This window comes from Podarcis melisellensis, assembly GCF_964234715.1.
Source record: "Podarcis melisellensis genome assembly, chromosome: 5".
NCBI classification, from domain to species: domain Eukaryota; kingdom Metazoa; phylum Chordata; class Lepidosauria; order Squamata; family Lacertidae; genus Podarcis; species Podarcis melisellensis.
Genome location: NC_138537.1, coordinates 35,996,149 through 36,099,348, shown reverse-complemented (window position 1 = coordinate 36,099,348; position 103,200 = coordinate 35,996,149). Strand labels below are relative to the sequence as shown.

The 103,200-nt window shown below is 41.6% G+C and overlaps 6 protein-coding genes across 13 annotated transcripts; 2 read left to right on the top strand and 4 right to left on the bottom strand.

Annotated features, from left to right (window-relative positions):
* Nucleotides 1–542: 542 nt before the first annotated feature.
* Nucleotides 543–14,508, top strand: LOC309369528 (galactose-3-O-sulfotransferase 2-like). Of its 2 annotated transcripts, XM_081910412.1 has the most exons (4): nt 543–845; nt 5,068–5,178; nt 7,777–8,689; nt 12,056–14,508. In XM_081910412.1, the coding sequence occupies exons 1-4, from the start codon at nt 817–819 to the stop codon at nt 12,893–12,895; spliced, it is 1,893 nt and encodes a 630-aa protein (XP_081766538.1). In that variant the 5' UTR covers nt 543–816; the 3' UTR covers nt 12,896–14,508. The 2 variants fall into 2 exon arrangements, with proteins under 2 accessions (XP_081766538.1, XP_081766539.1); XM_081910413.1 differs by lacking the exon at nt 5,068–5,178.
* LOC309369633 (aquaporin-12-like) lies at nt 13,420–22,190 on the bottom strand. The gene is made up of 3 exons (XM_081910657.1): nt 21,376–22,190; nt 18,096–18,212; nt 13,420–15,967 (listed from the first exon to the last, which is right to left on the bottom strand). Exons 1-3 carry the CDS (start codon nt 21,980–21,982, stop codon nt 15,777–15,779), a joined length of 915 nt encoding a protein of 304 aa, XP_081766783.1. The 5' UTR covers nt 21,983–22,190; the 3' UTR covers nt 13,420–15,776.
* A 3,213-nt stretch (nt 22,191–25,403) lies between these two features.
* PAK2 (p21 (RAC1) activated kinase 2) lies at nt 25,404–70,285 on the bottom strand. Of its 2 annotated transcripts, XM_081910469.1 has the most exons (16): nt 70,069–70,285; nt 69,455–69,549; nt 43,294–43,504; nt 41,500–41,600; nt 40,963–41,113; nt 39,705–39,736; nt 38,631–38,729; nt 37,927–38,056; nt 36,651–36,714; nt 35,793–35,841; nt 34,483–34,595; nt 33,379–33,496; nt 32,225–32,324; nt 30,241–30,437; nt 29,943–30,080; nt 25,404–29,133 (listed from the first exon to the last, which is right to left on the bottom strand). In XM_081910469.1, exons 3-16 carry the CDS (start codon nt 43,478–43,480, stop codon nt 29,047–29,049), a joined length of 1,566 nt encoding a protein of 521 aa, XP_081766595.1. In that variant the 5' UTR covers nt 43,481–43,504; nt 69,455–69,549; nt 70,069–70,285; the 3' UTR covers nt 25,404–29,046. The 2 variants fall into 2 exon arrangements, with proteins under 2 accessions (XP_081766595.1, XP_081766594.1); XM_081910468.1 differs by lacking the exon at nt 69,455–69,549.
* A 1,511-nt stretch (nt 70,286–71,796) lies between these two features.
* Nucleotides 71,797–82,521, bottom strand: PIGX (phosphatidylinositol glycan anchor biosynthesis class X). Of its 5 annotated transcripts, none has more exons than XM_081910598.1 (7): nt 82,390–82,521; nt 79,702–79,801; nt 78,758–78,815; nt 77,870–78,011; nt 76,465–76,678; nt 76,126–76,226; nt 71,797–75,291 (listed from the first exon to the last, which is right to left on the bottom strand). In XM_081910598.1, the coding sequence occupies exons 2-7, from the start codon at nt 79,787–79,789 to the stop codon at nt 75,133–75,135; spliced, it is 762 nt and encodes a 253-aa protein (XP_081766724.1). In that variant the 5' UTR covers nt 79,790–79,801; nt 82,390–82,521; the 3' UTR covers nt 71,797–75,132. The 5 variants fall into 5 exon arrangements, with proteins under 5 accessions (XP_081766724.1, XP_081766720.1, XP_081766723.1 ...); XM_081910594.1 differs by lacking the exon at nt 82,390–82,521 and adding an exon at nt 82,288–82,344; XM_081910597.1 differs by lacking the exon at nt 82,390–82,521 and adding an exon at nt 82,233–82,267 and having other exon boundaries at nt 79,702–79,803.
* Nucleotides 82,522–82,634: 113 nt separating this feature from the next.
* CEP19 (centrosomal protein 19) lies at nt 82,635–84,717 on the top strand. The gene is made up of 2 exons (XM_081910628.1): nt 82,635–83,184; nt 83,843–84,717. The coding sequence occupies exons 1-2, from the start codon at nt 83,055–83,057 to the stop codon at nt 84,199–84,201; spliced, it is 489 nt and encodes a 162-aa protein (XP_081766754.1). The 5' UTR covers nt 82,635–83,054; the 3' UTR covers nt 84,202–84,717.
* A 6,932-nt stretch (nt 84,718–91,649) lies between these two features.
* Nucleotides 91,650–100,255, bottom strand: NRROS (negative regulator of reactive oxygen species). 2 transcript variants are annotated; one of them, XM_081910404.1, is made up of 3 exons: nt 99,750–100,255; nt 96,220–96,331; nt 91,650–93,947 (listed from the first exon to the last, which is right to left on the bottom strand). In XM_081910404.1, the coding sequence occupies exons 2-3, from the start codon at nt 96,313–96,315 to the stop codon at nt 91,995–91,997; spliced, it is 2,049 nt and encodes a 682-aa protein (XP_081766530.1). In that variant the 5' UTR covers nt 96,316–96,331; nt 99,750–100,255; the 3' UTR covers nt 91,650–91,994. The 2 variants fall into 2 exon arrangements, with proteins under 2 accessions (XP_081766530.1, XP_081766531.1); XM_081910405.1 differs by lacking the exon at nt 99,750–100,255 and adding an exon at nt 99,361–99,598.
* Between the last annotated feature and the right edge of the window lie 2,945 nt (nt 100,256–103,200).

Sequence of the window (103,200 nt, the reverse complement as noted above, 5' to 3'; positions counted from 1 at the left end):
CACCCATCATCCCTCGTTAACAGGACCTGTGGTCAGGGATGATGGGAATTGTAGTCCCAAACATCTGGAGGGCTGAGTTTGGGCATGTCTGGTCTAGAGGAACCCCAGACAATGGCAATGCCATGGCAATCTCATTCAGAACTGGCAATCTGCCTGATGCCCAGACCTGAGAACTACCCAACCACAGGACTGCCATCTTATCAGGGTTCAATTTCAACTTATTGACCCCCACTTAACCCACAATTGCTTCTAAACACCAGGATCTGCGTAGCTTCACTTGGCATAGATAGTTCAAACTGGGGGTCATAAGCATATTGTGCATATTGAAATCACATCCTTGGACTTCTTAGGATGATGTGAACATTCTATTTCAATTTAATGATCTGACAAAAGTATGCATGAAGAATGACGCTGTGTTATCACATGCAGAGCTGGTTGGAGAACTTGTAAGAAACCTGGGAGAGTACGCATTCATTTCATCATGTGATGTTTGCTGGTTCCTAACTGTAATAGTGCTCTAGGGGAACTAGCAAAGGCATTATTCCCCATTAGTAGTGCTTCATTAATAATGTGGCAAATTCCAGGCAGCTCCTGGTTAAAGCCAACAGAAGGCAAGCCCTTCTCGTAATAAAAAAACCAAAAAAACCATTCTGCATATATTATCTGCAGACAAAGTAGGCGGGACTATCCATATACACGTCTCTAAGAAGAAAAGAAAAGTACCGGTATATTTGCTTTATACTTTTGCCCATCTCAGAGCAGCCTGGGTTGATTTCAGTGAAGAAGGTACTATTTCTGTGCTCCATAAACCAAACCATGTGCAAACTTACAAGAACCTGGATCAGGTAAGTGACTTTACCTTAAATTTTATTGCTGAAAAATACAACCTAACTATGGGGAAGGAATAAACTTGAGCCATATGGCTCTGACACAAAGTGCTGTTGTGTCGCATGCTGGTTGTAGAGAGAAACTCAGCCCCAAGCTATAAGAAAGATTGGGGGGGGGGGAGGTTGAACTGGAAACATTTTAGAGTGATTTCTCACTACAAGGGAGAAAATCTAGGAAGACTGTGAACAAATAAGGCCCAATAGGCTGTTGATGATAGAGCTATTTCTCTGGATACATTTTTTTACAAGCACAGCGAATCTTCCTTTTGGTTTATGCCCTCTGTTTCATTGATGAAAACCTCATCTTCATCATAGACGTTCTAGGTTTTCCTTTAAACGTTTTTAAAAATAATTAATTATTAATATGCAAGGTGGGCAGAGAAAATAGATTATGGTTACTACCTAGTTCCAGCTAGTTACCGGAATTCTTACAAAGAAGAAAAGAGCTGAATCTGACTGGATGCCACAAAGCATTTCTTTCACATTTTAAGCAAAATGCATTCACATGATTCAGTGTGTGTTAGCTATGAAAATATATTGTGTATGCACACATATTATTTGAAAATTAAAAACATGTCATTGAGATTCTAGTGGTAGGAAAAGTAGAACACACAACCAGCCAAGTAGAACATACAACCAGAATGGGGTGTAGGGCAGAGCTTTCCAAACTTTTCATGCTGGTGACACAGTGATTCAGTTTTACTAGCAAACTGGAGGTTAAGCTAACCCCTTTCCAACCCTGGGAGGAGCGCATAGAGCATTCATTTGACACACATACACACGGCAGTCGACACACTAACATGTTGTGACACACAGTTTGTAAAGCTCTGGTGCGGGGTGTTTTCTACAAAAGAATTGGTTCTCTCATTAAAAAGAGTTTTACAGGGCACAGTAGGAGATCTTATTGCTGTTTCCTCCTGATTTCTGCAACTTATCCTTCCCTCAGCCTGTCTGTCAGTTATTATTTTTATTCTGTTCTGTTCTAAGGTATTTGTACACGGATTTTCAGACAGAACTCACAGGTTTACATAAAATTATTGAAACAATAAGCATCGAACTGTTGTTGAAGAAGCTTCATCTGCTCTTTAAGAAGATCATCAGATGGCTTCTGTGAGAGGGAGGAGCCACCGCTAGGAGCTTGATCAGGCATAGGCAAACTCAGCCCTCCAGATGTTTTGGGACTACAACTCCCATCATCCCTAGCTTAACAGGACCAGTGGTCAGGGATGATGGGAGTTGCAATCCCAAAACATCTGGAGGGCCAAGTCTGCCTATGCCTGAGCTAGATAATGGTTGCTCAGCAAGCTATTTCTCCTCTTCTCTAACAAAATGGTTAGCGATTTACAGCGCAGTCCTATACAGTGATACCTCAGGTTAAGAACTTAATTCGTTCTGGAGGTCTGTTCTTAACCTGAAACTGTTCTTAATCTGAGGTACCACTGAAGCTAATGGGATCTACCGCTGCTGCCGTGCCACCACCGCACGATTTCTCTTCTCATCCTGAAGCAAAGTTCTTAAACCGAGGTACTATTTCTGGGTTAGCGGAGTCTGTAACCTGAAGCGTCTGTAACCTGAAGCGTCTGTAACCCGAGGTACCACTGTATACATGTCCAGTAATTTTGTGAGAGAGAGTCAGTACTCATTGGTAAGTAATACCATCACACCTCTCTCTCTCTCTCTCTCTCTCTCTCTCTCTCTCTCTCTCTCTCTCTCTCTCTCTCTCGCTGTCCATGGGAGCCATTTTGTGCTGGCACCCACAACACTTTTTATGAAGATATGAGTACTGCATTAGTAGTGGGTTTACAGTGGACAGTGTGCACATCATCACACTTTTTAAGTTGTTTTGTGATGCTTCTTCAATGCTGTGGCATCATTGCTGTCAGGAGGGGCACTATGGCACAAGAAAAGCAGGAGTGGGGAGACCCCAGAACACTGGTGATATGAAAAGTTACAAGATTTTTTTTTTACAGAAAACTATTGTACACCAAGCAGTGTGACTGCCCCCACAACTTGTGCAGATGCAAATGGCATGATTGCATATAACTGCCCCAGCAACATGATGACCCCAAATCACGATGGGTGCTCAATAAAAGGGACATCTGGAAATCTGAAGGCTGCTACAACAGCAGAGAAAGATGGTTCACTATGAAGTCATATAGTCCTAGTACACTGGGAAACTAAAGTTGACAAAGCGTATCTTGAATGCTATGTTTGACTGGAGAAAGAGAGGCAATATTTTTATTTTTATTTATTTACTTACCATGCTTATATCTTGCCCTTCCTCCAACGAAAGCACAGAGCATAGAAAATACAGTAGGAATTAGAGCTGAGGGAGAAATTTGATTCAGTTCATGTTTCAAGGTGAAACTATATTATTTGCAGTTTCCAGACCAAACCACAGCTGTGATTCAAAATTTACACTTCTCCAATTTTTGCAGCCAAGCAATATGTGTATAATAGCTATGCATATAGGTGTTAAAATAACATACAAAAATGCATGATATTGCAAAAAAAGCTTTGCAAAATATAAATATGAGACAAAAATGCACACAAAAATGTGTGTATTAGGATAGATTTACACTGAATGATTAAGCATTTTCATGACAACTTAAAATACGGTAAGCCAACGGATGTATAAAGGTGGAGAATTGAATTTAAGCCTGGAAAAATGAGAGACAAATTGACATATGTGCCCATTCCTAGTTTAATCATGTGCCCTGCCACTGAGCTGATGTCCTTATCCCACAGTCATGCAATCTGCAAAGGAGCCCTAGGAAGACACAGAAGCACAACCTCTCATGCTGTCTTCTTTGTTTTCCTTTTATGGTTTGCTACCCCAGGCAGCATGTCTTGGGCCAGCCCTGGGTGCAATTCTTTCCCAGGCAGAAAACCTAACTTGAGGCTATTATCATTCTCTCAGATGCTTTCCCAACTCTGTTTCAAAAAGCAAATCGAAATATGCACACTTAACCTTTATTTAAACAGGCAAACAAAACTGCTTATTGAAATCTGAGATCAGGGTGCTAATATTTCAGTTACAGATGATTCAGAGCCAATGCACACAATCCTTGTTGTACAGGATGAGCGTCATTTAAGAAACGACTTAAATGCAATTCAAGCACAAAAAGTGTGTTCAACTGAACAGTTCACCCCAGGCACGAGACACAGTTTTGTATAACTACAAATCTTCATCCTCCAACAAACATCTTATCTTCACTACAGCACAACACAATGTTCAGGACTATGGTGTACTGCACCCTGTGTATATATCTATCTGTATCTATCTATTTATAATCTAAAAAATAAAGTTTTTTATTCAACTACCTGCTACTCAGAGTAGACACATTGAAATTAACTTCAGTGGGTCCACTGCGTAGGACTCGCATTGGATACAATTGAAAAATTATGCAACTTATTGAAGGTTGCAGGGGCTGATGGGAGTTGTAGTTTGAAACATCTGAAAGGTGCTAAGTGGGTGAAGGCAACCTTGAAGACTAGCATATGTACAGTGGTACCTCGCAAGACGAGTGCCTTTCAAGACGAAAAACGCGCAAGACGAAAGAGTTTTCCGTTTTTTGAGTCGTTCCGCAAGACGAATTTCCCTATGGGCTTGCTTCGCAAGACGAAACGTCTTGCGAGTTCTTGCAAGTTTGTTTCCTTTTTCTTAAAGCCGCTAAGCCATTAATAGCCGCTAATAGCCACTAAGCCGCTAATAGCCGTGCTTCGCAAGACGAAAAAACCGCAAGACGAAGAGACTCGCGGAATGGATTAATTTCGTCTTGTGAGGCACCACTGTATCATGACATAAGCATTTGTAGACTAAAGTCCACTTCATCCAATACAGAATTTTCAGGTGCATGGAACTTGCTGCCTGTAGAAAAACCCAAAACACATACGGGTGGGAACTAGAAAGGCCTGGAACTTTCTTGCTAATGCAAATTGGGGCTATTATCATAGGACAAAAAACCATCATCCTTGACTGTGTAAACAGGGGTTCCCTTCTCTGAGTCTGACCTTCTGCTTACAGAAAGTGCATGAAAAGAAACCCAACCTAAGCCTGCTTGACATTTGCTCTAAGTCCTGTCATCTTAACTTAAACTTGTGCCCATTGCACAAAATGCAATTTAAAAAAAAAATCAAAAGCCCAGATTATTAGGCTGATGTTTTTCCTTCCCTGCAGGAAATGGAAACTTTCATGTAACAGCCAGCTGGGAAGACTCTGGGTTGCCCTTTTGCTCCTCCTCCTCCTCTGTCTCATATTCCAAGTCGCAGAGAGGTTCCAATGTATCAGGTAGGCACAGTGGGCCCTGCACAGGATAGCAAATGCTGTATACATATTTTTTCCAGGAATATAGACATGGAGCTGCCCAGATCATAGCTGTCAACTTCTAGATTTGAAAATAAGGGACCAGCAGCCTTGAAAATAAGGGACCAGCAGCCAAAATAAGGGACCTGCAGCCTCACCTGTTCCAGGCACTCCAGTCTTCCTGTCCTCCTGCGGTCTGGTCAAACTCACGCTGGGTAGTTTCGAGAACACTGTCCAACCAACTTTGTAACCAGAGGTTCAACTGAATAGAATCTGAATCACATGCACCACAAGGCCTATGCAGCCTCAACTTAAGATGGCTCCCCGACCTGGCTTTGCACTGCAAAGTTTGCAGCAGCACGTGCAACAAAATGGCGTCCAGCATTCAAAACCCCCCTCAGCTTGCATTAACTAGCCACACACAAGGCATGCAAGCTCCACCCCCAGTCGTTCTTAGACTTCTTATTGGGTGAGCAACACAGCCAAGCAACACAGTTGGAGCCTCCCTCCTCCCTGGCCGGCAGGGAGAGGAGCTGCTTCCTTTGAAATTTAAGGGACATCATTTGGCTCTGGAATAAGGGACTGTCCCTTCAAATAAGGGACACTTGACAGCTATGGTCCAGATACTGATGCTTGCTTGCTTCAATCGGCCATCAGTTCGGTTTCATTGGTGGCACAATCAGTGCTGGTTGGATAACTCCCTTCCAGTGAAGAGAGCAACTTCAGTCTAAAGGTGTCATTTTTGTCAGGAACACAGCAGGGGAGTAAATGGTTTACTCTCCCCCAAACCTGTTGCAAATTTAAAATCTTATGCCATAATAAATTGGTTAGTCTTTGACGTGCCACAAGACCTTTTATCAGAATAAATGTAGACATTAAAATACCTGTCATTATACAAAACTAGAGTAGTGTCAGTGTATGAGAGAGGGAGGACGCCTTAGCTCTTGTCAAAAATTGATATCCAGGAAGAAATTTAAATGTTCAGGGAAAATTGCATTGGTGACATCTGAAAAAAGAGTTATTTTAAATAAATTATATTGCCTTAATTTAGAGGGCCCATGGATTTTGCAGTTGTATGGTGGGGAAAGTCCCTATTGAACGTAAGAGTTTGCACAGAATTACTGCAATGGGTTATACATAGGGCTACCTCTGAAGACAAACAGGCTCGGAAACTGCTGGTGCAGAATTCAGCAGCCAGGTTGCTCACCAAAGCAAGACGGTTTGAGCATATTACACTGATCCTGGTCCAACTGCACTGGCTACCAATTAGTTTCTGGGCCCAGTTCAAAGTTTTGACCTATGAAGCCTTAAACGGTTCAGGACCGCAATACCTCAAGGACCGCATCTCCATATGAACCTATCCGGACCCTGAGATCATCTTCTGAGCCCCTTCTTCGTGTGCCTCCTCCTCGAGAGGTCCGGAGGGTGGCAACACAAAAACAGGCCTTCTCTGTTGTGGCTCGCTGTCTGTGGAATGCTCTCCCCAGGGAAGTTCGCCTAGCGCCTTCATTATACACCTTTAGGCACCAGTCAAAAACATTCCTTTTTAACCAGCCCTTTGGTTGACCTGATCAACATCCTATACCCTTTTAAAATGTGGCTTTTTGGGGGGCAGTATTGGCTTGTTGTTTTTATTTTTATTTTATATATTGTGATCCTTTTTGTGAACCGCCCTAAGACCTTTGGGTATAGGGTGGCATATAAATTTCATTAATAATAATAATAGTAGTAGTAGTAGTAGTAGAATTTCAGCAGAAAATGCCAGCAATTATTCAAAATCATGCCCAGATGTGGGTAGCAAATCGGAAGGGAAAGCAGCCATCAGGAGCATAGTCCACTGTCCCAGGACTCCCATGCAGTGGCAATGCTGGCCGTCCTTTAGCCCCTTGTTCCTGCTCACAATCTTGTTTTGCCTGTACACTGAGCCCCTTCACACCCAGCAACTCACAAGCCCAAAGCACACAGGGTGCTTCCTTTAAAAGAAAACAACCAAGTTTCACAGATCATTTACAAAATGCAAATAGCAGCCATGAGTGGTGGGGGTGGGGGAGACATCAGGTATAGATAGGACCATGGGAAAAGGTAGTTTAATCCTTCTTCTCCCACCTCACCATCCAGCTGCCATAGTGCTGACTTAACGCCCGCCCCGCCACCCAAGCTGCTATTTGCATTGGGAGGGCAGCATCCTGTGTATCTTGGCTCACAGCCGGTGGACATAAACATTTGTATGTCAAGGAAAGCTGGAGGAGCTGTCTAGATTTGTTTATAATAGGGGTGGGTGATGCAAGAGAATGATGGCAGATGATGGGACCAAAGGGTTCTGTCTATATGGGGAGAATTATAATGTTACTGTGTGTACATACAGTAACAACCATGCTATTTTATTTTTAGATTTAAAGAATGAAACACTTGCCTGCAGTAGTGACATTAGGGTCCATATAGAAAGGAAATGCATGTGAATTGGGTGGAGTGGAAGGGATCCAGGGAAAGCAAGCTATAGGTAGTGGTTTTGGGAAAGTGGACACAGAGCACAGGAGATGTCATTTTCAACCCCGTCTGAAGGATCTGGTGTTTTTTCCATAGGAATTGTAGATGCGATTTCAAACAGAATCAGCTTCCCCTTGAAGAAAACAGAGCCAGTGAGAATTCCATCCAGGTTCAAAGGAGCCCAACTTATGCTCAACTTCTGCAGAAAAGCACCGCCCAGAGGGAGCCCAGGCCCAACCCTGCAGAGAAAAAGAGGCTAGCCACAAAACTGAACACAGCCTTCAACAAAACCAAACTGCTAGCTGCCAGCTTCAGCAGCGAAGAAGAATTCTGGAAAAACCCATTTGTGGAGGGTGATGAGAGGGTGCAGGCTCAGCATACAGCAAACAGGCTGAGGGACTGGTGGAAACACAGCAACCCAAAAGATCCCGGAGGAGACCAAGTAGTGGTGAACTTTGCTGATGATCAGACATCTGCTGCTGCAACAAAGGATGGAAGTTCCCTGATCAAGGTGGCAGAACCCACAACAAGGATTTCTGCAGGGGATCAAACAGCACATGTCACAGATCCAGAAAGACGCCCCTTTCCGAAGCACAGAACAAAGACTCAATCAGAGGCCTTCAGTGCTGTAGGAGACAGAAGAACAGTTGGGATGGCATCAGCAAAACCACCAACCATGAAACTACCTCCACCAGAAAAAAACATTCTTCCCAAAGTTGGAACAGCAAAGGAGGGAGGGAGCACTTCCAGCCCCTCTCAAGGTTCAACATGCATGCCCAAGACCCACGTTGTTTTCCTCAAAGTGCACAAGAGTGCCAGCAGCACTGTCATGAACATCTTGTTTCGCTTTGGCGATACTCGCAACCTTTCCTTTGCCTTGCCAAGCAATGGTGCCACTCAATTGTTCTATCCTTATTATTTCACGGCAGCAGCTGTGCAGGGGTTTTCTCCCAAAAAAGACCCCCATTTCCACATTATGTGTCATCATATGAGGTTCTTTCAACCAGAGGTAAGAGCTGAGCAGCTTTTTTTCTCTAAAATTATGGGTAGGAAACTGGTTCTTTCTAGAGGTGGACAAGAATAGATGCTGTAAGGAGTGGGAAGGGAAGCTCAGTGGGGCAAGGGAGGGATGCTGGAAGTCATGAGTGGGTGAGAAGAAGGACTAGGAGTGGGGCCACTTAGGTGCAGAATATGCATCTTTCAATTTATGAAACTTTGACCAGCCTTAATCTACACTGAACAGGATGCTATCATTGCAATGTAAAGTGATAAAGGTCTCTGTTAGAAAAGTCTCTGTTAGAAAAGACTGGTGATAAGGTAACAAGATGAGTCCCATGCTGATTACAGGAGGGAACAACACGGTGAAATACGCAAGCATCTGTAGGATAGGAGGCAAATTCCTTAGAGCAGGGGTGAGCAGAAGCTAGATCAAGATGCAATGGGAAATCTCTGGGTGCTTCATAGGTTGACAAGGATTTCCAAATCCTAATTGTTCCACAACAGCAACAACAAAATGACACACACCTCTGATCTAGTGGCATATTTTGAAGTGCAGAAGCTTATCATGACAACCCTGATATTCACAGCTGCAAGGAGAGTTTGAAATGCATAAATCACACCCACACATCAAAGAACTTAGTTCTGACTGCATAGGTTCAACCTGGAGTTTATGGGGTGTTAGGTGAGGGGTAGTACCTCTGCTAAGGGAAAAGTTGTGTTCCTTCTGGGGTAGGTTGTGCACCTTTGGTCCCCACCTTGCACTCAGCTCTCATCTGTGGCTCCTAGAAGCTGTCAACACTCTGGGAATGGCCTTGACTGGCAAGCTAAACCAGTCAAAGATAGTCAATGGGCCTCAAACCCTTGGTGAGTTAGAGACTGCATGTGAAGACTCTGGCGGGTTGAGCGGACAAGGCCAATAGTTGGTTCAAAAGGTCAGGAAGGCAGTTTCCACACATGCTGAAGGGGCTTGTCATCCTGTCAAGGTAGCGCATCTAAGAGAAGGAAAACTCTGGTCCTAAATCTCCGCTGTCTTGCAAGATATCTTCAGGAGAATAAAAAGCTAAGGAGTAACCCTATACAAATCTGGAGAGGCATCCCTAAGAAGGTTGAATGGCACCATGTATTCCTCCTTTCAGAAATTCCTGCAGCCAAGCTGGTGCCAAACAAATTGCTCTGCTTTCTTTTGCATCCACATCATGGAGGCCAAGAGTGGGGGTCTTGTTGTCTGGGCAGCCCAGGACCTCCATACACACTGCCCAAGCTTGCACCCCAACACTTTGGTGTTGCTAACACAGCGTTTTGACTTCACCCCCGAAGGCACACTCCATTGTCTCTCGAGACAGATGGATGCCAACAATTAGGTTCAACTTGTAAAACACATTGAGCTCGCTCAAATGCAACCTTCAACTTTTAATTGGAAACACAAACAATCTTGCAAGGAGTTGTTACCATATAAACTGCTAGCAAGAAGAACTCTGGGCCCCTCCAGACATGCTTTTTATTGCACATTCTTGATGATTTGTGTTCATGATGCTATTGGAACAGTCACATGCAATCCTGTTTTCAATTTATTATTTTCATTCTTCATTCTTCATTTCATTTCTATACCACTTTATACATTCAAAGCAACATCATTAACAGGAAACTAAAATACTGTCTTAAAGATTTCAAAATAAAACATTACAAATGAGGTCAAGTCCCTATGATGTCTGAGCCTGGAGAGTGGTTTGTTTATTAACTAGCTAGTCAGCACAAGTCAGCATCTGAGAAAATAGTTTGTTTAATTAATTTTGTGGGAATCAAGCAACAGTTTCTGAGTTCAGGTATCATAAGGGGAAATGTGGTTAGTGTAAAACTGGGAACAGACAACCTTGGTTTCCTCTTCTGGTGTACAAAAGAGAGGGAAAAGGGAAGTATGCAAGCCTGGTGTTCAGTGCAGCTTGTTCACATTGTAGCAGGGAGTCAGTTTTCTGTTATGGCTAAATCAGGCAAATGTAGTCTTTGTTCCCTTGTAGGTATCAGCAGGTCAGCTGGGCATGGGTACTGCCATTACAGTGGTACTTCGGTTTAAGTACTTAATTCGTTCTGGAGGTCCGTTCTTAACCTGAAACTGTTCTCAACCTGAAGCACCACTTTAGCTAATAGGGCCTCCTGCTGCTGCTGCGCCGCCGGAGCACAATTTCTGTTCTCATTCTGAAGCAAAGTTCTTAACCCGAGGTAATATTTCTGGGTTAGCGGAGTCTGTAACCTGAAGCGTATGTAACCTGAGGTGCCACTGTATATGCTGAATACCAGGAGTACATACCCTCCACGGGCCACACTCCCATACAAGATCACATCTCCGGAAAAAGCACCTATTGGGGGGCAAGATTGCATGAGATTGTGGCACCCAAAATGGCTGCCATGCTCTCACATGAAAAAACAAGATGTCCCCATTTTATCAGAACAGTTGAGGGCAGGGCCTCCCCCCCCCCCAGCCTGAACTCACCGGAACTCAGTTCTGGCACCTCTCAGGTGGGCACCATTGCCTTTATAAGAAAACAAGGAAGGCATTCATGGTGAGTTCCAACACCTCTTTTTCTAGAAAAATGACACTGGTTTGAGGGGTATGGGAGTAGACAATGTAGTGCCCTCCAGATGCCACAAGACTAAAACTCCCATAATCCCTGACCATCTGCTGGGGCTTCTGTTGTTTGTTCCTGCAAAGGTGTCAGGGTGGTCGCACTGCTTCATTTCCAGTGTGCTTATCCTGTAACCTCCTGCTGAAACCCAACACATTTTTATACCACAACTATTCTGGTTTACTTTTTTGTACTGCTTTTCTTGCACCGTAGCCCTTCCAAACAGCAATCATGTGGCAGCATTGGGGAAGCTTCACAGAACAAGGTAAAGCAGAATAAATTCACCACTGATGCGCTATTATTGTGTCAGGATCAATAATAAGTTGCAAAATACACCACCATTAAAGCAGCCTGGCATGTGGGGACCAAGGAGCTGTGACAAAAGTTCAATGAAAAACGTGATTTGAATTTAAAAAAAATCCTTCCAGTAGCACCTTAAAGACCAACTAAGTCAGTTCTTGGTATGAGCTTTCGTGTGCATGCACACTTCTTCAGATACCTAGTCAAAACAAAAAAAATTCCTTCCAGTAGCACCTTAAAGACCAACTAAGTCAGTTCTTGGTATGAGCTTTCGTGTGCATGCACACTTCTTCAGATACACCCTCATACCAAGAACTAACTTAGTTGGTCTTTAAGGTGCTACTGGAAGGATTTATTTTTTTTGTTTTGACTATGGCAGACCAACACGGCTACCTATCTGTGATTTGAATTATTTTTAATATTTTTTACAATGTTTCCTCTGTTTGCAATCCCAGGTTGCTCGAGTCATGCCAAACACAAGCTTTTACTTTTCTATCCTCCGGAATCCCGTTCATCTCATGGAATCATCCTTCGCCTACTACAAAGGGTCCTCTGCCTTTGCCAAAGCCAAGAGCTTAGAGGAGTTTCTCAACGACACCTCCAAGTTTTACCGTGCCTCAACCAGTGACAGCCAGTATGCCAAAAACCTAATGACGTTCGATTTTGGCTATAACCACAACGGGAACTTCTCCGCAAAGAATGTCCAGCTCATGCTGAGAGCCATTGAGGCACAATTTGACCTTCTCCTCATCTCAGAGTACTTTGATGAATCCATGGTGCTGCTGAAGGAGGCCTTGTGCTGGGACCTGGATGATGTGGTCTCCTTCCCTCTCAACAGCAGAGACAACAGCTCAAAGTCCCACCTTTCCAAAGACACCATAGAGAAGATAAAAAGCTGGAACAAGTTGGACTGGGAACTCTATGTGCATTTCAACAGGACCTTTTGGGAGAAGATAGACGGGCACATGGGCAGGGAGCGCATGCAGCAGGAAGTGAGGGCGCTGCAGCAGAAGCGGGAACAGCTGGCCAAGATTTGCCTTCAAGAAGGTGGCAGCGTCGTCCCTATGAAGATCGCAGACCCAGGACTGGCCCCACTGCAGTATGGCAAAGCAAAAATACTAGGCTATAACATAAAGCCTGGGCTGGATAGGGCAACAAAGCAGATGTGCCAACATCTAGTGACACCTGAGCTTCAGTATAGTAGCCTCCTGTATAGGAAACAGTTTCTCCAGAAAACTTTGACACCCAGAAACCCAGCTCACTTGCCAAATCTATACAACCGCAGGGCAGTTTGAGAACAAATCTGTGAGACACATAAGAACAAGGTTCTGATCATAGTCGACATCAGGACTAAAGCATGGTCTGAAGGCCAGCTGCAAAATATGATCATGTCTAGCACAAGTCACCTGTTACCAGGGCCTTTAAAAACGGTATTTTGATCCACATGGGAATCAAAATCCACATGGTCCTGTGCTGCCTCCCACCCTTCATCTGTAATACTGTCCCTACAACTTCCCCTCTTCTAAAGAGCCAGTGTGGTGTTGTGGTTAGAGTACTAGACTAGGGCCTGGGAGACAAGGGTTCAAATCCCCACTTAGGTGGTCTTGAGCCAATCACTGTTTTCTTGCTGTAACCTACCTCAAAGGGTTGTTTGGGGGGTTAAATGGGGGGGAACCATGTCAGCCACCTTGAGCTCTTTTGAGAAAAAACTGGGCAATCAATCAATCAATCAGCAAGCTGACTGTAAGAAACCACTATACAAATGTAAAAAATACAAAATAAAAATGCTAAAAGTAACCAAGCAATAATTCACATTAAGTTGAACTGAACAAAAATCTATTTTATTAGCAATTGGCTTATCACCAAACATCAAGCACTGTCAATAGGGAAGGAACTTCTAAGAGATATAAATAATAGCCCCCCAGCCCCAAATCCTGACAACCAACTTGAAATTAAGTTTTGTGTGGGTCAGTACATTACAGGATTTCTCATCATGTGTGGCCAACTCTACTCTGATGACTACTTCCCCTTCTGCTATTACAGTATTGGTTCTATTTGACACTTTCAATATGACCACAAGGGGTCCTTTTAAACTATCACAATCATGTCTCTTGGGGGGGGGAGATAAAGCAGACACAACATGGAAATGGACACTTTTCAAAGGCAAACTGATTTCAAGGACAGAGTTAAGAATGGATTTCCATAGATAATCAGGGCTTACTCCCCCCCCCCAAAAAAATATGCAAAGTAGGATTGTAATCTTACAGAGCAGTCTTCAACATGCTTCATCAGAAGCAGAAATGAGCCCTATTGAATTCAGTGGGGCTTCTAGACAAGTATGTGGAGTTAGGCTTGCAGCCTTAGTGCTTAATTTAGCTGGATCATACTTCTAATTTGTAACGAGGGCAATCGGTTGGCATTTAAGCAATTGAACGAATTGTTTACCTTACTCATTGTTTACAGAGAGAGATGTGCTTTCCCCATTGCAAATGACTTAATTCAGATCAGCTGATAAGAACACATTATTATGAGTTATGCAAGGAATATATTGAATGACTGTGTATTTATTATCCCTTATGTACTCAAGGGTAGAGAAAGTGAGGGTGCAAAAGGATACAGGGTAAGTTCAAAGTGCAACACAGGTGCAAGGGGCAAATTCCAGATGGAGTGTTGATTGTGAATCGGGGCTGTTCATTGACACAAACTTTCAGCGTTGTCTATGTGATGTCGCCATGCCTGTACTCTTCCCCCTGCCCAGATTGAATATGGATTTCCCTTTACCATAAAAAGTCAGTAAGTCAATATTAGTTGACAATACAAAAGAAAGAAAAAAGTTTGAAATATGCATTGGTATTTTATGTGGATTCTTTTTGTAAATTTAATAAAAATACTTTTTTTAAGCCAGTAAGTCAGCTGTTGTACATCTGCTGTCACCGCTGGAAGCTTATTAGCACATTTTGGGGTGGGAGCACTCAGTTCTCTTGACTGTGGTTTGTTTAAACTACCATAATTTAAAGATTGTGTTTTTAAATTGCTGTAACCCACCCGGAGACTTTATGGTAAAGCGGAAGTGGAAAATCTAATGAATAAGCAATTGCACACACAAAAAAGCTATTGCACACTTCCAGTGCATTACACAAGTGCAAAAAATACCCAGGGCTTTTTTCAGCCAGAACTCACCAGAACTCAGTTCCAGCAGCTCTCATATGAAATCATATGATTCATATGAAATCAAATATATGATTTAAGTGTCAAACCCTTATTAACACAGAGGAATCCTCACTTACGCAGGAGTTCTGTTCCAGGCCGCGATATGAGTCAGTGGGATGCATGTAAGTCCCTTCTGGTCCGATCCGGTCTATTTTGCCCCCACGCTACCCAATTCTGATCCTATTCTGCCCCCACCAGCTTTCAGCGCCAAAAGCGTCACACATGTGTACGGTCCCTCGCGACTTGAATGCATGTGAGTTGCAAGTTGCCTGTACATTCAAGAATGCCAAAGATCCAAACATATTATATAATAGGGCTGGGGAACTTGGACTACAGCTCCCATCATCCTTTCCCACTTTGCCACATTGGGTGGGGCTGATGGGAGCCTGGGTCCAACAACATACAGAGGGCCACAGGCTCCTCCCTTATTTATCCCATATCACAGAACATAAAGATAGCCAGTGCTTTTTTTCTTAGGGGTACTTTCATTTTGACTCAAGAAAATAGTTCAAATCGGGGCAAATAAATACAGTAAATGGACAAAAGTACAAAGATTCATAAAAATGTTTCGGGGTATGCGTAGCCTGGCATACCCATAGAAAAAAAGCACTGAAGATAGCTAACCTTCTCTGGGTGGGGGCCACAAGATACTACATCATCCCACCCATTCATAAGAATGCTACAGAATGAAAAATATTCCGAACAGGGCGCTAAGAAGACAACCTGAATGTATGGAATGTTAAGGGTCTTAACTTCTACAGACCTTTGCAAGGACCTAGCTCAATGCAATACACTGGTGATATGGCAGCACATGAGAGATGACTTTTTGTCCCACTTTCCAGCCAGAATGCACTACAAGCGACCTCAGGAACACAGAGAGATGCTCAAGGTCTTCTTCCTCATGCCAAATAATAACAATCAAAGACTGAAAGGACCCCCAGTGCCACCCACCAATGCCAATCTCTTTCACTCTGTTCTGTCAGATGGTCCTGAGCAGCTGGTCGCCTTCTGTGTTTTTGGCTGTCTTTGTTCAGCACCAGACACTGAAATTGCTTTTCCCTTGGGGATCCTGTATTTGTTCTTTTGACTGTACAGCAGGTTTGTCTGAAAGAGTCGTGGGATGTTCCCCCGATACACGAACAGAGCTACCAGCATCCCTGGAAGAGAGTCAATAACAAGGAAGACTTAATCAGTCTGCACAAAAAGTCTGATCAGCTTATTGCTAGAATGACCTTATAAAACCTGCAGGGATTGCAACTATTTGTGAAAAGACTCTGAGGCCTTCATACAAGGGCACCTTCACTATAGGCAAGCTTGCTCCAGATTAGAAAAACCTAATGGGGCATCAAACACATCTTATCTTGAATTAGAGAAGAGAAATAAATCTTTCTGAACTGCCATTTTGTCCCCATTCATTTTTTATTTCATTATATTAGTTGGCTTTTGTTTAAGAAAACAGTATGTTGATTTTGTCAAAGACTTTCTAAGACAACATTGCTGGCAATTAAGATAAGAACTATAAACTTGTAAAGACTTTCAAGGCAGAACAGAACAATGCTGTTTATGTTTTGTTGCTGTTTAGTTTAGTAGTTTAGTTGTGTCTGACTCTTCGTGACCCCATGGACCAGAGCACGCCAGGCACTCCTGTCTTCCACTGCCTCCCACAGCTTGGTCAAACTCATGTTCGTAGCTTCGAGAACACTGTCCAACCATCTCGTTCTCTGTTGTCCCCTTCTCTCCCCTTCTCCTTGTGCCCTCCATCTTTCCCAACATCAGGGTCTTTTCCAGGGAGTCTTCTCTTCTCATGAGGTGGCCAAAGTATTGGAGCCTCAGCTTCACAATGTGTCCTTCCAGTGAGCACTCAGGGCTGATTTCCTTCAGAATGGATAGGTTTGTTCTTCTTGCAGTCCATGGGACTCTCAAGAGTCTCCTCCAGCACCATAATTCAAAAGCATCAATTCTTCGGCGGTCAGCCTTCTTTATGGTCCAGCTCTCACTTCCATACATCGCTACTGGGAAAACCATAGCTTTAACTATACGGACCTTTGTTGGCAAGGTGATGTCTCTGCTTTTTAAAATGCCGTCTAGGTTTGTCATTGCTTTTCTCCCAAGAAGCAGGCATCTTTTAATTTCGTGACTGCTGTCACCATCTGCAGTGATCATGGTGATCAGTGTTTATGTTTAGTCAGCCCTAAATAAGGGGAAGAGAGCAGAGGCTGCAGGCTGGGGAAGAATGATGAAGATTTCTGGGTCCTGCTCTGTTACATGTTCATGACTGTTGCTGCCTCATAGCATAATAATAATAATAATAATAATAATAATAATAATAATAATAATAATAATAATAATAATAATAATAATTTATTTGTACCCCGCCCATCTGGCTGGGTTTCCCCAGCCACTCTTCATTTCATTCTCGGCTGGTAGGCAGCAGGATTTTAATTGCAGCTTCTATGTTTTAACTTGTTTTAAAGCAGTAGTCTTCAAACTTTTCAAAGCTGCATCCCATCTCTGGCACTTTTTTTAAAAAAAATATCTTATTTTTCTTGATCATTCTACCTCCTTAAATAAATAAACATAATACTTTTTTATGACAATAAAACCAACTTTGTTTCATGTACTGCTTGCTAGTTTTTGTAAGAGCAAGCCTGCACACACACAAACACACACACACACACACACACACACACGTTAATTTAATGTTTCCAAAGCAGCTGAAAAATTCCCATGTTCAGGGTCAGAAATTCACAAATTGCTTCAGAATTGTGGAGGACTGAATTTAAATCTGGAAAAATTCAGGGCTAACTGAATTGGTCCTACTTGGGCCAGTGAGGAGGCTAGGGGAGAATTAGCTGTGGGGTCTCAGAGCGGGTGATCTTCATAAGAAGGGAGGGGGAGGGAAAAGAAGGGAAATAAAAGATCAGCCTAAATTCAAATTAAAGGCCAGGCAGAATAGCTCTGTCTTACAGGCCCGATGGAAGGAGGTTAAATCCTGAAGGGCCCTAGTCTCATGGGACAGAGCATTCCACCAGGTCAGAGCCATCACTGAGAAGGCCCTGGCCCTGGTGGAGGTTAGTCTGACTTCCTTAGGGCCTGGGACCTCTAAACTATGGTTATTCATGGACCTCAAGGTCCTCTGTGGGGCATACCAGGAGAGGTGGTCCCGTAGATACGAGGGCCCTAAGCCACAAAGGCATTATTTTAGGCATTATTTGTCTGTACTACAAAATTTTGTCACAGCTGCAACCATAGTTGTATCTTCCACTGTCTTGAAATCTGACTTACCTGCAGTGGGCCCCAACCAATACACTTGCATATACTCTGGTAAGCTGTTCCCAGAACAGGAAAAAGTCACAGCAAATGCCAGGGCAGGGTTGAAAAAGGCTCCTGTGAAAGGTGCAGCTGCAGGAAGAGAAATGCAAACAGTTCAATCCACCTAATCAAATTGGCTTAGGACACCAACATGTGCATGATAAGATCTATTAAACTGAGATGATGAAAGGTGTTTAGTTTGAAAGAAGAACAGAAGAATCTGGGAATTTAATCTGAAGTATTGAGTTGCAACTCTGCTAGGTAGCGACTCAGGAAAGCAACATGCCCTGGGCCAGTGCTGTCTCTCTCTGGGAAGATCCATACTAGACATTTAAGGCACATTCAACCTAACCTGAAAGCACATGACATCCCCCAAAGAATCCTGGGAATTGTAGTCCCCGCCCACAGAGCTATAATTCCCAGCACCCTTAAACTACTTTAAGGATAAGATGGTTCCCCCCTGCCGCACCCCATCACCAATTCCATGTACAGAAGCTGACAGCAGTCATACCTTCTAACATTTTTCAGATGAAAACAGGGACATTTCTCACTCCCTGTCCAATTGACCCTCTTCTACCCCACATTTTGTGTACCACCCCTGCCCAAGAGCATTTCTTATGTGGAGAAGGGTAAGTGCCACCAACACTACACCAACAGGACGGGACACACACCCTCCACTGTCCTGAGGAAACCCCGTAATCCTGGTTTTATTTTATTCTTTGGTAGATTTACAAAAAGAAAAATGCACAGCGATAAATAGATTATAGAAAGGGGCAAGAGTGGACTTGGACACACAAAGCTCTCTGCTCCCCCTTTCTTCCCACCCAGGGTGTCCTTGCCCTCTGCCTGCCCCTCAGAGTCAGTGCATTATGTAGGGCTGGCTGGCAGCAGCCTCTCCTCCCACCAGGCGCTGAAGACGGTTGAGGAATAGAGATAGAAAGCCCTCTACTTCTGAGCACAGAAACCCAGTGCAGGGGGGAGGGAAAGGAAATTCTAGTTCTAGAAGGACCTAGACCTTTGATGAACAAACAGAGAGCAGTAAGACCAGCGATGTTGTATCTTCAGGAAGCCTTGAGTAGAATGGGCACTGTGACACATCTATCCTCAGCAGCAACAGATGCTACAGCCTCCCATTCTTCGGTTAGGAGCCGTTTGAGAATCAATGAATCAAAGAGCAAATCCTCCTGGTCCCATTTTTCAGATCCCCTATAACTGTGATTGGGATGATGTTGGGAAAGATGTTGGGAAAGATGGAGGGCACAAGGAGAAGGGGACGACAGAGGATGAGATGGTTGGACAGTGTTCTCGAAGCTACAAACATGAGTCTGACCAAACTGCGGGAGGCAGTGGAAGACAGGAGTGCCTGGCAGGCTCTGGTACATGGGGTCACAAAGAGTTGGACATGACTAAATGACTAAACAACAACAAAATAGCTGTGATTTCTAGCGGCCTCTATCACTGTCGATTTCAAGCACCACCTTAGCTTCTAATTCCCAGCATCTCACCCTTTATACTGCCCTTAGGCATAAAGAAAATTATTTGAAAATATGGAAGGATATTAAAAGAAACCTACAAATATGGGGTAGAATGAAACTTGCATTGTTGGGTAGTGTCGACTGTAAAAATGAATGTATTACCAAGAATGTTATTTTTGTTTCAATCAATACTGGTGACTGGCAAGACAGATTGTTTCAACATATGGCAAAAAATATTTCTAAATATATCGGGCAATGGGAAAAACAGAATAAAATATGGAGATATGCAAAAGAGAGATTTTCCTCTGCTGGATATGAGATTATATTATGAAGGATCTTGTCTGTGCTGGTTGAAGGAATGGTTGATATTAAAGAATCTGCACATTTTAGATTTGGAAAGTCATGATAAAATTTTTAGTTGGCATGCATATTTGTGGTATGAAAAGGTGAAAGTACCTATAGGATTTACAAACCATATAATTAGGAAAAATCTCTATAGGGTATGAGATAAATACAAAAATCTATTGGAGACCAAAATACCACTCTGGTTTTCACCACTGGAAGCCATAGTGGTGAAGAAGAATATGATGGAACATTGGGCAACTTACAGAAATTTATTAAGAGAGGGAGAATTTAAATTAAAACAGTTTAAGGATCTATCAGGAATGTTAACAACATGGATACAATACCATCATTTGAATGAAGCATTTAATAAAGATATGAGACATGGGTTTGGGCAACAGTTATTACAATTGGAGAGAGACTCATTAGACTGTAATGTTAAAGTGATGTCTAAAATGTGTAATATTATTGGAATGGAAGACAAAAGACAAGCAAGTGAAATCTTCAGTGATACATTAGGCAATAGATATTGGTCATAATATAGAAATGCAAGCATGGGAATGTTTATGGACTATGGATATAAAATTTACAGCAAGCTATGGTCTAAGAGAAAATTACATGAAAATGTTATATCTATCACCTAGTAGATTGGCAAAAATGTATAAATCAAAATTGAGTAACTGTTGGAAATGTAAAGACACATTTTTCATATGTAGTAAGGTTAGGGCTTACTGGGAAATGATACATAAAGAATTGAAAAAGATAGTTAAGGTAACATTTATTGCTTTATTGATTGATTTATGAAAATAATTAAAGAACCAGTAGCTTTTCTCTTGGGTATTATAAGAGTAGAACTACCTAAACAGTATAGAAATTTATTTATGTATGCAATGACAACTACAAGAATGTTATTTGCCCAAAAATGGAAAGAAGAGGTCCTGACAAAAGAAAACTAGCTACAGAAGCTTGGGAAGAATAAGAAATCAAGACAACAAACTTTTTATAAGGGAATGGAAATGGTTTATTGAATATTTACAAACAAATTTTAAACAAATTAAGACATTGGAAGGATTACTGTAATAACTTGCAGTTTCAAAACTATATATGAAAACAGATTAATGAAAGAATAAGTTAAGATAATTTGGAATATGTAGGAAAAGATGAAAATAAATTTAAGGAACCGCAGAAAGAGGAGGGAGGAAGTCGAGATTTGAAATGATAGAATTATTGTTGAACTTTTGTTGAAATGTATATAAATGAAAATTATAAATAAAATTACCAGTATATATATTTTTTAAAAGTCACACAAGCAAATGACCCTTATTTACCGCATGGCCAATTCCATTTATATACAAAAGCATAGCACAGATTAAATTGTTTGGTTAAGTTTCTGAACATATAACATTGGGAAGAGGAGACTAGCTTTGAATCCTTACCTGTGTAGGCCAAGGCAGTAACAGTGAGTGCAATGACAGGGGCTCTGTACATGGGAGAACTGGATTGGAACCTGAGAATCACTACGTTGAAAAAAAATGAGCATGTGGCTTCCACAAAGATGCCATGGGAGACAGATGTTCTGAGCGATGAGCTGCAGTCTTGGGCCATTAAGTTTTGAATCATGTGGAAGTCTGTCAGTTCCATGGACCAATAGAGCTTGGTCAAGGCACCAGCTGCTATCATCCCCATAAACTGGACCAAGAGTTTGGCAACTGTGGCCACAAAAGGAGAATCCAAAGCTAAAAATTCCTGGAGTGAGACGGCAGGGTTGGCAGAAGCTCCATCAAAAGAAGCACCATGAACCAAGAAGAGAAGGAAGAGGAGTGTGAAACTCACATCTGGGCCAAAGCCACCACCCCATGGACCAATCTCCACAAGCATCTTTAGCTCCAGGCAGCAAGCACACAGCTGGAATGAGCTGGCCAGTTCGCTAGCAAAGCACGAGTACAGCTGAGGTGGAAAAATTCTCTTGGAGAGCCTCCTGGTCACCTCACAAAGGGCGACAATGGAGAAGAAAAAGGCTATGGAGACGTTCAAACCAGCCATGCTGGAAGTCACACAGGAGATGGGAAGTGCCCTGTAACGCAAGGATCGGCACTGCTTAAAAGAGGGGGAGGGATAAGGATTAGCCCACACCTGCTGCTCTTCCACAGAAAGGCATTTTTAAGCAAACGTGGCAAAAGCTGACAGGTCAGTAGGGTCACAGAAATCTCTGGGAAAACCAACACATTTTGACACCATAGTGCAGCTGCCTCAGACATTTTGACTCTTCTACGATTACCACCAACCCAGTCAAAACATATTAGCAAGAACACAAAGAAACTAGTTCGGAAAGCAGTAAAACCAGTAAGTAATTTAATATTTCAATCCAGCATCGTGACTCCAGGAGCACATTTGAAATCTTTGCTCTTGCAAACAAAGTTAATTTTTTACAGCTGAGGACGATATGCTCCTGGGGCTCATTTACCTTACTGCCTGGGTTATTGGCTAATATCACCAGTTACACATACACACAGCCCAGGCATTTAGGTTTAATTGTATTTAGGTTCTTTGGACTGTGGCGTTTATTTTTAGTTTGTCTCTGGTCACCTTCACGATGTTTTCTTCATACCAAACCAATAAGACACACAACTAAGCATGAAGAGTGAATAAAGAGATGAATTATGGACCCACAAAATTCAGGTTCTTGAGTAAACAGGAAGGCAATCTCATGCCATGATTAGAGTGCCTGGCTGAGCAGGAAGATCCAGATTCAAATACCTACTCCGATATGAAACTTGTTCTCACACGCTCTCAAGGAACCAACCACAAATGGTTATTTTGGGATCTACGTAGAGGGAACCACATAACAGGACACTAGGCTCCTTGGATAAAAATGAAACACGTGGAACAAAAATGAAATATGTAGTCAGCAAGGTGCAGCTCTGTAGAATTCGCCTGAGGGTGTGAAGCAAGACTAACTTCTAGTGATTGTTCCTCCACGTGATTCCAGCTCTGAAATTCTTCGCCACTTTTCGCACTTCATCCTTCTTATCCACCTCATTGGCAATTTATAGGTATTCACAGCATGTACAGAATTTGGGCCCCATAAAGCTGCCCCCTCCAGTGCTTAGTGTATGTTGTAAACTGAGAGAACACCTTGTAAACATGACTAAAAAATAATGAATTGCCATTGCTAAAATCTAGTATTTTATATGGTTTCCACTCTTCATTTCTCCTACCTCGATTAAAGTCAGTGGAGGCGGGTCTATTAGGGCAACAAGGGCTTAGCCCTACCATGTAAATTATCACACAATTTTTAAGAGACTTTCCATCAAAATCTCAAAGCCACTTTTCTATGAATCTCCAGTTCTCTGGTCAATCAGTTTTCTGCATCACCCAGATTCTCAAAGCAAAAAAAGCACTGCTATGACCAGAAAGCTCCATCCATTTATCACCAAGCAGGAATAAAACATGATAGTAAATCTGAATAATAATAATAATAATAATAATAATAATAATAATAATAATAATAAATTGTCCAGTAGCACCTTAGAGACCAACTAAGTTTGTTCTGGGTATAAGTTTTTGTGTGCATGCACACTTCTTCAGATACCTTCAGATATCTGTATGTTAATGGAGCTACTAGCTCTTAGCCCTAGTTGTGCAGTTCTCCTCTCCCTCCTGGATGGCAATCCAGCCACATTAGCAGGTTACTTTTCTGATAAATCCAGGAGCCAATGTTCTGAGCATGCTCAGAACTACTTCCTTAAAGGCTACACTTAACACAGTAGCCAAGCTCAGAGAATCCAGCTTCCCGTTTGATTCTTTATTGCCCTTTTCAGGATTCTGTTTGTAAAGCAATTAGATTGGTTTGCTATTTTTTATTTATACATTTTTTTTAATGGATGGAGATGGAGACAATTTACTTTTCAAAAAGTGTGTCTGCCACATTTCCTGTAGCAGTTAACCTCATTAGAAGCTGATGGCGTTAAGATCACATAATAATGCTAAAAAGAGGGGGAAGAGGATAGAAGGAAAAAGGCAGCAGGCAAGCTTTCTTTCTTTAGGTGCATGGTAGGACTTTTTTTTTTTTTTTAGCTATCACTGGATGCTGTGTGACTTGTAATTTGTTTGTAAAACTTGGACTGGAACTGCTCTAGGCTCTGGTGAAGTAGAACGCATAAAACACTGGATTCCCATAACATTACATAAATTCCCTTAACATTACAGTGACTACTATATACTGGTGCTAGAACCACTTGTTTTGGGGTGGTGTCCCTTGGCATTTTGGTAAAAGAATGGCAGTAACTCCATGTATCACATGACTGACACAGGCAATGAAGGGTTGTATCTAAAGCGGGTCCTTAGTCATGTTCAACGATTTCAGTGGGGCTACTGTAAGTAGGATTAGCATTGGATACAACCCAGTGAGTTTATATTTTAACTGAAGTTACTTGTGGTGGAATCATTTTATTAAATATAAACAGATTCCTCATTGGGAAGGCAAATGCACTCTGGGCAGGCTTGTTCAATTTATTTCTGAGGATCAACACTGTAGGAGCCATATCCAACTGTATAATCTCTGCACACTCAATTATGAATCAAGTACAGTGGTACCTCAGGTTAAGTACTTAATTCGTTCCGGAGGTCCGTTCTTAACCTGAAACTGTTCTTAACCTGAAGCACCACTTTAGCTAATGGGGCCTCCTGCTGCCGCTGCGCCGCCAGTGCATGATTTCTGTTCTCATCCTGAAGCAAAGTTCTTAACCTGAAGCACTATTTCTGGGTTAGTGGAGTCTGTAACCGTCTGTAAGCGTATGTAACCAGAAGCGTATGTAACCCGAGGTACCACTAACTGGTGTTGGTTTGCAGACCTATCCAGTGTAAATCCAGAAAGAGGACAAAAGTCTAAGCAGGCCTGGGGTAATCACATGGTGTTTTATCTTTTCTGACATCTTGAGCTGGTCCCAGGGTACTAGATACAATGGACACTCCTGATTCTTAACAAAACTGACAGTATCCAGAGGCAAAGGTGTGTGGTTGACTCTGTGAACCTTAACAATAGGATCATGCACAAAACACTGTAATCAAGTTCTAATTTTAAGCACATCTGCAAAATATCTAAGTCGCCAAACAGATGGCTAAAATTCATCTCCATAAAGTACCCATTAAGGGCTTTTTATACAGATGCCTAAGAACCAATTTGATCCATCAACTTGTATAACAAACCTAAACAGCACAAAAAACATGGAGCGAAATGTTCACGGCTGTTTTTACAGAATTGTTTTGAAAACAGTGCTCAGAAAGGAAAAGATGCAGCTGCTCGCTGGGTGTTACAAAAGCTTTGAAGACAAATGATAACTAAGCTGCAAGTCTACATCAAATGAACCATCACACTATATAGTACGAAACAAAAATTGTCCCTATTAACTCAAGTAAGCCTCTCTATTGGGGGAGGGTGGGAGAGAGAATGAGAACCATCAAGCATTTTAGAAATGTTTATTTCTAGCCCTGAAAGAACAAAGTCATTAAACATAGTCAAATACAGTAGTTAATATTGCAGTAACAATTAAATAACAGAATGGGATTAAATTAAACAAAAGGCAACAAAATCTGAAGACAGGGAGAAAAAAACTGAAAGCTTGCACTACTTTCATTTCCATCTGATGAAGTGAGAGAAAGGGAACAAAGAGAAGGAAACAATTTCAAGAAGATGTACTTAATTCCAGCTACGAAGACAAAGAAATTCTGTAACTCTTAACAGCAGAGTTTAATTTACTCCAAACTACTCCAGAGAACACATATGGTGATTGCTTAAGTTAATCAGTTATATTCTCAAGTTGTTAATGTCTCCGTTCAAACCAGCAAATGCTAAACTTATTTGTGGTAAGTAGTCGTGTCTATTTCAACTGGATTTTTTTGCCGGGGGGGGGGCAGAATTGGGAACTCCTCATTCCAGGTAAGCCTGCTTTCATGGAATGAGATACCCTTCTCTCCTCCTTGTAGATTCACACCAATAACCATAATGTGCCATTGCAAACATGCCCAACACTCAAAGACTGATTCAGCCAAGAACTTGGGGGGGGGGCATTTTTTGTAAGCCCAGACTGAATATTGAAGCTATGAAGTGGTTGCCCTGAACACTTCAATACATGCTCAGCTACGACCATTTCAAACTCTACAAAACAGCAATGCATTGAACTGGGATCTGGTACGATGCTGGAGTATTCAGGATACTGTTTGAACAGCTTAACATCTAATCTAAGATGACTGTGTGAGTAAGCCATGAGTAACTATGTGAATCGATCAATATTTATTCACACTGGTGCCTGGATATTTGGTTAAGGCATCTTTAGCAGGAAGAGCAGTTAGGAGTCAATAACCTATGCAATCTTATGCTGAGTGTTCTTACTCCTGTGCTCATAAGCTATATTTCCGTGCCCAGAAGATACAATCTTGAACATTCAAACCAAACATTAGAGGGCACAGGGAGAAAAAGACTGCCACTTTCCCACTTCTACACCAAGCTTTAAGACATTGGCAATACATGTTCAGTCCTTGTACCATACTAACCACATGCATCGCTGTACAATAATCAGGAACTTCCTGATGGCTCTCATTAAACACAGAGTTCCCATTCAGTTTATGTCTGCTTCTATCCCTAACCCTTTATTGCAATAGTGGACAGGGAAATTAGATGAACGCACTGCCGTAGTCCAAAGCTGCTATACGTAAGAGCACCCATGCAGACATGCTGTGATAGTACTCATGATCATGACTGGCACAAGAGTTGCCAGTGGGTCCTGCTTCAGCAAGTCCTGAGCCAACCCAAATTGTAAGCAACTTTTAAAGGAGGATTTGAGAACCCTCATGATGAGGCAGTCAACTACTCATCTAAGATAATTTTTAATCACATTGAAAATCAGTAAATTATGCTTTTTGTTTATTTCAGAAGTGTTACCTTTAATTGCTACCATAAAAACACCAACATACACTTATCGCACAGCAGGAGTCATGGGTTCCACATATTCCATTGCCAGCAACAGACGACAGCTCAAAGGTAAGAAAAGGTAACTGTAGAGAATACTTTAAATCTCTTTGTTTGACTCACATAAACCAAATTTAAGAGCATGGCTATTCTATACTTTATAGTAACTGTATTGCAAGTTATGGCCAGAGGAAGAACACCACCTAAAATACCACTCAGACCAGGACACCACATTTCTTGGACTAAACCAAAACACATTCAAAATGCTCTGAAAGCAACTGGGCTGCTTTGTTACAGTTTTCAAATTAATACTTCTCATAGGACACAGGACTGGAGTATGGCACTGCTTTCATCAACATTAATAAGGCATTTGTTGGTACAGAGCAGGGTGCAAGAAGCTCCAAGATCTGAGGGAATGGAGCCCTTTGTGATGCAATGACTCAGAACCCAGAATTTTGCAAACCTGTTCATAAAACCCAGCAGAAATTAAGCCCTTATGTCAACACATATTAATATTGTTCACAGGTAAGAAACAGGCTTTTCATTGACCATCAGGCATTAAAGGCATTAAAGACTGCCTCTTAAGCTAGGGTTTTAAAACGTTCTCCCAAGAATACCATGTAGGAATGCGACAAAGCTATAGCACCAAATTAGTAAGTCTGTTATGTTACTGTTTGGCACATCACTTGGCAATTCTTGATAAAGAGCTGCACATAAAACACAGTGCTTGTAGAAGGCTGATGTGACTGAAGAATCCCCACGGTGCACCTGACCACCTCAACCAGAACTTCAATTCCTCTACAGCTCCAATTACTTTTTCATTTAGGGAGGCACTTTATCTTGTGTTTGTCTTCAGCCATAACAGTTGGCAAGTCTTTCAAGAGAACCATGAGAAGGCAAGGTTCTGCAGCCACTCACAAGCCAATTCAAATAATGTTGAATCTAGACTACTTTGCCATCTCCAATTGTTTGTCTCCACAGAATAGCACTTTTGGTGTTCAGAAGATTCAGTTGGCTGAATTATACAAAAAGTCTTGGATCTTCTATTTTTGAAAATCTTCTGGGTCTTTGTTAGTAGAAATGGTGAAGATATACATTTTTATACATATAAAAAGGAAGAGAGCTCTAATACTTAATCCTGACAGCTCCAAAGTTGCTTTGGAGGGGAAATGTACAACATATACAAAAGGTACTTAAGACAAAGAAGAGCAATTTAAAAATTCAGAAGGCACCAGCATAAAGCCCAAAGCCCAAGTCAGAACATGGATACAACACTTTGCTATAAAACCACACACTTTCAAGACATCCCTTTAAAATGTTACCAACAAGCCTACACAGGCAAGGAAGGAATGGAAGACAAGTCACAGGGATGGAGTTCTCTCCCCGAGCCCACCAGGGATGGTTTGAGCATTAACCAAGAAAAGAAAAGCAACACTTTTATCCTCTTCCCCACATGTATTCAATCTCCTAAATTCAGAGGCATCTTTCCCTTATGTTAAAAAGTCCATGCAACAAAATTATGTATCAGACGTTGCTGAACCTTCTTCTTCCCCTCTACTCATGTTCTTCTGTCTTAAAGAACAGTCATTGGAAAAAAACTACAGTTCTTAGGTAGCTGGGTGGTTAATGCTACAATACAGTTATAGCTAAATTGTATGCTAAGAGATAGGTGAATAAAAGGAATTTTCACATTTCTACCATATCTGCCTTTTAGTAACTCAGATGTTGCAATATTTTGAATGACTGACAAATGGAAGGGGGGGGGAGGTCAGCAGATCAAAGTTATGCCTCCCTCCAAAAGCTTGAATCTGTTGTTCAAGTATTGAAAGTGCCCAACAGAGCACAATGAATGGGATCTGGTACAGCAAAGTCATTAAAAAAAACACCTCCCAGGCATAGGAAAATACATCGGAGTTGTCTGCAAAAGTGGTGAAAAGGCCAGTGATTCAGTTCACAACTTCTTCCAGAAGAGTTCACTACTACCACCACCATTTTTTCTTCTCTTGTGTCTTCCAGGTGAGAGATTTTTTTTTCCCTTTTGCAGACGTTCAACCTCCCTAACAAGAGCAACAATTTATATATTATGAAAAACTTTAAAAACAAAAATAAAACAAAAATGATGAAGGCCACAGCAGCAATGCTAACGGTTACTCTTCATTGCTTCTTTGGCTGCTAGGATCAACGGCGTCAAGCTTGACAAAGGTTTGGCCAGTTTCAGGAAAGGATGCTATCAGAAAAGAAAAGAAACAACCTTTTAATGAAAGAACACTTAAAAGGAAACTCCAGCAGCAGCATTTTGAGTCATACACTTAGCAAACAATGCAAAGGAGAGATGACCCGGGAGATAGGTTACCACTGTGCTTAGGTCATACTGAAATATGATCAGTATTAGTGGGTGGTATTCAGCTAAGTCTTACTCAGAGTAGAGCTATTAAAATTAACTTACCAATGGTCATTGCCTTCAACAGGTCTACTCTGAGTAAAACTTAGCTGAATCCTTAGTCAATCATTTGCAATTATTATTATCATTACTACTACTACTACTTTCTTTTACTACTACTACTACTACTACTACTACTACTACTTTTTTAAAGTTGTCCAGGGAACATGCATTGATGAGTGGTCATATAAATCTACTAATAAAATTTTAAGATGTGCAAAGATACTAGGTTGGATTCAGCTATCCCGGTGCACTAACAGAAGCCAGTTAAAAGCCTCCTGCTGGCCCAACAGGACTCCTTCCCTTCTCCCAATGTAATCTATAAGAGTCAGGAGAACCCCCAGAACAATGCAGCAGGGCAGGGAGAAGGGAGACTCTTCCACCTGGCAAAGAGAGAATGCTTGTGCTGACAGAACCACTGTATTAACATAATGTGGAATTCGACCATTCTTTTTTACCTTTATGTTCCCCGTTCTATCTCATTTTTTTTCCTGAATTTGTTCATCATATATCAGTCTTCCTTTACAGTAGCTTGACTTGTCAACAGAAAGCACTGCCTACAACTGATGCCATTTGCAAGATACCAGCAGCTTTACCTGTAACAGTTCTTTGGCTGACCCTCTTTTCTCTACATCCATTTCCAAACAACTATTTAGAAAGTCACGAAATATTGGGGACAATTTCTCTGGGTTCTGCAATTCTGGAGTGCCGTTTGTTGCTATTAAATATAATGCCTGCAAGAACGAACAAACAAACATTGGCATTATGAAAAACAAAAATGTGGTTTAAATCAGAACTGAAAAGGACCTGAAAAATCATTCAAAATTTGTGGGTTTTTACTGTGTTTTGCTATGTTCCAGGGAATCGAGAGTATCTTGAAAACTTATGCCTTACCCTCAAAGGGTTTTCATTGAGATATGGGGGCTCGCCTTCGACCATTTCAATAGCCATGATACCCAGGGACCAGATATCCACTTTGGGGCCATAGGCCTTTCGTGTGACCACTTCAGGAGCCATCCAATAAGGTGTTCCAACCATAGTACTACGTTTGCTCTGTTCTGGAGTAATCTGTGCACAGAAACCAAAATCAGCTACAAAAAAAGAAGAAAAGAGTGCAGTTATTGGAAAGTTAAATTAGTAGTAAGTTCTACACTTTGGGTGTATCCCTGTTATCCAATTATGCTTCCAGAAAAAGCTACAGGTGTCTCAGTGCCCACACGATGCTCCTTAAACACACACCCCCCCCACTGAAGGCATCCTTTTAGCAACGGAATCCACCACCAACAGTGGTGCAGTTCATTCTACCACTTATTAAAACACATGTAGCAGAATGAGGTGGTAGAGTGGACTGTACTACTTTAAATTGTGGGTAGCAGATTCCATATTTGAAATAACCCCCTGCATTTTTTTCTTTTAAAGCCTAATACATTAAAGACACAGTAGCAACAAGCTAGAAGACAAGTTCTAGCCCAGACCACTCCATGTGTGCTAGTTTTGTACTTGGCAGGAACCTTCACGAAGGGGGACACTCACAAACGTAACCTCCGCACACACCTGCAGTGAGAAATGGTTTGGCTCATTCTACCACTTCATAGATTTACCATCTTATTTATACCTCACACTATTGCACATTCAGCCCAGCCATGTTCTTTCTGCTGCTGCTGCAACACGATGCAGTGAAGGAATTCAGAGCTCAAATGATCAACTATCGCAAAAGACATGGGACTTGTGAAAAAAGGATCTCATTTTAGTGCAAGCCCCCACCCTCAGTGAAGTTTTAAACTTATAAGACACAATTTTAATGGAATCTGTGGAGTTATTGACTAAGCTCATAAATCTATGATACAGCATATTTGTTTTACTAATCTATTATTGCAGCGCACGAGTTAAAATTACTCAAGGCAGCTGTTGCAGTATTTAATATTCTGTACTTCTGGTTTCTTAATTATCCCAACCTTGAGCCTTAGCTTTTGTACTCAAATCTAATTTTAAACTGAAGCGGAAGAGAAGAATGCTACTGAGGACTCTGGCCAACTGAACAATTTCAAGGTTAGTCTAATCAAGACTGCCATCTGCTGGTTTAAAAAAATGCAAACTTGCAGAGTGTGTGCAAAACCAGGGGTCAACAAGCTTTTTCAGCAGGGAGCCGGTCCACTGTCCCTCAGACCTTGTGGGGGGGCCAGGCTATATATGGACACATTCTACTCATGTAAAAACACGCTGATTCCCAGACGTCCGCGGGCCGGATTTAGAAGGCGATTGGGCCGGATCCGGCCCCAGGGCCTTAGTTTGCCTACCCATGTGCTAAACAATGCAGACTGTAATGGTAAGCTGCTTTACATTTATAAATGGAATCTGTTGTTTAGTTTAAAGGCAAACAGGTACTCTGCCATAGCATCCACAGCCTTTACTCTTATCTAAATGACACAAGAACCCAGGAGTCCATGAAAATGCAATTAAATACTTCCAAAACCATATTGTGGGCATTGGGTGGAGTAAGGCGTGTGTAAGCTCATGCATGTGGCACTAAACCATGGTTTAACATTATGTGTGAATCAGTCCATTGTGTCAGTTTCAAAACAAGCCAATTTCAAACCATGGGTTATGAAGTTGGCTTATAACGTACTTTATACTGCAATCTGATCTATACATGCAAAAATATTTATGTGGCTTCCAAATAATATATTCCCCCTGTCTTCTCAGCCACATAGCCACTCTAGTGGCAAAGATTTGTTGAGCCCAGAATTATATTTGGCACTGCAGCTATTACACTAAAAATCATACCAGTGAATTTTGCTGCAAAACGTATGTGCAAAGTAACACCACCCAACTGTTCAGCCACATATTTCATGTTTGGAAGTAACTGACATGCACTTACTCAGTTTAACTGATCCATCCATTCCCAATAGTACATTGTCACTTTTAATATCTCTGTGGATAACCTGATTGGCATGTAGGAATTCCAATGCCTGCAAACACTGTAAGGAAACAATGGAAGGGATATTGTCTAGACATGTTCAAAATTCACATTGGCTAGAGACAGTTTAGTAACCTCAAACTATTTTTTACTCACCAGGTAACAAATGATTTGTATAGTCTAGCAATTTTAAAAATCATGTTCCATATTTACAATCTTAACAAGTTTAATACACACAATATGTCCATGATATAAATCTTCACTCTTTTTTAATATCAAAAGAGTTTCCAGCTAAAAACATCAAACAAAACCGTTAATAAACATTGACATAATTAAGGTCAATCCACTGTCTTTCAGTGAAAGGTCTTTCATATGCTTACTTCAGAAGGAAGCATGTTCATAGTACAGAAAAATACGGTGCCTTTCCAGTGGTCTATAAAATAATGTGCAATGAAGCACCCTCTATCTCAAAACTTGATTTATGCTGTCTTCCTTCTCTTTATCCAATACACTTGGTTAACTTTTGTCAATTGTGCCATTTGCCAGACTTTGCTTAGTCATTCTCTTCTTTAAAAAGATGAAAGAACTAATCGCCAGCTGAAATCTCTGCTGAACCTTCTCCGTAGTTTTTGCAGTTCATTAATCTCGCAACAGTAACCTAACCATAGCTGCCTCCACCAGAATCATCATCAAACTACTAACCTCTGTTTTTATGGAGAGTGCTACTGCATCCAGTATGAGTTAAATCCCTACAAGCGGATCAGCAGCTGCTCTTCTCCAACACTGTTATATATGTGTTCAAATCTTTTTCTTCTGTGAAGAGCATTTCATTATGTAAGCCCTCCCATGGTCTGAACTGGTACAGACTAGATACAGGGATGCCACCTCAGTGAAAACTAGATAGTGTGTACTCTTAAAATGTTGTGGTTTGTATCTCAGAAGATGAAAAGCCTTGCATGGCCACTGCTACTTCACAAGGCTCAAACCCAAATGCTGGGCGACAGGCTTCCAACTCCCAGCCTTGATGAACCTGCCTCAGTAATGTAAATGCAATTATAATAAAAGTCAATTAGCTAAGGGAAGCAAATTTCCTCTTTCTTCAATCAATCACCTACCTCTCGACAGACAGCGGCAATCTGTGCCTCATCCATGCAAGTCTCCGTAACAACATCTGTGAGGGATCCACCAGCCAGATATTCCATTATGACAAACAATTCGTCTTCCATTAGGAAACTGAAGGCAGAAATTGATTAAGTTCAAACATAACAAATTATTGAGACAAAATAATTATTACTATTATTATTACAACTTTATGTATCACCATGTACAACACAATCTCAATGTGATTTACATCACAGAAAATATACAAAAATATTTATTGAAACTATTTATAATCAGCCCTTCACTTGAAGGTATCAGGCTATCCAAACCAAAAACAAAATGATGAAAAACAAAATGCAGAATAGTTGGAAAGACCAGAAAAAATATACAGTGACACCTCAGTTGTCGAATGTAATCCGTTCCAGAAGACCGTTTGACCTCTGAAACATTCAACAACCGAGGCTCCATTGCCGGTTGGTAAAATCCATTTAACAAATGGAGAAACACGCCTCAGAAGCAGTTAGACTTCCAAGGCATGTTTGAAAATGGAAGCATTCACTTCCGGGTTGCCAGCGTTCAAAAGCCGAAATGTTCGACTTCCAAAGTGTTTGCCAACCAAGGTTCCACTGTATATGGAAAAGATCCAAAATTGAAGCAATATTTGCAGCAGGAAGGTCTGTGTGCATGTTTCCAGGAACATCAGTCTTGTATCAGACACTTCCCTTGTCTACAAAATATAGGTCTGGTACATCCATGAAGTTATTAATATATAAAATGCCTCTATTATATGGAATTCTTAAGAGGCTGAACTGATAACCTGACTTATGACAACAAATGATACTGGGAATAAGGAGTTATTTCAGGCTATATTACAGAAGTATCAGATATTTCAATGTGAACTGTACCTCAGGAGAGAGGCTAGTCTACTATGTATTGCATATTTATCCCACCCTTCTTCCAAAGACTCAGAGAAGCACCCTGGTCTCTAAAAATTTGCAAGAGATAGAAAAAAGGCAAAAGCGATTTGTCCAAGGATGTGAACTTCACAACCTAGTAAGGTGTTGTACTTGGGTTTTCACATCCAAACTTTCTAGCTGCTATAGCATGTGTTTTGTTACCTGTCCAAAAAGTTGACTATGTTTGGGTTCTTCAGCTCTTTCATTACCAGGATCTCATTGATAATTAACTCCTTCTTGGGTTGTTTCTGAAGATTTATCTGTTTAATAGCAACCTAAAAGGGTAAAAAGGGATTCAACAGAAGTTTATATTCAAAGAAAGACAATTGTAGTATTAACATTTTCTAATGTTACAATAAAAAGGCAAATGGGTAGTTTCTTTACACTCCTTTTCCTGAGACAACCATTTGGTTGCCGTTGACAGATCAACTGATCCAAGGAACTAACATAATCCTCACAGACAAAAGTTGGCAGGACATTTTGGCAGCAAAAGAAATGTTCACTAACAACAAAGTCTGAAACTACAAGAGCCAAGAATGTGCAGGGGTGAACATAAGGTAGTTTTATTGCATTCAGAAGAATGAAATAAAAACAGCAGCAACAAGACTACACAATTAAGCCTGATAATATGTAATGCTGTGGTTGGAAGTGTAATATTTGGAAGAAAGGAAGTATCTATGATGTGTAATGGGCCCAGTACTAAAATTAGCTCTTATAGTTGGAATCTGAAACAAGGGCACCAGGCAGCCAAAAAAGAGGTATAGTGGTGTGTGTCCATTTTTTCTCACCCCAAAAATGGGGTCTACAGTAGTTGACACCAATTTTGATTCACATTTATTTTCAAGAAACTCAGTTTTCCACATTTTAAAAGTCATTATTTCAGTTCTTACTAATTATGGACTAACAGTGACAGATAAGGCTCTATTGCAAAAGAAAAAGAAAGCGCTAGCTCTCCCACAAACTTGGGAAAGGGGCAGCTCTCACAAACATCGTAGTCACAAATGAAGGCAGCATAACAAATTATAAATTATAATTTAACTCTTTAAACAGAAGCAGCTTTCTATGATAAAAACATAGGAGAGTTTAATTAACAACTTAACTTCCTTTTGGAATTTTGAACAGCCTTCCCAAATGTGGTGCCCTCCAGATGTTATGGACCATAACCCCATCAGTCCTAGACAGCATTCAGGGATGATGTGAGTTGTAGTTCAGAAGATATGGAAGCCACTTGGTTGCCAAAGGCTGATTTAGAACCAATTCCATGTATTTGATTTTTGCAAAATGTTTTTTTAAAATTTATCATCTGATTCTACAGTACAAAGCAATTACTTCTGCACACAGCTATGAGGAATTCACTATTGGGAGATGAGTCTTTTTTTTAAAAAAGCCCAACCAAACCAAAGCACAGTAACATTTGATTTGACCACTCTAAGAAGAAAATTCAAAGGTGGTAGAAGGTATATTGTTCCTACCTCCTGTCCTGTTGCTACATCAATGGCAATGAAAACTGTACCCGAAGCCCTATGAAAAGAAAATACACAATTCTATTAACATTCACATCTCTAATGCATACGTGCATGAACAGGTAAAGAGGCTGCACTAACTTCCACTGTACTTTGTTTTTATTCCAGTTCTAGGTTAAAAAAATAAGAATAAGATCAATGCCTATACAGTCATACCTCATGTTACAGACGCTTTACGTTATGTGTTTTCGGGTTATGGACCACAGGAAACCCGGAAGTACCGGAACAGGTTACTTCTGGGTTTCGCCGCTTGCGCATGCACAGAAGCACTAAATTGCACTTTGTGCGTGCGCAGAAGTGCCAAATCACACCAGCACCAGTGCAGACGCGGCACTTCAGGATATGAACGCTGCAGGTTGCGGACGTGCCTCCGACACGGATTATGTCCGCGACCTGAGGTTCCACTGTAAAATAAGGAATAGGAAAAGCAAGACCTTCCTTTTAACGGAGCAGTTTGCAATATTATCTAGATACAGACTACTAGTCAGATAACTGATGCTTAAGATAAGTTAATTCCATACTTCATTGCCCCAGTAACAGTCCAAAGATAGACAACAAATAAATGGCAAGCTGACTGGAATTCTTTTTCAAATGTTCCTCCTCATCCCATAAAGTAAAGGGTAAGTAGCAAAGCACTCAAAATAATTGTTTCAAAATTTCCACTTCTGCTGGAGGTTTGCATCTGGTTGTTGTTATTATGTATACTAATCTATTGTTGATACTTCTGGTTTTGTAAACAGAAACCAAATGCCAAATAAGACAAAGAAAACGGTACTTCCACTAACTCATTTCATAGTCAGTACTCACCCCTGTCCTATTTTTTCATATCTTGTATATTTTTTCTTGGGATCTCCTATACTCACAATAGTTCCTAAAAAGAAAATTCCATGTGGAGTATTATAAACCAACTAAGATGCACTATTGACTTTCGTTGGAAAGCTAATACATAACATTTCAATCAATAAAACACTGATTCAGTTCCTAAGTTGTTCCTCTGTTCAATTAAAGGGGGGTGAGGACTTTCATCAACTCCCTTTTCAACCTGATGCCTCCCGAGCCATCCCATATCCCACATCATATTTCAAGGACACGCCAAACCTCAGGAGCAAACTTTCAGGAGGGTACAGGAGGCAACAGAAGGAAGGAGGAAGCAGGAAAACCTTGTTCCATGAATGCAAAGTGTTCCGTTCACAGAAGGAAAGTTAAGATCCACACCATTTTATCTTCTTCAATGATGTAGCAGTGATCTAAACCTTTACAAGAACCTAAATTGTACATATAACTCATGGCATATATTGCTTCATTATGATTAGCAGGTGTAATTACGAGCATTCGGAAGTCAGTTTTTGCTTACTATACTGATGACAATGGAATTAGTATGAGCAACATATACATGCCTAGAAGATTATTGAAATGCTGAAACTTCTATAAAATCCCACAACTATTCTCACAAATCAAACCACTTCACGCAAGTTATCATTTTAAACAGACGAAGACTCTTCATGATCATCTCAAGACACTGCTCTAAGCAGCTACCAAACATAGTGTAACAAAATATTGATAAAAGTTTTTCCATTAAATACTCACACTTTCAAAAGACAACATAATACTGTATGAGTATTTTGGATAGTAAAAGCAGTTTTCAACGTAGTACAGACAGCCACTTTTTTATTACTTTCTAAAACACTGTCATATCTTGTCCCTATCTTAGATAGGAAGAGCTGTACCTATATAGGTCTATTCATACAAAAGTGTTTGCTTCCTGTGAAAAATAATGTGAGAACAGTGCAAACACAGGATATGCTCCTTAACAATGCATCAGCTATAAGTTCCTGCTTCAGCATTTCCTCAGCTCCTGGATTGCTAGCTAGCAATAACAATGCTCACACCATTCACACAATGCCTCTTTTCAAGAGAATCTGCTCACAATTCCTACAAAGGGGTGAAAAGTTGTCAAAATAAGGTTAAATACAGTGTGTGACTAGAAGGGTCAATGGCTGATTCACCATACAGAATACTCAGTACATATGACTTTGGGCTAATCATACCCCTAGTAAAGTGCTGACTTAGAATTTCAACTTACGCAGCTTTTCCGTGATTTCTTCATCTGACATCTTAACTTTCTTCTTCTGCTTATCTGCTGATTTAGCAACTGTGTCACCCGTGTCACCAGAAGGTGCTGGGATGGGATCTATTACGGATCGCGTATAAATCTGCAAGGAAATGTCATAATTATAAAGCCATTATATTACTGTTAACAAATCTCTTTTCAAGTTGAAACTGCCACAAATACTTAACATCTCTCATGCAAGATTTATGGCTATCCTTTTAGTCAATGTGGCTCCACAGCTACTACAGCCTATAGGCTGATATGAATAGCTATAGGTTTTTGTAGCATTAGGGACTTAGTTACAACAACTGACCCAACTGACTACTGTATATTACAGTAGCATACAGTTGTATGAATCCTTTATAGAACTAAGCTCTAAATGGAGTATGGTAGATAAGAACTTTCCTAAACAATTTTGGAAATTACAGTAACATTCCCTTGTATACAACTACTAAAGCATTCTTTTCAAACTCAGAAACAACTATTTAAGCCAAGCTCTCACTGCACAAGTAATGCTGTTTCAAAGTAAAAGCCAGTCGCCCGCTCTAATAGGAAACTGAAGTGGGGAGTATCGATAAGAGATGGAACGAGAGTGGAAGCACTGAACAACAAGAGGCAGGTATCTGCAGACTGGTAAGTTATGGACAGAAACTATTAGGTGAAATAAAACGACTCACTGATTTTGTATGATCTGGTCGTGGGGCGATAACTGGAGGTGCCACTTCGTCATCATCTTCCTCTTCAGGTGCTGCAGGCTCTGACCCTTTTGCATTGGGCTAGAAGTTTTGAGGGGTTTTTTAAAAAAAGAAAAGAAAGAAGTAAAAGAAATTAAGCCCTTCTATAGAACATTTAGAAAGTTCACTATAAGGAAGTATACAAAACTATAAGATCAGAATAGTATGGAGTGGGAAACTATTTTTTCTGTTGAGAGTTGCATTGCCTCTGAACTAATCTATTGAGGGTGGAATACCTGCAGTAGGTGGGGCCAAAGCCACCACTTCTCTCTTTTCTACTTTGTACAACAGACTGCTAGGAGAGAGGCAGATCACTCTTGCCAGGGGTCTGAACTGATTGCTTGCAGAGGCCTTTTAAAATTAGGCTAGGAGTTGAATGCAGCCCTATAGCCACAGTTAGTCTATCCTGATAAGAGCATTTCAAGCAGCTCCTCACTGCTACTGCCTTTGAACTCCCTCCACCCACTCCCCAACTTCTCTGTGGAGTGAATAAAGGATATAATCTCTCCCCCTTCCCTATGGGCTTTTGCAGGAGGCAGTAACAACAGCACACGGAGCCAGCAAAAGCACTGGCCAAAGAAGCCGAACTCAAAAGGACAGAAAATAACCTCTCGATGGTCAAAATGAGGAAGGAAAGGAGAAGCAATGTTCTGGTGCACACTGGACCGGGTGGGGGGGGGGTCTTGCTATTGGCAAGCAAGACAGTGGATATATGGAACTTTGGTTTTGATACAACAGCAGCCTCTGAACTTCTCAAACCACGTGACAAGTGACGTCATAAATTACAGGAGTGAACCAAGAAAGAATCCATTCTACTGATGTAGCCAGCTTTAATTTTATTTTTTAAAAAAAGTCAGGTGAAGCTCTCTGGTGACTCATACCTCCAACCAGACAATAGTTGAAAAAGCAAAGCTTGAAAGCTACTGCATCTCACTAGGCTTGATTCACATCAAGAACTGAAATAGAGCAGTGTGAATACTTCTGAGAAATGTAAGGAATGTAATAAAGCACACTTACTGCTGGTGCTCCTGAGGGGAATCCATCTTTGTCTAAAAAAAGAGTAATTTGAAAATTTAACCAACAGAAACACCATAAAATTTTAAGGCATTTTACAATAGGAGTAACAATGATAAATGAAAAGTATTGGGGTCTTTCTATAGGAGAGATTGAAATGTGAGTTAAGAACTCTATTCTTCTTTCATGCTCTCAGTAGAATAGGTTCACTTTTTTAAAAACCTAGCTTTCTAGATAAATGTGGATATAATTGGTGCCTCTACATAAACAGAAAGTCAATACCAAAACTGTTACATCAAAACTAAGGATATTCTGGAAAAACAAAGTTGTATATGTGTAGGTAAACCCAAACTTGTTGACCCTTAACTAATGTGAATTCAAACTCCAAATTAAGGGAGGCCAAGTCTTCATCTCATTTTGGTATTATACGCCTTATTTGTCTGTTTTTTTAATTTACATGTTCACATTTGATGTTAGTTCGCAGTACTTTTGTGAGCCTATGTTAAAACTGTGTGATATCAAATTCATTAGTAATGTGAGAATATTCCAACTATTCTGAAAATCTGTCCTCATCAAATACAGAGAATACCTGAAAGTATCAAGTAGCATATGGGTTCTATCCAACTCAACACACTCAGAGCAGAGTGAAATGCGTAAACTTGACTAACTGCCCTGATTTTTATGGGTTAACTTTGAGAATGACTTAGGGTTGTATCCAACTATGTCTGCCTGAAAGCTTAGTTAATGAGCTTTAGAATTTCAAGACCCTTCCCCCTCAATTTTGTACAAAGGCTCACTACAATTCCCCACTCTACTATTAATGACAACGTATCAATATATACAATGATTCCTGCAAGTTTTTTACAGCCCTTCTTCTAAACCTCCATCCTTTGAGAATCAATTGTGTATAACTCAGTTTAACTTTCTACAAAAAACAAAAAACCTAAGAATACAAAGATAGGGATCGTAGACTCAAAAATGTTTAAGAAAATGAATGCATATTATTTATTCTTTCATGATCAAGTACTTCAAATAAACTTCTTTTAACTATTTAAACTAAAGGGGCAGCAATGGATCTTATCCATCATTAGAATTTTGGCTTACTGAAAGCTGGTGCCCCACACTGCCATTTCTCCAAAGCACTATACATTGAAGAGTTTCACTGCAAACTGCTTCTTCATTTTAGAAGCAAATTCTTTAACGCTTCTCAAGAACAATCTGAGGCTCCCCCTGAATTTTCCCACAGTATTCTAAAGATTACCTGTAGCAGAAAAACTCAAATATTTCTGTCTTGCTGTGTCTTTAGAATCATAGAACTTCAGCACATCAAGGACAGCCTGAGGATTCTTCTTCTGTTCTAGCTTGGTTATATTTGACGTCTGTAGCAGCCGAGCCCACTGCTCTGGCATTCCCTAGGAAAAGAATATAAAATTACATCTAAAGTATAACACCCACAAGTTTAAATAATTCATATAGACACACGACAAAATCACTATTTCAACATCCTACAGAAAATACAATGAAACAAGTCAGCATAATTTCATAAAGCGGTCCAGTTTGTTGTTATACTGAGAAACAGTATTTTGCAATATAACATCTATTTTAAGTTAAATTTACCCCATTTCCTTATTTCAGTTTTCTACAGCTTTCCTATTGGTGCAACAGGAGAAATATGTATTGAGAATGTTTTTCGGTGATGAAATACACTGGTAACAACAGTGCTTAAAAAGAAAATATTATATTTCTGATCAACCATAAGTTAGTACACACTGAACAGAGAGAAGCTTGGCATACTTACAGTGAATTCTCCTGTAACTGCATCAAAGCCAACATGAATGGTATGTTCAAAGTCTGATGGGGGAGAGATTTCAGGCCTTTCTTTTTCCTTTTTCCTACTCCCTACAAGAACAACAGAATAGTCAGCCTAGGAAAACAGCTGTAAAACAGCTCTTTTAAAATTTAGTAAACCTAGCCAGCAAATATTCTTTAAACATAACTCTTAGGTGCACAAATATGCCCCATGATTCTAGTAACCAGGATGTCTTGAAACAGACATGTAACAAATTTCAGCTAAGTCATGTAAGAAGGAAACTCAAACACCCATCCTGGCACTCACTAAGCCCCCCAGCCTCTCTCAATTTTTTTATTTTAATTGAGGGCATTTGGTTATTTGCAGGAAGGGGCTGCCTGCTTTTTTGGGTCTGCATTTCTTGCTTGGTAGGGTGAAGGCATTTTACCTAGATTTTCCTGCATCTTTGTGTTTGCAATTCAAACTGGAAAATGACCATTTGAAACTAGTTTCTGCATGTTGGCTCTATAACATTGTACTTGTGTGAGCTAAGTACATTTGCAACCTATATTTTTCACCTCACGTCTAAGCTTACAATTAGGTGGGCAGTTAAAGACTATAACGAAGATTACGATGTAAGCATTTTCATTTCCCCCGGCCATTTTCTCCAAAACATTTGCCTAATTTTCTCAAATCCTCCAAACTTTCAAAACATTAAAGCTGCACAAGTCTGTAACACAGCTCTACTAATTTTAGTCAAAAGTGGGCTTAGTGAAATTTACAGGACAATCCTAACCATGTCTACTCGGAGGTGAGTCCTGTTAAATTCAACAGGGCTTGCTCCTAGACGAGTGGGATTAGGATTGCACTCGTGACAGTAGGAAATACTGCGCTAGATGGGCCTATAGTCTGACTTCAGGTATTAAATTTAACAAAGATGAATCCAGGGAGGATTGCCTCCAGTCAACTAGACAAGAGTGTACGGTATGTTCAGTTGCGTTGTAATTCCCATTCCCTCGTAAAAAGGAGGGCGATTCTCCATTTCATAGGCTACATACCAGTCTGTTTCTCTCTGCCTCCCAGAGAAGGGAGAGGAAGAGAAAACATAGCTCCAATGTGCTGCCTCCAGGTAGACCTCTGTCACAGGACTCTATTTGGATCTACCCTGGCTGGAATGGCCTGCTTTTGGCCAATCTCTTCCTAGCAGGAAGAGTGACAGAGAGAAAACCTCATGTACAGTGGTGCCTCGCAAGACGAAATTAATCCGTTCTGCGAGTCTCTTCGTCTTGCGGGTTTTTCATCTTGCGAAGCACGGCTATTAGCGGCTTAGTGGCTTAGCGGCTATTAGCGGCTTAGCGGCTATTAACGGCTTAGCGGCTTTATGAAAAAGGAAACAAACTCGCAAGAACTCACAAGACGTTTCGTCTTGCGAAGCAAGCCCATAGGGAAATTCGTCTTGCGGAATGACTCAAAAAACGGAAAACTCTTTCGTCTTGCACGTTTTTTGTCTTGCGAGGCATTCGTCTTGCGAGGTACCACTGTACTCAATCGGATTATTTTCCCCACTCCTAGGGAGAGGGACCGAAAGAAAAAGAACACAAACCCAAGGAGTCCCACTGCATTTGCCCAGCTGAGTAACAGTGAAGCTGGTTGCTACTTTTTTGTGTGCCAGTGCAATCACTGAAATGAGATCCATGTGGCACTGTTCTGTAACTCATGTGTTTCCTAGCTAAAAGTATGCATATGGAACAATGGAGTTGCAAAGGGAAGAATGTCTTGAACCCACACAATGCAGCATCTTACCTTTTTCAGTGCCAGAGAAAATAGAGATGATTTTGTTCCTAGGCTTTTTCTCTTCTGGAACAGAGGGCAGGGGTTTCAAGCTATGATTAGCAGATAATGGATCTTTCCCTCCTGAACTGAAGATAGTGCTGCTCATCCGAACAGGTGGAGCTGGTGGCTTATCTTCGAGTTCTCCGTTGTCAGACATGATACTTAATGGCTAGTCAATGCACTGCAATTAAATAAAACACAGAGTCAGTAGAGATAGCAAAAGCATGTTACACCTTGTTTACTCTTCTTGAATTCCAAGTCTTGCACACATTGTTAATATTCTCTATATGGGAAAGAGATCTTATTAGAAATGTGCAACAGATTCAAATGAATCCTGAACAGAAGCATGGTGTTTCAGACAGATTCAGGCAAGTAGTATCTTCCTAAGGCATCTTAAACCAAATCAGGGACCTCTGAAGGAATCTGGGGCATCTTGGAAATTCAGAAATCGAAAAAAGCACTGCAGATAGTACACCTGCAAAAAGTGGCGCTGTGGGTAAAACCTAGGTGCCTAGGACTCAGTGCCTAGGACTTGCTGATCGTAAGGTCGGCAGTTCGAATCCCCGCGGCAGGGTGAGCTCCCGTCATTCGGTCCCAGCTCCTGCCCACCTAGCAGTTCGAAAGCACCCCTAAGTGCAAGTAGATAAATAGGTACCGCTTTCTAGCGGGAAGGTAAACGGCATTTCCGTGTGTGGCGCTGGTGCTGGCTCACCAGCTGCAGCTTCGTCACGCTGGCCACGTGACCCAGAAGTGTCTTCAGACGGCGCCGGCTCCCGGCCTCTTAAGCGAGATGAGCATACAACCCTAGAGGCGGACACGACTGGCCCGTACGGGCAGGGTTACCTTTACCTTGCACATAAGAAAAATACTTGGGCAGAGCAGGATAGGGGTGGGAGAGAGATCTCTGTGACTAACAGTTCTAGTTTCTAATCAACGATACTGTACTTATTCTAGCCTCTGTCACATGCCCTCACATCTACTACTGTCAAATCCGTTCTGCGCTTAAATTTCTGTGCCTTTTGCTGCCAACTGAGCAAAGCTGAAGCTGATTTTTTTCCCTTTCATCTTGACTCACTAGCCCTTCCACCTACACTTCTGAAATTTTAACATTATTTTCCTGGTGGCACCTTAATATAGAATGCCATTTTCATACTAACATCACTGCCCACAAAACCACAGAAAGAGAAGAAAATGCCTTTGTGTTCTTCCAGCACCACAAAAGCATCAACTTTAAAGACGCATCGCACAACACACACACACTGAACAGAATCTAGATTTTATTCTGTATGTTGTAACCTCCCAAAGAGATTATTGACACGATACAAAATTTGCGTACCACATTTTTTGGCAATAGAGGTATTTCTCACTGCAGCACTTCATACCTGCAATCTAATTCTGCAAAACAGCAGTGAGTAGAAACACACAACTTTGATCATTCTGCAGCAAAAATGTAATAAGGCAGTAGACTCAGTAGAACTGAAAAGAGCCTAGGAAATGGCTTGCAATGAAGTCTCTTTCTATTTGCTTGATGATGGTTTTCCAGTGCTTTGTTTTGGGTGGATGTAACATGACCCCTCCAACAAGGAAAGGTGCTATGTCACCCAATTAACATAGCGCATGAAATCTTCTTATTCTTTTGTTTTCTTTAAAAAAATTACCTTGCTAAATGAACTTCAGGCTGGATGCAAAATAAATGTGTATATATATTTAATTGTTTCAAACAGGTAATTTGAAAGCCGTTTCCAGCATTTGAGTCACTATTCTAAAATGTTTGTTTCAAATATAGAATCTCCCTTGCTGTCGTGGGGCTCATTATTTCATTAAACTGCCTAATGGAAGTCACAGGTGCACAAATAATTACTACTTATCAAACAAGACTATTTTGATTAGAAAGGTGACTTAATTCCTGCAACCAAATAGTTACCAGGCAAGTTCAAATCAATGTGCATGAAATTCAGCACTCTGAAACCCCCCTGCCATCAATAACAATAGATGCCAACAACTGGCATATTTCCCCTGTCAGGGTCTTGATGTAGCAAAACTATAGCCCCCCTGACCCAGACTCCACAGCCCTACAAACTCCCTTTACCTACAATAAGGACAAAAATAATGATTTCATAAAAAGAAAAAAAGAAAAAAGATTTCAAATCACATTTAACTATGTAGGTTTCTCATAAATAGTAAGTTAATATAAGCATGTTAACTTGCAGTAACTCTCTAAACTGAATCAGTACATTGAATTGGTTCACATATCACATTAAAAACTACCTTTTCAGCTATGGTTTAATGTGGATGAGCTGCATGCTGTCCCACACAGCAAAAATTGCAACTGCTCTGCTCCTCCCCTCTTCCTGTTACACTCCTGGAAAATAAGCTATGGTCTGGCTTGTTGAATCATGCGACTTAGGTTTGCAATTTGTTTCCTCCAAACTACAAACTTTAAACCAAAGACCAAACATTGGCTTCTGTTCTGGTTTGTCTGGAGAAAAACCAACCATGAGCCTGAATCCAGATGACATTTCTCAGCAGCACAACAGAAATGGGGATTAAGCTAATTGCCTATTATTCTGCAGTGTGCACCAGCATTTTGCTCACTCACATTAAACCACAGCTTATTTTAACTATGGTTTAATGTGAAGCATGAATCAGGTCATTGGATTAAAGGAGCATTTCTATGTAAATGAAGAACTAATTTGATCATTTCTCAAATGTGAGTAGTTACATTCTACCTAGTAAACAGAGGCAATTCAACTTCATTGGATGAAAAACACTTGCTGTAGTATGCCAGTAACCATAAGACTTTATTTTATTTTATTTATTAATTTTAAACTGCACTGGTTTAAATCCATTAATCAACCCACCTTGCCTGCAACTTCTGCTTCATCCCTCTTGACTTTAGGCCCTATTTATAGTTTTGCCCAAGTCCTTCTAGTTAACCACACAGTTCTGCCTCCCTGCCCTTTGGACTGACCCACATGCAGCTTTAACTCCAATCTATTCTCACTTCTTTCCACAGAAGCCGGACTATAAACCATTTAGTTCACTGATCATTCCATCCCACCACACCACCTAATTCCATATATGCCAGAAGCTTCACTGTCATAAACATATCAGATTTTGTTTATTCGCTGTCTAAAGGAGTTGGACAGATTTAAGCGCCTTAAAATGTCCCCAAATAAGAAATGTCATGACTAAAATACAATTAAATTCTGTGTTCAACTTAGCATTTGTTAAGAGTGCAACTGAAGTGCAATCTAGGCACGTCTACTCTGAAGTCAGTCCCACTGAGCTCAATGGGAGTTTATAACAGGACTGCAGCCTCAGTTTTCCTGTTAACAAAGGAGCAGCTTGTCCCTCCAGGCTACACACCTTTTAGTAATTCCATTCCACTCCTCCCATCTCAACCAGCAAAGAGCCAAGATGAAAGGTTACTTGATATGACGTTCTTCTGAGCTACTTAAAAGGCACTCTGGCTTACAGCAGGAAAGGTATTTCTTTGTTACTGGCACTGGTGAGGATTTACTGAATGATGATACTTGCTTAGCATTATCTTTCTTTCTATTTTAATGCAAACTCATAACAGCAAATACAACTTAAGAGCTCCTTTGATTCCATTTCTCTCAAATGTCTCTCCAGTAGATTTAATAAGATGCAGCTTACAACTGCCCTGTTGAATTGTTACCTACATGAAAACCAGAAAGTCAGAGCAGTAACTGATTACAAATAAATATTAACTGATTAATTGTAATGAATTCTGGTAAAAGCAAGAAGCATATTTTCTTCCACTTCTGGAAGAAATGTGTGAGTAGCAAAGCAGGAATCTTAAAAAAAATAAAACATTAATTACCTCCTATTTTAAAGGAAAGGGAGAATACTTTTTAAGATGTTTGCCACCTGCAGCTTTTATAAGTATTTCTGTTAAAAATAAAAAGGTACTACAGTCGTACCTTGGAAGTCGAACGGAATCCATTCTGGAAGTCCGTTCGACTTCCAAAACATTCAAAAAACAAAGCACGGCTTCTGATTGGCTGCTCTCCTGCAGCCAATCAGAAGCTGTGGAAGTCCCGTCCGATGTTCAGCTTCCAAAACAACGTTCAAAAACCGGAACAGTCACTTCCGGGTTTCGATTGTTCAGGAGCCAAAACGTTCGAAAACTAGGCTGCTCGACTTCCAAGGTACGACTGTATTTGGTTACTTGACAGCATTTCTCTAGTTGTTGTTTTTTTCAACTAACCAATTAACTGATTAAACATTGCAGCCCTACAGGAAGTACAGATAACCTATATACATTTTAATGACTTACTGTTTGAAAACATCATTCTAAAGTTTAGAGAAAGCAACATTAGAGGTATATTTGCCCGGTTTTGTGCAGGAACAAACAGCCACCCACCACAATATGCTTTAATTTACACCAAGGACTACCAATTTATTCAGTCTGGCGAGCCTGATCTCTTACCAAGATCCTCCCTCAGTCATATTATTGCTGCTTCAAGGCATCCTCACCAGGGATGGTCCAGCCCTCACTTCACAAAGGAATCTGGCAGGTAATCCTCTCAGTACAAAGCAAGGGGATGCTCCAGAGGCCTCTTTGTTGCAGAAACCTGAGGGTGGTCCATCTCAGGCTATGTTGGGATAGTGGGGTAGGAGAGCTTGGGGGGGGAATCACATCTGGCAACCAATGCGCCCCTTTGGTTTCATGGATAGAGTCCAAAAAGCCCAGGACACAAATTTTCATGGCCCTCTTGCAGTCATGGTGGCTCATTTACCAGAAGTAATGTATTTAGAATTAATTCTGGAAGTGTATACTCGATCCTGACCAAACTAAGCCCCACGCTTTTTTGACTGGTTTATCCATGTACTAACTGAAACCAAAATGAGTACACTGGTTGCCATTGTGAAGTATATTGGCATTATTTTCAGCTCTCCTACCCCACTAGGAGAAGTAGCTAGCTGCAAGCTACACCAATACTGCCTGGCCAGTAAGCCCTCCTGAAGCTTTTCAGGGGCAGGTGTCTGCCTGGCCAAAGACAGAGATGTACTTCCCTGCTGTAGCACATGCACACAGTTACCAACAGGGAGGAAGGAATACAATGAGGACCTTCTTCAAATCAAAAGTAGAGACAATGTATCAGGGATTTCTCCAAATCAGTTGTGGCTTGGCTGGCACTAGAGAAATAGTTCCTGCTTTTATCCGACAATGAGAGACATTTAAAAGAGATTCTGAACTTGACCATGCTGACCAAAACACAGGGCAAAATCAAACAAGGCTCCCAGATTCTGTATATGTTTTGATGGAATAATTGTTACTCCATTGACCTCAAACCTTCTCCCTTAAGGATGCAAGGAGATCTAATTAGCATCACTCCAGTTTGTCTGGATTCAAATTTAATCTGTTCCGAATTGTGCAACTACCCATAGCTTCCAGACATGTTTTGTGCTGAAGAGTCACACTATAAACTGGGGGTTATATTAACAGCAGCAGTCCTGTAATTTACAAGTAATTATCCAGTGCCCAGAGCAAACAGACATTGAAACAAAGTGCACTAAATGTTTAACAGAGTCTCTCACATACTTCATACCCAATATGGCACTGTATTTCTGACGGCTTTGTGCCTGCAGTGAAATAGCAAAGGATAGTTAACATTCATCAGAAAAGCAAGTGGTAATTTGTAGAGAAGGAAAGGGAGCATTTGAGCCCATGGAACCCTCTAAAACCAACCATGTCAACCTAGAATTATACTTCCATTCCAACTTCATTTTTTGAGAACCCATTTACAATGAACCTAGACAAGGCAGAAACTTAGCCTGCTTTGAACAAAGTTATCAGACAGTCTTGTTAAACTTGAGATATTGACTCAGCAAAGCATGGGCAAATTCGTAGTGACATAACCAGAGGCTAAAAAGAATCATCCAGGATTAATTAAAGCAATGTTTACTCCTGGGAAATTAGATGAACAAACTGTGTAGAGCAGGGGTAGGCAACCTAAGGCCCATGGGCTGGATGCGGCCCAATCGCCTTCTCAATCCGGCCTGCAGACGGTCCAGGAATCAGCGTGTTTTTACATAAGTAGAATGTGTCCTTTTATTTAAAATGCATCTCTGGATTATTTGTGGGGCCTGCCTGGTGTTTTTACATGATTAATGTGTGCTTTTATTTAAATTGCATCTCTGGGTTATTTGTGGGGCATAGGAATTCGTTCATTCCCCACCCCCACCCCAAAATATAGTCCGGCCCACCACATGGTCTAAGGGACAGTGGACCAACCCACAGCTGAAAAAGGTTGCTGACCCCTGATACGGTAACTTACACGGAGGCCAAGTTTACATTTAAGGCAGATTCTCATTTAGCTTCCAGCACTTCCAATACACATACCTAAGATCAATAAAGATGTGGGCCTTGTCAAGTATAAAATATACAGGCATTCTTTTCACCACATTCCCTTAAAAACATACACATAAAGGGGAAATATCCAACTACACAAAGTCAAAGGAGAATCTGATCTATGATTCGGGGGTGGAGGGAAGCTGTAGTAAACAACAAAAAGAGGATTGCTCCTCCTATTCAATATTATTGTATAAATGTATAAAAACATTTATTTAACATCTCCTTTGGCATTACTGTAATACACCTAAAGAAGAACATTCAGGCAATAATTGTTCAAATAAACAAAACTGCAATTAGATCAAGTCAACAAACATGAAGGGTCTGGTGGAACAAAACTCCCCTAACTGCCCACCTAAAGGACAGCAGCAAGTAGCTGTTCTGTATTGCCGTTTACTTTATGAAAGAAAACTGGCGGGCTATTTCAGGAACTCTAGTTTTCAGCTTCTCTGTTAGTCATTGCTCGAGTATCTATTAGTCACTGCTTAAGTGATTATTCACAGGCAAGCTCTTATTTCAGATGGAAACAGAATGGTCCCAAGTTCCATAAAAATACAGAACAGGGATGCTCTCACTAGGAACACAGTGAAGGCACATGTGAATCCAAGTTAGAGAGTTATTCTATATGCATCTCTGCTCCAAAAACAAGTTCAGAGAACTCAACAGCATTAACCATATCCCAGATATATTCCAGGGTTCCAACTAAATTCTGTTGGGTACCTACTTTTTCCCCCTCTTTGAAAGAACATGGAGAAACCAGTTTTCATGAAGTACCAAAAATCTTAATAAAGTTGTTGGCATCAGTCAGTCTCGAGAGACAATGGAAAAGGGTACCTCTGCAGTCAAAACAGCAAAGTAACCCTAACTCAAATGGGTTCTTCGCTCTTCAATAACTATGCACAGAGCAAGGAAAATGACAAGAAAACCTGAACCAAAAGCATTAAATGCTGAAGTATAATGGCCTATGAGAACTGCAGTTTGTCCAGTTCTCATAGGCCAGCTTACCCCCTTCTCCTCCATTTTAAAGGTTTCTATAGAGGTGAGCACACATGTGACCAATTCCAGCTACATGTGTCTTTCAGTTTCTCCACTGAACTCTATGGGCTATGTCTCCAGGAATATTTTATAATAGCCTCTCAGTCTCAACCAGAAAGTGAGTGATCTACAATGAGATGGCACTTTCCACTTTTTTCATATCTGTGTGTCTTCTCCTTTCCTTGCCACTACTCTATTCAATTTCCCCTTCTATCCAGTTACCATTTCAGCCCCCCTCAGTCTCACAAGATTTCATGGCATTAAGTTCTTATGTGACTGTTTGAGTCCCACCACCCACCACCTTTTATACTCCCCCTATAGCTTTTGAGAACGTGAAAACCTTGGGGTGAATCTACTGATTCCCTCTCTCATGCATGTGTTTTGGCTACTTAAATATGGGCACAAAAACACTTAATGAGGTCCAGTATTAAAAAGAATTATGTTTCTTAAATTAATGAACTTTTAAAGTGCAAGCAGATCTCCCTTAAGGAGGTTTGTGCAGCTGCTACATTAAGAGTGCATTATTTACTTCTTTCACTTGAAGCTGTATGGAGAGCTAACTCCTTACTTTTCAGCAAGGATAGTTAAGTAATCTCTCTCCATGCTCCACTTTCACTGTCTAATGGTGCACTGGGAGAAATAGCAACTTCTGCTTCCTGGTTGTCTACACTCTGGTTTCTTTAAGAGTACTATGCTTTTATTTAAAAGAAAAAAGCCTTAAAAAATCCCTGCATGAAACAAGCCAAACTGACAAAGTGTTTCCCTTTCAGCTGCTAGGTTTGAGATATGAAGGTGTGTGGTCCACCAGTCTCCTTTTATTAAAACGGGAGCCTTACAGCATTTGTCTTGACTTTTGACAAATTGGAACCCTTGCTTTATGAATGCACTACTCAAGATGTCCTTTACTAAGCTTGTTCATGGTGTAAGAGGAAATCCTCTTTTGTACTTTATAGTCATGTTAAAAACAGGAAGTGAATTACTGCAAGCCATTTCAAAAGCAAAAAAAGAGCTGAATTTTTGCACAAAGCATGGTAGCACTGATTAGGCATACAGACACCAATTACAACATCTCACAATTATATAATAATAATAATAATAATAATAATAATAATAATAATAATAATAATAATAATTTATTTATGCCCCATCCATCTGGCTGTGTTTCCCCAGTCACTCTGGGCGGCTTCCAACAGAATATTAAAATACAATAGTCTATTAAACATTAAAAGTTTCCCTAAACAGGGCTGCCTTCAGATGTCTTCTAAAAGTCTGGTAGTTGTTTTTCTCTTTGACATCTGGTTGGAGGGCGTTCCACAGGGTGGGTGCCACTACCAAGAAGGCCCTCTGCCTGGTTCCCTGTAACTTGGCATCTCGCAGCGAGGGAACCGCCAGAAGGCCCTCGGCACTGGACCTCAGTGTCCGGGCAGAATGATGGGGGTGGAGACACTCCTTCAGGTATACAGGACCGAGGCCGTTTAGGGCTTTAAAGGTCAGCACCAACACTTTGAATTGTGCTCAGAAACGCACTGGGAGCCAATGTATGTCTTTCAAGAGCGGTGTTATGTGGTCACAGCGGCCGCTCCCAGTCACCAGTCTAGCTGCCGCATTCTGGATTAGTTTCCGAGTCACCTTCAAAGGTAGCCCCACATAGTGCATTGCAGTTGTCCAAGCGAGAGATAACTAGAGCATGCACCACTCTGGCGAGACAGTCTGCGGGAAGGTAGGGTCTCAGTCAGTGTACCAGAAGGAGCTGATAAGCAGCTGACCTGGACACAGAATTGACCTGTGCCTCCATGGACAGCTGTGAGTCCAAAATGACTCCTAGGCTGTGCACCTGGTCCTTCAGGGGCACAGTTACCCCATTCAGGACCAGGGAGTCCTCCACACCTGCCCGCCTCCTGTCCCCCAAAAACAGTACTTCTGTCTTGTCAGGATTCAACCTCAATCTGTTAGCCACCATCCATTCTCCATCCGCCTCCAGGCACTCACACAGGACCTTAACTGCCTTCACTGGTTCTGATTTAAAAGAGAGGTAGAGCTGGGTATCATCTGCATACTGATGAACACCCAGCCCAAACCCCCTGATGATCTCTCCCAGTGGCTGCATGTAGATGTTGAAAAGCATGGGGGAAAGGACAGAACCCTGAAACACCCCACAAATTCATGGATATCAATGACTCGTACTATTGAATAGACATACATAGGTTTGTCAGAGACTGTAACACTCCAAGAGAGGACTTCCAGCAAATATATATTTTCCACCAAAAGGTAAACAAATACCAAATCACAGATTTCAACAGTCTAGAAATGGGGGGGGGGGGATACCACAGATTCATGTAATAAACACACATTCCCAATCAGGCATTGTGACTCATACTCCCTGTTGAAGAACAGCAATGTTTAGGTCAGCAATAGAGCATCCTGGGAGCAAAATGTTCTCCCACTGATAACTGCCATGATATAATCATAAACTAATGATCTGTCAGATTTGTGTCCTCTTACTCTTTTCTATAGACAATGACTTGTTTCTCATGTATTGATAGTAATAAGAATTATTGGCAGGTACTATCACTTGCTATTTACATTCTTTTCTCCATGACCCATATGTATACATACAGTGGTACCACAGGTTAAGAACTTAATTTGTTCCAGAGGTCGGTTCTTATTTTTTCATGCATAATTTTTATTGGTTTACAAAAATCAAAATACAAAACAAACTATATCAGTACTCTTATTGTTCCACAAAGAATATAAAAGAAAAAGACTTCCTTCGGCCTTTCCACGAATCGTCCATACTACATTAAACAATAAGTCCGCATTTCTTCGTTTGTAATGCCGTAAGTCATTCTCGTTCGTCTGTTTCCTTTTGGCATTACCCTTTACTTCTTACAAAGCACCTTTGAAACCCGCTAGTGTGATCTGTTCATCGATTAAGCTTTCCAGATATTTCGTAAGACTTTCCCAATTTTTAACAAACCTCTGATCTTTTATATATCTAATTTTTCCTGTCATCCTGTCCATCTCCACATAGTCTAGTAATTTAGATCTCCATTCCTCCATTGTCGGTAGACTCTCCTGTTTCCAGTTTTTAGCTATTAGGACCCTTGCTGCCGTTGTTGCATATTGGAACAATTTATGATCTTTTTTCTTTATCTCCATTCCTACCAAGCCTAGCAGGAACGCCTCGGGTCTTTTAACAAAGGTATATCTTAACATTTTCTTCATTTCATTGTATACACTCTCCCAGAACCCTTTGACCTTTTGGCATTCCCACCACATATGGTAGAAGGTCCCCTCCCTTTCCTTACACTTCCAACATTTGTTACAGGATCCGTACATTCTGGCTAGTTTAACCGGGGTCAAGTACCAGCGATAAAACATTTTCATTAAGTTCTCTTTGAGTGACACACAGGCCGTAAATTTGAGGTGTTGTTTCCAGAGTTTTTCCCACTCTTCGAAATATATATTGCGGCCAAAATCTCTAGCCCAGTGTGTCATTACCGCCTTGACCTCCTCGTCAACTAAGTTCCAATCCAGTAGATGCTTATACATTTTAGATAAGATTTTTGTATTATTCTCCAGAATCTCGGTTTGGAATCTAGATTTTTTGTCAGCATATCCTTTGTCTTTAACATCTTTTCTAAACAAATCGTTTATCTGGTGGTAGTGCAGCCAATCATATACTTGGGATTTAACCTGATCGTACGGCCTCATTTTCCACTTTCCTTCCTCCTTCGTTAGCAGTTGTTCGTAGGTTGCCCAATTGGCTCTCATATTGGTCTTTTTAACAGACATAACCTCTAATGGGGACAGCCATTGGGGTGTTCTGGGTTCTAACACATCCTTATACCTTTCCCATACCTCCATCAGTGGGCCCCTGAATATATGGTTCCCGAATCCTTTATGTCCTTTCTTCCGCCCATGCCACAAGTAGGCGTGCCACCCAAATCGAGTGTCGTGACCCTCCAAGTCTAGCACTTCCCTATCTTCCAGTTTTATCCATGTTTTAACCCAGCATAAACATGATGCCTCATAGTATAATTTCAGATCTGGCAGGGCGAAGCCTCCCCTTTCTTTCGTATCCGTCAATAATTTGAATTTTACTCTCGGCTTCCTCCCCTGCCAGATATATCTGGAAATCTCTCTATGCCAGGCTTTGAATATCTTTGTACCTTTGATAATCGGGATGTTTTGGAAGAGAAATAAAATTCTTGGAAGTACCGACATTTTAATTGTGGCTATTCTGCCCCAAAATGACAATCTAAGCCGACCCCATGTTTCTATGTCCTTCTTAACTCCTTTCCATATTGTTTCATAGTTATTTTTGAATAGATCTATATTTTTTGGCGTTACCCATACCCCTAGGTATTTCACCTTCTTTGTCACTTCTATTTCTATTTCTCTTTGTAATTCCTCAATTCTATCTACATGCATGTTTTTAGCTATTATTTTTGTTTTCCTTTTGTTTAGTTTGAAGCCCGCTACTTCTCCAAATTGGTCGAATTCTCCGAGTACTTCTTTTATTGAATCCAATGGATCTTCCATTGTTACGACCAAATCGTCTGCAAAAGCCTTAGTTTTATGTTCGTGCTGGCCGACCCTGATTCCTTTGATTTCTTTGTTGTCTCTGATGGAATTTAATAAGACCTCTAACATCACTATGAATAGCAGTGGGGATAGTGGGCATCCCTGTCTTGTTCCTTTGGTTACTATTATTTCTGCCGTCTCCACATTATTTATTATCAGTCTTGCTCTTTGTTCCGTGTAAATTGCTTTTATCCCGTTGTAAAATTCAGTACCTACTTCCATATGTTCCAATTGCTTCAGCAGGAATTCCCAGTTTACGTTATCGAACGCTTTCTCAGCGTCCACGAATAACAGTAAACCTTGTTTATCACACCTTTCTGTTAAGTATTCTATAATATTTATAATGTTTCTTATGTTATCTTTCATTTGCCTACCCGGCAAAAAGCCGGCTTGGTCTTTGTGAATACTTTTTACCAAAATGGCTTTAAATCTTCTTGCCAGGACTCCCGCAAAAATCTTATAATCTATATTTAGCAAGGAAATCGGTCTGTAATTTTTAATTTGCTCTAAGTCTGAATCTTGCTTTGGGATTAGTGTAATCAATGCCTCCTTCCACGTCTCCGGGATTTCTCTTTCCTTAAGAATGTTGTTCATTACTTCTTGTAGTGGATTCAGCAGAACCGGTTCCATCTCTTTATAATATCTACTGGTGAACCCATCTGGGCCTGGGGCTTTCCCATTTTTTAGGTCTGTTATTATTGCTTTAATTTCCTCCGTCTCGATTGGGGCGCTTAGCTTCTCTTTGTCTACTGTGGAAATCTTATTAATGTTCTTAGAAGTTAAATATCTCTCTATTTTCCTCGTCTTATTCTTTTCTGTATTTTTAAAGAGTCCTCCATAGAAATCCAAGAAGGCTCTCCTTATTTCTTTAGGTTTATTTATCTCTTCTCCTTCCACCACTATCCTGTTTATCGTATTCTGTTCCTTTCTTTTTTTCAATTGCCAAGCTAGTAACTTCCCAGTTTTATTGGCATGTTCGAAATTCCTCTGTCTCAATCTTTTAATTTTCCATTCTATCTCTCTGTTTATCAGCATTGTATATTGGGATTGTAAAACTTTTATGTTCTCTTTTATTTTCTTATTTTTTGGGTTTTTAATTAGTTTCTGTTCATTCTCTGCTAATTGTTGTATGATTTCTTTTTTCCCTTTTTCCCTTTTTTTGTTCTTAATTACGCTCTGTTGAATAAAGAAACCCCGCATCACCGCCTTGCCTGCATCCCACACCACCTTTAACTTTGTGTTGTTACCTAAGTTATCTTCGAAGTATTCTTTTAGTCTGTTTTGGGCCTTTTCTACTACCTCTTGATCATCCAGCAGATAATCCTTCAGTTTCCATCTATTTAATCTACTTTCCTGCCCTTTCAGTTCCATTTTTATTGGGTTATGATCTGAAATTGTTCTGGCCTGGATCTCCTCCCGTACAGATCTTGGGACTAATTCTTTCGAAATCCACATCTGATCTAATCTTGATGATGAATCATTAGGTTCTGAATGGAAGGTATATTGTTTTTCTAGCGGGTGTTTAAATCTCCAGATGTCCACTAAACTGCAATTTTGTACCAAAGAAAAGAAAGTTCTAGGTAACTTCCCTTCTTTACCCTTTGTATCCCTCAATCTATCCAATTCCAACGACACCACGCCGTTCATATCTCCCAATAATATAATTTTCTGATCGGCGTAGTCAAGTAGCTTTTCTTCCAGCCTCCCATAGAACTCTGACTTATTATCGTTGGGCGCATATATTCCCACTATTATTATCTTTTCTCCCTGCCAGTTTACTTGCACTGCTGATATCCTTCCTTCTTCATCTTTGAATAGATGTTTCGCTTCAATTTGTTTGTTAATATAGATAACCACCCCCCTCTTTTTGTTCCGGTCAGAGGATATAAATTCATTCCCCAATCTTTGATTGATCAGAATTCTTTTATGTTTCCTCGCTATGTGAGTCTCTTGGAGACAAATAACGTCCAGACCTTCCTTCTTCAGGATATGCTCAATTCGGTTCCTCTTTCCCTTATCGTTCATCCCATTAACATTCCAACTATAAACCTTTAACACCATAGTGATTTAATTAGGGGAAAGGAAAAAACAGCTGTTGTTTCCTTTTTAAACTTCTTCCTCCGTCCCTCCCTCCTCCCCCCCCTCCCCTCCCGAGCTCCTCACCTCCCCCTCCGGGTCTCCCTCTGATCCTGCTTCCTCGCCTTTACCCTTTTCTTTTTGCGGTTTTAATTCTTTATACTTCCTTAAAAACTTATCTGTTTCTCCTGGATTTGTCAGTTTTTGTCTCTTGCTCCTATATGTAAAGGAGATGCCTTCAGGAAACTCCCATTTAAACTCGATGTTGTTTCTTTTGAGTATCTGTACCAGTTCTTTGTAGGAATCCCTACGTTTTAGCAGCCTAACTGGGATGTCTTTAAAGATTATTATGTTGTTTCCTCCAATATTAAACCTTTTCTCTCTGTTTTTGTGGAGAATCCTGTTTCTTATTTCCCTATCTTTGAATATAATTAGGCAATCTCCTACAAATTTTTTATTCCTTGGAGGCTTGGCTTTCAGTCTGAAAGCCGATTGCACTGCCTTTTCTACCTCTTCTGTTGGTATCTCCAACCAGAGGGCTAATTCTATTGTTAATTTCTCCTTTATATTTTCTCCCTGGGCTTCAGGTATACCTCTCATCCTAAGATTAGCCTCCCTCTGTCTTAGTTCATTCAGGGCAATCCAATCTTTCATTTCTTCTTGACTTTTGTTCAAATCGGTCGGTTCTTAACCTGAGGTGCGTTTTCGCTAATGGGGCCTCCTGCTGCCATTGCGCCACTGCCGCGCGATTTCCGTTCTTATCCTGGGGCAAAGTTCTTAACCTGGAGCAACCACTTCCTGGTTAGTGGAGTTTGTAACCCAAAGCGTCTGTTACCCAAAGCGCCTGTAACCTGAGGTACCACTGTATATACATATCCCTGCAAACAATATATCATAAAGGTTTGTGATACAATAAGCTTGTTAGTTCATAAAGCGCTAAGAGGTTTTGCAGCAAAAAAACTTAACTATCTCTAGGCAATTTAGAGATGTGTTACTTCAGGAAACTTAAGTCTGGTTTCTTCTAGATGCACTGACGGTATTCTGTCAACGATAGTGTTACAAGTACTTGTAAAAGATCAAAAAATGTAAAATGTGAACGTGACAGAAATGTGACTGAAAATACACACATAATCATGTAGCAGATACATCAAGAAGCAGTAATAAGACAACACACACAATAGGGAGCGTCAATCAATAGCAAGTAATGGTTTACTTGTGTGTAATATATGAAGTAGCATATTTTCATCAGTATATATTTCAGGAAAATTACAAGCAATTCTGGTTCTAAACACAGCATACGGGGTCTCTATAGTATAGTGTATTTTAAAATAGAGTTTCAGAGTTTTTAGGGTTTTTTGAATGTTTTATGTAGTTTTGTAGTAGTTTTGTAGTTGTTTTATGTAGTTTTTCAATTTCATTGTTCTGCATGGGACAATGACAATAAAGATATCATATATCGTATATAATCACAATAAAGTGTTGCTGTCAATTTTCAAAGCACACAGTCTCATCCTCACCCAAGAAGATCCCTCCATGCAACCCCCATTGAATGTAGAGCACAGGCAACTCCCATTTTGCATGTGTTCAAGGCATGTGCAACAACTGACATACATGCCATTTTCAGCACTGTAAGGGGGTGGAATGGGACAGGTTAATGCGCACTCTGCTGACATACACTATGAGCAAACAGGGAGTTGCCTGTATGTTTCTTTTGCTTTACATAGTGGATAAAGCAAGACCAGCTTGGGGGGGGGGGGGAGAAGCATCCCCTATATGTTCTCTTTAGGACCACCACAACTGTTCAACAGAAGCCAGAACAATTTACAGTAGTAGAACAGCACTTCCATTTCGTATTCCAAAACGTCCCAACTTAGGTGCCTCAAGATGGAATATATAAGGTGTTAGCATATTACACACAGAGCACTATTTCCAGCCTGCAAAATAGTTCCCATGATTCCGGCAGGAGTCAATTTTAACACAATTATCTTTACTGTTGACTCAACGTAATGTCCAAGCTTCTATGACAAGATTTATCATAGCAACTCTTCATTTGGCCTATTTTGGGTTGTATCCACTGGCACAATGAGACTTCCAGTTCCTCCCCTTCCCCTGTATGCCCCCAAAATCTGTTCTGGAGGGTCCACAAGCCTAGCGAAGAAGAAAAAGCTCTGTTCTGTGGACCAAAGCCCATTGAGTCAGTCCTTTGTTGTTTGAATACAGCCCTTTGTTGTTGCTGTTATTAAACACATGAAGTTGATGCAAGTATGCAAAGCCAACAGAAACCCGTCATCTTGCAAAATACACCATCCACTATTATTCAAGCAATTGTAACTTAAACCTCTTCAGTATTTTGAGTAATAGATAAAAAGGAATTTTAAGCATACCTCCAAAATCATATTGCAATCAAGTGCCTTAACAGAATTCTACCAATGTTTCCAAGTAGTAAATGAATCATCTGGAGATTATGTAACATGATCTATGCTTATTTTACGCCCTTCTAAGTCTTTCATCTTTATAAAATTACTGCTTAACTCTAGAAATTTAACTGCAGATATTTTGTTGCTCATGTCTGAAAGGCACTATATTTAGAAGGCTTAAGATAAATATGAGCTAGTTACAATGGCTCCAGACACTAGATAATTAGTACTTAACCTGTATACAGTAACACAAGACTGATGTTTTGATATACAACTAGAAAGGGAAACATTATTATTACACAGTAAGAAGCAACCCAAGATGGCAATGAAAAAGAGAGGTGACTTCTCCCCCACACTACAGCTACCAAAAGGCCATAATATTTTTATGGAAATACTTAGACAAAGCTCTCAGTCATCAGTAGCAAGGAAAAAATTACTTCTACAGTACTTGTCCAAGGCCCCTGAGATGGAGCAGGATACAAATATATTATCAAAGTAGCTTTGAATGCCATTTCTGCTACTGCTACTGAGTCCTGCAATACAGTGGTACCTCGGGTTACATACGCTTCATGTTACATACACTTCAGGTTACAGAGTCCACTAACCCAGAAATAGTATCTCGGGTTAAGAACTTTGCTTCAGGATGAGAACAAAAATCATGTTCCGGCGGCGTGGCGGCAGCGGGAGGCCCCATTAGCTAAAGTGGTGCTTCAGGTTAAGAACAGTTTCAGGTTAAGAACGGACCTCCAGAATGAATTAAGTACTTAACCCGAGGTACCACTGTACAGTATATGCTACTAATCAGCAGGTAAAATGACACAAACATCATGCCAACATTCAGAAGTGCTTCAGAATGATGTTACCAGAGTGAAACCTAGGCCCGGTCCAATAAATTTTGCTGCCTGAGGTGAAAGACAATATGGATCCTACCCCTCCCCCACATATACATATACAGCAGACACTCAGGTTACGTACCTCTCTGGATACGTAATCTTTGGGTTGCGAAAGCGGCAAACCCGGAAGTATTTTTCAAGGTTTCACCGCTCACGCATGCGCAGAAGTGCTCTATCACACCATGCACATGCACAGAAGCGGTGCCTCTGGTTACAGATTTTTCGGAGTGCACACGGACCCCCGGAACGAATTAAATCCATATCCAGAGGGTCCACTGTACCAAAGTCAACTGGACTGGTAGCTGAATCTTACTTCAGCACTGGTGACAGGTCAGCATTCTCCACCACAATGAGAGCAGCAGGCTAGCTTAGTGGGTGCAGAGCATGCCAGGTGACACTCACAGCTCTGTTCTCCTGCACTGCACTGCTACTAACCACCCACCCCAGCAACTGTCACCAAAGAAGGCTGCCTCATGCTGTCTAATGGTAGGACTGGCTGTGATGAAGCAACAGAACTGTGTAAAAGAGAGAAAAGATGGGGAATGCTTTGGGGGGGGTGCACTTTAGCAGTGGCTGGATGGTGCTTCTTTAAAACATACTCACATCCTGCTACTTCCATAGCAGAATGGCATTAACATAGATTTTTACAATATGTTTAAATAAAAATAAAGCACAGAGATGTTGATACAGAAGCAAAAGAGTTAATGTTAAAAAGCACAAGTGGATGTAAGGGAAGAAATTGTCTATGCTTCCTGCTTAATAGTAGCTATTTCAGGAGGGTGTCTATTGCAGGCGGTTGTGAAATAATTTTCCTGGTTTCAGGTTTCTTCTTGCCTGTGGCTTCCTCTGAAGCATACAGTAGCAGTCATTCTTGAAGTAGTACTTGTGACTAAATTAGCTACTGATGATTAAACTATTGTGCCCTATTTAATTTCACATAATAGATTGCCATGTCAGTCAACTGATTGGTCAAATATTGTCAACTGGCCACCTGCTATCTGATTGTGGTCAAGTACTGTCAAATATTCCAAGACTGTCACAAAGTAGAGGGCAGCTTATTATTCTTTAAAAAGAATGCTGCAGCCCTGCAGCAGTGGGGAAAACCCAGTAATGCAGCACAGCATCTCCCTCTAGCTACCTGCTATAACTGTAGGCATCTCTAAAATGGAACACAAGCATGCATCAGTTGCAAAGGTCCCTGCCTAGGCAGTAGATAGCCAGACTAGGACCAAAGGTACCCAGGTTGAATTCCTTCCTTAGCTATGAGGTTTACTAGGTGAAATGAAGCCGGTCACATACACTCATACCTCAGAATTGATGCAAAGATCAAATGGCAAGGAGAGAGAAATGTATACTACATTGAGCACCTGGAATTGCACGAGGAAAGGACCCATTTAAAATGTAATAAAACTAAGAATGAGAGTCAGTGTGGTGCAATGGTTAGAATGTTTGACTAGGCCCTGGGAGACCAGGGTTCAAATCCAAACTCAACTCTGAAGCTCTCTGGCTGACTTTGAGCATGTCACTGTCTCTCAGGCTAATCTACCTCACGGCATTGTTGTGAGGATAAAATGAAGTTGGAGAGAATAATGTACGCCACCTTGAGTTCTTTGGAGGAAAGGTAGGATATAAATGCATAAATGTCATAAACAAATACTTTATTATTTGACCAGTCAGTTAACCAAATACCTTTTGATAAGTCAAATACCCATTACTAGGAAACAATCGCTTAAAATAAGAATCTCTCAGGTATTTCATGGACTGGGAAACAATCACTTAAAATAAGAATCTCCCAGGTATTTCCAGCTGTGTCAAGGCTGTATGTTAATGTCACTCCAGATTGTTGATAATTATGTAATGATTTGTTGTTAAATGTTGATAGAAAATGGTTAAAAATAACACCTTTGTTTTAAACTTGATTGTAAGTTGCCTGGAAACAATCCAGCATTGTTTCTGATTAAATAATAAATACAGTAACATCAACATTACATGGCAATGCCACACCAATAGTCACCTAATCTCACCGAGATATAGGGGCAGTTCAGATTAATTATTTTAAAATTATTTTACCAATTTACTTCATCATGTCTCCCAATCACAAATTACAGACATGCAATTAAACTTCCAAAGAACTCGAGTTACTTCCATCCCTAATTTACTAGCAAGAAATTAAGGCAATTAGACACCGGTGCATATCTTGTTCAACAACATACTTAACCAGTACAACAAAATAAACCATTATCACAATAATTCAGGGGGTGGGAGGGAAGAGGTGGGTCTTCAGCGGACAATCCAGTCTCAAAGATTAGAAACCAGTGTCATAAAGAATCAATGCATGATAACCAACCAATCTTTTTCACAGCATCAACAAGGCAATTATAAAATAAGCAGGTATGGTGCCATAGACCACAGAAGATATAAAAACAAATTCAGTATGGAAATGATTACAAGCAAGCTACAGTAGGTAATCCTGTAAAAGTTATACAGGAGAGTATGCCATCTACCTGTTCTATTCACACATTTTGGGCAATTATCTAACTGTTGCAGTCTGTTTGCACAACAGACTTGTGATTGCACAAAGTGGATTTTGTTTTTCTTTCCTCCCCTCTACCTCTTCATGCCACCAAATCTGCCCTCGAAAGTTGAGGGCTCTCTGGAATAGATGGGGGGGCATGGGCAGAGGGAAGGAGACCTTGCTTGCACTGGCACACATTGGATATCTCACTTTCTGTGCAGGAGAGCTTACCCACTTTAACCCATATGAAACATTATGTTAAGTGAAGCAATGTGAAGATCTCTTGGAGTTCTCCATCCTGCTTACTAAAGGAAGTAGCCTCTTTCCCTATGACTACGGCATGGTCTAATAATATTCACAAGAGCATTTTACAGCAGGGATATAAAAGAGTCCCTTATGTTACTATCCCCTCACTTCACTCAAAACTTAAGGACAGCACAGCACATTTTGCCTGCAAAAAGAAAAATGTGATTCACCTTCTGTTCCTACATAAATCAGACACCTAATCATTAAAGCTTTCAACACAAAAATGGGTCATAGGCGACAGTATTTTGCTCTATTCATAAACCAATTCCATCTCCAGAATTTAGATCTAGGCCTGACAAGTGCATGAAACACAGCCAAGACTGTGAATGCCTTGTTCTGAGTTCCTTAAAAGGAAGAGCAGTCGGATATGTACTTATTTTATCAGGGGTATTATTTCCTTACATAAAATAGCAAGTAAATACTAGTACCTCTTTTAAGATCACATCACCATTAAAAAGCAAACAAGCAAATAAAATAAAGGTGACATAAAATAGAGTAAACACATTAATACAAAACAGATAGTACTAAAATTGAAAAAAATGTGGAATTATTAAAACATCAAATGCCTTGACAACTGTTATTTATAAATGTAATAAATATCCAATACAGCCTGCAAGCAAGAAAAAGGCCAAGGAAGAGGACTAAAACACTAATAACACGAAACAAACTGGATGATGGTGTATCTAATGATCTTCTTCAAAAATATATATTATCCATAGAGTAAAGATTTTCAAGCAGTGCAATAGGAAATTCTGAGGTCCTCAGAGAAAATAAGGGATGGTGGACAAGTTTTGCTGAAAGAACACTTAACTATGGCTACAGGTCTCTCATCACAATACATAGTCACTGAGGTGTATTCTAGAGCATGACAATAAGACAGACTAATCAGTGCTCTCCCACCACCAGTGATGATGCACCTTACAGCATGCCACCAACTCCTCTGTAATGGGACTGAAAAAGCATGAGTAATCAGGGATAATCTCTCTCTACTACTTCTGCTGGACATCTCAGAAAGGTTGGACCACATCAGAAAGATGAGACCTGACCTGCAGTGTTCCACAAGCCTCAGTATTAGCCCCAGATAATGCTCAACATCTCTGTGAAGCTACAGAAAGAAACCATCCAGAGCTTTTGAGTTAGATGCCACCAGTATGCCAAAGACATATTTAACTACCGGTAGTTATGTGTCTAGAAAGATGCTTCTGAAGTCCTGAGCTAGTTAGTGTCTAGCAGTTGTGAGTAAGTGAAACAATCAAACTGAAACTGAATCTAGACAAGGCAAAAATGATGCTACAGAGTAACTGCAACGCACAAGGGAGTTGTTATACCTATTTTAGAGGTAGTGGTATTCACCCCATTGAAACAGCTTAAGAGCCTGGGGGTGCTTTTGTTCCAATAAGCATGTACTGGCAATGGCCAGGAGTGACTTTCTTCAGCCACACTTGTTGAACCGGCTCTATTCTTTTCCAAAGCTGTGAGATTAAGTCCTATTGATCTATACTTTTGTACATTCAAAGATTGGCAAGAAGCCAAATGAGTCGAAGACTCAAAGGGTACAGCTGGCTCAGAATGCCACAGTTCACCTAATGTGTAAGGAGGGATGAACATGTACAATTAACTGTTTTAGCAACAGCACAGCTGCCTGTGAATTTCTGGGCCCAATCCAAGGTGCCAGTGCTCATCTTTGAATCACAACACAATTTTGGTTACAGGTAGGTAGCCGTGTTGGTCTGCCGTAGTTGAAACAAAATTAAAAAAATCCTTCCAGTAGTACCTTAGAGACCAACTAAGTTTGTTACTGGTATGAGCTTTCATGTGCATGGTATCTGAAGAAGTGTGCATGCACACGAAAGCTCATACCAATGACAAACTTAGTTGGTCTCTAAGGTGCTACTGGAAGGATTTTTTTTTATTTTGTTTCAAACACAATTTTGATCTATGGGCCACAGGTTGCCAACCCGTGATCTAGAGCTCACATGGAAGAAGCACATGGAGAAGAACTTCAGACAATAACCACAGGTTCTGGGCCAGTTCATGTGGGAAAATATGGTCCTCAAGGTAGTGGCGTCATGAGCACATATGGCTTTACAGGTCAAAACTACCATTTTGAATTGAGCCTGGAAATTATCTTGCAGTCAGTGAGTCATGCAAGAATTGGTGATATATGTTTAGACTTTAGAAACTCTCTAACACTGTATGGAGCCCTACACATCTGCATATTGCAGAAAGCAAGATCAGCAGCAGCTAGAACAGTGTTTCCCAACCTTGGGTCTCCAGCTGTTTTTGGACTACAACTCCCATCATACTTAGCGAGCAAGACCAGTGGTTAGGGATGATGGGAAGTGTAGTCCAAAAACAGCTAGAGACCAAAGGTTGGGAAACACTGAGCTAGAAACAAGGTTTCCTCTACAGTTACCTCAAAACTCTTGAATAATTTCCTGAGAGAGGTCATGAACTGTCTCTCTTGAGGGAATTCTGGAGGGATCACAGTTCTCATCTACTTCCATGGCTTTCAGCAGCCAGGATGAATATGGCCAAAGTATGCAGGCTGTACTAGTAGGCTGTTGAATTTAACTGAGTTTTAAATATTTTTTTGTTTTTTTTATATTTCAAATGCAACAAACCTTATGCAAAGCCCTTTTGTGCTTAGGAAACATTACAATAAAATGTAAAGTAAAATGGCCAATGGTAGGCAAGTGTTGACAGGAAAATTATTATTATTATTAATTACGTTCCTAACAAAAGTGACCCAAAACAACTTACAGAAATGGTATAAACCAAGTTATAAACAGATAATAACAAACACAACCAATAAAAGCCTAAAAACACATCTATACAAATAAAAGAAAAGTCTTACAGATCCTACCCCGCTAAAAGAGACCACAAATATCTGAGACACTTCAAATTAAGGAACAAAAGCCCAGATTTTTAAAAAGGAAAACTTTGTTTAGCGCCTAAAAACAGATAAAGATGTCACCAGGTGTTTCTCTTTGTGGAAAGCATTTCAGAAGCAGGGAGCCACCACTGAAAAGGGTCGCTCTTCTGTTGCAACCATCTAGAGCAGGGGTCAGCAAGGTTTACCTCCCCTGGGCCGGTTCACTCCTGCGGAGATCGCTCCATGGGCCGGATCGCGTCTGCACAGATGCGATTTCCGCACCACAGAAGCGAGTCCCCGCTCCGCGCTGCAGCGCACAGGGATTCACTGTGCAAGCGGCTCGGTTCAGGGTCAACTCATGGACCATTTAAATGTCCCCCACGGGCCACAGGTTGCTGACCTCTGATCCAGAGCTCACGTGGAAGAAGCACATGTAGAAGAGCTTCAGACAATAACCACAGGTTCTGGGCCCCTTCATGTGGGAAAATATGGTTCTTGAGGTAGTGGGATCATGAGCACATATAGCTTTACAGGTCAAAACTAGCACTTTGAATTGAGCCTGGAAATTATCTGGCAGTCAGTGAGTCATGCCAGAATTGGTGCTATATGTTCAGACATATATGTGCTGGTCAACAATTTGGCCACTAAATTCAGTATCAGCTGCAGTTTCCAAATACATTCCAAAGGCAGCAGCATGTATAATGCATTGCAGTAATCCAACATAGAGGTTACCAGCACATGGACAATGTAAGTTAGGCTGTCCCTTTGTCTTCTCAATGGAGAAAGTTTACTAGTACAGTGGTATCTCCGGTTACAAACTGAATCCATTCCAGAGGTCTGTTATTAAGCCAAAACCGTTCTTAACATGAGACACACTTTCGCTAACGGGGCCTCCCACTGCTGCCACACCACCAGCATGCAACTTCCGCTCGCATCCCGGGGCAAAGTTCGCAACAAGGAGCATCTACTTCCGGGTTAGCAGTGCTTGTTACCCAAAGCATTCGTAAGGAGGATGGTACATAACATGAGGTTCTACTGTAGTAAAGTGAGGCTTGGAAAAAAATATGCCGTGATTTGTCAGGGCAATCAGGAAGTTGTTAATAACATTTATGGTGCTGGATATATGTTTTCAAACCATAGCAAATGGTTGACATATATTCAGAAACTTTTGGGGGCCAAATACCCTTTTAGGAACTAATTTCTTGTCTGACGTTGCTGGCCAAATTTCTATGCCACTCTTCATCTGAGGATCACAAAGTGGTTTGCAATATAAAAACACAAAAATACATACCAAAGTAACAAACAAAAACAATACCCCCACAGTTTAAAAGGCCACAGATCATTTAATTGCCAGTGTTTCTCAAACTTGTGTCTCCAGCTGTAGTTGGACTACAGCTCCCATCATCCCTGACCACTGGTCCTCCTAGCTAGGAATTATGGGAGTTGTAGTCCAACAACAGCTGGAGACACAAATTTGAGAAACACTTAGCCAAAGGACTGGGAGAAAATGATTTTTTTTGCCTGGCATCTAAAGATATGTAACAAATGAAGTGCCGCCTTGCCCTGCTCAAGCTATACCTGCTGCTGCTGACACTTCTCCACCCACCCTGCCACCTCTACGGCTGGCAGAGAAGTGGTGCCGGCGCTGGCACTAATTTTGGGCAAGTTCTCACCAAAATCTGCATATACCAGTGCTGCTTCTGCATCAGCAGCAGGATACTCATGGGGATGCCAGCTAGGGTGCTTCTGTTGCCTGAGGCAGCCACCTCAGTCTGCAGTAACAGCTGAGTCAGTTCTGCCCAACACACACTGCTAGGGTGTTCAAAATCCAGGGAAGAATACCCTTTCCATTTGATAATCTGAGAGCAAGAGGTGATATGACACTCCCATTCTCTAGTGATAGGCTTTGTAAGCAACACAACAAATTTCAGCAAATGCAATGCAAAATTATGAGCAGTGATCTTATTTTAAGAAATAGGGATATTGCAGATATTTGAATAGGGAAGAACCTCAGCAACATTGCTTTGTGTTGTCCCCGCATTCAGTCCAATACTGATCATGCCACCAAGAGGGCAACAAAGCAGGCAGAGGTAACAGAATGCAAACACACTCTCTATGGGCAGTGTGGTGTGGAGAGAATGATGCTGAGAAATATGGAGGGGTCACCTGACATATCAATCTGCTAAGGCATCCTCTTTCTTCTTCACACTTCACTTTGTGACTCCAAGTGGAACAGTGCAGGGATAGAAACTGGCTGAGTCAGCTGTTCATACAAAGCACAGCCACCTCATCTTCTTGCTCATTTACCTACACTCTTCCTCCGGACAGTACAATGACAAAGAATACAACCCATCACTGAATACTCCCTACCATGCTAGAATACCCAGAGAACAAGGGGAACTAAGCAAGAGGTGGAAGATCCAGCAGTCTTCTTTTCCCTCCTAGCACAGCATGGAAGTTTGGGGAGGTGATGTTCTTCTCTAGAAGCCTCTACTTCCCTGTTAGCCATATTTCTTTCAGCAGAGCGACAAGGAGGATTGGGCCCCATGAGGCTGCAACCACATGTTCTGCTCGCTTGTCCTATATCACACTCACTCTGGATGGAGCAGTAGGAATGATTGGGCTTGCTGGGCCAATCCTTACTACTACACAACCCAAAGAAAGATCACAGAGAATCCGAGCCAGAGGTTGGACAAATGTGCAAACAGCGAATTGCCCACTTGCACGCCTGTGTTGCTGAGAGCGACAAGAGGGGGAGAGAGCAGACAGGAAAGCGAACAGACAAGGGCAGTAGCCCAGGCTTTCTCAACCAGACAGTTAAGAGAGAAGATCAGCGAGGAGACAGGAGGTACTACTGAGCTCTCTGATTCTTCATAGGCAGTAAAACTGGTCACAGTTCTCTGTACCGGGTTTGAGGAGAGAGGGGTTGGGAAGGCAGAAGCAGGAACCGCCCCCACCCTCTCTTGCGCGACCTTTACCCCAACACCTGCTGGAAGGAGCGGGCAGGTGAGTAGTTGGGAGGCAGCAGCCAGTCCTGTGCCTCACCTGCGCTTGAGGTGGGTGCGGTGGGAGACGGAAGAGCTGCTCTCAACTGCAGAAGCAGGGACACCCAAGCGGCCTGGCCAAGAACTCAAGATCCCCTGTGAAGGAAGCACCAAAGGCCATGAGGAATTTGCCTGCCTGCCTGCTTCTGGGTGGGTGGAGAGAGAAGTGGTGGAGCTCCCTTACTGATTAAGAAACATCCGAGCCCGTTTGAAACCGCGAAAGCTCTAGGAAGGCGTCGCCCCAAACCGGTTTGCGCTTTTTCCACGTTACCGAAGATGTCCCCTGTGCAGAAGCGACCACCCTTTGTCCGCCAGGTAATGGGGAGCTCCTCCGCGGCCTCCTCGCCCACCTGCTCGCCGCGCCGCAAAGTGCAGTAAAAAACCCCAAAGCCCTTTGCCTTTCTTCCTCCCCGCGGCCGCTTCTCCACCGCCCCTCGGGCACTTCCTCCTCAGAGCTGTGGTGGGAGCCTCCGGGAAGCGCAGCCTCTGGGCCTGCGGAGCTCGCTCGCTCTTCCTCATGCGAAGCGCCAACCACCCTCGCTCGCTCCGTCACACACACAACACACACTCGCCTCTCCCCCCATCCCCCGCGCCTGGGTCTCCGCTCCTGCCCACCTCCGGCCAAGAGCTCCCGCAGCCTCCAGGCCGCTTCGCACGCCTCAGGCACCAGCCGAGCTCGCCGCCTTCGCCGCCGCCCCGCTGGCTCGCTGGCTCGAGTTCTGCAGGGCAGGGCGCGGCCTCCGACAATGGCGGGGAGGGCCCACCGGGCGGCCAGAGGAGAAGCAAGCGGAACCACCGCGCGTGGCCACAGCCCGGGAGAGGAAGGGGCGGAGCTGGCCAGGCGGCTCCTGGCGCAGGCGGCGGCGCGAAAGGTGGGCAGGGGCCGCCGAGCGGGCGTGGAAAGAACGGCGCTGAGACCACAACTCCCAGCATGCACCGGGACGCAGCGGCGCTCCGCTTCGCCCCCGGGCCGCCTGTCTAGAAGCAAGTCTTTGCGCAGAGGAAGAGAAAGCTGGGAGGGGAGATGCGCTTGCTGGTGACTTGGGTGTCCTGGAGACAGCTTGCGCTTTGGGGAGAACAGAGTAGCGGATGTCTCTTCTCTCAGAGGGGGTGTCTGTTGCTTTTAAAATGTGTTTTCTTAAAAAAACCAGTATTTTTTTAAATACCATTTTTAATTTTTATTTATTTATACTTGCTCTTGCCCATTTTAAATTAAGGACATTGCTGGATATTGTTCAGTAAGAATTGCAGTATATTCGGTGTAATTTTTAGTAGGCACTGGTCAGTGTTTCCGTTTGGTTGTTCGGTTCTTGGGGAAAGGGAAGTACAGTATATGGGACGAGTTGGAGAACAGCCTTTACCAAAGGTGTCATGGGCTTTGAAGACACTTGAACTCTAGACTGGAGGGAGAAATGTGCTAGGAGGAAGGCACACTTGGCAGATCCACACTGTGATCAGCTCCTGCCCGGAAACCAATGTCCCCACTGTGGGGGACATTGAATCCACGCGTGTGGATTCAGAATTGGCCTTCAAAGTCACTTACGGACTCATTGTTAAAACCATGTTTATGGAAGACAGCTACGAGTGATCGCCAAAGAAGAAGGAGGAGGAGGAGGAGGAGGAAGAAGAAGAAGAAGAAGAAGCTGATTAAATTAACTAGCATTCTTGTTTATTACCTAAGTTGCAACTTGAGCTTGTTTTGTAAACTTCCCTAAAAATGTTACTAGGGAAGCAGGCAGGGGAAGCACCTCAACATCAGACTTGTAAGGAACAGCGCTTGCTGAGCAGCTCTGTTTTTCTTTCAGGCTCTCTCCCTTGGCACAACTCCAGGGCAGCTTTTGATGCAGGGACAACTTTATTAAACTCAACACATACAAACACTCAGTAGACTCCCTCTTGTGTTTACACAGATGACACCATCCCTCCTTGTTCTCATTGAATTGTCAGTATTATTATTAACTGTTTTTGCATCTGGCCCTTCCTCACAGAGCCCAGGATGGATAATAGACATAACATTAAGAACAAAGTTAAAATCATTATCTAAAAAGCAGTAATGTACTTAAAAACATAAAAACCATCAGAATTTAGTTATACCAGTACAGTACTTTCATTCTTACTAGGCACCCAAGGCTTGAACACACAAAAAAGGTCTTGAGCTGTTGCCTCTGCAAAAATGATACAGGATCTGCAGATATCCACAAACCTAGTTCCTGCCTTCTTCCATCCTCCTAGCCCTCTTGCTTCTGATCAGAGCCAGAAATCACCAAACATTCAAGCATTTCCCATGCCCTCCTTACCCATACACACAGTATAGCATGAAAGACTTATCTTCAAAAATGAACATTCAGTATCACCATTTTTATTTAAAATACATATATGTATCATTTTACTGTCTGTAAAGTCGTTCGCATCTGCTGAACAGAAAGGTATTAACCATTAAACACAAAAGCCTAAAACAATGCCAACATACCATTAAATTCCAGATAAAATCAGTCATACACTTCAAAAACAATCGCAGCACCCACAGTGCCAAAGCAATTACCAAGTGATTGACTCAAACCAGACTGGAAAACAAATTAAACCCAACCCAGATCAACAGGAAAGAATTCCCCTAGTACCTGGAATACAGTCAAGGCAGTATTCTTTGGGAGGGAGTTCCATAACAGGATGCAACCAGCTAAAATCTGCCCCCAGAAAACAACCAAGTCATTTTCAGTTCTGGATGAAGAATTGAAGTGGGTTTACAGTTTCATTCAAAACTCTTAGGATGGTATATGCTAAAGTGCATATGTTCATGTTTACTCAACACTTAGCAGTTCTTGTATCAATACTGAGAAAGTAATGATGGGAAAAATAAAGGCCTAAAACCCTGGCTCAGTCCACATTTGGCATGTTTCTCTGGCCGCTATCACTAGATGTACTGATTTCTGCAAGCCAAACCCAAAGAAAGTTAACAATGAATCATCCGCTAGGAATCAGAAAAAGCAGTGGGCACATCCACCCCTCCCTAGTGACTATACAACATGTAACACTAAAAAAACAGAACTCATAATACTGACACTGCAGCGTCTCTTTGCTTATATAAACACCAAGGCCAGGCTGCCATAGAAAAAAATATTTGAGGGTACAAGAAATTTCCCATGGGACAAGCTCTATCTTGTATGATCAGCTAGAAAGAAAAAACAAGCAGAGAGCTTGATTGCCCATTCAGCATTTCCAGCTTAAGGCACCAGCTAGTGCTGCCAGTGGGACTCTGCAGCAGCATATTATATTCCCCCTCCCCCTCAGTTCCTCCTTTTGTGGAAATATTTAAAAAGAAACATCCATTCCATTTTTAATATGAAAAATAAAGGGTCATAAAATATGCTTGTTTTTATAAATTAAAAGAACACTGGTGCTTGAGAGAAATTTCATAGCCCTTTCTTGAAAAAGAAGTGTCTCCTTGTGATAGATGGTATCTGTAAAATCTGAGCCACAGCTGGACTGACCGTACACTGATGATACATCAAACTGGCTGCAAGCTAACCATCCACCCAATACAGTTACCGATATATACATAATTTAAATCACCTTCTTCCAAACAGCCCTTTTAATGTTATCACTTGAGTACTGCAATTATGTTTGAGCGGGTGGAGGAGAGAGATGCACAATAACTGAATGGGAGCCAGAGCAAAGAGTGCAAGCAACAGCTTTATGTCTGCCTTCCAGCTCCTATAGAAATTGATGCTGACAGCTGGAATCCTTCTATTGACCTTTCATGCTATTTACATATCCTGAGGCTTGGGCCTCTTACTTCACCTCCAGTTCCATACAACAGTTGTTTTTCCGTTAAACAAAACTAGAATCACTACCAAAAGACAAAGCTATCTGCAAACCCTTAGATATCATTCCTAGATGTCCAGGCACATTCCAGTAAGCGTAGAAAATAAACTAATTTCCAGTAAGCTTCATCCTGTTAAAATAATGTACACATTGAATAAGCCAAGCAACTTGCTTGTACGCTGTACATGTATTCTCTGGACAGACTCAACAACAAATTCTGCCATTTTTCCAGGACACAAGCTATTCTGTGTTGGAAAATGTGCTTGTGATGTAATGTTGATGAACATTCATATGCTTTTCCGGCTGCAAATTCACAGATCCAACTAGCAAGGTACTGAAGGACCTGTACTGGGAAATATAATTGTGCAGCACTTTTGAAAAGGATCTTTTGAATAAATCTATGACTTCATGGAGAACTATCCTCATGCTTTTTCTATACAATTTTGTTAGGCATGCTTCCATTTTGATTTTATCAATATAATTTTTTTCATGGAACTATTTCTATTCCATTATACCTAATGAACAAATCCAGACTTGCAGTTCAAAAGTCTTATGTATCAAATGCATGTAATCTTACCAAAAGGGGAAGCATTTAAACATGAAACTTGTTGATGACACGATCAAGAAGACCAGCTTTGGATCCATAGTATGCAGTATAAAACTGTCACATTGACATTAAACTAAAAGGAAACAAGGATAAGATAAACAACTGAAGCTCACAGCTGTCCTCCCATTATGTGCTACAGCTGCTCATATATGGAAAGTGGAGAAACAAAAATAACCCATCTGCAATTGTTTTCTGCAGTGGCTCCCTTCCCCCAAACAGATGCAGAGCAATCTTCACAGAGAACCTGAGGTAGTAGCTGAAGTATTGCCTCAGCGATCATCATTCAGCACTTTGTACGGGGAGAACAAAAGACCAGTGTTAAAAGCATCTCATCAGCTAGCGAAAGATGCCACAAAACAAGTCTTTGATATAGTTTTAGTGGAGATCCAAAGAAAATATTTCATAATTCAGAGACAAGACCAGTACAGGTAAGAAACAACCAAATGGCATAAATTCAGCCATAAGTGCATTTTAAAAAGAGGTACCGGTATTTTCTTTTATTTAATTTATGAATTGGTAAATATTTTGTGCTGTCCACAGATATGGAAAGTGGCACATCTTTCCCTTTGAACCTATTTTGCATACTAGTAGCACACTTGATGCGTGAAGTTTGTTGACAATAGAAAAGTTAAGAATCTTTGGAGCTGCTCAGTTTTTCCATTAATGAAGCAATTTCCTCCCTGTATTTCCTTGTATTTTCAACGCTAATGATTTACATCCAGTGTTTTCTCAGAACTTGGAATAATTCCACCTGTTCTGTTATCTTCTGAGACATATTTATCCACTTCATGGTTTAAAAATGAACAGTTTATAAACTTCCTTCCAAAGTATTATTGCCACTTATAATTGTTTCTATTTGTCTGATATCTATGATTGACTACACATGAAAAAAGAACCTGTGTTTGGGTTTTTTAGGGTTCAAAAAATTATCCACCACCCCCCTTTATTGGTGATATCAGAATTGTTAAGTTAGGCAGGTTTCACTATTTCAAAATTTGATTACATGGCAATTTTGAAGGCACATATTTATCTGGTACTAGATCAGCCTATTCAGGAAACATGTACAAAGTTGGGGGGGGGGAGACTAAAACAGATCAAAAGCAATGCAGCCAAGCATGTGATACCGCACAGTCAAGTAAGAGGCACTTGGCCTGCTCCCAGTCTGTGATGCGGGGCCAATTTTAAGCCTTTTCTTCTGTTCCTGTCTCTGGTTTGTCTGGTGTATTTAGACAGTTTTTCCTTGTTCGGTTTTACTGTGAGCTCTGAACAAAGGAGAAGCATCCATGCTTGAATAAAGCTGAAAGGATAAGACTGGAACACAATATTGTGGTACCAAGAGTCACTGTGCATACCAACATAAGATGGTGTTTGAGCCCAACTGGTATCTGCAGTTTCAGTTCTTCGGTTACCTACAAAAGAAGATTTGCACATTAGAAGTCAAATAAGGCCACTTTCATTCAAAATGTATATTCACAATTTAACTGTAATCATTTCTCTTCCTATATTCTTTAATTAAAAATGTATTGCAATCCAGCCGTCCCGCACCTTTCAGAGCCTGGAGCAGCTGCTCCTTACTTCCTTCAGAAGCAGGGAACATAACCTTCTTGGTCTTCCTTGTCAGACCAGAGAAGAACTGCTCACATCATAGGGAAGAATAGATAATCCAACCTACCACTCATTTCCAGTTACTTTATCCACAAAAAAATCTCTGCCTCTTTCCCCTTCCCATCATTCCCTCTGAAGTTTATTAGCCACCAGGAGCAGTGTGGAATTTCCCATCTTCTCATCAGCCCCACTCTTATCTACCTACAGCCTATACTGGCTGCTTTCTGGTCAGGCAACTTGCAAGCAAGCAGCTTCTTAGCCTAGCAGTCTGTTTCAGCATCTCAAAGTTGCCTTGCACCAACCAACTTTACAGCGCAACCCTACACATGACTATTCAGGAGCAAGTTCCAGGAAGTCCAGTGGAGCTTCATCCTATGTGCAGGGAAAGGACTGTAGCCTTAAATCATTTTTCCATAGAGCAATGTGGTGAAAAATTTGAAGATTAGCATTTCCAGCCAAACAGCCTTCTCATCTGGAAACAGGAGCTACAATGCTATGAACATTTAGGCTATTAAAATCCCAGTGGGGCCTATTTACCAGGACCAAGCTGTGACAAAAAATTAAAACAGATGAATCAAAATTGTTACAGACAGATCTATTCCTAGAAAAACTAAGAGATGTAAGAAGTATGAACACACATCTTTGAACTTCATGCTATCCCAATGGCATGTGCGTATATTCTTCTGAGAACATGGAGCTTCTATTTCAGTTTCTTTCAAACATTCCAGTGAAAGGAAGACTAAAAGAGAGGGGGGGAAACAGAACATAAACTTAATATTCAGGAAAGAGATCACTCATATTTTTCATGAAGTATGTCTCTCAATTCTATATCTATCTTTACACATCTCCTTAATGCTTCTACAAAAATATAACATTTTATCTGCAAATTTTTAATGATTCTATATTGCCCTGCTTTTATTATTCTTCCAATTGTTCCCATTCTCATTCCCCAAAGAAGAAAAGTCAGTCTCGCTTACATTTTTGGCAATGCATCAATACATCTGGACTCTTCAGTACAGTAGAGATTTTCCCATCATTCTCTGCTGGCCGATGATACCGGCAGTGCAGAGGTAATAATGCTCTAAAACAGGAAAAGCATTCAGGGTCAGGTCTCATATAAACGAGGACAGAAACGTCAGCAGCTAAGTACTCGGGAGCTTCCAAATCTATGTTATCTGCCATCATCAATGCCTGTAGAAAAAGTATAACAACATAATTAAAAGCAGGGCATTTTTTCACAATATAATCCCATTATAGGCAGTAGCACCACAGCTACCGTATCTTGCAGAGAAGCCCCAAGGCTGGTACCAGTGACTTATTCATGTACAGTACTTGTCTGTTAGTAATGCAGTACAGGTGACTCCCCACTTATTTGGGAGTTACATTCTGTGAAATGTTTGTAACTGGGGAGCCCGATGCAGTATCTATAGCTTCCTGCCCAACAGCTGTTGAGTGGGGTAGAGAGGCAGAAGGGGGAGCTCCCGTATGCCATTTTTGAGTCTTTGGAGGCTTTTTTTCTGGACTTCTGGCTCACTGTCGTCCTCTTTGGGCTCTGGGGAAGGTCTCCTTGTGAGCCACAAGGACTTTCCAGCTCTCTCCCACCACTTCAGGTTAGAGTTTGTTTGTTTGTTTGTTTGTCTGTCTGTCTGTCTGTCTGTTTGTTTCCTGGCACTGCACATATATGCAGTTGCACGTGAGTCGAATGTGTGTAAGTGAAGGGGGGATGCTTGTATTGTGAAATAATGTTCTTAACAACAACTTAACAATGCAAGCGAAAATTGTCAGGGGTGTCAGTAAAGTAAAATGGAAGTTAAAAACAACGTGAATAATAAAGACAACTTCAGAAAGAAGCAGGGGAGACACTGTATTGTTTTTGGCAAATACCCAAAATAGACTTTTGTCTAGCCCCTTATGTGATAAAATCTCATCTCCAATAGTTTCTTAATCGAGTGCCTACTTGTACCTTTAAAACATGAACACAGGAATGTAACATTACAGCTAGCACTTACAATAACAGTAACAAGGATCCAAAAAGCTATGTAAGGCCAGTATGATTTGGTCTGTCTTTGATTATCAAGATTTTATGCCATAAGTAGCCAACCTGGTGCCCTCCAGAAGTTGTTGCACTACAACTCCCATCATCCCTGACAATCCTATACACACTTATCTGGGAGCAAGTCCCACTGAGTTCAGTGGGGCTAACTTAAGAGGAGGGATGTATAGCATTGCTCTGCCACAGATAGAGCAGTTAGGCTCATAACTGTTTGCTTCCAAGAAGGGACAGGTGCTTGTATGCCATTAGAAGCCTAACTTTATGTACATCTAGCCATTTCGTGCCCTATTAGCTTTCCCTGCCCACAAAAGTCATCCTGAAAACCTTACCTCAGTGAGATTGTGCTTTTGTAAAGATGTCAATTCATAGGGATCCACATATAGTCCTTTTGGTAAGTGTACCTTAGTTGCCACCATGCAACTTCTGAGGCTTTCGTCAGCTGTACTGATATTTACCCGAATCAGCAGATTTCTAACATTTAAAACAAGAAGCTTTTACAACAGAATGCCATCAAAACATACCAATCTCACTTGTGTATAAAGTACTTTTAAAAGACTGTGTTACTATATTTTTTAATCTGCAGGTTTTTTTCCTATGGCTACAGGGCCCCACATACTTGGGTCTGGGGAAACTGAGAATGTTTCTGAGAGATTTATCACTAACATTCAATTTTATGTCTTTTAATTGTTGGTTGTAAGTTGCGTTGTGTTGCCCTGGGCAAGTTAAAGCAACTAACTAACTAACTAACTAGTGTTTTAATTGTAGCTGTGTGTCTTTTTCCATATTTCTGCTCTGAGACCATTTTCTGGTATGTGGCAATAAATAAATGGTAATAACCCCCACTGAAACTCAGAAGAAACTCACAACATATAACTTTTTCATCTTTGTATTAATGGACAGTTGAAGCTGAGAAGTCTCAATCTAATTGGCTCTACATTGCTTTAATTGGACTAAGATTCAATACAACTAGGTATTGCTCCGAGTTGTCTATGAATCCATGTGACTTAAGATAGACTGCAACTTTTATTAACAATTGTTCAATACAGTACCAGCATCCCACAGCATCCATAAACATGCCACTAGTACATTTAGTTTAACATATCAGTTCACTTGACTACGTACGTACTGCCATGGTAAAGCAGATGCAAAAGAATTCAGGTCTTATTAAGACACTAATAACAGAACCACTAACCAGTATCTGTTGGTCATAAACCCACCTGTGAAAGCCATCTTTCAAAAGCTGTTGCCTGACCTCAGGACACATGTTCTGTGCATCTATAAAAAACAGAAAATACATGAGAAACTGACATATTTTAAAGCAATCTAAAACACCATTTCAACACAGTCAGAGTTTGTTCTTCTGTTCTTTAGGAACGCCTTTTACAGGACAGAGGAACTGAAGTAATTTTGATCAATAAAAAGATTATTCTCTCTTGAAGCCATGGCAGACAACAGACATTTAATCCAGTCTTGCAATTAGTTGCTGACTAATAGCCTAAATAACCCAGTGGCAACCACACTAGCCCTTGCACCTCCCTACCACCAATTCTAGAAGGCACAGCTTACAGCTAAAGAAAAACAAAGGATCTATGTTTTCAGTGAGCCTCCCACCACAAAAACTGAGCCTTCCAACAACCAGAACACTCCACTGTTTCTGACAGTGTTCCCTCTATGTCAGAGAGAGGGAAAGAAGCTAGCAACAATCAGAAATCATCATTGTGTTTCCCTGGGTAGAGAAGCAATGCATAAATCAATAGCTGCTGATTTCTCCTCAGGGTGGAGGAAGACATTCAAATGCAGAAGAAGAAGGGATGTGCTAGGAGTAGATATCAAAACACTTGTTTCTAATTAGGCAGTTTAAATATTGCCATCTAAACACTCACAATGGTCCTGAGTTACTCCTGTGTGCTCAGTGGACTGCTCAACAATGTAAAATGATTTTACATAAAGGAAAAAGACATAACATAAGCTTATTAAATGTGTTAGAATATAGTCAATAAGGCATTGAAGTGGATTTGCATACATCTATTAAAAATGCAAACACAGTATCAATAAAGGACAGTTAAGCACTCTGCAACACATATGGAATCCAAGAAAAAGAATAATGTACAACGTTTGTTCACCAACTAGCTTCGGGAAAATAACATGGATTTCAACTTACACAAGCATTTTGGTATGCACACACAAAAAATGATCCAAAATGAGTGGATACTTGTCTGAAGAAGCACATTCTTTTCCTGCTGAAACATCTCAGAATAAAACTACAAGGAAAAACAAATCACATTAAAGAATAGGAGCTTTTGTCCATGGCTTAGAACTTGATTTGTGACAAAACTGTGTGGAAGTGACAGTAACAGTAACAATTAATTCACTCTAAGACAGGGGTTGTCAACTTGGTCCCTAGCACCCACTAGTGGGCATTTCTGGATTCTAGGTGGGCAGTAGGGGATTCTACAGCACAAGCTGAATCCTCCTTCCATCGAGCACTGGTGGGCGGTAAGGAAATTTTACCATCAAGAAAGATGCATTAGTAGGTGGTAGGTATAGAAAGGTTGACTACCCCTGCTCTAAGGTAAGTCTTTAAATGGAAATTCCCAAGAAAGAAAATAATAAGCAAAGTGAAACATTATTGCTTTTAGGGTATGTGCATTTTTCCAGACCTTCTCAGGATTGTATCACAGCATGCTTTGGCTCAAACTATGAATATCTGTGCCCCAATTACACTGAAAGCCTGAGATAATGTAGAGCTTCACAACAATGAAGGAATATAAGATATACACTGCCATGTCCACATGGGCCCTACAATTAGCCATCTGAAGGCCATGTTTAAATCAATGTTATCCCTGCTCATATGTCTCTGAAACCCAGTGTCTGTAACAAAATTAACAAAAGTGTAACTTAGAATCACTTAACTCAGCCATATGAAAACTCTGATCATAATTATAAAAAAAACAACAACCGCTGCACCCAAGCCTGGAAAGTTAGATGTCTGTATTTAACTTATCTAGCCTACACTGCATTGTTCTAGTTAAAATGTTATTGTGTAGTAAGTGTTCATGATGAGCAATGCACTCCCATCCATATCCTCAGACAAGAAAAGATAATGTGGCAGGTGGGTGAGGAAATGACTCCTGCTTGAAAGTGGAAATTGGCACTGTGGGAAGATAACCAAGGAGAATCAACACTCTATTCATGTCACTACAACATATACAGGCATATGAAGTTAATGGCACTGCAGCACCTAAGCCATCTTGTCACAGAATCAGAGATCACAAGTGTATAGCCTGTGGGGAGAGCTGTGTATTCCTCTTTCTTTCCCTCTTTGGAAGAAAACCAGGGACATAAAACCAGGGACATGACTACTCCACCCTACAGCCTTTTCCATCCACTGTTGTGCATGTTCTTTGAAGATGCCTTGACAGAGATACTGTCCATGCTTGCAGTATTCTACCATGTACAGTGGTACCTCGGGTTAAGTACTTAATTCTGTTCTTATCCTGAAGCAAAGTTCTTAACATGAAGCACTATTTCTGGCTTAGTGGAGTGTGTAACCTGAAGCATATGTAACCTGAAGCGTATGTAACCCGAAGTACCACTGTATATGGATTTATAAAGCCTTAATGTGGCCAAACAAATCATATGTATGTATGTTACTTTGTATGTATTATTATGTATTTTACAAGTGCCACTTGCAAGAAACCAATACTCCAGTGTGACAGCACTCCTCACTGATATTAGGCAGGCACCTTCACTTATTATTGTTTTTGGCACCTGCTAGATTATTATTTTTTAGGCAAGCTTACCCATACTTTATTTAATTATGTACATTGTTAACAACTGTTGGTTTTACTTATATTTGCTCTTAACATTCAATTTTATCAATACTTTAATGAATATTTTTGTTCCGTTTATCAGTTATTTCACAAAATTTATATACCACTTGATTGTAACCACTTAGGGGTTTTGGATGATTAATCTGTATATAAATTCTATTAAATAAATAATATAAATAATGTGTTTCCAATCTCATGCCCGCTATATATTTATATCATCCATACAAGAGTGCTCCTGTTTTTGCCAGCTATGTTCCCTTGGGAGCTTTGAGCTTCGCAGCCAAGAAGCCTGCCCGAGCCATCAACAGACTTACAAGGAAATAAGCCCCAGTGAAATAATCTTTTTTCCCCTCCGCATAGAAGAGGAACTATATAAAAAGAGAAGACCCTTCTACTTGTCGTATTAAAGACACTTCTGTCAACAGTTTGGAATTTTTGAAGCAAATTGAATTATTTTGCAAACTCGCACGAGGCAGGAACATTCAACCTCCCGAAGAATACCTATCTCAAGCATTTGGGGGCACAAAGGGAGAGAGGGGAAGCAATCCGAAAACTAGTGGCGGCGAGTGCAACTTTCTGAAGCAGAAACCACCCCAGGCTCCCCCGGAGAGGAGAAGATCTAGCGGCGCCTCAGGACGCAGCCCTTTCGCTTGGTCTAAATGTCACTCTAGGCGACGCTGCTAGGCGACCATTCCCACGACCCCTGACCAGGAGCTCTGCGAGCGAAGGCTGGCGGTCCGCAGGGCCACTGAGCTCCCCCACCCGCTTCCCGCAAGCACCCAGTCGAGAGTATCCCCTCGGAATATGCTCCTCCCGGGCTGAAGATACGAGGGCGGGAGGGCCAGCTCTTCCCGCCCCTCGAGAGGGCCGCGGGGTCTATCTAAACCCCACGCAGCCCAACGGTGCCCCCTTACTTCATGCACGCGCCGCCTCTTCCGCCCACAACCAAGGTCCTCCCCCCCCCCTTTCAGAGCGTCCTCATGGGCGCCTGACTTGGAGAGCATAGTCGGACTGACCTCCACTTAGCCAGGGCCTCCGCCTCCGCCTTTCTCAGGACCGTAGGAAGAAGGAAAGGAAGCGAGGAAAAGCAAAGAGAAGCTCGGCGGGACCTCTGCGAAGACGTCCCTTCGCAGGCACGTTCAGGGACAGCAATGCCGAAGGGGGCCTGATGGAGCGGCGGCGGCGGCGCTGAGCCGTTGTCATGGTGACGAGTGGGATGCTGGCGCGCGTGCGCCACGCTGCTGCTGCTGCAGCCGATGCAGAGGAAAATAGGAAGAAGCAGTGAGGTCCTTGGGGCCTCGGAAGAAGGAGGAGCCGCGGTGCGTGCGCAGGCCGGGCAGAGGCCGGGACTCGGTTTCTCCTTCGCCTGCCTTAGTCGCCCTGCTCGCCTTTGGAAACAAACTGTTTTTAAAAGCTGAGGCGCTGAATGGAGTCTGAGAGGGATGCTCTCCTAGGTGGCGAAATACGAGTTTCGCTATTCAGTGCACAGTGCCACTCAAGCATGCCGTTGTGATGCCACTGGCAGTTTTTAATATCTGAAGTGGGATCCTGTTTCATAAGCGGTTTTAAACTTCTTGGTCCTTTTAAACACCGTTAACGTGTCTCAATAGCTTACCAAAATAAAAAGTTGGTTCACTGGGCATGAATGAATGTGGTGTCTTCTGAGTGAGCCTACAGCAGGATGTCTTACGTGGCAAAGAAGTGCGGCATCAAATTAAACCCTCCCTCTATTGTTTTAATCTATGAAGATCAGCTCAGGAATAATATACGCAAGCGCATCATGCCTATCCGGAATTTCTCCAAGTTCTCAGGTATAGCATGCTTATTTTTCTAATCTAGCGCTGGTTCCTTCCCCAAATAGGCAAGTTCAGATACTGCTGCCACCACAGGAGTTTGTCTAGCACAACCTTCACCAAACTGGTGCCCTCCAGATGTTTTGAACTACACTTCCCATCAGCTCCAATGAGTGGCTGTTAGCTAAGACTGATGGGAATTGTAGTCCAAAACTTCTGGAGGGCACCAGGTTGATGAAGCCTGATCTAGCAGCTCAGCATTGGAGATGGTGTGCAATCCAATATGCAGGGGGAAAGGAATAATTCCTTAAGCACAGGTGGGAATACTGGCAACAATCTGGAAACTACACATTGTTTAGTTATCATTGAATGCACGTGACCACATTCAGGATTGCGTTTGAGAAAGGTACTGCTTCAGCCATTTAGTTCTTAAGCTTTTGTGCGTTTTATAGTGGAATTTGGCTTTTCACTCTACAGAAGGCAGCAGGTGTGATATATATATAGTCCGCATCTCCCTCTGTTCCTCACAAATAGGCGTGAAAGAGGTGAGAAATAGTCCTCAGAGACATATATTTCCGGATTGGCTTTAGGAAAAACATTTTAAAATGCATATTTACAAATAAACAAAATTATGAATTTTTTGTTACCTGGACTTTTTGTCTTATCATTGGTGCAGATTGCAGCAGGGCAGCAGAACAGCTAAAGAATAATCCTCGGCACAAGACTTATTTAGAAGGTGTCTCAATGGAACAGCTACAAAAATTACACAATTTGCTGAGATGCCAGTTGGGGGGACAAAATCTGACTCAGGGTCTGGAGCAAATTCAGCGGGAAGAAACAATTGACCCAGAAGAGGACCTGAACAAACTAGATGACAAGGAGCTAGCCAAAAGGAAAGAAATTATGGATGCATTGTTTGAAAAGAACAGGAAAAAGAAAGATGACCCTGATTTTGTCTACAACGTAGAGGTGAAGTTCCCACAAGAAGAGCTTGAAGCCTGTGAGTGGGATGATGAATCAGATGATGAGTTTTGATCCATAATCAAGCTGTGGATTGATGAGTCTTCTCATATTGGGAATATATATCTCATGCCCCTTCATATTTTAGCAACCAAACTTGAGTAATCAGTCAGCTGCTACATTTTATACTGTGAAATTACAGTAGAACAAGAATTACATTTTTTAAAAAATGTAAACATGTTAATGAAAAAGTGTTTGGGGGTGCTTGATGAAAAAGATGCAACCAGACTCAAAAGAGTTCTATATAGACTGTATGCTAGTTCTTTGCCATTGTAAATAAAACAATGGATCTACTTTAGTACTTCACACTGGAGCATTAACTTGGCAAAAAAATTAACTCTGCAAGTAATTGATGTCTTATTTGTTGTTTTGCAATGTTGTTTAATTACCAGAGGTGCCAGTTTGTCCGTTGAACTTCCAAACTTTCAGTTACCTCTCTCTTTTTTTTTAATGCATCAGAATATGAGCTACAATATTTGGTAGTTTAATATTACTGTTTCACACTGAAGTGATACCGTTGTTTTTTTGTTTTTGTTTTTAAAGAATTGCTTTTGGGGAATCACAGTGAAACCATTTATTTTTAAGTATGCAGGGCTGTGTTGAAACTAATGCTCTTAAGTTATTGTTAACATGGGGTTTTTGGAGTGTGATAAAGCATGATTTAGAAGTCAAATTAACGTGCAGTCCTAAAGCCAGCTGAGAGGCCATTAGAAACATAAAGCAGCATTGTGCTAGCAAAGAGGGAGTCCTTACTACACTAGCAGAAAGCACTGCTAGCATATAAAAGTAATAGGGGAGGAGGCAGGGGGGAAACTGCTCTCCCCCTTTCTACCTTGATTGGAGCGAAGGAAGTGATTATTCCTTTGCCGCAGAATCAAACAGACACTAACTTAGGATTGTTCTGTTTCAGTTAGTCTTTTATGTGGTGCTAATAATGGATGCTTTATTGTGATATTAAAATTATATGCTTTCTGTTTCCATTTTTATGTAGTCAGACCTGAAGAAACAACTGTCCAATAAAGTAATTTTGAAAAACTGAAAGAGTCGGTAATGTTGACAGAATTAAATGATGTCTGATAACAAGAATGACAGGTGTATGAAATCATGGCAGCAATAGACTACTTTTTAGAAAAGGTTATTGAGTCTGCCGAAAGAATGTGTTAGCCACTGTATTTTTTTTTCTAAGGGCCCTGCAGGTGAGCTACTGAATAGTGTAATAAATGTTTACTAGTTTTCCCTTCTCAGTTTCACCTCTATAGCTGGGAGTCCAGCTAAAACAATGTGAAACAGAAAAGGCACTTCTGATGCTTCACCAATGCAGTTCTCTTGTTTATTGACCCTGTTGTGGGTCCCATTATGTACAATTTTAACCCAGTTTGGGAAATGGTGTGTGTATGTGAGTTGGGCTCAGAGAATACATGAAGACACCACAAAATATATATTTATACACACAAACACACACACATTCAAATTCAAAAATGTACCCCAAGACACATGTATGCAAACTATAAATTTCAAACATATATAAAATTTGGTCTCCAGAGGGCAATGTTTTATTACTTAACTACTCACTTTTGGCAAATTTCTTCACTTTGCAGGAACCTCAGAACATTTAAAAGTATCTCTCCAGGCACAGAGCAGCTTAGGAATAAGTTGTATTGCTCTTTGTACACTGTACAGTCTCTAGTGTTTGGAAAAGTATTAAAACTGATTGATTTGATTTTTTTTTAAAAAAAATACTTGACAGGAGGCCTTTTTCAGTAAGACATATACTTGTGATAGAAAGTTTCTTTGTGAAGTCAATTACATTCTAACTACAACATGATAAAAGAAATGAACACTAGATGCTGGACCTCCTTTTTAATTATAAAAAGAGTACATCTGGGAATGTCAGCTGCCTTCCTATTTTATGATGCCAAAGTTTAAGTTATATTTAAATTGTCAAATAGCCCAATCAGAAGAAAGACAAAGAGATACAGTATTGTGAAAGATTATTATTATTATTATTATTATTATTATTATTATTATTATTATCCCAATGTATGTATTGCAATTACAGTCTTCAAGGTCATCCCTTGCATGTACTGCATTGAGATCATTTTTCCAAACCCAGATGTTTAAATTTTGGAACACCATCCAATCAGCATGCAGCAATGGTCAGATATGTTCCCACTTGGTCGGCCAGCCACAGAATTGCTAGGCTGCACTCAGATGAGGAATAAATGGAAGTAGGGTGTGAGGATATAGCCTGCTCAGAAAATGATCACCACAAACACAAAATGTGTTAACAAGCTTCTATACCTACAATGATTGTAGATGTATAATAGGTTACTTTAGTAAGTAAGGTTAGTAAGGGGAAATTAAAAGTAAAAGATGTGCCAGCTGACCATATGATGATGGTCATATGTGGATGCTGCCAAAAATTTCATGCATAAAGAGTACCAGTTTCTCGGTAAGCTGCAATCCATAGACTCCTTTGCCCAAAAATATTTGCAGCACAAATCCCGTTGTTTAGAGTAGGGACCTATGAATCTGCCAGTTTCAGTAGTCTTAGGTTTCTCATTTATCCAAACTTAAATTCAGTTCTCTACATTTCCACAGCAGTTTGCTATTTCTTCCTTTAAAAAAATATCATGAACACTTACCGGCATTTTAGTGCACGTTTCTCCTAATACACACATGTTTGGAAGCAATTACCCCTTATATAATGCAATTATATATGTTATTTTGACTCATAAATAGATTTTTAGGTACATTTCCCCCTAATAACAATAATAAGAAGAAAAGGAGTTTGGATTTGATATCCCACTTTATCACTACCCGAAGGAGTCTCAAAGCGGCTAACATTCTCCTTTCCCTTCCTCCCCCACAACAAACACTCTGTGAGGTGAGTGGGGCTGAGAGACTTCAAAGAAGTGTGACTAGCCCAAGGTCACCCAGCAGCTGCATGTGGAGGAGCGGAGACGCGAACCCGGTTCCCCAGATTACGAGTCTATCACTCTTAACCACTACACCCCACAATATATGCATTTTTTCCATATTTGGTTGGAGAACTGTATCACAAAATTTGGAGAAGTGTGAATTTCATAAGATAGTTGTATTTTGCTTTGCATATTTGTTGAAAAGTAGGAATTTGACAATTTTTCATGAAATTACAAACAAATTCTCCATCAGTTTAGAGGAGCAAGAAACTCACACGAGGGCAGCAATGAAGCAGAAACTGGAGATAAGAGGATGCGGAGTGGAATGGAAGGAGGGATTAAGGAAGCAAGTGGTCCAAATAAGGGATGCTTATAAGACCATCCAAGAGGCCTAGGAATAGGATGCAGGTAACAAACGTCAAGAGAGAATGACTGGGAGAAGCAAACTGGGGGTGGTGGGGTGGAGTTTAACTCTATCTGCAGTTATCCTGACAAAACTATCTTTGCATTTCAAGGGAGGCTTCCATTGCTGCCAATTAATGCATTCACACAATTAACAGGGCATCTAGTTTGGTCCTAAGCCAGCAGGCAAAGGCTGGGATGAAGGAAAGGGAAAGGAGGGAGATCAGAGCTGACTGAGAACACAGAAGGGAAGCTTGGGCTGGCATTCAACCTACTCACTCCTACAGCCCACATTATTGGCTATATTTCCATATGCATTCCCATCATTTGTTGTGCATTGCACTAGTGGTTAGAGGGTGGGACACGGGCATAAGTGTGGGAAAATAATTATTTTAGGAATTGGGTGCTGATAGGCATCTCTATATCGCATTACAGAACTATCTAAGGATTTTGTGGAATCCTCATCGATGAAAGCGTTTGGGGCAGGGAAAACTAGGCTGATCAAAAGCAGCCACAAATCTTTTGGGATAAATCAATCTGTCTGTGAAACAGATGAAATGGAGGGGGATTTGCCAGTTGAGCCACATTCTTTAATGGTATTTTAAACATACATTGATTGATTGATTTTGTACTGCTTTTCCTTGAGGCACTCCAGTCTCTGTTTCATGCCTCTCCTCCTCTCACAAAGATTCTAGAAATGGACCACATAAAACACCAGCAAGCAAACTTGTGGCAGAAAGAAAGTGCGGCAACATCGTGCGGCAGAAGGGAAAAGCCACTGAAAGAGCATGTAAAGAAGCATTGAGGTAAAGGCAGCTGGAAGCTAGCCAAATACACGAGGGTAAGCTCAGCTGGCTGAATATTGTTGTTGCACAAAGCAGGGCAATGCACTGATGTGGCCCACACTGTAGGCACATGTTGAAAACCTAGACTCCATATCTGGGTTGCATACGTACCGAGCATTTAAAGTGCACAACTCCCCCTCCCAAACTATGTGGGGAACTATAGTTCATTATGGGTGCTGGGAACTGTAGCTCTGTGAGAAGTAAACTACAGTTCCAATAATTCTTTTGGGGAAAGTCATGTGCTTTAAATGTATGGGTTATCAGCTGATCATCAAGGCTTCTGTGCACAGTGCCATGCAAGAACAGCTCGCCTGACACCGCTGCAGCATCAAGTGATTGGCAGGTGGGGGAGACAAGGGTGGGACCTGCCAGTTGGATCCAGTCCTGCCCCCGCGATCTAGAGGACTGTAGGAAACTGGAGGTAGTAATATAAAGGCATGTTAAGGCTGTTAAGTAACTCTGTGAGGGGAAAACTACAGTGCACAAAATTCTTTAAGAAAGAACTAACGTGTTTTGAGTGTACTTTAAAGGTATAGTGTGTACACAGCCTTGAAGTCAAACATGTGGAGCAACTTGGCTGAAAAGTGCTGTGTTTGAGGTTAGCAGAAAATTGTACCCGGGGTGGTTGACTGGTGGTGCCTCATTCACACATGAAAGCTTTCAGTGTGCTGACCTCTAGGCTCAAAAAGTTCAAAAGGACTCAAAGGATAGCCAATCTAGACCAGCTCCTTGTCAAAAACCTGGGCCATCCCACTCACTAGCCCCCTCACCCCAGATCAGGGTTTCAGTCTGAGCCACAAGCTTGGGACATGAGCCCAGGCCTTCAGATGATTCAGCTCCTGCCTTCACAGAACTTCTTTTAGCTTTCCTTGTAACTGATGTGGTTTCTCCATCGGTGTACTTTGACCAGATAAAGCACAAAGTTAATTCCTTTTTCTCCCTAACCACCTACCAATTTTCTGTTGGGCAACACCCGATGCCGATTCTGCTAACCACATCCTGAACTGAGTAATTTTTTTCCCTCTAACAAAAGCAGAACCAGCTAATCTTCACTGATCATACTACAGAGGAAGCTAAGACATCTGCCTAATACAGGAAAAGAGGCACAGTCATTTCTGGCATCTCCCAGCACATCAAAAATAACAGGGCATCTTGTACCACCATACTCAGTTTGGAGACAGCAACGATGAAAACATTTGGAGGAACAGATGGCAGCAATTACAGTCTATCTCCTTTTCAAGGCACCTTTATTAAAAGTTTTAATTAACCTAACCAATCCAACAGTTAAACACTACAACCATAATGTTTCTATATCCAGGAGTCTGACTTGGCTCCCACAAAGAATTCTTTTCCTGGCACTCCCAAGACCCCATCCATTTTTGTAGTGGCAGAAAAATGAGAAGAGAATAAAGTTGGCATGGTGCTGTGCTGTGCTGGACAAAGACAATTAAATCTCTCTCTCCAGATGTTTGGTGGGGGACTGCTTGTCAGACTTTGTGTGTCTGTGTCCTATATGGTTGCGCATGCATATGTGCAAGAGTATTCATGCAATCGTGTGGGGTGACTACATCCATCACTGGCATATGACCACTATTGGTCAAGGCTGAATGTGTCTCTCAGGCCAAAAATATTTAGCCACTCCTGCCTTAGAATTTATTCTCTATTGATCCTGCACGTAAAACAAATAAGTCTCAGTCACAGTAGCCTAGTAGTGCTGCCTTGAAGAGTGTGCTAATTATGCAAGACTTTTCACAGGAAACAATATTCTTCTTCATGAGGTATGTGAAGAGGACAGCTCTGCACATAATATTTAGGTTGCACTACCTTGTGATTGACATGAGGCCAAGTGAAACGCAAGCATCCGAAACTGTCCTCTTCTTTCATTTGAACTGTGCATTACTTATTGGTAACTGAAACCTGACCCTACATTTCAGAACGAAAAGTCGACCAAGATGCACCCACACATCTGCAGGGTGTGCAGGCATCAGATTCAGAACATAGCCTGAGGTTTTTGCAGCATGTGGTTTTCCTGCCTGTAAACCTCTACCACAGGGACGCCTCAAACAGCTAGCGCTGATCCACATACATACCCAAAACAAGCTGCTTACTAAGAGAATGCCAGTTTCCTCTGGTACAGCAGCCCTGCTCTTGCCCTGTGGCACCCACTTCCATTACATTGTTTTTACTGCTGTCATTAGGATCATGTCTACACCTTAAATTTAAATCACACTTACACCATTTAAACAGTCATGGCTTCCCCTAAAGAATCCTGGGAATCTCAGACTACACATTAGTTGTTTAGTCGTTTAGTCGTGTCCGACTCTTCGTGACCCCATGGACCAGAGCACACCAGGCACCCCTGTCTTCCATTGCTTCCCGCAATTTGGTCAAACTCATGCTGGTAGCTTCGAGAACACACATAGTACAGTTTGCCAAAGGTCTCCTAACAACTTTAGCAGGCCACACATTTTACACAGCAAGTGGGGAATGAACTAGAAGCCTTTAAAAAAAAAGAAATTCTGAAAGATCTTCAGATGTTGCCAATCTCTTTGTGAACTGATGCATTTTTGCTATTGACAATGCTATCATAACCACCCTGACATAATGCACTGAGGGCCAAGCCAGACATACAAGGTCACCGTGTCTATGCTGAAATGCGCTTGCCCCACTCACATATCAAATGGGTGTGTCTACTCTACACAAAACGAAATAAGCTCTTACCCCACTGCACTTTGTAGCTCACTTCTGGCTTGAGAGATCAGTCAAAGGGGATGGACCACTGCACTGGAGCACAGCATGGTAAGGGGACAAAGGGGTCCAGATTTTGATCTGTTCTCCCCTTGCCCTTCCTTGTGTGTGCAACCATAGCAAATTCAGCTAATGATCAAACAGCTGTCTTGGAGCATGTAGGCAGCAAGATGCTTGTATTGCTACCTGCATCTCTACTCCAACACAACACTTGGGGGTCAGTTGGAGTAAGAAGTGCCAGGTTGGTAATCATTTCATATAGTCTTCTACATGCCATTCACATCTGCAGCGAAGTTATGGCTTCCTTGTACTGCACCATCTCGTTTTATGAATTGCACCTCCTCCACATGTTGAGAAGCTGTGCTGTAGCCAACACTGCTGAGATGGCCTTGGAATGCCCCTCAGTGTTCCCTCCAACATTAGGTCTGTCATATGAGTATTTCAACTGGCAAGTGGTTAAAGCCCACAAATGGGGGTGGGGGTAGGGGAAGTGTTCCTCCTGAAAGGGAAAAAAAATAGTTAGTGCTTGGCCAAGAAGTTACACCTGTTTGGGAGCTGCATTTATTCAAACATCACGGTTGGTTCCCAGCATCAGTGCCTTTCACTTGTCTTTCATGTTTATAAAGGCCTTTTTCTTCCTATTGTGAACATTAAACAGGATTACTATCTTGCATTTGTCTCTGCACAGAACTGTGTGCTATGCCATCCCTGCCAACTACATACGAGGATATTTTATTACACACATTGGGCAACTCCATATAAAGCATTGCTGCACACTGTGGCTTCCTGGAGCCCCATTCATGGATGCATTATCACCCAATAGGATTTCCCAGTCCTACCTATGCCCATTCTGGAGGGTCCGAGTGGCTGTTTTCTTCACACCATCCCAGAGTCAGTAAGGGCTGGACCTTCTGTACCTGCTCTTCACCATTTGAAGAATCCGTTGCCTGAAAGTCAGAAAGATGATAACAACGGCAACTAGCAGGGCCAAACAGGTAGGAAGAACAAGGACCAGATGCAGCAGAGTCATATCTGCCGTTAGCCACTTGCAATTCTGGATGACTGATTCAGGCAAATTGGCTACACGGATGAACTTAGAGGAAAAGTTGCAAGTGACTTGATTCCAGTCTAGAATGCGTACAGTGTCACGGTCATGCAGGGCATCCCACCAACCCAGCTGGCAGCAGTCATAGGGATTCTGGCTGAGGTAGATCTCATGTAAGCTCTTTCCAAGCTTCTGCATGGTGTGCTGAGGTAGGCCATGGAGACGATTTCTCCTTAGATCCAGAATTTGCAGTTCCAGGCCTGCTAAAGATTCAGGGAAGCTAGCCAGAGAATTTTCAGATAGATCTAGGTTTACCAGCTTCTGAAAAGCAGAGAAGTCCATATTTGTCCTTGCAGCAGAAAGTCCAGTGTTCCTAAGATAGAGCACCTGCAGTGATTGTGCAACATCTTTCAGAGGTCCTAAGCCATCAAGTAGTGACCTGGGATTGTCAGAAAGGTCTAAGTGTGCTATAGAAGTCCCCTGAAAGATGTGGGTGTCCAGTATTTCTAGGTCACAGCCAGACAGGAAAAGATTCCTTATGGAGCCAGCATTACTGATATCTATGCAACTGGGACTTCCAGCAGCATGTGAGGCACAAAGCTTTATAGGGTTTTTACTGAGGTCAAGTGTAGTGATCTTTGTTGTGTGAGTAAAGATTTTAGCAGGCAAGCCACGCAGTCTGTTGGTGCTCAGACTCAATGTTCTGAGGTTGGCTAAGCTGCTTCTATGGTCCAAGTTCATCTGCAGATCCTGAAGTTGGTTGTAGCTGAGATCCAAGTCAATGAGAGTGCTTAGCAGGTCACTCTCCTGTATCTGTAATGTCTCTAAGCAGTTGTGGTTGAGGTTCAGATGAGCAAGGGAAGACATGCCTTCAAAAAACCTTTCTGGAAGGTACCAGAGCTGGTTCCAACTCATGTCTAGGAACTGCAGGGAAGAGAGGTTGCTATGATGGCTTTCTGCCCAGAGGTCAAGGGTGGTGATGTTGGTGATGTTGCCATCCAGGAATAACAGCTGCACTGTGCCCTCTGAGTCATTGAAAATATTGTTGTAGAAGTTCAATTGGTTGCGCATCAGCAGCAGAGTTCTCAGTTTATTTTGTTTGGGCAACAGCGGGAAGAAGAGGAGTTGGTTGTAGGAAAGATCTAGTGTTTCTAGTTCAAAGGCAGCATCATTCTCTGCAGCCAAGAACCACTCGATTTGATTGTTGCTGACATTTAGCATCCGGAGTTGGGTCAGGTCAAACTCCACCATGCAAGGAATGTAGTTGTAGGCCAGATTAAGCTGCTGTAGCCATCGCAAACCATCAAAGGCACCAGTCTCAATCTCAAATATGTAGTTGTGCTGCAAATCTAGGTGCTGCAGTCTGGGCAGATTTTTTAAGTGAGAGTCATCCAGCCTCATGATGGAGTTCCAGGCCAAGGACAAAGATTCTAGAGAGGACAAATCCTGGATCAGGGTTGCCATCATAGCTTCATTGAGCAGATTTCCAGATAGGTCCAGCTTCCTCAGGGCAGGCAAAGTCCCCAGAGCAGCTGCTGTTGCAGAATAGTTCACAGAGAGGGCATTGTTGGCCAGAGATAGACTACTGAGGCTCCTGGTTCGAAGGAAAGCCCCAGGCTCAATGAGCTCCAACCCATTCTCACACAGACTGAGGCTCTGCAGGACTTGATACCTTACTAAAGATGCATTCTTTAGGGTCTGTATAACATTTGCATCCAGGAAGAGCTCCATTGTTCCAGGAGGCAAGTCTTGTGAGACAGAGCTCAGCCTCCTGCCTTTGCAGTCTGCAGTTCTCTCTTCCTGCAGCAGAAAAAGAAAGAGATGCATGGGATGAAAAAAGGTAGGCCCAGCTACTAAAGCCATAATGCACTTCAAATGAGCACAGTAAACAAAGGGCTTAACTCAAGCCCTGTAGATTCCAAGTTAAAATGCTAGGGACTGAGCACATATTTGGCATGTAAAAGATCACAGGTTCAGTCCCTGGCATATCCTGTGAATTATCTCAGGGAGCTGGGAGAGATCTTTGCCCGATATCTTGGAGAGTTCTTGAGGGTTGGTGTGGATAATATTGGGCAAAGATAGTTTAATGGATAAAACACTTTGACAGTAAATGTTTTCCATAACAATATTTTCAGAGCTATATGTGCTCTGCCCTCTAAACAAAACAGAATCTTCGTTATGGTAACCCACCCAAATTCGCACTAAGAAAAACAAGTTCTGGGAACTAATATTCATGATACAAATTTGCACATTTAATCTAAAAAGGAAGGAGCTCTGATGTTTGTGGCAACACTGAAACCTGTCTCCTAACCATAGAAAATCTCATTCAAGCCACGCTTCTAGCTTCTGAATTTCTACCAGCCATTACCCACCTTTCAACCCTCCCTTTCTTTCTCCAAGGGCTAGAAATCTTCTCTTTTAGAAATGAAAGCTGAGAGTCTCAGGTTCTGTAGTCAGAACCATTTCTACTATTTTTTCTTTGCCCGTGCAGAATTTCTGAATACACAACAATCCTGACTTGTGATCTTTTAGAAACATTTCTAAGGATGGTCTGGACGAATGCAGAGCCAGTTATAAAGTTTCAAACAATACCGCCCGTCATGAACTGTGAACAGCACAAAACAATCTAAGGTATCTGCTTTTTTGTGCCTATGGACAAACTACCAAAGAGAACATTTCTGCTACTTCCTTTATTGTAAACTCTATGGCCCTGCAAGAATTAGATTTTTCTCTCTCATTCTGAATAACCATGCAAGTTTGAATGGTGTGGAAAAAGTGATCAAGCTATTATCCGATTATGGGAAATTTGTAACACTTGCTCTGCTACTAGGGCCGTCTTTAGCATATGTGCCGCCAGGGAGCAAAGATCCACCCAGCGCCCCCAAATTTAGTTTAGCTGCCCCCAGATTTGGTGTGGGGCAACTCAAAGTTGTTTTTTAGGGAGGGAGGAAGCCAAAGTTGTTGATCTTTTTCAGGGGAGGAAAATCGCTCACCTGTAACAACGATGCAGTGGAAATAACTGCTTGTTTCATAATGCTAGGTAGCAGTGGCGTAGCGTGGGTTGTCAGCACCCGGGGCAAGGCAAGTAATTTGCACCCCCTAACCCGTGGATTTGTGCCCCCTAACCCATGGCTTTGCACCCCCTAACCCTAACCCCCAGATGTTGCGCCCGGTGCGGCTGGCCCCCCTGCACCCCCACGCTACACCACTGCTAGGTAGTAACAGAGCGATGGAGCAGGGAGGCAGGGACTATTGCTCCATTGCTTTTCACTGCCACTGGTAGAGAGGGTCCGGTGTATAGTAGGCATACATTTGGTGCATCCCTGAATACATTTGGGGCCCCCCAGAATTTGGAACCCAGGTGCACCGCACCCCGTGCATCCCCGGATTAAGACGGCCCTGTCTGCTAATGTAGCAGAAGAAATCAGGTGTAGATTCAACCCAGCAATTGCAATTTCTTGTGATTCTTAATATTGTTGAGGCTTAGTGGGGGAACAGAGGTTGCCAGGGCATTGCAGACATGATCTGTGACACATATTTACACCTAGAGCCACCAGAGTGGCTGGGGCAACCTACTCAGATGGGTGGGGTGCAAATAATGAAAGTTTTATTCATTATTATTAATTAGTTGTTGCTGTTGTTGTTAAAAACATAGAAATATCAATCATTAAATACAATTAAACATCGATAGAATTAAAACTATATACATATATAAAATCTATAACAATAATTACAATAAAAACAGGATAATATTGGGTTGTATCCAATAAAGTTGTCCAGTTGGCACAAGGACTTCTAGATGCACAATGGGACTTCCTCTCACTGCATGTCCCCCATGCCTCCAAAATCTTCTTGGAGGGTTGGGGAAAACCCCAGAACAGATTTATGGGATGGGTAGGGAGCATGTAGGGAGAAAAGAGGGAGAAGAGGTCCTTTTTGCACAGGTGGAAGCCCTTGTACTAATGGGAGAAGCTTTGTGGATACAACCCATTGTCATTTGTGGACCCCTGGAGTTGCTGACACATGGTTCAAAATAAACAAAGAAAAGAAAGCTGATAAAAGACAGACTCACCAGTCTGCAAAGGCTGTGATAGGCTGAAGGGTTGCTTCCCCATCCTGTATCTAGGAAAGCTATCCACACGAAGATACTCAGGGCTATTAGTGCCATTTCAACAGCAGGACTCCTGCAAAGAGACACAAAGCCTGGCATATATATGTTTTAAAAGGCAGTATTGACAGTTTATTGTATTTTGTATTACAGAAAGAACCAGATGCTTACTAGAAAGCAGACATCCCAAGGCTTCTTCCACGTAATTTATGCCATATGCGTACAGTATTTGCTCTCAAACTTTTCATACACCAAAATCTGTTAATTTATTTGTGCAACGCACATGTCTTCCCCACATCTGACCCCCTGGTGTGCAAGCACACCTTTCAGATCACATTGGCTATTCTTAATCAGTTTTTGTGCACAAGTGGGCAGGTGCTTGCTTTGATCAGGAATGACTGCAAAGGCCCTTCCTTATAAACCATGAGTTGCCAAAATTTCATGATATCCTTGAACTTCCTCACGTCTCCCGCTCCCACTTACATCATTAATAATTTTTTGTCCAGCAAGTTATCATCTTATTTCCAAATCTGTAACCACTTACTTAAATACAATAAAATAATTCTCCTGCAAATTTGTTTCTCTTAATCTCTCTTATCACCAATTCCTGATCTATTTTAGTGATGGCCAATTATTTATAACCAAGCATCCTTCTTAACATTCCACTAAATCACAATATTTCTGTAAATAAATCTTGAATTTCTTCCAATCTTCTTCAATCCTTTCTTCTCCCAGGTCTCGGATTCTGCCAGTCATCTCCGCCAGTTGCATATAGTCCATCAGTTGCATCTGCCATTCTTCCAGTGTGGGTAGATCTTGGGTTTTCCAGTTCTTAGCGAGTAGTATCCTTGCTGCTGTTGTTGCATACATAAAAAATGTTCTATCTTTCTTTAACACCTTCTGGTCGACAATGCCCAAAAGAAAGGCCTCTGGTTTCTTGGTAAAGGTATACTTAAATACCTTTTTCAGCTCATTATATATCATTTCCCAGAAGGCCTTCACTTTAGGGCAGGTCCACCAGAGGTGAAAGAATGTTCCTTCATTTTCTTTACATTTCCAGCATTTGTTGTCAGACGAATGGTATATTTTGGCAAGTTTAACTGGGGTCATGTACCATCTGTATATCATTTTCATTACATTTTCTTTCAAAGCATTACATGCAGTAAAATTCAACCCAGTGGTCCACAACCTTTCCCAGTCCTCAAACATAATGTTATGCCCAATATCCTGTGCCCATTTTATCATAGCCGACTTAACCATTTCGTCTTGAGTTGCCAATGTGGCGCCCACATCACATAAGCACATGTAGAGACCTTCCCTGGTGCCTAGGATCCCCTACCCTGCCTCTCCTCCTTGGGTTTGAAAGGAATCTTGTAGCCAGTAGAAGACTTTTTAGAAACCTAATTGCTGGTAGGGAGTGAGTGAGTGAGTGAGTGAGTGAGTGTTGGTTGCAGTGTGTGTGGAGTTGTGGTATGTACATGGTGCCCACAGGCCCAGAAAGATTAACCATAAACAGCTTGGGGCTGGAACATTAATTTTAAAGAAGGCTGTATACCCGTTGCAATTTACTTCGGCTCCAGTACACTCCCACTGTTGCCGTTTGAACCCGAGTACACATAACGCTAGCCACAATCCATTTGTCTCCTGTAGCTTCTTGAGAAACACTGTTGTTTTTCCCAAACCAGCTTCCATCCGATTTGAAAACATAAGTTGCGGCTAAGCTAAGGTGTGCACATTTGAGACAGCAAGTGCACATGCACAGGTAAGTGGAAGCTTTGCCAAATAGGAGTTTGGCACGGGGAAACAAATCAGGTAATGTGCATCTGGTGTGTACCACAATGTAAAAAAGCACTAGAAGCACAGCAGAGGAAAATGACCTCACTACATTTTAAGCCGCTAATGTGTGCGTAACCCAAGTTAAAGGTGATTTGAAGGAGCCCTTCCTTCCCAATGTTATGCAGACCAGCATCAACACCCACTGTTCTAAGGCATTTGCTGGGGCCCATGTGCTGCTACCGCCACCAGCAAAGCTTGTAAACATTGTGGGGGGCTGATTGTGGCAGCAGCAGCACCATGGCCAGAGGAGGCAGGGTGACAAAGCAGCAGGTTCTGGGCAACAGGTCCAGTCAGCACTGGGTGCTACTAAGGGCAGCCTGCCCAGCTTCCCCCCAAATCTGAAGCTGGGTCTGATGTAAGGTAAAGGTAAAGGGACCCCTGACCATTAGGTCCAGTCGTGACCGACTCTGGGGTTGTGGCACTCATCTCACTTTACTGGCTGAGGGAGCTGCTGTACAGTTTCCGGGTCATGTGGCCAGCATGACAAAGCCGCTTCTGGTGAACCACCGGAGTGGTACCTATTTATCTACTTGCACTTTGACATGCTTTCAAACTGCTAGGTGGGCAGGAGCAGGGACCGAGCAATGGGAGCTCACCCCGGCGCGGGGATTCAAACCGCCAACCTTCTGATCGGCAAGTCCTAGGCTCTGTAGTTTAACCCACAGTGCCACCCGCGTCCCTTGGGTCTGTTGACGTGCACATATATTTTGTCTAGCCAGCTGTCACTTCTGGTCAAGCGCGTTTTGCAAAACCTGTTTACTAAAGGCAAAAGTGGGACACATTCTGTGAACGCTTAGCTCTCTGGAAATGATCTTGCCTCTAAGTGGAAGGGTAGGGCCAAACCCCATTTGACATCAGAGATCCATGATTGGATTTGACATGTTTAATTTTATTGAAAGGTAGCTGTGGATGGAGGGGCTGCTTGGTGGATCAGAGCAGTGCTGCTGAGGGAGGGGGGATGAACCCTTTGTTCTCATCATACCATTTCCTCCATCATATTCACCCCATTCCTGAAAGTACTCATAGTCCTCTAAGAAGAAAAGCAAGACTGATTTTTTGACCTAGTAAGGAGATTTATTTCTGAGACTATATATTAGTTAGGCATGAAGCTTTTTTAATTTTACAAAGTGGATTGACTGTCAAAGCAGGGATCCCCAGCATACTTTCTCACCTTGCCAATGACTAGTGCAGTTATTGACACCAAGTTCCTCCCCTGCTTAATGATTCTTTTTCTTTGCCATCACAAAGGCCTTTAAGGACTTCACTCACCATTTGTCCTGCCTTCTCAGTTTGGTCCTTGCGCTCTCGATGCCCTGTAACTCTTCAAAGATGTTGAGTGGCAGATGCCTTGGAGTGAGACTGAAGAGTTCTCAGCAACCACCTCACTGCCTTATCTCTCCTTCATATATCTATTTTATGAAACACCTCTGTATTACAGAACCTTCCATCGTGTACTCCTAGAACCACACCACATGGAACTGATACACGTTCTTGGTGAGCTCAACCACGCCACAAAACGCCGACTGCCTTTTTGCAGTGTAGGTGTTCAGAATGAAACAGCAGCTGTTGAATGGTTCCTTTTGGTTACCATCACCCACCCACCCCCACACCCCTCTTTAAGGCAAAGAATGGAGGCAAATCTTGAGGTTCTTACTCACCGGGGGTAGGAGCAATATGCTCAGGTCTGGGACGTTCATTCTGCTCCAGCCCGTGCCCTCTTTTCTTGCTGTGTCTCTACAAATAATATTAAAATTAGCTGTTTGCCCTCTCACTTAATATCAGATTATTTTAGAACTTGCGGAAGGAACTAAGCAACGGAAACTGCAGTCACATGGATCACAGAGCCAGTTGCTTCACCCAGCAACCCCCAGCCAGAGCTCAGCAGTTGCACACTGAAAGGTCGAGGCTGTGCAAGCCACTCGAAAATGAGAAGGAGCTGAGAAGAAGGGAAATGAGAGGAAGGAAGCTGTGCAGGGCAAATCTTTGAAGCCATTAGCAACTGCTGCTTTGTTATCGATATAGAAAGAAAAATAAGAGTCCTGTGGCACTTAAAGACTAACAAATTCATTGCGGCATAAGGATTTGTGGACCATGGACTACTTCTGCAGACAAAATTTTGCTGCAATACATTTCATGGCAAAATAATTCATGTGCGAGGGCTACATGCACACCTTACATTTAAAGCACATTTAAAGAACACATGCCCCAATAATCCTAGGAACTGTAATTTGTCATGGGTGCTGAGAATTGTAGCTCTGGGAGGGGTAAATTAGTTCTCAGGATTCTTTTGCGGGAGAGGGTAAATGTTTTTTTCAATATGTGCTATGTTGCATGCAGCCTTTAAGGTGCAATCAGGCTCTTTGTTGTTTTTGTTCCTATCAGTGTTGGTTGGGAAGAGGACAAAAAGTGTTGCCAGAGTTCCAAAAACATCATTAGGCGGTGTCTCCAAGAAGCTGTAAAACCCTGACCAAAAGGAACAGTCCCTGTAATCATACACACCATAAGTCAAATGTAGCCACTCTTTGAACATCAAGATGATTTTCCTCAGTGTGTATAGTAGAACCTGAAAAGACACTACCTCTTCTTTTATTTTATCCAGATTTTGTCCCCAGGGATAAAATACACCAGCTGAGAACAGCACAAGCATATTTTACAGTAACATTGCCACTCCCCACCCCCTCAGCAAAACCCACAAAAGCAGATTCCTGATCCTTTCCCACTTGCTGCTTCTGTGGATTTTCCCAAGCAAAACGCCATTCTTCATAGTTAAGAAGATTTGCCATCCCAGAGTACAAAATGGGAACCGAGACTCAGCCCTCAGAGAGAACGTGCCCATGAGAGAGTGACCTCCACCTACGGCAAGCATGACTTCAAGACAGATCGAAATCCTAGCACCTCTCATTTAGAAGTTAAGTTAGCGAAAGGGCCCACAAAGGAAGGGGGGGTCAAAGGGTGTGAAGTAGTTGTTTCAGAACATATGACCCATCCTAGTAAAGAGAGAAACAGATAAGCATGACATGTTTGGCATTGCATAGTTTCCGTTTCTGAGCTTGATTAACAGAAGTTACTATTCTTATGAGCCTCCAAAGACTCATACCCTCTTCTTGGAATGGTGGCAAAGAGAATTGTGGTGAGGCAGCTGCAAGTACTCTTGAATGACGCAGATTATTTAAAACTGCTCCACTCTGGCTTCAGTCCTGGCCATGGGACTGAGTTGGGCTTGGTCTCCCTGAGAATGGGACGAGAGGAGTGTGACCTTGCTCCGGGTTCTCCATGTGTTTTGGTACCATTCCCCATGGCATGCTCCTAGACCAGCTCTGTGGAGTTGGAATTAGGGGGCACTGTGTTATAGAGGGCCTGGTCTACCCCGCAGGACAGTGTCCAGAAAGTAGCCCTGGGGTAGTGCTATGGGGCTCTCTAGTGGTTAGTCTAGTGGGATGCTGCAGGATACTATTCTATCCTCAATGTTATTTAATATCTACTTTAAGCTGCTGGGAGAGGTCATTAGGAGGAGCTTTGGGGCAAGGTGCCTTGAGTACACTGATGACACTCAGCCAATGCCAGATTTATGTATAAGCTAAACAAGCTATAGCTTAGGTAGTGGGGCCCCCCAAAAAAATTAAAGGGGAAAAACTGGATGTACATTTCCAAAATATAAGATAAAAAATAAAATAAAATAAAACCTACATACAGCAACAGTGTTTTGTGTTGTGTAGGCTCCTATGATGTAAGTAATGGGCCCCATCTGCTAGCCTGCTCCCTAAAATATCTCTGGTTTGCTCATTTCTACATATAGGGTGCCTACATTCTGCCTGGACTGGTTGCATGGCAACATGTGCAAATGGCTTTAGATACCTATTAGGTCCATAAATTACCATATAGCATATATTCAACACAAAAAACAGCGACAATTTGTTGTTGACAAAGGACAGCTGGACATGCAAGGGCCCCATTACCTTCAGTAGCTTAGGGCCTCATCAAACCTAAATCTGACCCTGCACTGAGCTCTACTCCTCCATAACCTTTGAGTCAAGAAATGCTCTGCGGGCCCTGGGCACCTGGATCGCAGTGGTGGGATGGGTGATAAAAAATAAACTGAGCTTTAATCCTGGCAAGACAGAGGCACTGTAAATGATTCCAGTGTCTGAGACATCAGTTGATTGCTCAGAGATCTGCGCCATTTGCCTATTTGCTACTGGGCCACATTACCTCGAGGCCAGTTTACACCTTACCCCACACATGCCCACTTGATTGCTTCAATCTGCAGAATGGGCACTATTTTGGAACTCACACACTACTTGTTCTGCCCTTGTAAAAAACCAATGTCTAAGTGTTGCAGCCCTACATTTTGGAAGCCCCTGCTTATAGGCATCAGGCAGGCATCTTCACTGTAGTCTTTTCCGTGCCTGGTTAAAACATTTTTGTTTAGAAAAGCCTACCCAGACAGGCAAAAGTTACATCTTGTTATTTTAGCTACTGTTTATTTTAATAACCTTTTGGATATTTTTAATACCCATTTTAACTGTTTTATTTATCATTTTAATATTTATTTTATGTTATTGTAAATCACTTGCCTTTCTTTTAAACAGGTATATAAATTTTGTCAAATAAATACCACACTGTGGAAGTGGTAAACTCACTTTCTACAACACTTTGAGAATTGTGCCTTCTTTAAGTACCATTTACAGAGTAGCTAAAGAGGGCCGTTCTGCCTGTGAGTTGCAATTGGAGATGGCCTGTTTTGAGTTCTCTAGTTGTTTCCTTAAAATTCATTTTAAAATGGTGGGGGATTAAGTCATACTACACATTCACGCAATTTTTTAAGGGAACTCATACTGCATCAGTTGCTGGAAACCACAGGAGGGGAGAGAGTGTTCTTGTGCTCAGGGGTTTCCCACAGGCATCTGGTTGGCCACTGAGAACAGGATGTTCGACTTGATGGGCCATTGGCCTGAACCAGCAGGCCCTCCTTATGTACATCAAGGTTTTTAAGACATCACACACAGAAATAGCCTTGCTTCTGAGTGCATGTACCGTAGTTTTTCCTCTTTCAAAAACTATTCAGCCTCTCAAAAACAGTAGCACTTACTTCCCTAAAACAGAAACAAT

What these genes read in the sequence shown, in the direction of transcription:
- PIGX (XM_081910598.1), bottom strand. Translation starts at nt 79,789, where the DNA reads ATGTTTCAGCAGGAAAAGAATGTGCTTCTTCAGACAAGTATCCACTCA. An exon ending in TTGAAAGATGGCTTTCACAG is followed by an intron (nt 78,012 to 78,757) that starts GTGGGTTTATGA and finishes TTTAAATGTTAG; the next exon opens with AAATCTGCTGATTCGGGTAA. An exon ending in AAAAGCACAATCTCACTGAG is followed by an intron (nt 76,679 to 77,869) that starts GTAAGGTTTTCA and finishes CTTTTTCTACAG; the next exon opens with GCATTGATGATGGCAGATAA.
- LOC309369528 (XM_081910412.1), top strand. Translation starts at nt 817, where the DNA reads ATGTGCAAACTTACAAGAACCTGGATCAG. An exon ending in GAGAGGTTCCAATGTATCAG is followed by an intron (nt 5,179 to 7,776) that starts GTAGGCACAGTG and finishes TTTTTTCCATAG; the next exon opens with GAATTGTAGATGCGATTTCA. An exon ending in TGAGGTTCTTTCAACCAGAG is followed by an intron (nt 8,690 to 12,055) that starts GTAAGAGCTGAG and finishes TTGCAATCCCAG; the next exon opens with GTTGCTCGAGTCATGCCAAA.
- NRROS (XM_081910404.1), bottom strand. Translation starts at nt 96,315, where the DNA reads ATGGCACTAATAGCCCTGAGTATCTTCGTGTGGATAGCTTTCCTAGAT. An exon ending in ATCACAGCCTTTGCAGACTG is followed by an intron (nt 93,948 to 96,219) that starts GTGAGTCTGTCT and finishes TTTCTGCTGCAG; the next exon opens with GAAGAGAGAACTGCAGACTG.
- PAK2 (XM_081910469.1), bottom strand. Translation starts at nt 43,480, where the DNA reads ATGTCTGACAACGGAGAACTCGAAGATAAGCCACCAGCTCCACCTGTT. An exon ending in CAGTTACAGGAGAATTCACT is followed by an intron (nt 41,114 to 41,499) that starts GTAAGTATGCCA and finishes TTCTTTTCCTAG; the next exon opens with GGAATGCCAGAGCAGTGGGC. An exon ending in GACCAGATCATACAAAATCA is followed by an intron (nt 38,057 to 38,630) that starts GTGAGTCGTTTT and finishes ATTTCCTTGCAG; the next exon opens with ATTTATACGCGATCCGTAAT.
- LOC309369633 (XM_081910657.1), bottom strand. Translation starts at nt 21,982, where the DNA reads ATGGCTGGTTTGAACGTCTCCATAGCCTTTTTCTTCTCCATTGTCGCC. An exon ending in TACTGCCTTGGCCTACACAG is followed by an intron (nt 18,213 to 21,375) that starts GTAAGGATTCAA and finishes CTCTTCCTGCAG; the next exon opens with CTGCACCTTTCACAGGAGCC. An exon ending in TTGGTTGGGGCCCACTGCAG is followed by an intron (nt 15,968 to 18,095) that starts GTAAGTCAGATT and finishes ACTCTCTTCCAG; the next exon opens with GGATGCTGGTAGCTCTGTTC.
- CEP19 (XM_081910628.1), top strand. Translation starts at nt 83,055, where the DNA reads ATGTCTTACGTGGCAAAGAAGTGCGGCATCAAATTAAACCCTCCCTCT. An exon ending in GAATTTCTCCAAGTTCTCAG is followed by an intron (nt 83,185 to 83,842) that starts GTATAGCATGCT and finishes TCATTGGTGCAG; the next exon opens with ATTGCAGCAGGGCAGCAGAA.